This window comes from Vipera berus, assembly GCF_964194415.1.
Source record: "Vipera berus genome assembly, chromosome: 5".
In the NCBI taxonomy this organism is placed as follows: domain Eukaryota; kingdom Metazoa; phylum Chordata; class Lepidosauria; order Squamata; family Viperidae; genus Vipera; species Vipera berus.
Genome location: NC_138207.1, coordinates 95,606,333 through 95,728,276, shown reverse-complemented (window position 1 = coordinate 95,728,276; position 121,944 = coordinate 95,606,333). Strand labels below are relative to the sequence as shown.

Sequence of the window (121,944 nt, the reverse complement as noted above, 5' to 3'; positions counted from 1 at the left end):
AATCCAGTGGAAACAATTATGAATGTTTTTGGTACTATTTCTTTACAGACAAAAAAATAAAAATAAAAATCCAGAGAGCTCTCAAACTTACTGGAGTTTTTCATTTATGGCCCTCACAAAAATAATACATCTTTTTTATTTTCAGATTTTTTTTTCACTAGCTGGACCACCTACAATTCTTTATATAATTAAAGCATAAAACTGTATTTACACAATATAAATGAGCAACCTTTTTAGAGCTTGGTGGGGGGTTTTTTGCAGATGTTTCATTACCGAACTAGGTAACATCATCAGTGCTTGCTGCTGATGTTACCTAATTGGGTAATGATACATCTGCAAAAAAAAAAGGGACGCGGTGGCTCAGTGGGTTAGGACGCTGAGCTTGTCGATCAGAAGGTCGGCAGTTTGGCGGGTCGAATCCTGAGTGCCGCGTAGCAGAGTGAGCGCCTGTTACTCGTCCCAGCTTCTGCCAACCTAGCAGTTCGAAAGCACGTAAAAACGCAAGTAGAAAAATAGGGACCACTATGGTGGGAAGGTAACAGCGTTCCGTGTGCCTTTGGCGTCTAGTCATGCCGGCCACATGACCACGGAGACGTCCTCGGACAAGCGCTGGCTCTTCGGCTTTGAAACGGAGATGAGCACCGGCCCCTAGAGTCGGAAACGACTAGCACGCATGTGCAGGGGAACCTTTACCTTTACTTTTACTTTACATCTGCAAAAAAGCCACCGAACTCAGGGAGAACCAAGGACCCCACAGTCCTCTTCCTCCTCCTCCTCCTCCTCCTCCTCCTCCTCCTCCCAAACCCCACTCCCTCCTAGCACTGATGATGTTCCCTAGTTGGCTAATGAAACATCTGCAAGAAAACAACCCAGCTCAGAGAGCACCAAGGACCTCCCATTTCAACCCTGAGCTAGAAATATTCTCTTCCATCGGAACCTTTTTAGAATCATATGAACAAGACCAAACAATAACAACAAATAAACTTTATGCAGCAACTAAAAGGATCCCAGGACACCTGAATATGAAAATCAAGTTGATTTCCTCCACAGAATTTTTTTTTAAAAAAAATTGTACTCTGCTCTATATCTGAAATTGAGAACAAGCCTCTTTCAGAAGAGTTAATATACTTTTATTATGGTTACCATTTCTGCAAAATAGCATTTTCATTAAAGTTGTATTGAATTTTCCTGCCTTTCAAGTTTATAGCTGTTTCCCTCACCCCCTTTTTTCCCCCTTAGTGCAGACACTCCTCGCTATCTAGAAGAGGAAAGGTCTGGATGCCAGGGAAATGCAATAACCCACACGAAAGTGCAATTATTCTGGTATGTTCAATAACAATGTATATCAAATGTTGGTCATTGGTTTCTTTTGCAATTTCATTTTATAGATATCTAAGAAAGTAAATCAGGTTTACCATCTGCCTAGACCGTATAGCAAAACTGCACTCCAGATAACCAAAAAAGGAAATAAAATGGAGTCACACAGCCAAGCATAGGAACAATTGTTTGGTGTGGTGTTTTTTTTTTATGCTCACACGGAATTTCTCAATCAGCTTCAGTTTTCATTCATCTTCCTGATGAATAAAAGCAGGAGAAATTACAAAGGCTAAAAAGGAGAGTGCTCAATTTATATAAGCTGGAGGAGGTCACTTTTCTTGGAGAGAATTCCAGTCACCTTGCTTGCTTGCTTCTGTGCAGGTGTGCATCTCCGAACCTGGGCCTGAGAAAAGCAGGTGGACAGACTGGTTCTCTGCTGAACATCAACAGGTTAGATGTTCTTCCCCCGATTCCTGCAGAAGAACCATCCTAAGAAAACCCCAACCCTTACAACTGTCTATATATATAGACAAATGCATATCAGACAAATGCATATTGAAATGCATATCAGTCTCCCTTTAATTCTTTGTTAGCAATCTAAAATTTACACAAATATGAGCTGTCACTGTTGTGACTACTGCCTGTCGATGGCCTTCGGTTAGGCTGAAACAGGAAATAAAGATTTGTCCCATGTTTGGGGCCTAGCAAGGTAATCTAAATAGTTAACAAGCATTTAACACATATCTCCCTTGCTTCTCAGCTAACAAAGTGAGATAGAGCTTGTGGCCTAGAGGTTAAAACAACTGCCTAATGTGCAATCAGCCCAGGTTCGAATCTCAGAAGGGTATGGCTGACTGATGAAAACAAATAAGTTTGAAATGCATATCAGTCTCCCTTTAATTCTTTGTTAGCAATCTAAAATTTACACAAATATGAGCAGTCACTGTTGTGACTACTGCCTGTCGATGGCCTTCGGTTAGGCTGAAACAGGAAATAAAGATTTGTTCCATGTTTGGGGCCTAGCAAGGTAATCTAAATAGTTAACAAGCATTTAACATATTTTATATATATATATATATATATATATATATATATATATATATATATATATATATATATATATATATATATATATATATATATATATATATATATATATATATATATATATATATATATATATATATATATATATATATATATATATATATATATATACTCTGTGTGGCTGAGAAAGACAAAGTGGAAGTGAATGTACCTTAATTGTTTATTCACGAGAAAAATCTCAACGCACTTCAGAGTTGGGATTTACATTTCCCAGGGAAAACAGAGCAATATGCAAAAACCTGTCTTGCAAATTATTCATAGGTTATAAATTTAAATAGTAGACTAAAAGTGAGCTGTAAATCACAAGTTAAAAATCCCACAGCAACGATACATTAAATCGGGCTTATAGATTTACAATTATCTCAAATTATTGCAGTTCTAAACATTATTCAGTTCTCTTGGATAAAAGGCACTGGAGCTAAGAAGCTTCACCACATAGTTTGCTGCCCTGCTCTCTGAAGGAGACCATTGAAGAGGGCCACCGAACAAGACCATTGTCCAAGAAAGAAGCAGAAGCCAGGACTTCCCAGCTCCTGGAGCTTGTCTCCAAAAGTTATAGGTGCTCTGTCATTGGAGGCTTTTAAGTAGACATCGGACAGCCATTTGTCTGAAATGGTATAGGGTTTCCTGCCTGGGCAGGGGGTTGGACTAGATGACCGCCAAAGTCCCTTCCAACTCTGTTATTCTATTCTATTCTATTCTATTCTATTCTATTCTATTCTATTCTATTCTATTCTATTCTATTCTATTCTATTCTATTCTATTCTATTATCATGTAGACCAGAAGACCTGTAAGGTGGCCCCAGTGGCACCCTTCTTCTCTGGCTGTGGCTGTGGCTCTGTCACCCAGGCTGTGTTTGCAAAGTGCAGGTGGAGTAAGCAGCGAGCCAACTGCAGATGATCAAAGATGCCGTGGATAAATGAAGCACCATCCATAGTTTCCTAGCCATAGCAGAGATACTGTATTTTTAATAATAATAATAATAATAATAATAATAATAATAATAATAATAATAATAATAATAATAATAATAATAATAATATAAAAACATAAATTGCTGAAACCACTACCCTGACTGTTTGTGCCCCACAAACTCCTCTCCTCCCCAAACTGCGAGCAGCCAAGCGCACACACACCACATTCCAGGTTTGGGGACTTTTATCCACAGAGGAAGGAGAGGGCCTTCTCCCCGAGCCCAGGCATGATTGGCAATTTGCTAGCTCAGATGTGGATACAAGTCTCCAAGCTTGGAATGTGTGTATGTGCAACACACTAAAGAAATGTTATTTTCCCAATCTCAGACATTGTGGGGGTTTCCCTGTCCGGTGCCCCCTCCCGGCAAAGCAGGAGTTGGAGGACGTTTGCAGGAAGCAGTTTCCTCCTAGTCCAGCTTCTATCTTGACAGATCTCTGGAGAGCAAGAGGAGGCGGCAGGGGAGCAGCGCTCCCGGGTCCCGCACAAAGGAGGCCTGGCCCTTTTTGAAAGGGAATTCCCATTTCCAGCAAGGATGCTGGCTTATTGGAGCAGCCTTCCCTCACATCGCTCCCCTGCCGCCACCCCCTCCTCCTCCTCCTCTCCAGAGATCTGCAGGGGAGACGGAGATCTGGAGGGCAAGGTGCAGCCTCCATACTGGCCAAGCCCTCCTCGATTAAACATACATTATGTATAAATTAAAACACAGCCAAAAAACGAAACAGAGTTAAATCAGTAATTACAGCTCTTCACATATTTTCTGGGAAAACCACCTTTATTGATGCTAGGAAGGAAAAGGAAACCTTATTAAGGAACTCTTTAACAGGAAGGGAATTGAAGACCCCAAAAGGTCTCGTTGCTTCTAATCTGCTTTCCCTTTGAGCCTTTAGTTCTCATAATTTTATTATTATGTATTTAAGAAGAAGATCAAAGGCCTCCGTAGCTCAGGATACTCACCTTAAATATCAAAACCCAGAAAAATTTAGTTAATCCGCAATACCACCCCATGAAGAATGAAAATAATCTTTGGGTCCTGAGAGCATGCAGGTGTCCAGTCAGAATATTAGTGGCACACCTGTCAGCAACTGGAAGCGCATAAGTCCATGTACTTCCCTTTATTGTCTCACATCTCAATCCATACGTCCTTTAATTTTCAGACACATCTTTTTCTCATAAGCGCCTTTAAAAACCCACAAGGTATACTGTAATTAGCAGGAAAAATAAATGTAGTACTCCTGAATTCTTCCCACAAGGGGGAAAGGAAAGTTCACAGCCTGCAGGTTGCTAGCAAAGTCGTCAAAGAACGTAGTCATTGCTGCTAAAGACAAGAATAAATAACGAATCAATTTTGCAGCTCTCTCCTGTTACTACATCCTCTTACCTCCAGAATGTGGCCTTGGATTGCACAAGGGCCTAGGCCAGGGGTAGGCAACCTTGGCTCTTTTATGACTCGTGGACTTCAACTCCCAGAATTCCTGAGGCAGCCATGCTGAGGCGAAAGGGAGAAGTTTCCAAGCTGAGCCATGGTGGCTCAGGAATTCTGGGAGTTGAAGTCCACGAATCATAAAAGAGCCAAGGTTGCCTACCCCTGGCCTAGGCTAAAATCCGGTTGAGTAGTTTGCAGCCAGGTGTTCAGTACTGACCTTGCCAATGTGATTTTAATAGCCCATGGAACAGATAGGAAAACCCGAGGAAAACTTTGCAAACAATAAACCATGTTGGACTCTGCTTGTTTTGCCCTGTTTTGATTCTCCTCCCCAGCATCAGCCCTTCGATTTTAGAACTGCATTGCCACAAAGACGGAGGCGTTCAGCCTCCCAACCCCTGCTTAGGGAGGGATTTGCATTTCGGCCAGGGTCAGGCCATATGCCCGCAATCAAAGGAAAAACCCGAATCCAGCAGGCCAGAAGGCAGCCTAGCCACTGTACCCCTCCGGTTCCTTCTCCTCGCCTCCTGGGCTCAGACAAAGTCGCTGCTCCTCACTACAGCTGGGGTGGGACTTGCAAGTACCTCCGTCCTACAAAGTGGCACTCTCCTGGCGCTCCTGCCCACTGCCACGCCGGCAGCCCCGACTAAAGGCTACGTGCTCCAGGCTCGCCCTGCCAAAAAGGGGCAGCAGCCGAGGCTACATCAGATCTGCAGCTTATTAGCAGCGCTGAAAAGCTGTCCAACTTGACTCTGGAATTTCAGGGTTGGAAAGCGGAGGGGCAGTGCCGCGTTTGTAGGCATGGCAGCCCCTGCTGGAAACCCCCCAGCTACCTCCTTCAGAGCCATCCTGATTCCAACAGGACTGCTGGCCTAGATCCATCAGTTTTGTCCTGCAAAGCACAGCTCACCCGGCACTCTTGCCTGCTGCCATGCTGGCAGGCCCACTGGAATAGGACGGCTCCGAAGGAGGCACCCGTGGCGGTGGGGAAGCAGGAGGCTTTCCATCAGGTGCTTCCGGGCCTGCAAACGCGGCGCTGCCCCTCTGCTTTCTAACCCTGAAATCTCAGAGTCAAGTTGGGCAGACTTTCAGTGCCCCTGACAAGCTGCCACCTCCTTCCTTGGCTGGGCGAGGCTGGAGCCTGCGGCCTTTGGTCGGGGCTTCCAGCATGGCAGCGGGTGGAAGTGCCAGGCAAGCACCACTTTGCAAGAAGAAGTGGATGAAGGTACTTGCAAGTCCAGCCCTAGTGTTGTGATTCAGGGTCAGCCTGTAGGTTCGGCAGTTGGGTCAGACGACTCAGAGGAGGAGGGGGGTGTTGGAGAGGTTGCTGAGGGGGTTGAAGATCTTGCTGATGAGAGCCCTCAGCCAGCCCCCTCCCACCTGGTCACGACAGAGACCCAGCTGTGTGAGCCTGACAGCGTGGATGAAGATGACCCACAGCTGGCCCTGTTCAAGGACGCCCGATGCAGGAGGCAGTCAATCAGGAGTAAACAGAGGAAGGCAATGGGGCACCTCGGAAGGAGGCAGAGAGAAGCCACGCCCTGAACTGTATAAAAGGGGAATGCGTGGGAGGGCTGGTTTGCTGAAGGCAACCGCTTGATTAGTTCCTGTTTCATAGCTCGTTTCATGGTTGGTGTCTTGTTTTGCTCTGTTTTATCTTAATAAATTTGGCAGGCTTAATTCCAGCCTCTTGCCGTTTGTAAAGGGGTTGTCCCTGCCTTTTCTGCAGGGCCGGTAGCAGGCTGGTACAGAACACCTAGCTATGGTGAAGAGCAGTGACTGTGTCTGTGTGTGGGGGGGTGAGGAGAAGGAAATGGAGGGGCATGATGGCTGGGCTGCCTTTTGGCCCGCTGGATTCGGGATTTTCCTTTGCAGGTTGGCATGGGCCGGCCCCTTGCTGTCTCCAGGGTGGTCCTGCAGGTAAATACCCTGCAGGCATGTCTATCCCCTCCTCCTGATTTTGTCTTTGGTGTAGCTGCAACTGACTCCTTTCCCCCAGGCTGCGCACAGCTTCCAGAAGTGCCAATAAGCTGGAGCCTGGCGCAGATTCTGGGTGCTCAGCAGAGCGCCGGCAACACCGCAGCTCCAGCTGGCTCTCCCACAGGCCTGTGCTACATTGCCACCCCTTCAGCTCATCCCCACGCTATTCTTTTACACTTTTTTAATAGGTGCTTTTCAACCCATTGTAAGCATACCACCTGCCAGGTGACGACATACCACCAGTGGTATGCGTACCACTGGTTCAAAAGCCCTGTTCTAGTCTAAACCTCTGCTCAAGCCAGAGACCCTATACCATGTCAGATGAATGATTATCCAGTCTCTTCTTGTAAACATCCAGTGACGGAACAACCACAACTTCTGGGAGCTTCCTCAAATGATTTGCTTTCTTGCTATTCTGGTGAAGCCAAGATTGTGAACAGATATTTGCTAAGATAAAGTAGACTAGGAATCAGTCTTCTGAATCTTTATCCATCTCTCTCTCCTCCCCCCCTTCCCCACCCCCCACCCCTCCACCCCCCACCCCAGCCACAAAAAAGCTGCACTGCAGTTCATTTCTTGAACAGTGATGATTCCAGCATATTGGACACCTCATTTAAATAGCAGCTCAGAGAAACATCCCATGATGGATGAAGCCTCTCCCTAGCCTGGCTTCCTAATAATTCATTGGAGCCAAACCAGAGCAATTCATGAGTCTTCCAATGTCACTGAAGAAATGGGGGCATCTTCTAAGTTGCTTCACAAGCACTTCGAGACAGAACCTTTGAAGATGACTGATAGGTCAGGAGAAAGAGAGAGAGAGAGAGAGAGAGAGAGAGAGAGAGAGAGAGAGAGAGAGAGAGAGAGAAACACCTTTTGCCTTGTCTTTTATTAAATATGTGGAATAAATGAGAGCCTTAGCTGATCTTGTTCCTTGGAACACACATTTCATGAATAACAGGCATTCCTCACCCAGCTACCAAGGTGAAGAACTGAAGCTTTGATTCAGAGACTCATGATTGGGATAAGCTAGAAGAACCACCTGTCTGTTGGTCAGACCAACACAAGATTTTGCAATTCACATGTTTTGAAGAGTCCGTGAACCATGTGTGGTCTCCCCCTGCAGTAAAACCATGATATAACTCTCTAGACTGGCACTTTGCTTCTCCAGACGTTTGGATATTGATACAACTGGGTATCTGACAGTATCTTCTTAGAACAATTCAAATATACTTTCAGGGACAAAGTAAAGGTACAATTGTAAAGGAAAATGTTAAGCTCAAACCCCAAACTGGGAAAAGAAGGAATGGGAACAGTGGTCCAGTGATTCTTGTGGCATCTGATACTAGACTGGCTGTCATAATTATGGGATGCTGAGAGCCCTGAACCAGAGTCCCTGACCCCCATCTATCTACCCAGGCAAAGGTGTGTCTTCTAAGAGGCCACCAGATGATTGACAGTCGTAGAAATAGTAACTGCCAAGCAGAGTAATTCAGTAACACACTGAGCTTCCTAATTAAACATAGGACCAGTTGAGAGCTGGTGATGGTCTTGGTGTGGAGAACATATCCACAAAATCTTGAGATTATGTGAGAAAAGTAGAAGAGTGTTTTGTACAAGACATGTGAGTCTGTAGGGGTGTCTACTTAACCCAGGTACAAATTAGATCCTTTGACAGTTTGAGCCTCTGAATTTGTAGACAGAATCTAGTCAGCCATATCTGATCTTGCTAAGCAGAGTTGAACCTGGTTGCTATTTGCAAGGAAGATCGTCAGGAAATCCCAGTACTGTAACCTAATTTAGAAGTCAAGAAAACTTTCTAAAAATATGGCAAACCATACTTGCATTGTGAGCAAGAAATAACAAGGACATGTTAATGTTATCCCAAGGATGGGACAAGAAGGAGATTTTAGCAGGCAGACTCAGGAGTCTGTTCTTTACTTAATTTAAAGATTATAGTGAATATCTCTTAGTGATTAAGTCCATAACAACATCCATTTCCTCTGTAAATTTCCAAGTACAGGTTACTTTGTGGTAACAAAAGGTAACACCACTCATTACTGGCTGAACTACAATTTATGAGCTGGTGGAAAACTTTTCTTCCCTATTTTTCTGAGTAACCATTCTTTTAACTATTACAAAAAAGCTCACCCAAAACAATATGGCTTATTGTTTTCAATATCTTTGCTTTCTGTTCTATGACAGCCTTTTCTGTAGCAATTATCTGAAGGCCTCTTCCTCTCCGCTTGCAAGCAAGCACACGTGTACATTCAGACACACTTCACAGTGTTCCCTTTTATCACATCATAAAAGCCACTGGGTCTCTTAATTAGCATCGCCCAAATCCCGTGCAAATTAGCTAAAAGAAGCTCTCCCATCCCCCAGCACACGTTATTAGGCTTGACATTTCTTTTGGTGCTCACTTCTTCTGATTAATGCATCTGCATGAATTTGAAAATAAATAAATAAAAGTGTCATACAAAAGCTCTTCCTGATAGCTATTGATTTTTTTAAAAAAATAAAACAAATCAAGACAGTGACAAAGAAAGAAGCAGACTCAGAAAACTCACACATGCATGCTGAATTGACCTGAAATTTGTTCAGGAGCCTCTCAACCCCATTAGCAGACGGGGAAGAACATCGCCTTTCCATTCAGGACAAAAAGTAAAGTTTCTTTTCAGATCGAAGTTCTCCAAAAGGGTCAAATGTTAACTGTTGTTGCGGTTACTCTTTGTAATGTTGTATATTTATTAAATTATTTTCATGTAATAAATGTGTGGGGTCGATGAACAATTTAAAGCTTTGTGAAGGGGTCGATAGATCAAGCTCAATTCAAGGCAATTTGTGGGTCCATCTAAACCTTGGACAAAATCAGAGCTCTGTTCTGGTTCCTTATCTTAATTTAACTGAGATTAACTCCTCCTTTTCTTTCTTTCTTTCTTTCTTTCTTTCTTTCTTTCTTTCTTTCTTTCTTTCTTTCTTTCTTTCTTTCTTTCTTTCTTCTTTCTTTCTTTCTTTTGTATGTGATCCTTTTATTTTAAAAAGCAGCTCTTCTTTGTTCAAAGACTCTCTTCCGCAAAAGCCTCAGGCCTAAAACTAAACCCACTTGGATGAGCAGCGGTTTGAAACCAGGTTTCTTCAGCCCCATCCCCGATGCTTTGTTTGTTGTACCACACAAAAGACTGCAATGCTAAAGGCGCACCCCAAGGACAAAGCCTTGTTGGAGACAGAGGGATTTATTTCTGAGTCAACAGCCAGGTTGTGAATGTTTCATTGCTTCCTCCTGTTGAACACTCATATCGGTTAATGTAAACCATGGCTGGAATCTCTAATACTTTCCAGGTTGAGTGAACTGACAAGTGGTTTATCCGAAAGAGAAGGATCCTGATAAGTACATTTCCCAACAGGAGTAAGTTTTCTCACCATCCTGTCTTCCCCTGAAGAAGGTGTCTCTTGGGAATCCTAAACCAAACCTGTTCAAGGACCCTTGTTTCTCCCTGGATCTGTGGCCTGGTGTGTTTCCCCCGAGACAATTGATTAATCAGAACAATTAATCAGTGGAACAATTTGCCTCCTGAAGTTGTGGGTGCTCCAACACTGTAGGTTTTAAGAAGAGATTGGACAACCATTTGTCTGAAATGGTATAGGGTTTTCTGTTTGTTCCAACTCTACTATTCTGTTAGTCTGTTGTGATTCTGAGAGTTGGCCAAAGCCACCAGCCCAAAAATAGCACAAATTATGTATATTTAGACCCAGGAAAAAATGTTCCTCTTTCTTGGAACTTTCCATCTGTTGATCCGGGTTGGGTGACACAAGGCTATAAATGAGAGGAAGCCAAACGGAGGGAGATATCAGCATGAAGCAGAACTAACTCATCTTTTAGATCAGCTTTTTTAAGATTCAGCTCTTTCTGGAGTCTCAGCATTTCTATTCAAAACAATCTCCCTGGATAACTAATAAGCTCAACAAGCCCATGCATTTAAATGATTTAAGAGTGGTATATCAATGATCCCATAAAAGGAGAAATATATAGATAGTCATAATCCTCACTCACACAATACATCAAAAATATATGAAAAGCCCATTTTATTTTCCAAACTGCTGGTGCAGACAGGCACAAGATGTCACTGAATGAATTTTGGAACTCTAGTGGGATAATAAAACCATTCCTATGAACATAGCTGGAAGAGCTTGCTGCAATTTATCTGAATTGCTGGACCTGACCAAAATAAAACCTTTATTCCTACTGTCTTTGACTGGTAGAAACCAAGAGGATGTAATTAGATCAGGCACTGCTTGGGGCTGAAACAAAGCAGTTTTAGTGTAGGCTAAATGATACAAAGCACAACCCACTCTCAGTGTGAAAAAGCAATAACCAAGTTATCCATGGGGTAGAGGGGAAAAATCCAGATTTTATAGAAGAAGAGCACTTTTTTTAGTATCAGCAAAAATGGAACAAAAATAAGTACATGAGCTTTTGAGTTTTCAAGACTGCTCCACCAAATATAACTCCCTTTTTACAACCCTGGAATCCCTTAATTTGGGGAAGAGTCGGAGCGATTGGGTGGAGCTGAGTGTTTACTAGCCGGATGTCCTTCCTGATGCCATGGAATGCTACCAAAAAGGGTAATTTAATAAATGCGGTATTTTCACTGCATAGAAATATCTATTGAATGGGGAGAGAATGGTTACTTAACTTGCTGTTTTTCCCCATTGTTTTTCTCTTCCTGAGGCCTTGATGCAATACTGGGAAAAGTGAGGAGAGAGTAAACATTCAACTGGGATCAGAAGACATGTTCTTAGTTTTGTGATATGGTCTTGAATACACTCAAACAACGTTGGCCATGGAATTGACAAGAAGGTAGTCATGATGAAGGTGGCCAGCACAAAACACCCCTCCACCAGAAGGCCAATTGGTGAAGTTGGTTCTCATCCTTTGCCCCTTGACCCCATATCCTTGGACCTGTCAGCCGGGCACCCTTCAGTACAAGACTCTTCTCCACAACTGTCTTCATTTTTGTTTCTGAACCTGTTGTGCTTATGTCACCAAGAAGCTTTCTTATAAAGAGGTTGCTAGAGGCCTGGCAGAGGCACGTGGTGGCTCAGTGGGTTAGGACGCTGAGCTTGTCGATCAGAAGGTCAGCAGTTTGGCGGGTCGAATCCCGAGTGCCGCATAACAGAGTGAGCGCCTGTTATTCGTCCAAGCTTCTGCCAACCTAGCAGTTTGAAAGCATGTAAAAATGCAAGTAGAAAAATAGGGACCACTATGGTGGGAAGGTAACAGTGTTCCGTGCGCCTTTGGCGTCTAGTCATGCTGGCCACATGACCATGGAGACGTCCTCGGACAAGCGCTGGCTCTTCGGCTTTGAAACGGAGATGAGCACCGACCCCTAGAGTCGGAAACGACTAGCACGCATGTGCGGGGGAACCTTTACCTTTACCTTTAGAGGCCTGGTGCTTCACTTTTGAACATGACAGCTTCCTGTTTCTTTATTATTATTTTTTTAAAAAAAATTAAAATAAAAATGCCGTCAGAACTCAGAGAACTTGAGAAGCATCTCTGAGGCTGTTTGCAAATACAATGATGTCTGATTTAAGGGATAAAGAGCTTTTGAAAACAGTTGTCTGGTCCGATGGAATTACCAACTCTTCCAAGAATTGTTTCTTTCAGCCTCTTGGCTGACCCCTGAATTGTTCTCTCCAAGGAAGCTTTGAACACGGGGTGGGCACCTTTCCTGCCTGAAGGAAGTCAACCTCTCTTTTCTGTCGCCTGAACTATCTCTAATAGGAATTGTTATCTGTGGAAACCCAGACAGTTCAATAGTCCAGGCACATTTTCTTCAAACATTTTTAATGTTCCTCACAAACAGAGATACAGTTACTCTTGAAATCATCAGACCTTTTGAGGTGCACCAAAGCAAATTATGGGGCAAGTGAACACCAAGAAGGAAGGCATCTATCTGGTTCGGCACTGGTGCTCATGAAATTACCCTAGGAGACAAAAGCCTCAGTGAGCAAACTAATCAACGCACAAATGTTCACCTTTCTTATTTTTAGCTAAAAAATGTCGTTCAACTTCTTTTAACAAAAGGATATAGCAACTTCTAATGCAGGGAAGTTTTCAATGTCATCTACTGGAGAGAAAGATCTATGTCTGACTAGCTATCCTATTCACAGGATTGTGATGGAATATAGTCCAGATTCCCAGGATGTGGAAGCTGGGGTGCATTCCAGAGAAGCAAGAGACAACTTGGTTAAGATAGTTTGTGTGAGAGAAAGAGCATGAAGACGGTTCTTCCTTAATAGTTCCCAGAGTACTATAGGCTTTATGTGACTGGTAGTCTCCTTTAGTTTGGCAAAATTCTTTTTATGGGTGAGGAACATAAGGAAGCTTTCTGGAAGAGTCACAACGTGTCTTTGTTGGGTTTTGGAACCTGTCAATACTCAACCCAAGACATCCTGAAATAGAAATTGGTCAAGGCTAAGCCTCCATTCCTGTGCATGCATTACCTCAAGGACTTCCTTGGACTTAGCATGGGAAAGCTGAGGGCCAATTTGCATGTTGGTGGGATGACTTTCACAGTTTTTTAGGAGTCCAATTGATACTTTAAGCTCTGCAAGAATGGATGGACAGCACAAGATGCTATGGGGGCTCCAAATGAGAGAGGGGGGAGAGGGAGAGAGAGAGATCTAAGAAACAAAATTCAGCATATAGGCAAAATGGTGTGGAAATTAGATCCTAATTAGAGAGAGATTTAAAAGAAATCACCCTTAGTTTTCAATGAAATTGAACACAGAGACAACTTAGGCACGGTTGCTAAATTGATCCAAATTGAAGCAGATAACCAATCTTGCTGTTCCTACTAGGTTCTTTAACCATTTTTACAGCTCAGCAGAGAAAAGCACACCGCAGCTGTGTCCCGCTTTGCAAAAAAATGCACACCCCACATACACCTAACTACTCTCATGAAGGGTACAACATCAAAGTAAAAAAGTCTTTGTAAATTCCATAGAATATATTCCTCCCTCCCTCCCTCCCTCTCTCTCTCTCTCTCTCTCTCTCTCTCTCTCTCTCTCTCTCTCTCTCTCTCTCTCTCTGAATTGTCACCCCCACTGGTTGGATTATTGATTTATGATTTTGGTTAATATCCTTTTCCAAACCCAGAGTCCAACTTCCTTACAAAGGACAACATAATGCTACAATCTAGACAATCCAGAACAAGAAGGCCTTGACATGACACCAGTTTTGCTAAATTTAAAGTTTTCATATCATTTTATGGTGTTTGCAAACTGCCCAGCGTCACCTAGGAAAGATGGGAGGTACAGAAATTTGAGAAATATATAAAATAAAAGAAACATGTCTTCGGGTGAGCCACTGAAAGGGAAGTGGGACAATTTTGCACCCGCTACAGGATTATTCCCACATAGAACCTTTCACTTCACTTTCCCCTGGAAAAATATGACTAGAAATCACAATCACTTGTATTTTAGAGCAGGGTCCCCAAATTTGGCAACTTGTGGACTTCGGCTCCCAGAATTTCCCAGCAGCTGTCTGGGGAATTCTGGGAGTTGAAATCCACAAGTCTTAAAAGTTGCCAAGTTTTAGAGATCCCTGCTTTAGAGGAAAAAAAGTCCTGAAATTGAAGTATGTGGTAAAGGAGAATTCTTGTGGTTTGTACATTGGTGAATCTTCAGATTTACAAATCAAATCTAAAATTCTCCCCATGACCACCACCTCCAGTGGCATGGGAGACTCCACCCACTTGGAATCCAGTTTCTGTAATCTGCATAGCCCCTCCTCCTTGTCTATCAAGTCCCGCCTCCAGTGTCACTCCTTCTGGGCATTCCAAGGAATGACAGAATCTGAATACAGATGCCATGTGTTAAAAAAAAATTACAAGCTTCAGATGGTTGCAAAAGACCAATCTAGGAGATTTTTCTCTGCTTTAAGTCCCACTATATGCCTGTTGGAGCCTTTTGAAGCTTTGCCGTGCCTTTCAAAGGCTTGCTATACTCATGGCTTCAATTTTCTTTGTGATGTTGCCTCTGAGAATGAGATTGTCAGTACAATTAAAATATAAAGAAGGGAAGGAGTCTTGCTTTTTGTGGTAATTCCAGGGGTGGACTGGCAAGCAATTACACAGGCTTTGCAAATAAGATATCAAAGGGAGAGACACATCAAACGGTTTGTCTCTTCGTATCCTGGTTTGAACTCATTCATCTTTCTGGAAGCCACCTCAACACAAATGAAGCTAGGAGGGCCTTTGATCACAGGTAAAAGAAAAACAACCTTCTCTACAATTCAGGCTTGAAAAAAATCCTGCCTGCAATCCCTTACTGAGGACACGGGGGGGGGGGGGGAAAACAATGCGTAATGAGGAACTATTTTTCATGCAAATGCACTTTTGTTTACGAAGAACCAAAGCAAAAGCAAAATTCAAAGGAGGACCTGATACACAATTTTGAAGGCCCAGCATGTGAAACACTGGAACTGATCCCCTTTGTCGGGTATGGAAGCCTCCATGTCTTGAGGGAAATGTTCGTTTTGTTGCTTCAATAAATAACACAAAACGTAAGCAGTCAATACTACTTCCTGGTGAAGAGCATTTGGATCAACCAAAAGCCCATAAAAATGTCCACAAAATTGTAGCGTGAAGAATTTAGGAAAGAGAATTCTGGTTCCAGTCTTTACTGTGTCATCTCATCCAAGTATCCCTAGCCCAAACCTGTTCCTCTTTTATCATCATGGGACACTTACAGTCTCAAGACAAATATAGTTTTCCCACCACATTTAATAAACAGATCAGATGACAGCAACCCAAATGAAAAGTCAGATTTTTTGTGGCTCAGTGGGTTAGGACGCTGAGCTTGTCGATCAGAAGGTCGGCAGTTTGGCAGGTCGAATCCCGAGTGCCGCGTAACAGAGTGAGCGCCTGTTACTCATCCCAGCTTCTGCCAACCTAGCAGTTCGAAAGCACGTAAAAATGCAAGTAGAAAAATAGGGACCACTACGGTGGGAAGGTAACAGCGTTCCGTGTGCCTTTGGTGTCTAGTCATGCCGGCCACATGACCACGGAGACGTCCTCGGACAAGCGCTGGCTCTTCGGCTTTGAAACAGAGATGAGCACCGGCCCCTAGAGTAGGAAACGACTAGCACGCATGTGCGGGGGAACCTTTACCTTTACTAATAGGCTTAAACATAATTGTGTGGGGCTGGTGTCAGTAAGCCTATAGTCTAGATAATATTGACTACATGAAGAAGGACAGAGAGAGAGAGAGAGAGATTTTATCTTTATAACAAATCTGTGAACTTCTTGATGGAGAAGAAATTTGAAGTTGCAGCTCCTCCTCTCTTTTCTCTCTCTCTCTCTCTCTCTCTTTAAGAAAAAGAGATTTTTTTTAAAAAAAAAGAAGAGAGAGAGAGATTCCATATCACTGTTGCTCTTGCTACTCAATCTGAGACAAAGATTGAGTTGTCCAGAGTATTGGAGATGACCTCTCCTAACTGGCACCAGAGTCTGCTAATGAAAATACCATTTTGATAAGATGAATTGGGACAAGTTTTGATCTGAAAAAATTGTGTCCATTTCACCTTGTTCTGTCTAAATATAGACATGTACAAATGAATCACATCACTGACTTGCTTTTGTTGTTGGACTCAACATTTTGACTTCTGCAAGAATGTCTTTTTCTGATTTACCAGTTGATTCTTTTAAAATCCTATTTTGCTAGTTCAGGTTCACAATAAATTTAAACCACTTCAAGAATTGCTGGGGACATCACCAATCCAAAATATACCAAGCGGTGTTGAAAAAAGAGATTAGGTTGTCCTGAAAGACCATGGGTCAATTTTTTAAAAGATTCTACAAAGAGTGTGTGAAAATAGTGTAAAGGATTGCATAAACTCTTCTGATTATTTACTACAATCTATACTATTACAGATTAGTATATTAATCTATTATTTACTACAATTACTATTATTTACTATTTGGGATACAGGTTTATTGAACTGGAATTCTCCATATATTTTGGGTATGTCACGATCAGAGCAAAACTGTTATTTAATTGTAAGTTCCCTGTTAACAATTATTTGTGGTTCCTGAGATGTATAAATTGACCTTACCCATTTAATAAAATTATCTCTAAGTTTCATAACTCTAAACAAACAAAAAAAGAATTCAAATTGTCAAAGACCTTCCCTGCATCTAAGAATATCAATGCAACTTGTTTTTCATTATGTTGCTCCAAGAATTCCAGAATATTCAAAAGATTCTAATATAAGCCTGTAGTTGTCTTTTTTAAATAAAAATCCACATTGATCTTCATGAATACAATCTTGTAAAATCATTTCCAACCTTTCAGCCAAAACTGTGGTAAACATCTTGTAATCATTGGTCAATAAAGATATTGGCTGATAGTTTTTGTCAAAGTCAAGTCTTGTCCTTAAACTAGCCTCTTTCCAGCAATTAGGAATTTTTCCGTTCTGTAAAATTATATTCAGAGTTTGCTGTAAAGATTGTAAAAGTTAATCTTCAAAACATTTACAGTAAGAGTCCATCAGCACATCTGGATCAGGTACCTTTCCTGTTTTAGTCTTTTTATTGTTATTGGTACAATTCAAATTTTGCCTCTGATTCTCAGTAATCTTTGAGAAACTCTGTTTATATAAATATTCCTCCACCTTCAGCACCAAACATGGAATCCTCTTCAGTGTCCGCTATGTGTTATAGCATTTGTTCAGCTTCACATGCCACTGTCACTCTCTTTCATGTCTTCTCCAGTTCTTTTTCTCAATAATAATAATAATAATCTCATTTTTTGCACAGTATTCAACCTAAATCTTTGTTGTTTGAAAGTAAAAATCACCCCCTCCAACTTGTTTCATCTAAATAGAATTCTCTTCTATTTCGTAAGGATTGTACTAAGTAGTACTTGAGGTAAGTTTGTAAAAGAAAAAAAGTATTTTTCTCTGGTGTAATACTCAAATTAAAATTTCCTGAAGTACAATTCCATCTGTATGTGGTTCTCTGAGAGTATTATCTCTTAGAATATTACACAGAAAGGAAGGATTTGTCTCATGAGCCTAGAGAAATAGGAGAAAAGCTTGTAAATGCCCCCAAAATCCCATCTGCCCTTGTATCAACTGACCACGCTTGCTTTCATTTTTGCTGTGAAAATCAAGAATTTAAACAAGTGAATAAAAATTGTTTTACATCATAGACCCAGACAATAGTCCCTTCTTTGGGGGTCAACAGAAAGAATCATGGTCAATTTCATGGTCCTTTTCATTTTTTTCTGATTGTTTAAGGTAATTCTAGCAGAACCTCAGAAGCCACCATCCCTCAGCTGAATTCTTCAAAGTTCAAAGAGCAAGATGTGCGGAAGCAGAGAAAAGAAGCCACATTGGAGAAGAAAGAATGAGATGAAAGAGAAATTAGATGAACTCCGTTTTGGGAATGATTGTCTTCTGAGAGAACTTCCATAAATATATTGATGCATAATGAGCAGCTGAGGAAAAACAAGGAATTGGATAAATAGGGAGCATTTAAAAAGTTAAATGTTAAAGAGCTCAGCCTGCAGCTGGTATCCAAGGAAATGCGAGTGATATTTCTAATGGGAAAGTCTCAGCAGATTAACTGTAATTAAAAGTGAGTTAAATCCCCTTTTCTTTCATCCAGTGAAATGCTCATTTTTTACTGATGATCACATGCCTTCAGTAGCTGGTGGTTCAATCACCAATTCCATTACTTCTTTTCATGAATTAATACATTAAACATTCTACTTCAGGTGACTTGAATAGCAAAGGCTCACAATAAAGAAAATGACTGCAATGGAGCTCAGGATTGGAAGAGTAAAAAGTGAGGTCAACCATACTGTTTCCATTATAAGCCATCTGCATTAAAATTTAAAGGTTTTTTTTTTCATTTTCTTATTTTTTTTTCGTATTAGTAGAAGTTCTTAATAAGCCTGCCACCTCATAAACATAAAGTTTGATTGATACAGTCTTCAAAGTGGAAATACAGCCAAGCAAAATATTTGGAGGAATCTCATCTATCGGCCAACCTTGAATATGATATTCATATGAGTAGTTTTAGGCCAAAGATTGTCAATGCAGTACAGAACAGCAGAACCTGGGAATCATTTGTGTTGTGTTGTGTAAGCTGGACAAAGCTATTTGGAGCTGTGTGACTGCTTTATGTAGCCAAGTATGTGTGCCAAAGATAATTCCGATCAATGAATCAAAAGCCAAACAGTAGATTTGCCTCCTATAACTTCATCAATTAAGCTGCTGAAAAGACACCAGTGCCACTAATCCATCTATCTGTCTGTCTGTCTATCATCATGTCATCTATCCAGTGCTTTTTTTGTTAAAAAAAAGGTCCCAGAACTCACACATGTCATACAACCTGCCTTGCCTACCCTACAAGGTTCCATTCAAAAAAGGTACTGGAACTCCATTCTGGGTGTTCTATGACAAAAAAAGCCATCTATCTATCTATCTATCTATCTATCTATCTATCTATCTATCTATCTATCTATCTATCTATCTATCTATCTATCTACAGTATCTATCTATCTATCATCCATCCATCCATCCAATGTATACAGTTGCTCATTTCAACCAGTGACTCTGAGGGGCAATGAGAATTAAAATAGAACTCCATTCTGGGTGTTCTATGACAAAAAAACCATCTATCTATCTATCTATCTATCTATCTATCTATCTATCTATCTATCTATCTATTATCTATCTATCTATCATCTATCTATCTATCTATCTATCTATCTATCTATCTATCTACTCTATCTACTCTATCTATCTATCTATCTATCTATCTATCTATCTATCTATCTATCTATCTATCTATCTATCTATCATCTTCTTATGGTGCTCAAGGGTTAAAAAAAGGATGCCCAAAATAAGCATCTTTGACATTTGTTGTTTGATTTACAAGGTCTGCAATGTCATCACATCCTCAGGTTTAAAAAAAAAGCGGGGGGGGGAGAATCTCTGTGGTTTTATTGGAAATGGCTGCAAGCACTCTCAGCCAGATCATTATGGCATATTAACATGCCCAGATGTGATATACTCACATTTATGCTCAGGCAGGAAAAGATTTTGCTGAGTTTCACCTCTTTTTCAAATCACCATGCAAATCATATTGTTCTCCTATGCAAAGAAATGTTTTTGTTTTCACATTTGGATAGTACATCTCTCCCACCATGGAAGTCTGTGAAAGGAAAGAGAGTTGTGTCTTTGTGGTCAAAGATCTGACACCTGAAGGTACTTTGAGATGGTAATTGTGCCCTTTTCCCATATCCTTTTCGCCCATCTAAGGTGTGCAGTTCTGGATTTATTAAATAGAAGAGTATATGCCTTTAATCTTAGATGCCTTGTCTCCCTTGAGGAGAAGAGACCTGTCTTCACCGTGACCATAATAGAAATGACATCAGTCTGCTTATGGGCATTAGATTAACCCCCACATATGGGGATGTTTGGCAGGAACCTGGTAACTTCTTTGCGGCTAAGACTCCCAGTTGATTTGTGGGACAGCCCAAAGGCAGCAATGCCAGTAAAATTATGCAACATGTTTATTTTCTTTCAAGGAATTTAGCAATGTTGTTATCTGTGAGATGCCCATTTTAGTATTACTGCTAGAAATGTGATCTGGTTCGTGCCACCCTATAAAAGGAAAGGGGACCGTACCTTTTCCATTCCTTGGGTGCACATTTGAAGCTTTGCATCAAACTGGCTGGCTGATCGGTGAGCCCACTGGTTCCCCTTGATCTCCCAAGGTGCAAAGGCCATTAAGATTTCAGGAGAAAAGATCAAAGGATCCTTATCTCTTACCGGCAGCCAAGCAATGCCCTTGAGAAAGAAAGAAGAGATACTGAACAAGACCCCCGTGGATTGCTGCAAGGCAAGATTTTCATTTTTCCTCCGTCAGCTCCATATACTTTTATGACGTGTAACAGATGGATTATATATTTTTGCAATGAGACATACACACAAAGAAAACTCCTGTAGGAAAATAAAAACTGTGCAAAGGTGTGCATTTTTTAAAAAAGTCCTGTTATGACTGCAACAATCTTAAAATAATTTCTTTAATACATGCCTACGGCATAAAAGGTAAAGGTAAAGTTTCCCCCGCACATGCGTGCTAGTCATTTCAAACTCTAGGGGCCAGTGCTCATCTCTGTTTCAAAGCCGAAGAGCCAGCACTTGTCCGAGGACGTCTCCGTGGTCATGTGGCCGGCATGACTAGACGCCAAAGGCGCACGGAACGCTGTTACCTTCCCACCGGAGTGGTTCCTATTTTTCTACTTGCATTTTTACGTGCTTTCGAACTGCTAGGTTGGCAGAAGCTGGGACGAGTAACAGGCGCTCACTCTGTTACGTGGCACTCGGGATTCGACCCGCCAAACTGCCAACCTTCTGATCGACAAGCTCAGCGTCCTAACCCACTGAGCCTACGGCATACTTTTATCTAAACAGATCATCCTTATTCAGTCCATATTTATTTCAGGCATATATCAGCCCAAAGAGGGTCTCTTTGACATCTGTAAGAGCAGCAGCTAAGACTAAGGTAAAATTGTTCCTGAAATGACCATTAGTGTTGCATTTTTGAATCTAAGTTAATTTGAGCTTCTTTTTACTTTGGGCCTCTTATGAATTTTAAAAGCGTACCACCTCATCTTCAGTTGATGGCAATACTGGATTGTGCTTCATTAGAGTCCCTTTGCACTGGGACAAGGCTGGGAAACATGGAAGGAATCATCAAGCAAAATTTACTAACAATTCTAATTTTCTAGCATATATAGTAGTGGCCAAAATTGTGGAAACCTTTTGGGAAAAGTGTACAGTAGAAATGCCACCTTTGGTTAAGTTTCCACCAATTTTTCTTCTAATTTCTTTATAACTGTAGCCTTGTTCACTTAATAATACTATTTTACGTCACTTTCTGGGCGACCAGTCAGCTCTTTGCACCATTACTTTAATTTTATTGCATTTTACAAACTCTCTAAATCAGGGATGTCAAACTGCTAGCCCATGGGCCGGACGTGTCACAACAAAACTGCGGCCACCCCATTGCCGGCAATGGAGAAAAAGCTCCGATACGTTGCGTGACATCACGTGATGTCGCGGGTTTGACACCCCTGCTCTAAATGAAAGAACACAAAAAAAACCCCAACCATCTTCATAGCAATCACATAACACACTGACAAATGTCCTCCTCTCAGCTTCAATACATGACATCAATAACCGAATCCTGCTGGGATCTGATTGGCTCATTGTCAAAACAAGATGATGCCTGATTGGCCCTCTAAACACTCATGCTCATTGGCTACAATTGGATGAAGGACAGCTACCTGATATCAACCTAAGCAAGCTGTGTTTCCTTTTGCTGGCTATTTGGCTATGACTTTTGATGGAATACTGTACACATAATTGAACAAACTATGTTGCATTACATTCTTGATTAAATTATCTTTCCATTGATATATAATTTTATGTTACTACTCCAAAAATAAAAGTGGTGTTATTAGCCATCAGACCTCAAAAATACACTTTTCCCAAAAGGTTTCCACAATTTTGGCCACTACTGTATGAAAAGAAATATTGCATATGGAAAGAAGGGATAACGTAAGCACCGCAATGAAAAATTTCAGCATACCAATATTTTCAAAGGAAACGGTAAGATTGCAATCGACAATGGTAAGACTCAGGGCTTTTTTTCTCATTGAACGCTCAGAACGGAGTTCCGGCACCTTTTTTGGATGGAACCTTGTAGGGTAGGCAAGGCGGGTTGTATAACATGTGTGAGTTCCGGCACCCTTTTCTTTTACAAAAAAAGCACTGGTAAGATTTAATCTCTTTCTTAAATGTAGTGTGTAAAAAAAATATATTTCTCATTCTCCATTTCTGCCTGCACATTAATCCACTGCTTTCCATACTAACAAAAGAACAGACTTCTCTGTCTCAACTCATCACCATATTTCTAACAACCACGGCCAATCAACTTTTTAATGGTCATTGAAAGAATTCAACTTGGGGGAATGATGATGCTGGTTGCATGCAGCTTTTTCAAGACAAAGTTATTGTTGTAGAAATAATCAGAATTGCCATAGTGCATGCAAACACACAGGCACATATAAGCACTACTGGTGTCTCTGTGTGTTTTTAAATCCTTATGCTGCAAACCACTCCGTTTTTGCTAGGGGGAATAAAAGGAATGCATAGAAAATAAACAGCAGACAGAAAAGGAGACATGAAAAATGGACAGATGAGGGTTTGCGCAGCAGATACGACAGCTGGAGCAATTTTATTAAAGCTCTGCCTACCAAAGTAAAGCTCAGTTGTGATAGTACAAACATCACAAGACTTTTATTTAAGGATAAAATAGAACATCTCAGGTACGGAAAGTTATTCCCCTGCTTTAAAATAAAAGTGAGAAGATCTCTGTTGCTGTGATCTATTTGACAAATGGAGGAGAAACGTCAGCTTGAATCTACAAGGTTGAAGTTTCTCCTTAGTTCTAGGTTGCTTCTCTCCATACTTAGTTTCTATCTATTGTTTCTCATCTTGCTCTTTGGTGCTTTGGGAATAGTTTAATCCCCTCATCTTTGTAGGAGCCCCTCAAATATTGGAACACTGTTATCAAGGACTAGGGGAGACATAATAGCACTGTTCCAATATTTGAGGGGTTCCTGGGGATTGTTTTGTTAAGGGAACACCACATGGGTAATTGCTGGAAGGTTGCTTGAGCAGGGAAGCTGGCTAACGGCTCCCAGCTCCTCAGACAACCCGTGTCCAGCGCCACTATTGGTTGCCTCTAGGGCGGCAATATGTTGCTTTAAACCTATTGGCCGCCGCCTAGAGGCCAGGGTATAAATTGCTGCATTCACAGCCCTGTTTCTCAGTTCAGATCCTGCAAGCAATAAACAATGATCTTTGCTGAACTCACTCACCTCACCTCGTCATTGAAGCAACGAACCCAGTACATAACAAGAAGCAACCTGGAACTAGGGAGAAATTTCTTAACAGTGAGAGCAATCAACCAATGGGACAGCTTGCCTTCAGAAGTTGTGGATGCTCCATCACTGAAGGCTTTCGAAAAGAGACTGGACAACCATTTATCTGAAATGGTGTAAGGTTTTCTGCTGAGTAGGGGGTTGCACTAGAAGATCTTCAAAGTCCCTTCCAGCCTTATTATTCTATATTCTAAGGTTGTATGGCTCTTCATCCATGTTCAGTTCAAGACTCAATATTTGCAGATGGCATTGGTATAAGGTTGATTTTTAGTTTTATGAAGTGGATCTCTAAATAACATAAGACGTGGTAAATGAATGGAGTCTTCCTGCCAGTGATTTCTCTCTGCCTACAATAATATATATTTTTACATAGGATTTGTGGCATGCGTCTAAATCATCATATCAGGCATCTCTTCTGATAGATATATAACTGCCTGCCTACCTCCCAAAATCCTCCTTGGTGCAAAGGTCTGGGACCACATGAAAATGAGCAGGGTATTACAGGATGTTTTTAGAGCTCCGGGGAAATAATCGAATGTGATTATGTAAAATTGAAAAGATAGCTTGTGAGTATGTAAAATTGAAAAGATAGATTGTCATCTTAGGGGAATAGCACTCATCTATAATCATCACAAATAATTTCCCACTTATTGTCTCTCCTCTCTCAGCTACTGTGGTGGATGTGCTGAGGTCACAAGCAGTGACCTTTTGTGTGTGTGTGTGTAGTGAGAAGCTTCCCATCACTTGAACGCTTCAGAATTAGAGTTATCTCATTCATTCAAAGAGAATGGTAGACAATGTCCCAGCCTGTATCGGCCCTCCTAGGTCAACTAGACAGAAAACACAACTAGATGAGCTAATGTACATGATTGTAAGGCTAACTAACAGACTCTTGCAAGTTTGAAGGGACAAACTTCCCACTGTCACTTTTAGCCACCTGATCAATTAGGGCAGGTCCTTCTCTAACTGTTAATCATTGGGGTTCCCCCTTCTTTTGTCTAGGCAGCATCTCTTCCTTTTATTCCCCAAGGTCATCCACACATCTCGATGCATCCTGTAATGCCCAATTTCTGTCAGGTGTAAGAAATCAGGAACCAAGGTCATTCAAATGAGTACACATTCATTGCGTGCTAGCTATAAAAAAACGACAATCTGAACTATTAATGGTCCAGGCCAATTGGCGGTAGATAAGAATCAACAGAATTCAAGGAGGGCTGGACACCGCCCTGAGTCCTTCGGGAGAAGGGCGGTATATAAATAAAATTATTATTATTATTATTATTATTAATATTTCTTGTGGGCATGAAGGGACTGCAAATTGATAGCACACCCGGCCCCTCCCTTGGGCTCAGCCTGGTCATCTCCTAAATTCCCTTACTTGGGAACTTCCGGACGTGTGGGCTTCACCTCTGGAAATCCCTCCCCCAGCATGGCCATTGATGAGGCTTCTGGAAGTTGCCATCTGCACGTCTGGAAACTCCATCCTACATGTTCAGAAATAACCTATTCATGGCTGCTAAGCAAAATTTGGCTACTGAACGTGCAACATTGCCACAAGCAACAATGAGTCATCTCAGAAGAGGAAGGTGGGTTGTGGGTCCTTATAGAAAAATAGTAAGACATGGCCTACAGCAGTGATGGCGAAACCTTTAGAGGCCGACTGCCCAAACTGCAACCCAAAACCCACTTATGTATTGGGTGCCGGGTGGGCGTGGCCCATTGGGTGGGTGTGGCCCATTGGTGGGCATGGCTACGGTGGTAACGGCAGACTGGGTGGTACTAAAAAGTTCAATCAATCAATTCCAAGTTTGCAAGATCTTTTTTTTCCCCGCGAGAAGTTGAAATTGATTGCTTGAACCTTTTTTTTTTGCACACGGCAGTGGAGGCCTAAAGCAAAAAGGTTTTATAAAACCCAGCTGAAGGCCTAGGACTGGGGTGACAGCACGCGTGCCCACAAAGAGAGCTCTGGGTGCCACCTGTGGCATGCGTGCCATAGGTTCGCCACCACGGGCCTACAGGCTGGGTTGCAGGAGAGCTCTGAGGGCAAAAACATTCAGCTGATAGCATGACGGTCTTCCATCACCAAGCTCCCTTCAGAGCAACCACTCTCTATCCAGAACCTTTGTTTCACAACTTTTGGACTTTTGATGTATCAGGAGATGAACTTGACTGGCAGAGACATTACTTTTCACCATTATCCTGCATCCCAAGGCAAAGGGATAAATGTGTACTTACAAAAATGCAGCTATTTTGATTGCTCAGCATCTCCTCGTGGTGGCTTTCTGGTTGCCAGCTGAGGAGCAGGAGAGAAAATAGAATTGATAATTATATTCTCAGCTACGCTCCACAAATACTAATTTATGCACACAGAGATGAAAGTTTTCCCTTAGATATTGTTGGATTTCCAGGTCTTCTGATTCAGGCTTTTACTGGTTCTGCTGGCCAACCTCCCCCTGATGTGTTGGGGAGGCTCTGAGGCTGGCAGGTTTTCAGAGAAACCCCCCAAATGGAGAGTCCTCTTAGGAGGAGCAATTATGTACACCCTTTTAAGCAGTCACACAATTAAACTTAATTAAACATTCTCTATCCTTCACTAGTCTTACATAAACAGCAGAAGGTAATAGGTGTGGAAAGGGAAGACAAGGGAATTTGATATTTCAAAATGTTTGTGTGCTTTTTTATTATTATTGTGGCTTCAGTTTTTAATTTGACCTGAGAACTCAGTTATATAACAATTTACAATTGTTATATACAATTTATAACAGTTATACCAATTGTTGACTGAAAAGCTACCAATAACAAGTTTGGTTGAAATTTTTGCTTTGTCTATTATTATTGTTGTTGTTGTTGTTGTTGTTATTATTATTATTATTATTATTATTATTATTATTATTATTATTAATTATTATTATTTTATTCATAAAACATGAAACTCAGTCAACTGAGCACTCAAATTGACTGGCACTAATGGTTGCCAACCTAGCAGTTCGAAAGCACGTAAAAAATGGAAGTAGAAAAATAGGGACCACTACGGTGGGAAGGTAACAGCGTTCCGTGTGCCTTTGGCGTCTAGTCATGCCAGCCACATGACCATGGAGACGTCCTCGGACAAGCGCTGGCTCTTTGGCTTTGAAACGGAGATGAGCACCGGCCCCTAGAGTCGGAAACGACTAGCACGCATGTGCGGGGGAACCTTTACCTTTACCTTTAATGGTTGACACGGATTGCTGCCCGCATCCTAGGTATCAACCAGGTATCTCCTTAAAATGTAAGATGTTCCGAGTAGCACAGTTTTTTGTAGCTTTGCTGGAGTTATTGCAGGAAGCTGCAATTTCTTGAAGTATTTTCCAAAGTTTTTGGACATAGTTCCCAGTGCTCCAATGACAATAGGTATCACTGTTGTTGTTGTTGTTGTTGTTAGCCACAGTGCTGTTGAAATTAAGTTACGGTAACTTGTGCATTTGTTGAATTGTCCTGTGGGGAGATGTTCCAGGCTCTCCTAACTGTTCTATGAGTTTGTCATCAAGTTTACTCATTGCCTCCAAATCAAACTGCAGGCTGTATTTTTCTTTCTTTATTTTAAAGGCAGCTAAGTCTCAAGACGTGTGAAGGGATTTCCATGTTGATTAGATTATAATGCCTGCGAACATTTGAGAGAGGGGGGGCAGAGTGACAGAGAGACGGTAAGAGTAACAGTCTAGATGGCAATTCTTCCAACTTCCAATCCATTTTTAATTAAAAAGGATGCTTCCCAAGCATGGTTCTCAAGAGCTAATTAGCACATAAATAAAATGGTGATAAAAGTCACAGAAAGACAGAGAGAGGGGGAAAAAATGGGAAGAAAAGATGCATGTTATCTCTAAGCAACTGGCTCTGCTCAGTTGTTGCTGCAAATTGGTTAATAATCGCAGCTTGAGCCACAAATCACACTCTGCAGTGTGGCACCACAAGGTTGCTTTCCTAAGGATATATGCATTGAAGTTGGAAATAATGGGCCTGAATAAATGCTAAGTTTTCCAATGAAATGACCATTCATTCCAAGGGACAGTTTTGTGGTGAATTATGCCCCGTGTTATTAATCCTGCACACAAGTCTCCTTCGGCTTCCAAATAATTAAGCAAAGCATTTAGCACAATGATTTTCTATTTAACAAACCCGTGGCTTTTGGCATTTCTCTTTTAGCTTTCACAGTGTTGTGCATTTTTAGACATGGATCTTCTTGCAGAAGCTCTAACAAATCTGGGCTTGACACAGATTCCAAAATTGGTTTGATTTCAAAAATAAAGGGCAGCTTCCATAGCTTGAATGCAATGCAAACTTTGGAGATGGCATTTCCTCCTCCACTACCACCACCACGCAATCAATTCACTGCACAAAAAACAGGGTCAGAATTGTTTGTATCTTTTGGGTTTTCCTTCTGGGTGCTTTATCCTTTCAGGAGCAGCATCAATCTGCCTCTGAGTCTGCTGTCATTTCTTTGAAATATTTATATGCTGAAAGAAGTTTTCCTTTGAAAGAAGTTGGTGCTACAGATCTTCTGGGTAACCTATCCACCCGTGCCAGAAAGTCCTGCTTCCCTATGCTTTGAGATCCAGGCTGAATAAATTCACCCCACAAATGTGTTTAGCAAACATTGTGTGGATTTTTGTATCATTTTTGTTCCTTCAAAGCCCCCATTCTCCATCCCTCTGACAAACTGTTGCGTTCTTCTCTCAGATGTCTGCCCAAAATTGGTGGGATGAAGAAAATGAAATGTAGTCTACAAAAAAAAAAAGATAACATGTTAGATTGCACTGTTAACAGGGAATTGATTAGAATTGTGCATGGTATTGACGATCCCATCAACACAAAGTGTTATTTGCAGCTTGGGAGGGTTGTTAATTTCTAGTTATCCCTTTGATTTTAGCAGAAATGTTTGCAGCTTAAGGCTGCGCATAAAAATAGTACTGTGTGTTGTGCTGAATTGTACTCATGAGTGACATCACGCTTTATAATTGTGACTCATTCAGTAGTAGTCTGTTTGCAATAGAATTTCATTTTTAATGTGTGCCAGTGTGCCCACAGTAAAAAAAATGACAATAAAGGTTATCTTATCTTTACAATGCAAGCTCCTCAATCTTTTGCATCCTCCTCTTCTTCTTATCTGTAATAAAGGGATGGTGAATATGATTCAGCTTTTGTCCTCCCCCAGAGTTGTTTTTCAATATTTTGGTTTTCAAGAGTGGCACTTTAGCAAATCATAGGGATAAACAAATCTGTAAAAGTTAGCTTTTCCCCACATTTGATTTTTAAAATATCAAGTACCTTATAGCGTTCATGGGAAAGAAAAGCAAAATCACAAGGTTTGAATTTGAAAGTTACAGCATGGAGAGGGTCACATTGTTGCATTTGTCTGGAAGATATTGCTATTAAAAGATGGAGAGCCACCCAGACAGAAGACACAGAGAGCATCACCAACATTCAGCACCTCAACATGATCAAGTGGTTGACTCAAGTGGCAAGACAATAAACGATGGATGAAAACTAATCAAGGAGAGAAGCAATCAACCAATGGAATAGCTTGCCCTCAGAAGTTGTAAATGCTCCATCACTGGAGGCTTTCAAAAAGAGACTGGACAACCATTTGTCTGAGATGGTATAGGATCTCCGACTCAAGCAGGGGGCGGGGCTAGAAGACCTCCAAGATGCCTTCCAACTTACTCAGGGTCTTGCGGAAGAACAGGGTAGAACAACAGCTAATGACCTTCTTTTACCGGTCTACTATAGAGAGCATCCTCTCGCACTGTATTGTGGTTTTGGTATGCTGGCCTGACAGCTGCGGATAGGAAGGTATTCATGTTTAATGAATAAAAGTTATATAATAATAAAATAAAGAAAGTCAATCCAGAAGTACAAGCGTTGCAATAATTTTGACCAAAACGTGGTTACCAATAATAAAAGTACCCGAATGAAATGATTAATACAGCGCTGAATTGTCCTGGAGAGTGTTGCCGGAGATGAGTTGGTCACAGCAAGGTGTCCGCAGTGAGTTGGCCGTGATGAGTTGACTGCAGCAAGTTGTCCTACATCCATCTCAGGAACTCTGGACAGAAGTGTCTTTAGATATTTCCTCATAAGAAGATCTGTAGCATCCTGGGCATAAACAACATTAGACTTTTAGTCTTGATACTCCACCCCAAAACTACCTTTCCCTGACACTCTTTCTCTGCTCAGGATGGCCACCCTAAAACAAGCAGAATTACTTTAGCCAGGATGAATTAGCAAGAGACAATCAAGAACTGTCCATTTTCCTCAAAGCTGATGAAACAAACAAAAAAAAAGGTTTGCCAATTTTGAAGAGAATAGTTCTTTGTGGAAACAACTGAGATTTGAATTTTGCTTAGATGCAGTCCTGGCTACAACAGCTGGATAATCAGAAGGCTCACCACATCCCATAACTGGAACTGCTCCTTCATCTCATAAGCCTGCAAATATTGCTTTGCTGTTGTTGTTTTTTAAAAGCAAACAAGCAAAAAGGCATGTATATACTTTGCTTAAAATGCAAACTTGAACTGAAGCATGCCCAAACTGGGTTCCACATCTCCAAACCAAATCTAATTCAGGCAGTCTTATTTTACCTCTGAGAAGCAAAAAAAAAGCCACAATCTTTTTTTGGGGGGGAGGGGGGGTTGAGACAGTGGATCCTGTTGTGTGTAGCAAATTGGCCAAGCAAATGAGAGGGAGGGGGAGAGACAGAGAGAGAAGATGACTTTCCAAGGCTGTTGTCAACTCTTGGCTTTCACTTCACTGAATTAGTTGCTAGATTTCTATAAGATCTTGTTAGTCCTCTGAAAACAGTATCCCCGCGAGCTGGTAAGGGCTGTGAAAGTTAAGTCTCTCCTTACATTTTTCAAGTCTTGAGATTATTGAAAACCAAAGCATTTTGGGGCTGGTAGGAGAAATGCAATGGTTTCTACAATTCAATACATTATCCCTTTGTGATCAATAAGCCTGAAGGACCAGCAGTGGAAGAGTTATGATTGCACCATTTACAATTACGAATTTTAGAGCCGGAGGGGAGAGATGGCCTGGCCTCTGGAGAAAGGATAAGCAGCTTTGAAGATGCCCTTCTAAGGGTTCTTTGCCAGACCTTCTCTTGAACTGAAGCCCCCAAGTTCAAAGGCCTCTCTTGGGGGGGGGGAGGGAATTCGGGAACAAGGCTTTCCTGTTCTTGCCACTTCAGAGGTAGTTGCTCATGCATGCAGAGATGATTAATTATTGCAGGAAACTCTCTGCAAAGCTCTTGAAAGCTGACATGCTCCAACATTTATTCCTTGGCTGGGGGTGAGACCCCTTTGACTCTACAGCCAAACCACCAGAGGGAAGGTTGCCTGCTGGTTCAAAGAATATGGCCATCACAACCAATCTGTGCCAATACTTATTAATCATCCCAACTGTCAGGGCTATCACTTCCCTCTTGCTGCATGGAGACATCATTACTCAAGGAGTAGGACAGTGGGGAACTGTAACCCCTGCCTAAGGACCGTGATGGATTTGCTCCAGATTATAAAACAAATGACGTGCATGAACAGGAGTGTTCATGTTTTCAAGCATGTAGCTCCCAGGTTGCCTGACTTGCAATGCAGAGTTGATTCCTTGTCCTCATTGATCTATGTACAAGTAAGACGGGGTTCTTGTAAGAGGCACTGTAATTAATTATGAGACAACCCAGCAGTGGATTGAATACCTTTGTACTGTCTAGTCAGAAACACAACGGCCTAGAGGAGAACGGATCACTAGCAGCTTTGCGTCAAAGAACGTTTAGCCTAATTTTATAATATATTGGCATTTCCAAGAATCTACCATTTCATTGGACCATAAGAAAGGCTGAGCGCCAAAGAACTGAGGCCTTTGAACTATGGTGCTGGAGAAGACTCCTGCGAGTCCCTTGGACTGCAAGGCGATCAAAACGGTCAGTCCTAGAGGAGATCAACCCTGACTGCTCTTTAGAAGGCCAGATCCTGAAGTTGAAACTCAAATACTTTGGCCACCTAATGAGAAGGAAGGACTCACTGGAGAAGAGCCTAATGCTGGGAAAGGTGGAGGGCAAGAGAAGAAGGGTACGACAGAGAATGAGGTGGCTGGATGGCATCACTGAAGCAGTAGGCGTGAGCTTAAATGGACTCCAGAAGATGGTAGAAGACAGGAAGGCCTGGAGAACGTTGTCCATGGGGTTGCGATGGGTCGGACACGACTTCGCAACTAACAGCAACAACAAACCATTTCATGGTGCTGCTTCTTGGAGGAATTTCCCAACTCCCCAACCCCTTTTCTCTTTGTCTTTAAAGCAGTTGTTATTCAGAAAGGATCACAAAGGGTCCTTCAGCTGATCTTGCCAGGTTTGGAGGATTCGTCTGCTAAACACAGTTATGAATTCAGAGACACTCTCACCGATCCAGCTTGGCAGAACTGAATGGCTGGGCTGGGCTGGGCTGAGCACCCGTGGTGCTGGAGGAGTTTCCTCCAGCAAGAGGAAAGCAAATCGTTCTTTTCTATTTTTTTCTTATTGCACATTCAGAAATACATATGGAGACGCTGCTGAGAATCTCCATCACCTCATCATTATGATTATGTAGCCTTCCTTCTGTTTGGCTACAGCTCTATTCAACACTTGCCTGGGATGTCAGGTATAAAGACATACTGCACACAAACTGTCGTGGCCAATATTGAGCTCAGATGTGTTTGGTTGCCAGACAACATGCCTGGGGAATAAGGCTCTTTTTTCTTACTTTGCCATGGTGCATTCCTTCAAATCACTAGTTGGATTAATCTCAGCAGTGCTATATGCATCTTCCATTACCAGCCATTCAGAATCTCTGTCACCCATTACAGCTTTAACAAAAAGGGGGGGGATGAGTTACCTTCAAGGAGGACAAGGCCCCCTCAATGGTGCCAACTGGTCAGTCTTGATTAATCTAAAATGCTGAGCAGGCTTAGAACTGCTCACTGCTTAAATGAGGAATCAAGAAGCCCTAGGTGATGGATGGTCAATCACAACACCCTAAAACAAGGGTAGGCAACCTTGGCTCTTTTATGACTCATGGACTTCAACTCCCAGAATTCCTGAGCCAGCCAAGCTGAGGGAAAAGGGAGAGGTTTCCATGCTGAGCCTTGCTGACTCAGGAATTCTGGGAGTTGAAGTCTACGAGTCATAAAAGAGCCAAGGTTTAGTTTAGTTTAGTTTAGTTTTATTGGATTTCTATACCGCCCTTCTCCCTAGGGACTCAGGGCGGTTCACAGGGCATATATAAATAGGTATACAAAAATTAAAAGAGAATTAAACCATGCCCAATTAAAATACAGCAATAAAAAATAATAAAACCAATTAGAAAACCCATATTCCCCTTCAGGCCAGACCAGCTAACTCGAACAAGTGGGTCTTCAACCCGCGACGGAAGGATCGGAGGTCCGATGCCATCCGGAGCTCAACCGGCAGTTGGTTCCATAGTGCCGGGGCACCCACAGAGAAGGCCCTCCCCCTGGGGGCCACCAGTCGACATTCCCTGACTGGAGGCACCCTGAGGAGGCCCTCTCTGTGGGCACGCACAGGGCGGAGGGGAGTTGATGCCGGCAGCAGGTGGTCCTCGAGGTATCTCGGACCCATGCCATGTAAGGACTTAAAGATCATAACCAAGACCTTGAACCTCACCCGGAAGACAACTGGTAACCAATGCAGCTCGCGGAGCAAAGGTGTAACATGGGAGTACCGGGAAACTCCCAAGACAACTCTCGCGGCCGCATTCTGTACCAGTTGGAGCCTCCGAGTGGTCTTCAAGGTTGCCTACCTCTGCCATAAAAGAAGGCAATAACCATCTGCTTCCAAATTTTCCCAGGTTCATGGATGTACTTGAAAGTACATGGATGTACCCCTGGAATTATCAGTAGCCAAGCTCTACTTAACATTGTCTTTAAGACTATTGATAACTACCAACCAAAATTATTATAAATTAACTCCGGTATCAGAAACAACTTTGGTGTTATCTGTGCAGTTATTCCGTCTTTTGGACTTGCCGAGAATCCAAACTCACATGCGCACGTGCAAGCAAAAAAACATATTCTATTTTGGATCCAGTTCCTCAAATTCCACACAAAGCCATTGTTCTATTGTGATATTTATAGTGACAGAAGGGGGAAATTATGTAAAGTGCATTTAACTCAATGCTCATTAAATTAGAATTCAATTATTTGTCCTCGGCCTACTCTTGCTCATTTTGTAAGCAAATTAATTAGGATCTTCATACTCCATCACTAAAGTGATTGCTACACTCTTGGCTTTTGAGATATCCCTGCTACAGCTTTCTCTTCAGGGCCCAGAGGCTTGTTCAGATGACCCTTGTAGGGCAGTAGGGTAATATCAGAAGAACATATGTCTCATTTTTCTTTGCCTTGACATTTTAAGACGGTTACACTGCTGGTTTTGCAGCTGGTGGGAGCAAATGATCCTAATTTCCTTGTGAAAAGTCCTGGGCTGAACTGGTGAGTCTTCTCATTTCTTTACCCAGCCACAACTGTGATTTGCTCACCCTTGTCCAAACAAATCAGGCCAGGAGAGTTGGACATCACTCTTCCATGGCAACTCCCAGGTATGCCCTCCGGGATAATCTCTAAACTTTATATAACTCTTTTAAAACTTTTAAATAAGAAGATTAAAAACTAGCGCAAGCTAATACAAAGAAAGGAAAAAACCAAAGAAACAGGGGAAAAAATTGTAAGAAAAGAGGGAAAAAGTAGAAGTAGAAAAAAAAATCAGAAAGATTGGCTTCTGATACTCTTCACTGCAGTTATCAGTACAAATACATTTTGACCTCTCTCTCTCTCTCTCTCTCTCTCCAAAATTACATCAAATTATTCTTCTTTCTATAATCTATCCTGTCTCATCTCCAAAATCATAAATCACAAGTTCATTTTTCTCAGATCCTCCTAAAAATAGAAGATGTGCATGAAAGGAAAGGCTTAGTTATGCACGAATGAAAGGGCAATGGGTAACATGGGGATCTACGTACTCCACTCCCTTGACTGTCAAAACCTCTGGCAAACTAAGGTCAAAAGAAATTACCCCACTTCCAACCAGGTCACTGACTTCCAAGTGCCCATTAACTCCTGCTTAGCCAGTGATGAAGGTGGCACGTGCTGAAATAACCGTGGGTGTCTCCTGGATGTTAATGAACAGATTAATTCATTCGATGCCCCGGCCATTAGAGCCAAAGAGAAAAATGAAATTGTTTTAATGGAGCAATTAAAGGATTACAGGCAGAGCAGATGAGAAGAGTTTCTGTAATAAAATGAGCCTTTTTCTAGCAACTGCTGACCCGATTCCTACCCAGGGCATAAAATCAGCTACAGTGATGAATGCTTGGAGTGTGATTTTGCACAAATCTAAACTTCTCTGGCAGCATCATGAGAACAGTATAATTGTATATAGGAGGCTGCTGTGTGCATTACACTTTTGGTGGCACTGGGGCAGCTATACAATGGAGGCATCTACACCTGTTAGAGATACTAAATTGATGTTAAATTTAATTACGGCAGCAAGACTCTTGGTAGCACAATATTGGAAGAAGGAGGAACTGCCTACTATAGAAGAGTGGACTTTAAAAGTTTCAAACCTGGCGGAAATGGCAAAGATTTCAGCATATTTGAAAGAACACTCGCAACAGATATATATTTTGGAATGGAGAAGATGGATCGATTATATTCAGAATAAATATGGGACTAGAAAGTTTCATTTAGTATATGAATAAGTATTAGTATTATATGATGTATTAATTAGTTATTATTATTTAGTTATTTAGTTATGTTAAGAGGAGTTAAAGCACGATAGAATCTAAAGTGACTTTTTTAGTTGGTTAGCATATTTTAGCTTAAGTTGGTTAAAGTTTATACCCTGTATTCAGCTCTGGGAAGTCAGGAGGGGGAGGGGAAGTGGGGGGAGGGGGAGGGAGGGAGTTTATGTTTTTAAAAATGTATTTTAAAACTTTTCAATAAAAAAAAATAAAATGGAGGCATCTACATAATGCATTTTCCTCTTCAACCTACACACCGTGAAACAGGTTTGAGAGCATTTCTACTTGGCCACCGTTTCTGCTCTTCAATCCCTCAAATGGTAGTTGGAAGATGACCTGAGGCCATCTTCACTGGAGCAACAGCAATAAACACAACAATGCCCCACTCTCTAAAAAGTATTATCCAGCATTTGAATAATTATTGATGTGATATTTATACTGTTTGGAGTTAATTTATATGAGTTAAAGTGCGATAGTTTTAATAGTTTATGATTGTTTGCATAAGGTAGATTATGATTGTTTGTACTCTTATACCCTGTACTTAGCTCTGGGAAGTCGGGGAGGGGGGAGGGGGAAGGGAGGGAGGGGTTGGGGAGGGTTGGGGAGTGGGAAGGGGGTGGGGTAGAGGGGAGGGGGTTGGGAGGGGTTTTGTTTTGTTTTGTTAAAGTTAAAATGTACTGTAAAACTTTTCATTAAAAAAAAAACAATGCCCCACTCTCAGGTCTTGAGAAGATAAAGAAAACCATGAACTAGATACAGAAATGCACATATTGATTGATGATTGATTGATTGATTGATTGATTGATTGATTGATTGATTGATTGATTGATTTAGCATGATGGCACGAGCACACCCAATGTACCCAATTACACTAAAGTTAATGCAATGTGATAGCATCTCCTAGCAAAGATGGATTTCAACAGCTAGGAAAACCAAAATGCAGCGAGTGAGTGAGTGAGTGAGTGAGTGAGTGAGTGAGTGAGTGGATTGCCTAAAGCAGGGTTTCCCAACCAGGAGAACCTCCAGATGTGTGGGCATAAGTTTCCAGAATTCTCTACCCATTCCTAACTTCTAAAAATTCTGGGAATTAAAATCCACACATCTGGAGGCTCTCCTGGTTGGGAAACCCTGGTCTAGAATACAAAGAAGTGCATATTTCTGCATTTTGACCCGGGCTAGGGTCCTCCTTGACTGTGTGCCCAAGCTAAGTCTTCTGTTCCCAATTTGGCCAGAAATTACCAACAGAAATATGGCTCCAATAAAGGAGAATATTTGTAGCTCATGGCTGAAGCTCAGCGAACACCAAGGACCCCTCGGAAATAGGCCCTCTTGGCCATGGGTTGTAACAGGAAGAGTCTTGCTGGGTTGTCCTAAGAGAAAACTGCTGTGTTCCAGCTGGCTGGCGCTGGATCTCCAAAGGTACAGATGGGGCTGCTCGCATTTTATTGAGGTAGATTAAAGTTGGCAGTTTGAGTTGAGAGCCTTTTATCAAAGTTACAGAATTCTAAAGATGAGAAGAGTAACTGAAAATAAATTCTGACAAGGTTTGTTCTGTTTGCCTAAGAAATAACCCAAACCTCCAAAGCACAGAAAAATTAATTATGGCCATAACTTTGATGGAAAGATGATGGCTGCGCTGCTTTCTGACAGCAAAGTTATACACGGGTAAAGCAAAAACTCAGCTGAAAAGTGAGGTCTGTGGTTTAGCAGGAGAGGTTAATTCAGGGTTTAATCTAATGTGGGTGAAAGTCTAATTCTCAACCCACATTTTGAAGGGGAAAAAAACCCTTAGCCCTATTTAAAATGCACCCATTTTATTGTGCCACGGGATAAATTAGAGTCGGGAAGTATTAGATTTAAAAATGGGTCTGGGGAATCATCTGAACGATAATGAATCTCTGAAAAAGAAAACGGCATACAACTCAACATCAATCAACTGCATTTAAAAAGGGACAGCTGTTTTTACTAAGAAAATGGATTGGCTAGTTTTTTAAAGGATACAGCATACAGAGACCTCAGTTCCTTCTCTTTGTTAACTGGATAACTGTAAATGGAGGCATACATTGGTTTCAACATACCATATTTTCCGGTGTATAAGACGACTGGGAGTATAAGATGACCCCTTACATTTCCTGTTAAATTATAGGGTTTGGGCTATACTCGCCGTATAAGACTACCCCTCTTCCAACGCACACCAAATAAAAATTAAAAAACATCAGATTTGATTTAATATGGTAATTTTAATTCAAATGCTTATGACATGCAGGTACTTAGTAGGAAAACTGTCACTTATAAACATAAGGCTGTTTGTCATCAAACATGTAAACATAAAACAGTGCAAGTGGATTAAACTTTTCCTAATTCACTAATTTCCCAAATGGGAGATCCACTCCAGGTTTTCCAGCCAGCCCGCCCAGTTCCTGAGTCAAATGTGTCCTTAGAGCTAAGCAGCTGCTCTGGCTGCTGCATTCCCCACCTGCCTTTCAAGTTGGGATAGACTGCAGCTGCTCTTCAACTTTAGAAGGAAAGACGCCCAGACCCCAGCCTGTAAGAAATCACAGACTGCAGCTTCTTCTCCAATTGGTTCCGCTTTCCCTGCGCAGACCAAATGGGAGATCCGCTCCAGGTTTTCCAGCCAGCCCTGTCCCTAAAGTTTCAGCACCCGGCGTATAAGATGACTCCTGACTTTTGAGAAGATTTTCATGGTTAAAAAGTCATCTTATACGCCAGAAAATACGGGTAGCTATTCTGGGCAACAGTAACAAAAGACACCACAAAAATGGGCTGAAAATCTATTTTAAGCTTACCCAATCTTAGAACTTCTTCAGATGCAATCCACTCCACTATCCCAAAGGTGTTTTTTTCAAGCAGGAACTGGACTTTCATTGTTTTTCCTTGAAGATGTTTCGCTTTTCATCCAAAACGTTTCTTCGGTTCTGAAGTTCTGAAGAAGCTTCTTGGGTGTAAAGCGAAACATCTTCAAGGAAAAACAAAGAAAGTCCAGTTGCCTCTTGAAAAAGCACCTTTGGGACAACCATGACCTGGATGACTGGGAATCTCCATGTTGTTGTTAGCTGCGAAGTCGTGTCCGACCCATCGCGACCCTATGGACAACATTCCTCCAGGCCTTTCTGTCCTCTACCATCTTCTGGAGTCCATTTAAGCTCACGCCTACTGCTTCAGTGACTCCATCCAGCCACCTCATTCTCTGTCGTCCCGTTCTTCTCTTGCCCTCAATCTTTCCCAGCATTAGGCTCTTCTCCAGTGAGTCCTTCCTTCTCATTAGGTGGCCAAAGTATTTGAGTTTTAGCTTCAGGATCTGGCCTTCTAAAGAGCAGTCAGGGTTGATCTCCTCTAGGACTGACCGGTTTGATCGCCTTGCAGTCCAAGGGACTCGCAGGAGTCTTCTCCAGCACCAGAGTTCAAAGGCCTCAATTCTTTGGCGCTCAGCCTTTCTTATGGTCCAACTTTCACTGTCGTACATTGCAACTGGGAAGACCATAGCCTTGACTCTACGCACTTTTGTTGACAGGGTGATGTCTCTGCTTTTTAGTGTGCTGTCTAGATTTGCCATGGCTTTCCTCCCAAGGAGCAAGCGTCTTTTAATTTCTTGGCTACAGTCCCCATCTGCAGTGATCTTGGAGCCCAGGAAAATAAAATCTGTCACTACCTCCATTTCTTCCCCATCTATTTGCCAGGAATTGAGAGGGCCAGATGCCATGATCTTGGTTTTCTTAATGTTAAGTTTCAACCCAAGTTTTGCACTCTCCTTCTTCACCCGCAACAAGAGGCTCTTTAGTTCTTCTTCACTTTCTGCCATTAGAGTGGTATCATCTGCGTATCTTAGGTTGTTGATATTTCTTCCGGCAATCTTAATTCCAACTTTTGATTCATCTAGCCCTGCCTTTCTCATGATGTGCTCTGCATATAAGTTAAATAGGCAGGGCGACAGTATACAGCCTTGCCGGACTCCTTTCCCAATTTTGAACCAATCAGTGGTTCCATGTCCAGTTCTCACTGTTGCTTCTTGACCCGCATATAGGTTTCTCAAGAGACAAATAAGATGGTCTGGTACTCCATAGACCATAGAATCTCCATAGACCATCCATTTTACTTAATATCTAAAACTGGAACTGTTTATGTTCATGTTATGTTATATTTATATTGTTCCTACTGAAACTAAATATGATCTTTCAGAGGGGAACAAGTAACATAGAGTACATGCTGTTGAAGAGTGTCAGTGCACACCAACACCAACAACAACAAAAAGAACCCCAATTCTGTGAATGGTTGTTGAAATCCATCACTTCACTAACACTTCCTTTTTCTAATAGTTCATTTCAGGAGGTTGCAGTTAATAATCTCTAAGAGTCATTTAAAAAGAGAGGGCAAAACGTATGGTGAGGGCGGGAAGATTTGATCATATTCAGATTTATGTGTATCAGAAAATGACTACTTTAGCTCTTCTAAGAATGGTGCCCTATTTTAGGAAGAGAATCTCTGTAATGCAGAATAAAGAGGATTGATTTTTTTCAAGAACATCAGCAGTTTTCTGAAGAAGCAATACGTTTAGCTGTTTCTAATGGAAATGAATTGGTGTTGATCAGAATATCTTATACCCGATAGATTTATTGATTCACTTCTGTTCTCTGCAGACTATAAATTTAAAAAAAGAGACTTCTGTAGGGTAAAGTCTCAGGAAGGCTGGTTCTTCCATTTCACCACAACACTGAAGCATTATTAAATGTCACATCCAAAGGAGATAGAATCAATAGAGAAGGAGAGGAGAAACATCAATAGATGCCCGAAGAGGAAGAATAACTTTCAGTTCTTAATAACTGTCTCTCTTCGTTACTGTTTAGGACAGGGGTGTGAAACCTTGGCAACTTTGAGACTTGTAGACTTCAACTCCCAGAATTCCCCTGCCAGGGCTGGCTGGGAATTCTGGGAATTGAAGTCCACACATCTTAATGTTGCCACCCCTGATTTAGGCTATGATACAAAGTCTTAGTAAATAAGTTTTTATTATTATTATTATTATTATTATTATTATTATTATTATTATTATTATTATTATTATTATTATTATTTATTTTTATTATTATTATTATTATTTCTTCTGCTGCAACTCTAGATGGTCTTTAACTGGACTTGAGGTTTCCTGGATTGTCCAAATCAAGACAGACCACCATACTGGATTCATGAAAGCTGGAATATAAAACCATGATTGGTTGTTTATTGGTTGGGTTAATATATCACACCTTTTTTCTAGCTAGCATGGGAATCTTTTAACAGATTGTCACTAAAGCAACGATCCTATAATTAGGTTGGCTGAGAGCGTAGCCTAATGTCACCCAGTAAATTTGCTGGACTGAAAGTGGATAGAAACCTGAATCTCGCCATTCTGGAATAATATTAAGCATGATAGGTTTGCCTTTGATTTAAATTTCTGGCAGCCACTCCAGATTTAGATAATGTAATAAGCCTAAAACCACACTTGATGGATAACTGAACATGAACTCAGGAACTGAGATGTTTGGCTTAGTCCGCTGTGCATGCACAGTTGCAACTGATGTTATTTGCTCGTAAATTTTATTTTCCTATCACCCAAGAGAGTTGTTGAATGTTGAGTAGAAGTGACAAAGTTTCCACTGAGTTATCATCTACATCATCAGGAATGTGTCAGCTTTGATTTGTTTCCCTTACCCGCTTACCCACTGCAGACAGCCAAGTGGCTGCATATGTCTGACTTTTTGCGCGGGACTTGAAGCAGGAAACTCATGCTTGAACACGTCAGATGTAAGGAAGATGCCTGAAGACCAGCGGGCATTGCTGAGTTGCTGTTTCTTTGAGCAACAGACCAAGGAGGGGAGGGAATTTTTTTTTTTTTAAAAAAAAATCTCAATGCCCAGCAAAGCTTGAAAGGAGTCAGGAATTCCTCTGCAATTCAGTTTTTAATTAAAAAGTAGCAAAGAATTAGAAACTTTAATCTTAGCATCCTTGGGGAGCTCTTGGAAGTCATGTCCAAATCTGGCATAGACAACGTTGCCAGTGTTTCTCCTAATCAAGAGCCCAGCCAACTGACCTCTCTCTCCTGCTTGCTGTGCTTCATGCTTTCATTTCACTCCTCAGAACCAGGGAAGAACACACTGCCTGTTTTTAGCACCTGTGATTCCTGTAAATAGTTCCTATTTAAATAATAATAATAATTATCTAAGGACGCGGTGGCTCAGTGGGTTAGGACGCTGAGCTTGTCGATCAGAAGGTCAGCAGTTTGGCGGGTCGAATCCCGAGTGCCGCGTAACAGAGTGAGCGCCTGTTACTCGTCCCAGTTTCTGCCAACCATGCAGTTCGAAAGCACGTAAAAAATGCAAGTAGAAAAATAGGGACCACTACGGTGGGAAGGTAACAGCGTTCTGTGAGCGTTTGGCGTCTAGTCACGCCAGCCACATGACCACGGAGACGTCCTCGGACAAGCGCTGGCTCTTCGGCTTTAAAACGGAGATGAGCACCGGCCCCTAGAGTCGGAAACGACTAGCATGCATGTGCGGGGGAACCTTTACCTTTACCTTTAATAATTATCTATTGATAAATGGATGTGATCAAATGAAAATGACGGCTTAGTTCACTGGAGATAAACTTTGCCAGATTACTCTGCTGGAACAATTGATACTGTTGGTCTCTTTGTGCTTCACAGAGTCATTGACACAAAGAGAGTAAATGACACAGAGAGTAAACCAAGCATCTTTCTTGGAAGTCAGGCCCACCACTTTCAGTTTATGATTTCTGAAGCCTTACATTCAACCAGCCAAGCCAGCTTCCTGCCATTGGGGATCTTCTCTGGCTGCTGTCCAAGCCAGCATGGTTCCATAAAAGTGTAATGGAAGAAAAACTGAGCTCCAGGTTCAACCAGCTTCAACCTCTGGGTAAAAGGTAAAGGTAAAGGTTCCCCCGCACATGCATGCTAGTCGTTTCCGACTCTAGGGGCCGGTGCTCATCTCCGTTTCAAAGCCGAAGAGCCAGCGCTTATCTGAGGACGTCTCCGTGGTCATGTGGCCGGCATGACTAGACGCCAAAGGCACACAGAACGCTGTTACCTTCCCACCGGAGTGGTCCCTATTTTTCTACTTGCATTTTTACGTGCTTTCGAACTGCTAGGTTGGCAGAAGCTGGGACAAGTAACAGGCACTCACTCTGTTACGCGGCACTCGGGATTCGACCCGCCAAACTGCCGACCATCTGATCGACAAGCTCAGCGTCCTAACCCACTGAGCCACCGCGTACCTCTGGGTAGCATGACAGAAAAAGGTCTTTTATCTTAGACCTTGGACCAACAGAACAGTTGAAGTCCCTCTTGATCTGCCTCTGAAGAGAAGGCCTCATTGTCTAATGGAGGACTGAAATAGGTCTAGAATGATGCTGGCTTCCTCCCAAGTATGGAAAATTGGGAGATCTCCATGACTTCTCCGTGTTTTTTCCTACTATTTCTATGTCCCTTACTTCTCATTCGTCTTCTTAGGGCTCACGCCAAGCCAGCGATGCACACCAGTTTATAGCTGTCTTTCTCACCTTTGGTTGTGTTGGAATATAGTTTGCATCATTTCCATCTGGGGTGACTCTGGATTTGTACTTTCAACACATCTGAAGAACACTGGGTTGTGGAAGGCCAGTTTTTCAAGGCACGACAGGGTCTATTAGCTCTGTTTAAAGCAAGGGATAAATTCTCCCTCTCTGCAGTATTCAATGTCTCTATTTCTCCTATCTCCATAGCAATTAATTATAAGCCCAACTGGCTCGAAAGGCAAGGAAGCAAAGAATTGCATAAATTAATATCCCTTCTCTTCCTCATTTCACACGCCCCCCTTTGCTTAGCCAAGCTGTCTCGTCCACGCTTCACCAGAACAAGGGCCGGTTGAGTCTCTTTGCTGAATTATTATTATCACCGCAGCTCACTGTCAGGTGTGCGGTGGCTGAAAGGAGGCGGGAAGGAATCCAGAGTCAGTCCAAGTGCCGGCGCTGCACCCTCCACCCACCTCTGCAAACAGGGGAAGCGTGGATCGGCTGCAGCCGAAGCGTTTGTTGACAAGAGCTCGGATGCTGGGCTGGCAAACTGCTTTTGACAGAGGCAGCAGCTACTTCTCCCATCTTGCAGAACTGATGTTTTTCTCCTTTGCTGGCATTTGAGCGCCCTCTGCTGCCAAGCTCTGAAGTGGCACACGGGCTCCACGGGAAACTGGAGGAGCATTGAAGCAGGCTTGCAGGAAAGACCTCAGATCCTGCACTACTCCTTGGTTTTGTTGGCCCAAGCAAGTAGCTGCATGGGTTGCATTGCCTATAGCAGGGGTCTTCAAACTTGGCCCTTTTATGACTTGTGTACTTCAACTCCCAGAATTCCTCAGCCAGCTTGCCTGGCTGAGGAATTCTGGGAGTTGAAGTACACAAGTCATAAAAGGGCCAAGTTTGAAGACCCATGCCCTATAGGAATGCAAACTTTGCTAACACGTGTAGTCCTCAACTTACAACAGTTCGTTTAGCGGCTGTCTGAAGTCGCTAAACGGCACTGGAGAAAGTGAGGTGTGATCGCTTTTTTCACACTTACGACTTTTCTAAAATCCCGATGGTCACGTGATCAGAATTCGGAAGCTGGGCAACTGACTCATATTTATGACAATTGCAGCCTCCCGGACTCATGTGATCCTCTTATCTGCGACCTTCTGGCGAGCAAAGTCAATGGGGAAGCCAGATTTACTTAACGACCCTGTTACTAACTCAACAACTGCAGCGATTCGTTTAACAACTGCAGCAAGAAAAGTCAAAAATAGGGCAAAATTCACTTAGCAAATTATGTCTTGCTTTGCAACGGAAATGTTGGGCTCAACTGATGTCATACGTTGAGGACCTCCTGTAATTGGCTTAAGTGGGTGTTTCTCTAGCTTTTGACTAGGCATTGCCATTGGTATGACTGAGATACTCCAAGCAATGTCTTTGAAGGCATTTTATACCTAAAAAGGTAAACTGCGAAAGGTTAAAAGACTATTCAGACGAGCACCTTCTACAGAACGAACAGTGAACTTTCACACACATGGGAAAGTAAAACCTCAGCGCTTGGTGATTTTCTGACAGACATTTCATGACCCAACTAGGGAACATCATCAGTACCAAAAGGGGCTGGGGTTGGCTGTTTATAGTGGCTGACTCCATCAATGTTGCTAGGTTTCTTCTTGGTGGTTCCTTGATCTGGCTGTTGTTTGAGTTAGAAATACCTTGATTGGGTTATCTGATTATTAGATCGGAGCCATTTGGAGATCTAGCCAGGGAGAGGGACAGCTTCACCCTTAGGCTATATTGGAGATGCATTTGCAAGCCTATGGCTAGACCTCTTCAGTTTTTGAAAAAACAAACAAACAACTAAGGATGTCTCCACAGATGGTAGCCCCACTCTAGCTGTTGTACTTGGGTGCAGGAGCTAAGTAGCAGGCTGGCCTTGTATGTATTTGGAGGAAAGGCTTCTAGTGAAACTTCCAGCTGACTAAAGGTCAAGTCCCATAAGCTGCTGGCAAAACTACCAAATGGGGTCCTTGAAAGCTCCAGGAGGCGAGCCACAGGAGCCTTTGAGCAGAAGAGCTGTGGTTATAACCCATGTTATTTCTCTTCAACAGGTGTGCTGTAAAAACCCGTCATAAAAAGGCTGAGATGGCAATGTGAAAGCTGACAAGACTCATCAAAAAGTTTTATGAGAAACACTCCAACAAACCAAGTCAGCTCCTAACTTATGTTTTTGTTTAGATTACAGAATCTGTCCTTTTTGTAAGGGGGGGGGCAGTTGTCAATGCTGCTAACATTGGATGTTCTTGCTTTATTTCTGCTTGTGTATCACTTTTAGAGTTAAAGTTAGATGAAGATGGGAGGGGGGAGGAAGAATATGCATGGGGGATTAGTTAGACATAAGAACCTAGCAGCAGAGCATTTTCAAGGTTGTATGTAATAGGAGGCGATAAGAACTGGTGGGTTAAACTAAGGAGGGAAAACTTACCTTTCAAACTAATTGGAGAATGTGATTTATGACGGTTAACTAAAGGAGGGAACTATGCTTTCATATTATTGTGCTCAGGGGAGGGGAATCCAGATTTCGGCTTTAACCAAGTATTGCCGATGTTTATGTTGCTCTAATAAAGACTTTTAAGGTAAACAATGCCTCAGAGTTCTTTGAAGAGTTCCTCTGTCAGAAGCTTGACACATCCATTTTGGATATAACTTTCACTCAATAGTCAATAACAGATTGACAGTCTGAATCCATGGTGGCCACTCAGCGAAAACTTTTTGTGGGGGAGGAGAGAGGGAGGAAGACATAGAAAATGATTGGAGTATAAGCTGGTAGGGTTAGGGTTGGTAGTAAATAAGCAGTTAGACTGAGAGGACAATTAAGACACAAATGAAGACAAATATATGTTTCCCAGGATAATGTTGCAGGATCCAATCTGGACCAGTCACCAGGACCAGAGGTTTTAGTTTAAGACAATTAACAATTAAGACAGTTAACCTGGAAAGGGATCTGTTGAGAAGCATCTTTTTGTCTAACTCTGCAAGTTTATCATAGCTAAGGGGAGAAGTAAAAACTGCATGTAGAACAAGGGTGTCTAAATTTGGCAACTTTAAGACCTGTGGACTTCAACTTCCAGAATTCCCCAGCCAGCAAGGCTGGCTGGAGAATTTAAAGTCGCCAAGATTGGACATCCTTGCTATAGAATCAATCTTACTTCTTAAGAATAAGCTAAATTCTCCTAGATTGGAAATTTGTCTCATTTTACAGAGTAATTTCCACTGAGCACGCTAGGTGGCAGAACATCCATTCTAATTACAGGATTCATTTCAAGTTTCTGGTAGATTGCCCAGCAAACACACACACACACACACACACACAAACATAGCCATTGACACAAAAGACACTTGGAATTAGGAAGTTTATTCACTAAAGCAACACTGAGGAAAGTCTTTACATACAGGCTTTTTAAATTATCTTCACAAGCAGGTTCCAATATAGAGCATTTATCTTTTTTTTCCTTTAGGCGAAAGACTACATTGTAAGAGTATTTTGCAGCTAGTACTGATTTAGTACAAAGACTAACACTACAGTTAATCTTGATTAATCGTGGTGCTTTTGAGATTCATACAGGCAGTGAGCAGCTTTACCACAGCAGTGATCGTTGACTTACGTTTCTGAAGACCCAGCTCATCCTCTCTAACCACGACCGTGTTTCAAACAAGGCACTACTCACTGACATGATAAACCCATGAGGCTGAACCAGCCAAAGGCAAGGGCAAGTTTAAATTTAGGGGTCTTCAAAGGGCTACACTTCAGCTGGACCAGGTCCATTGTATTTGGAGAACCGCTGCTATCAGGATGACAGACAGACCAAATGGAATTGCCAGTCTGGTGCCAGGATGCTTTTGGTGGTAGCAGGTTGGTCTACCAAAAGCAGAAATAATGCCAAAAAAAGAGGGGGACACGCAAAGGAAACCCTGGAGCGAGAACTGACTTAGCTGTAGATGGTTTGCAAGTCCCTATAACCGGATTCCAAACACTTGAAATACGTAATGCTCCTTGTTTGCACAAGGCAGGTGGTATTTATTGCAGGCTTAATTTTTTTTAACAAATCCATCAATTCTAAAGGCAAGCTTTAGTTTTGGCAAACACCTTAGCAATTTTCTCTTAACTGAGTTAGGGAATGAAGAATATGGAAGTTCAGAAAGAAGATGCTTAACAGGGCAAGGTTTTGCAAGACTGGCTTATGTAGGCATGCAAGCCATAGCTCCATGAATGCTTTGGGATAATGAAGAGGCAGAGACCTATTTTATGAGCTGAATCCTCCATGGAAAGCTTACGTTTAAAAAAACCTGAAACACAAACATCAATGTACATTGAAAAACTATTTCACTGCTTCAGCCATGCATCTTTAAATTTAGGCACAACTCCAAGCTCATCAAGTACAAATCCATTTGGTTCCATTTCCACTTCATTATACACATGGGGGTGGTTTAATTCCTTAGGAATTATTGCATAATGCAGTAGAATCCAATGGACACAATGCGAGTGAACAGAAAGCAATGATTAATAAAATCCCAGATTTTTTTCACTTTAAAGAAATGTTATAATCATTATGGCCACTGGGAATCTGGCTGCCTATCCTATCAACGCAAATGAGCCTTCAAGTCATACTGCATGCCAGCTTTGAAAGTAAGACATTCCTTTCATCCATTGGATATCTAAACCTACATGAGAACTTTCTCCCACACAACTGCAAGAAGGGTTGGCCCCGAAAGTTGTATAAGGGAGACTCACAACGATTAAAAACCCACCAGGTCCCACCTTGGCTTTGCCTAATCAGTGCCTGACATTATGACTCAGGGAAACTCAGTCAACCTCCTCTGGGCAAAGGATTCCCAAGTTACCTCAAGACACAAGTTTACATACTGAACATCAATCTCACATGCTGCCATTTGCTACCATCAGCTGACTTCTCATTGGCCAGCCTGACAATGAAATTGGGAGCAAAAGGCCAGCGCTCTCTTTGGAACGTAATTCCCACCACTATCTTCCTGAAGCAAACAGACCATCTCCAAGGGTTATTTTCCATTAGGCGCTTAAAATAATGCCTGGAACATGAATTTAAAAAATGCTAGTTGGAGGCCTCCTAATGTATACTGAAATACCGGTACAGATGTAGAAGTTCAACCTGATGCAGTTGCTTTTATAAGCCGGGTATCCCACTGAGAAGTGGGACAACTCACTGTTTTTTCCATCTAATTCTACAGGTACCCCTTAGTGGTGAGGCATTTTCTTTGACATGGTACATTCACATCCTGATAGGGACAAGAAGATGGCATTAAATATTGGGAAAAGAACAGCTTGATCACCGGCATCCAGAAGGTGTCAAAAACAGCAAGATGGTGGTTGTAGGTGTGTAAGCAAAATAACCCACTTTTTTTTTTGATCCCCTCTGGATTGCCGATGTTTGTGTGACTACATAGGATCCTGTCATGTTCATATTGCCGAAAGTTGGCAGACTCTTGGGTCCCATTGGATCAGTCAGCTTGACAGGCTCCATCTGCTCCGACACAGGGCCAAACTCATTCACCAGAGGTTCAGCCACAGCTACTTGGACTGGTGTGCTTGTCAGCCTGGATTAAACAAGGTCTGATCCACCACGTCAAGGTTCGTGGGGCTAACATTACGACAGAAAACCCCTGCCCGTTTTAAACACAGTCCTCCTTCAACCGCCATCCCTGATCGCACACAAAAAAAGGCAACTGAAGCTTAAAGCATGCCTGCCACTTGAAGAAAACCATTTTTCCCTCAAGAAAGCATTTTCCGGTCAACAACATCCAAGAACATTTCACTGCATACCTTTAAGGTTTACAAGTGACACAAACACAGCTAGCAGCTCCTGATCAGTCTTTTGATAATAAACTTAAGTCGCCTGCATATATTTTTTTACTTATCCTTCTTAAGAAAACCAAAGCTACTTTTCCCTGGCTTAATTTACCTTATCTGGCACCCTCCAAATAGACCACACTTCCCTGCTAGCATATGCACAAGGTAGGTTATTTGAGGACGATGAAGATTTAACCTGATGTATTTGGAGGGTGCCAGATTTGGAAAGGTTATTTTGATTATTTTTTTTAAAAGGATGCTTATTTCTATAAGAAATGTTCTATAAGTAATATTCAGAGCTCAAAATCAATGCTGTGGTGTATTTTTTCAAGTTTTATTTAACACTTTTAAGAGGCGCTTTTTTTCCCAAACAATTGTTCTCAGATTGATAATGGAGTTAAGATTTCAAGACAATTAAACCACATTTAAAACTTTTTGTTTCTGTGGCTCTGGCTAACCCTAACCCTCCACTGATGGCCTATCTACCTGACAGAATTTCTCTGTCTCCAGTGACTTTCTATCATTTTCCCCAAAGAGTAAAAAGTTTTGTTCTTTTATGACTTCCCAAGATTTCTCCAAGTGTGCATGTGTACATAAATGCATTTGCATTTTAAAAAATAGGGTTTTAAAAAAAACATAAGCTTTATTATGAAAAATAATTGTTGAATCCCTACATATATGGCAAACCTTTTGTGCAAACATTTCAAATTGGCTTCTTGAGATTTTCAATTGTAACAGAACTCAATAAATAATGTTACCGTTAAGCAAGCCTTGAAATGAAAATTTACACGCCGGCGGTCCTGGACTCATTATTTCCAGAGTCACATCACGTGCCATTTGACAACCGTCAGTATAAACCAAAGTCGGGGTTATATATATATATTAAATACTGTTTTGCAGTTATGCCATGATAACTGATTAACACTATATATTCTACAGCTTCTCTACAACGAACGGGTAAGACTTTAAATATAAATATATCCATTTCACCCTGTGAAATTTTGTGGCCACTTGTGAACCATGAATACGGACCCCAAAAACACAGAGAACAATTTGGGATCTTCCTTGCGAAAACATACAACCTCCATTAAATATTAAATATACATCTTTTACAAAGTTTGGGGGTTATAAATAGAGACAATTTGCATAGGCCTCTCGAGATACAGAGACAGACTTATGGCTGAAGAGTAACATGAAAAGAAGAAGAAAAAAGATCAACAGTATCATTTGTCCATCGCTTATAATTAATTCCCAGAACGGGAAGGTAGCCGTAGCCATCATTTCTTCGGGGAGACATCCAAAGGATACAATTTCCGTCAGCAACTTCCTAGACAGAGGTGACCATCGGCGCCACCAGGAGAGGCCACAGGTTTGTGCAGATCAAGGCTTGAAGAAGCAACGTGCCTTTTTAAAGAGGAGAGGAAGCGTCAGAAGATGTGCAACATTTGGTGCCTCCAGGCTCTCGCTGGGACCTCCTGGCCAGGAAAAGGTCAGGCAAGCAGCGTCATGGGACAGGACACGGCAACGACATGGGAAGAGTCCCACTCAGGCTACGTCTTTGGTTTAGGGAGCCGGGAGTGCCGGTGCGAAATCAGCCCCTCCCCGGGGTGAAGGGCCGGATCTCGGTTCTGTGGGGCGTCTTTTGCTGGCATCAGTGGCTTTGAGGGGCTAGCCTGAAACCTCTGCTGCTCAGGAGCTACGATGGTTTGGGAGGTTGTCCTCGGCTTGGGGCGGAAGGAAATGGCCGGAGGGCGAAGTTTGGAGGCCCTCGGGGTTCTGCTGTTTGGAAGGGAGAGGTTGGACACAGACTGGGGTTGGGCCTGACCACTCAGTGGAGGCACAGTGGAGTCTCTCAAAGAGGTTGCTGGAGGAGGCACTGGCGCGGTCTGCTTTGGGGTTCGGAGAGCTCTTGACATCTTTGGTGGCGAAGGCTGGTTCGGCCTGCAGCTGTGACTTTTGACAGCCAACCTGGCCTGCCCGTCCTGCGCATTCACCTGCGAGGCATTCCATTTCCGACCAGCTGCATCCTTCGCTTTTTCTCTGACCGTTTCGTTCTTGATGGAATGTGCGTTCGCCGGGGAGTTGTCGCCGTTCCGCTGTGTGTTTAAAGTGCTTGGTTCGCGTCTGCTGTCAGTGCCGGAGCTGAGGGCAGCGTCGTCGTCTTCGTGGCCAACGTGTTCCGGTTGGTCCTGAGGAGGAGGGGGTTCACTGCGAGCCACGGTGGGTGATGCTTTTGCTAGTTTTCCCTGGCTGAGGTCTGCGGAATGGGGAAGGTGGCTGGAAGGCTGTAGTACTTGAGGCTAGAGAGGAAACATTACATGCCAACAGATTAGGAAAAGAAAGAATGGAAATCTAACTGGTCTCTGCTTCAAAATTAATTTTTGTGTTCAAAACCTATGAGCAGAGGGCAAAGGAGCCAACATTTTCCATGCCTGTGCAAGGACACCAAAGGAATAAGCTACTGTAGTCAAAACTCGTTATTATATTTAGGCCTGTATGTAATTTATACAATACAATACCCAACTGGACTCTTACTCTTGTTTCTTATTCATCTCTATTTTTGCCTTCTAGCGCAGAGGTCATTCAAGGGGGCTAATACTAAAACCTGAAATAATATCAGCTGAAAACAGTTAACACCAACTAGTCTTCAAACTGGAAAAGGATGGGTAAAAAGGAGGAGCGGAACTCTTTTTCCTAAAAGCAGGCGAAGGACTCTTTTCCTGAAGTGAGAGTTGAAGGCAACTCCCCAGGAATTATCTTCCACAACTGGGGAGCAGTGCACCAAATGTACCAGTAAAACAAGTGTCAGAAACTGAGGGCATCGTCTTCGTTTGACAGGGCCATTACTGGTTCAGACGAATTGGGCAACCCCTCCAAATATTTCACCCATTAGGCGGAGGGATCTCCAACCTTGGCAACTTTTTAAGACTTGTGGACATTAACTCCCGGATTTCCCCAACCAACCATAAACTCTACAAGACCTAAAGTTGCCACGGTTGGAGACTCCTGTATTAGAGCAGAAAAACTGGCCTACTCCTATTGTTCTGTCACAATAGCAGATGTAACTGTGCCACAATTGAATACTGTATAAGCCAACTGAGGCCTATCTTCCCAAGATCCATTGGCTAAAGCTTATTATGTGCAAGGGTATGTTGATTTATTAGATTAATATGACTCTGAAATCTCCATAATGTGTTTTAAAGTTTGGGGGTTCTTCAGCTGTTAAATGGATGGAAGGCTTAGTTAGAAGGTTACCTAGGCTGAGTTAATAAGCTATGTTTTAACGCACGGTATGCAACCTGGGATTAGTACAGTAGTTCTGCTTCACAATCATTTCCTCTCAGAAACCATGACAAATATAAGGAGAAAATTCCATAACCTGGTGCATGAGTAAGTAGGATTCAGGCCTGAGAAAGATCTCTGCCTCAGATCTCAAAGTTATCACAAGATAAAACAGATAGTAAAGTACATCAGACATCCCCTGTGTCAACGCTTCTTTCGAGCAAGCATTTGCCGGTGTATTAGGCTAATAAAGGACTTTTAAGGTAAACAATGCCTCAGAGTGACTTGAAAAGCCCAGACGTCGGAAACGTGACACCCTGTATTTTGGACTCATTTTAGCATTCTGCATCCTTAATTAATTAATGTGGCCTGATTTCAATAGATATATTTTACCATTTTCTATACACTATGTACCCACCTGCATAGATGTGAGGTTAGAAGACATGCAACTGTTGCAGATGGCAAATACAGACCAGAGTGATTTGCAAACAGAAAACATACACAACACAACATATACGCAAACAGCCCTCAACGTACAGTAGTCCTACACAGGCCCCTGCTTGTATCAATCCCTGAAGGCTTTTGGGGTGGTGGTGGGGTGTATTATTTTTTTTCTCATGTAAAAAGTGCTCTCTTCCATTTCAGGATTTTAACGGTTACCCAATGGAAGATAATAAAATAATTGTTCAACCCTTTTACCTCACCAGGGACCAGGCAGTATTACACATAAATACAAAATGATTAATTTTTCTCCAGAAAATCCTTCCCTACCATATACATCTACTGAAGTTTTGTCTTCCTCTTTCTATAATAAAACATTGCCACCACTGTGGAGTGACAAAATGGAATTTGATCAGTACAAGGAAGAAAATTATGTGCTAGTATTTGACAGTAAATGGGACAGAATAAAACGGTTTGATTACAGCAAACCTCAATTTATCCCCAATTCCCAAAAAGAAAATAGGAAAAAGTACATAAAAATGCTGCAAAGTAAATGTTATTTACATGCTGAAAAACAAAACGAACCAAAACATATGCCTAATTACTCGTGTTCTTAAACAAATATATGAGTTAGATCCAGATACTGTTCTGCTCCTAAAGAATCTCTTCTGCTTAGGAAAAAAGTGTGCCTAACGCAACTAAAATGCAACTAAATTCGTTATTAGTGTAAGGTGACTCAGATCAAAAGGAATTCTAAGCCTCAAAAGTATTAAGAGCTGACTTTCGCCTAATAAAATCTAATTTTGGGAGAAGAAGAGGGAGGAGACATCAGATGCAAAATTCTGACAGATCCAACATCAACTGCAATAATTTAAATACAAGTTGTTAAATTAAGCAGCCTTCATTTCTAAATAAGAATGGACAGCTTTACACTCAGCTTCACAGATTGTTCAAATAAAATCGATTTAGATTTTTTTTTTCCCCTCTCTCTCTTCTACTTGATCTACAAAACATTTCTCCTTGAGGGCCAGAGACAAAACTAGTCGACTCACACTTATAAAGAGAGGATGTTTTGGAAGGAGAATTAAGTAAGGGGGGAGGGGGGGGAAATAACCAGATCAATTTTCTCCTAATGGGTAGAACAGACATGTCAAACTCACGACGTCACGCAATGTATCGGGACGGTTTTGCTATTGCCGGCAATGGGGTGGGTGCGGCTTCCAGATGATGCATCCGGCCCGCAGCCTGGCAGTTTGACACCCCTGGGGTAGAGTGTCTAATTAGATTTTTTTTTTATTCCATTTATATCCCGCCCTTCTCCGAAGACTCAGGGCGGCTTACAAGCTTAGCAGTAGCCTTCATTCTATGTATATGCCTGCTTATTAGGGCTTTCACACACACCCCAAGCGGCATTATTACAAAGTCAGCTTAATTGCCCCCAACAATCTGGGTCCTCCTTTTACCTACCTCGGAAGGATGGAAGGCTGAGTCAACCTTGAGCCTGGTGGGATGCGAACCTGCGCTAATTGCAGGCAGCTGGTGTTACTTAAGGAGGCATTAGCCCACTGCTCCACCAAGGCTCTTATAGATTGGCGACAGGAGAGTGGAGGAAAGAGAAGGAAAGAAATTAGATAAAAGGTTTGTGTATAAGGAGGGGTGTCCCTAGATAGCTCCCACTCACCCAGTTCTGAAAGCAAAACAGAAAATGAAGGCTCAACTTTTCCAACTCTCTTTGACTGAATTACTGCTACTGAGTCACTTTCTACGTCTCCGGCAACTGAAAGAAGTTACTGCAAGTTTATATAAAGAAGAAAAAAAAATGGAAATCCTGCTTTCTGGGTACGGTGGAAAAGTTCCCATCTGTTTTTCAGCTCCCGTCTGGTTAAAGCAGATCCTGTTTCGTGGCAGGAAGGAACACACCTCCTTCAGCAAATCCTTGCTGGTCGAATTACTGCCTGAAATGCACAAATGTGCACCACCTTCTTTTGACTGAAGAAACCCTCAAACACTATTTTAATCGAGTGATCTTCACAATCCTGGTCAAAAATAGCCAGGGAACAAAGAACCCTCCTGGTTCGTTGAAGGCAGGAACTGTCAATTCTGATAGTGCCAGAAGAGTTGTCTCAACACTTTAATTATCCTCTGCATCTCCTTATTCCAATGTTCTGTCTTCAACTCTAACTCAACTGGGCATGGTCTGGTTGGGTGGGGAGAACAGCTCCCAGAATTCCACTGGCTGGGACGCAACACACAACAGGCCTAACGTATCTTCTTTTCACAGTCATGGTTCTTGACTGAAAGCCATCAATTTACATAATTAGCGAGACTGCTTTCCTTGTAATTAAGCTGGCCATCCTAGATCTTGTCAAAACGATGTCTTAAAAACAGCAAAGTGGGTTTTTTTGGCTGGGCCCAAATGTGGTCAATGTGGTTGGAAGATTCTGAATGACAATTTATCACATGAGGGAATGTCTCTGTTTTTCTATCATTATTGTTCTTGTCTTTTGAAGCTAAGTAATCATTATATGTATAGGAATAAATCCAATATCCAATTCAGGGTGTTTGTGTGTGTGTCTGTGTCTGTGTCTGTGTGTGTGTGTGTGTGTGTGTGTATAGCTACCCGAGGAAAGCTAAGTTTATTAAACAGTTGTTCTTTCTTTTATATTATCCTGGTGCTCGACTATTTTTCTCAATGTGTGTGTGTGTGTGTGTGTGTGTGTGTGTGTGTGTGTACACACATTATGTGCGTACACACACAAAAATAGCAGTTGCTCCTTTGGATCTTTTGACTGTTTTGCACATCTCTGACAATATTAGTGAGCCTCATGTAGGTTGATTAATACAGGTGGTCCTTGGATTATGACCACTTGGTTCAGCATCCAAGCAAATTTATGATGATGCTAAACAAGTGTTACTTACGACTGATCCTTGGAGTTCCAGCCACTGCAGCATGCCCATGGTCACATGATCACCGTTTCTGATATTCCCTGCCAGCTTCCCACAATCAAAGTCGATGGGGAGGCTGCGAGAAGTCAGAAGTGAGGTCCCTGCTTAGTGACGGCAACCAGAGCTGCCAAACTACTGTGTTTCTCTGAAAATAAGCCCCTCCCCTAAACTAAGACCTACTCTGATTTGGGGAGGGGGGCTAATATAAGCCCTACCCCAAAATAAGCCCTAGTTAGGACCCTGCCCACTCCGTCCCCACCTTCCTGCCGCAATGGGGCAGGAGGCCGCAAAATTATTATTTTTTTGCGAGAAGTTGGAAGGTCTGACTGAACTTTTTTTTAGTACCACAAACTCTTGTTTCCCTGCAATAGAAGAGAAACGCGCCAGAGCTGGAAAGAAGGTTAGCAAACAAATGCTTCCGGGAAGCTGTGCTGGGAGAAGCGGCAGGAAACGGGGCTGCCGTTTCCAGAAGACAGAAGGGAGGCGCGGGGCAATGCAGGACAGCAAGCAAGTGCTGTTCCCTGCTCTGCATCCCTGCGCAGAGCTGCTACGTTCTCCGCGAGACAGGTGAGAAAGGGCTGGTGGAGACAGGTGGCCGGGAGAGTTGGCAGAGGACAAAGAGGTCCTCTGCCAGGTGATCTACAGGGCGAAGCTTAAAGAAAGCTCCTCCAGTGGCGCACAGCGGCAGTGGAGCCGTTTGCCATCACTTCCCCCTAGCTCCAAAACAGCAGAGGGAGACGTGGCCTACCCCGCCCGTCCCATCCGCCGTACCATGGCAGTCCAGCTCAGTAGGGGAGTCAAAGGTTGCCAATCAAGGAATGGCCTGGCTGGGGGGTGGGTGGGAGGGATGAAGTACCGGGGGGGCTGAAGTACCAGTAAGTGGGTGCAGGGCATGTGGGTCAGCTCCACCCCCTCCCCTGCCTTGTTGTGGCGGCAGCAGCGCGATGTGCCGCACGGCCTCCTGCCACGAGCGGCCGTAGAAGTGGGCCAGCAGCCACGTGGCTGCTGGATAGGGCTGTTGGTGCGCCGCCACGAGGCGAGGCAGGTGTCACGAAAAATATAAGACATCCCCAAAATTAAGACCTAATGCCACTTTTGGAGGCAAAAATAATATAAGACAGTGTCTTACTTTCGGGGAAACACATTACTGTCACTAAGTATTGTTGTCGTGTGACACTGCACTTTACAACTGCAGGGTTTAATAATGGCAATTCTAGTCCCAATTGCTTTTTTGTAACTCAGGGGCTATTTATGTATCAATGGAATGTGTGAGCTAAGAGTTACTAGCAAACGTGGTGGCTTGTTTCATTTGTTAAAAAAAAAAAAGTCCAACATTTGGGGTGGTGAGCAATCGATACACAGAAAGAATTTTATGGAGTGGTCCAACAATTTAAGAGAAGCAAGTCGAGGACTGCTTAGTTAAGCGAAGGAGTCTCTTTTCCACCAAAATTGTATTTGTCAGAATCATGAGGTAGTCTAGGCCAGGGGTAGGCAACCTTGGCTCTTTTATGACTCGTGGACTTCAACTCCCAGAATTCCTGAGCCAGCTGGCTCAGGAATTCTGGGAAATAAAGTCCATGAGTCATAAAAGAGGCAAGGTTGCCTACCCCTGGTCTAGGCCTTCTGCTTTTGTAGCAGACACACAATCTCAGGCTTCCTTTAATGTAAGGATGAAAGAAAACACAAGTGGCCCATTTCGGAGCACTGAAATATTCCAGTGGAGTTACTGTAGTCTAAAATTCAACTTAGGTGCAGCCAAAGAAGTCATATATCATAAAAAAAGGGTATAGTGATAGCATCTTTGGGAACATTTGTTGCTGACACTGGGAAAAAGCAGGTTTTCTAGGAAAGAAACATACTCATCTCTCTCGAGATGCACTATTATAAAAAAAAACAACGTACAGAGAAAAGCACGATCACATCCTGTGATGGCTGGTTCCACAGTTCCCATTAAGATGCTCCATAACCAAAAATTTGTGAACAGATTCACCACTTAAACACCTACAGTAACTTGGGAGCTACTTCAAAACTTGTGTAGGTTCGCATAGAGTGGAGCGTATGTTCGTATATACTGCGCTTAAAACATACGAGCTTAAAATGTGACTTAAGGTTATCAGTGATAAGATAAACTCAGAAGGAATCTGGTAGCATTGTTTCTGATTAATAAATGTTTATTCAAAGATCTTTGAACAAAATCGGTAAGTTGGATAATATGCCACTAGAATTCTTTTGAGTTTGCCTAGTGTACACTAACACGACTCTCGTCCTAAAATGTTTTTGATTTCATTAAACACTGTAGAGCAGACTTTTCCTACTATGGAATATGGAAATATTAGGAATATTTTCCAAATATGGAAAAAAAACAAGACAAGAGCATGCACGAATCCGATCTGCATGCACCATGCAGAAAGCAAGCACAACAGTGAAGACACAAAAGGAGAGGTTGGGGAGAAAAAATCTAAAGTTGTACTGTACCACGCTTTATCACAGAAGTAATGGACTAACTCCTCAACTCCTTGCCAATAGCACAATAGGAAGCAGAGACAAAAAAAAAAGAAGACAAGGACAATGATATCAGAGGGCCAAGACACAGTAATGAGCCAGTGCCCTGATTAAGAATATCCTCTTTACACATTACGGTTGCTACAATGCAGATTCCCCTAAGGTCAAAAAGGCATCTTTTAAATGCAACCATACCTACTCACCTTTATCCAGATCTGAGAATGCAACTACATCCGGTCATCCAATGGATCCTGCCCTCACATCCTGCTTTCAGGGGCCATCGCATAATTTTATCATTTCCACCTTTAAAGGTAAAGGTTCCCCCGCACATGCGTGCTAGTCGTTTCCGACTCTAGGGGCCGGTGCTCATCTCCGTTTCCAAGCCAAAGAGCCAGCGCTTGTCCGAGGACGTCTCTGTGGTCATGTGGCCGGCATGACTAGACGCCAAAGGCGCACGGAACGCTGTTACCTTCCCACCGTAGTGGTCCCTATTTTTCTACTTGCATTTTTACGTGCTTTTGAACTGCTAGGTTGGCAGAAGCTGGGACGAGTAACAGGCGCTCACTCTGTTACGCGGCACTCGGGATTCGACCCATGAAACCGCTGACCTTCTGATTGACAAGCTCAGCGTCCTAACCCACTGAGCCACCGCGTCCCTTTCCACCTTTATCCAGGTTCAAAGCTTCTATGTGCAATACTACAAATCCATATCCCCCTTTGTCTTTTTCCATTTAAGACAGACCATTTCTGTGCTTCATCATTTTCTAAAGTGCAAGCACATTGCTCAGCCGCCAGTTGTCTTTGGATAACTTCTTGAACTAGACATCTGCTGTGCTATATTCTTGAACTACAACCCCCATCAGCCCCAGACAAAATGGACAATGGGAGGGGAAGGATTTTGTAATTCTTATGGAGTTACACTCTGCCTTTAAATTTATACAAGCTGAAAAGCTGCTTAATGGATAGGTTCTCCCAGCAACCATTACCATACAGGGCAATTCGGAAACAAACCTCCGTTATCAATGAAAGACACTCACAGATACAGAACTTTTATTATACACATTAGAAAACTACAACATTACATTACTTTTCGATATAATCGCTGTTCAAATTGAGGCACTTGTCATAACGTCTTACAAGGTTTGAAATTCCTTAGTAGTAGTCGCTCAGCACCAAATCTGGGCTTTTTTGGGGGGAAGGATCAAAAACATCCCAACGGAACTGCTTCAAGTTCTTGGGTGCGTGTAGCGGTGTGCAGGTGAGCATTATCGCGAACCAACACCACACTGGAAGTCAGCAGGCCCCGACACTTGTTCTGGATGGCTCGTCTGAGTTTTCGTAATGTTTCACAGTAGACTTCTGAATTGATGGTTGAACCGCTCTCCATGAACCTCACTAGCAGTTACAACTTTGGTATCTTCATCTTTGGCGGGATTTTCTATGGCCCCACTTCTGGTGTGGTGTTGGTTCATGATAATGCTCGCCTCAATTTGAATGGCGATTATGTCGAAAAGTAATGTAATGTTATAGTTTTCTAATGCAGGGCTTTTCAACCAGTGGTACGGGTACCACCCGTGGTACATTGGCACCTAGCAGGTGGTACGCAACCGTCCTAGAAAAGTGGTAGCAGGGGAAGGGAATGAGCTGAACCGGTGGCAGCACCGCACAAGCCTGAGCGAGAGACGGCTGGAGCTGCAGGGCTGTCAGGGCTCAGTGGAAGTGCCAGGATCAGCACCAGGCTCCAACTGGAGCTTGGTGCTGATCCTGGCGCTTTTGCTGAGCCCAGAAGAAGCGCCGATCAGCAGGAATGTTGCAGCATCTCCAGGGTCTTGTGATTTACATTCAGATGCTTGGCAACTGATTCATATTTATGACGGTCAGTGTCCCAGGATCATGTGAAGGGACCAAAACCTGCTGCAACCACCCAACAGAGGGGGGGGAATAAAAACCAACTCCCCCACCCCACCCACGCTGCCAATCCTCTCAACAGAAATGCTCACAACAATGAAAACCTCAGACAGGAGGAAGAGCACCGCCGGGCGGGCAGGCAGGTGTCTTGCTCGGCTGTGGCTTGGGGGGCACTTTTTCCAGTGCCATTGTAACTTTGAACAGTCACTAAGCAAACTGTTGTAAATTGAGGACTACCTGTACTTCATCACTTTTTTCCTTTTTTTTTTTTTGGTCATCAGGTTTTTGACACCTTGCTAGGCGACTGGTGGTACTCGGATGTTGCCATATCCTAAAAGTGGTACAATGGGTGAAAAAGTTGAAAAGCCGTGTTCTAATGTGTATAATAGCTCTGTATCTGCGAGTTTCTATCATTGATAACCAAATGGAGTTGGATTTCCGAACTGCTCTCTTACAAGAGCTAAGAATCTCTAATGAAAAGCTGTAAGTTCTCATGACATTCTATTTTATTGGAATCAATTTTGCCTGGAAATATTCTTCCTGATAAATTTTAGTAACATTCACAACAAATGCAGCTGATAAAATTAGGATCCCCAAGATAGAGGCCTCAAAGCCACCAGCAGGTCCACATATGCCTCCTTAGCACTGGTCCCATCTCTCTTCTCCACATTTTTAAAAACAATTATTTTTCATGGTGTTTTTTTCAATGGAAATATTGCAAACTTCAGCTTACTGTTTTTAAGAAATAAAATTAAAATAAGAGGGTAGCTCCTTGAAATAAGAAGAAAATGATAGGGAATTTTGCTGTCTTCCTTTTCTGTCTGGGGATCCTATCTCTGGATATATTTTTTTCTCTTAAACACACCACTGGAATTCTGGAAGACCATCTTCGCTCCAATTCTTGGTTCTCTAAAATTTCCCCAAATAGACCCCAACAACAGCAACCCAATAAGACCAGTGGCAAGACATTGCGTTTTACCCAAACAAAAAGCCAATTCCCCATCCCTCATCAAAGGACAGTTCTCAGTTTAAATTTTTAGTGGCCTAAAAATTAAGTCTACAGTTAGGTGGTAAATCCTAGCCAACTTTGTCTGATTCCCAAAATTTAAACAGGGTCAGACCTGGCTGGAATTTGATGAAAACCTCAGACCTACAGACTAGTTTGGGATGTTGGAAAAACAGCAGAACAGCAGAGGAAGACAGTAAGAAACCTCTGTTGCCAACAAATTGTAGATTTTTTTTTTAAAAAAGAATAGCGTTATATTACTTTTGTGTGGGATAATGAGAATCATTTTAGCTACGTCAATAAAGTCTTTTTTGTTTTCGCAGATGTCTAAGTCAATATATGTATCTACTATTACATATGTTTCTTTTGCTTTATTTATTTTTCCATTTGTTCCAGTACAGAAGCAGTGACAGTAAAATAAAGAATGATTATCAGTCTAATTGCTAACATAAAATATTTCAAATTGTTGCTTTTAGCCAAAGAAAACCTATTTATAATCAGGATATGGCTTCAGCTAACCAGAACCCTTTAGAGACATTCATACAGCTATTAATCCTTCATAGGATCAGATCCAAATATAATAAAATGGCCACCTCTACAGCACAGTTCCCAGTTTTTGCTATATAAAGCAAGGCATCAAGTTCAGGAATGGACTGTGAAAAGATCACCACTATAATGATCACTCCTCTGTAGAATTTCAAAAAAAGACTGTATTTTGGCCAGTTTTTGCCAATTCCAAAATTCTTAAGAGTTAATCCAGGCTACCTAGTCACTAGTTAACACTTTCTTAAAGGTAAAGGTAAAGGTTCGCCCGCACATGCATGCTAGTCGTTTCCAACTCTAGGGGCAGGTGCTCATCTCCGTTTCAAAGCCGAAGAGCCAGCACTTGTCCGAGGACATCTCCGTGGTCATGTGGCCGGCATGATGAGACGCCAAAGGCGCACAGAACGCTGTTACCTTCCCACCGTAGTGGTCCCTATTTTTCTACTTGCATTTTGACGTGCTTTCGAACTGCTAGGTTGGCAGAAGCTGGGACGAGTAACAGGCGCTCACTCTATTACGCGGCACTCGGGATTCGATTCGCCAAACTGCCGACCATCTGATCGACAAGCTCAGCGTCCTAACCCACTGAGCCACCTTCTTAGAAATATCTTAAATAAATTATAGCAGCTAGATCTAAATACCCATCAGGATTTGTTTTGCCTAGCCGTTTCTGCTTAGTTTAAATCCATCTGTATAGCAGATCAAGAAATGGGCAACGCTCATTTTGAAACCATGGTGTAAGGCTGGTTTGTAAGTCTTGGCTTGTGTTTAACTATGGAAGAAATAAATCTTGCTAACTGATAAGAGATGCAAACCAAAAAGTGCATTAAAAGGCTTTATAAGCTTTGTTGGTTCTTTCTTACTGAGATTCCATATTCTCCATGTTGATCTTCTCCTTCCTAAGCTAGAGGTGGAGAGTTTAACTTCCACAACCTTCTTTTCAAAAGGGCACAATTCAAAAGCAAAACGTTAATCCAGAAACTAAACACATCCCACTGGAACTCTCTCTCTCTCTCCAATCACAATAAGCACCACCACCTGAAGGGGATAAATTTAGGAAGAAGCAGAAGACACTGTAGGAAGAGCAACCCAACTAAACAGGCATTGATTCAATTTGTCTGCAAAACTGTACCTTGCTCAACAATTTGGGGTTAAAATAAACACTAGCTTAAGTATGACATATTCACTAATTTCTCCCCATATTCTGAAACTCTTTCCGGATTTAATTATGACAAACAAGTTCACCAATATTGTGCTCTGTGTCAGGTATTGCTGACAGTTGTCATGGGTGCCCATAGGGAGTTAACATGGTCCAATTAAAAAAAAACACCTGAAATACGGGGGTGACTGGAGGAATGCAAGCTGTTAAAAGTACAAAAAAACTATATTTCTTGGTTTTCACATTTTAAACTGTAGAGACATGACAAAAATAAGGCTTGTAAAATGGCTCAGGTCTGGCTTAGGCAAAAATAAGTGTCAGGGTCTTGTGAAGCATTACTCCTGCTACGTAGGCAAGTAGGCAAAAACAATCAGTTTCCATATAAGGCAATAATTAAAATGTAACCATTTAGCTGCTTGTTGTTTGTATTGTAAACTTTGTAATTGCTTTTCTATATTGTCTTTGTCACCTATGTATCCAATTTGCTGACTTTGTAACCTATGTTAACTTGCTGACTTTGTAACCTATGTTAACTTGCTGACTTTGTAACCTATGTTTCCAATAAAAGAGAGCTTAGGACTTCGGTCTGGGCCCTCATCCCGAGAACACTCAGAGAGACGTGTCCTCATTCATTGGCAAGTCATGAGGAGCCCGCCGGGTGCGAAAAGCCCGCATTAAACCATCTGACTTATGTTCTTACTTTGGAGGTCGGTTCTCTATTACCTGAGTACGTTAAAACATATTAAGTCTGTCATAAGGTTTTGTTTTTTTTAGTTTCGGCACATCTGCAGTATTGCTTTTAAAACTTTCCCTTGTAATAATTTAATAATCCACAAAAAATAAATCTATTCTCTGATCAGAACACTACAAATCAGCGAAAATGATGTTTCCATTGTGCGTTAAGGACAAGAATATATATATATATTAAAAAATCCCATTTTAGTTCAAACAGTTACACGTCAATAAGTAATATTAATACATGCAGAATTGAAAAGGCTACTTCTTAGCTGTTACGTGCTCTCTCTTTTTTTTTTTTTTGAGGGAAAAGCCCCTTGGAGAAACACACACACACACACGTAGCTAGAAGCAAAGCTGAATTCTCCAAAGAAAGCAACGTGTCGCGTATTATTAAAATGCGGCCGGCCACGAATTTATCTACACAAATATTTTGCAAGGAAATTGGGGTGGTGGGTATGCATGCCAATAACCCGGACAAACACACGGCCACACATCTCAAAAAGCCACGGGGAGGGGGGGGGGCAGGAGGACAAGCAAATTATGTTTTGCAGGAGAAAGAAATGAACCTTGCAGACCGATTTAAGGTCCGTTATAAAACTGTTTTCCATCCAGTCGTCAATGGCAGTTTTATAAGTGAAGTTTTATAGTAAGTGAAGGAGGCAGCGAGGGGGTTAGGGATTGCCCGGTGTGCTTGCAAGGGAGAGCAAAGAGAGCTGAGCAACGGGAAGTTCGTGCAAGGGGGAAACTGCTAGTGGAGCAAGGGGTGGGGAATGGGGGGGGGGCGGCGAAGGAGGTGAGTGAGGAGTACAGACTCACTCTGTCTACGCTGCGGTGGAAGAGTCCGAGGGATGCCCTGGCATGAGCCTTGCCAGGGAGAGAAGGGAGGACCAGAAAGCCCACTCTGTGCGGAGAAAGACGGGGAAAGAAAGAAAAATAAAAACACAGAACCAGGGGGGTGGGGTGGGGGAGGGGAAACAGTACCAAAAGCTACATTGTTCCTCTTCTCTTAACGAGAAATAGCTGCAATTCTAACCATCCCAAATGAGTCACTGGATTCTCCCAGCGTCCTTCGACCTGCTCTCTTTATTCCAGGCAGAGACCCGATTCTATTAGCTCGTGATAAGCAGAGTTCTGCAGAGAAAATAAAAGAATTCACACCCCTTCCAGATTTTCCCCCGAATTTTTTGCCTTTCTTTCTTTTTTTCTTTCTTTCTTTCTTTCTTTCTTTCTTTTCTTTCTTTCTTTCTATCTATCATCTATCTATTTATTTATTTATTTATCTATTTATCTATCTATCTATCTATCATCTATCTATCTATCTATCTATCTATCTATCTATCTATCTATCTATCTATCTATTTATTTATTTATTTATTTATTATTTATTTATTTAGCTGCCGAGTTTTATCCAGAGCCTCACGAGGGTCCTACCTACGCATAAAAATAAAAAAAAGAGAGAGCGGAAAGGGAAGCAAAAGAAATGAAAATTTGGTGCCCGGCTGCACGTTATTTCATAAACAAAGGCGTTCGACGGGATGAGTAGTGCTCAGGTTAGGTCTGTAGGGAATGGAAAATTTGACATTTAAGTGGTGTGGTTGTTAAATGAGGCATCACGTGACCGGACCTGATTTTACAACCGTTTTTTGCCATTGTTGTTAAGTGAATCACTAGGCTCGTTAAGCGACCATGACGTGCGGCTTTCTCTGCTGGCCTCCCCATTGACTTTGCTTGTTGGAAGCTATTTGCACGTAGTGACCGGTGACCATGGGACACTATGATTGTCATAAATAGACGAGCACCCAAACCACAATTGTGTGACCACGGGGATGCTTGCGACGGTCTAAGCATGAGGACCGGTGGCAAGTTACATTTTTTTCAGCACCACTGCCGCTTCAAACAGCCACTAAATGAATGGCTGTAAGTCAAGGACTACCCTTCACATTGGAACACATCGCACAACCTGCTTGATAAAAATTGCCGGGATCTTTTTCTAATTATTTCCAAAGATTGTTAGCTCAATACAGAAGCTAAAAATAGGGAAATTCCCAACCCCCCTGCCCCCAAATGGGACAAGGAATTGAGGAGAATTTAGTTATTTTGAACGAAAGTAATAATTGCATAATAAATGGCTCACCCACCAGGAAGATCCCAAGGAAACGTATGTAAAATATTTCAGTATATCATAGAATATATAATCAAGGAAAACAATGTATCCAAGCAAACTAAACTTCAGAAATATGGGGGGGGGAATTAAAAAAAGGACTTTCACGGAAGAAAGTTCTATTAGCAAGGCTCCAGGGCTAAGAATGCTCCCGTCCTGGCCATCTCCCATTTCTGATAGAGGACCCACACAGTAGAGTTAAGAAGCCAGGACAAGCCCTTTGAATACAAATCTTTTGAAAGAAGGCCTTCGCAGCAAACAGAGTCCCTTCTTTGGATTGTTAAAGCAGCTGTGTCTTTGTCCAGGCTTGCATAGTTACTCCGTAAGCGGCTTCTAAGAGAGACTCGGAGGCAGTTATTCGTTTCTACTTGAATGCACCCAGAGTTACCTACTCTCTATCTCAATTTTTCCACTACTAAACTGCTTTCATTATCAGGAACATTTCTGTGGCCTTTAACTGAAATAAGTTTGCACACACTTGCAGGACCTCTCTCCATGTCTTGCATGATGGCACCACCGTAAACTCTTCCTGGTCCTCTTCCGAATAACAACCCTTTAGGAGTTGGATCTTAACTTGCCTTCACAAGGCTAAGCTCACCGACCTCCATCAGTCTCTCCTTGTAAGATTCACTTTCCAGGAGCTGACTCTCTGGGTTGACCTTTTGTGCATCCCTTCCTGTTTATTTAAACTCTTCTTGCGGTGAAGTGTCTGGAACTGGATGCAGCACTTAAGAAGTTTGACTTGTACAAAAACTATTTCTTCCTACTTTGGAAAGTATAACCTAACAACGCCCGAAAGGTCAGACTCCTGACTCATTCAGTTGACAATCATTACAGTTCTTAGATCCTTTCCTCATCTCTCCTGAATCTTCTATTAATGAATTTGTTTGTTTTTTGTTTTTTAAAAAGAGTAACTTGAAAATTGTCTGATTAAACGTTGTTATTTTCGGTCCTTTTCCTAACTCTTCAAAATCATTCACGTTTGTTTCTCGTTGCCATCTCTGAATTTGCCAAGTCTATTCTTTCCTTCACGTCCTCATTCAATGTAGTAATAGCAGCCTCGGACCAATTCTTGGTATTATCTCACTCAATATTTCCTTCAATATGAAAACGTGTTGAAAATGTTTGCCAAGCTTCTATGCAGCCAGCTAAAATTATGCCACCCAGCCTGCACTCAATAAACTTCACATTGGAATAGGATTAATTAAATCCCTCCAGATTTATCTACCAACAATAGCTTTGGCTGTATTTGAAAATTCTGAGTGTATTGTTTAAAAGAAATTAAATAGGCATATTTAGTTCTATTTCAGGAACTAGATATATACCTTTAATTTCTTTTAAAACAGTATTCAAAAGCATATTGTTGATTTTTTTTTAGTGGATTCTACCTTTTGTGTAAATCTCCAAGCATAGTTATTGATATATGACAGTACATGAATATAATTAATAAATAAATAATGAAATGAAATGAAAAGATTTGGGTATATACATGTTTATGTTTTTATTTTATCTATTTGAAAAAAATAATTACGATATCTATCTTGCTGCCCTGTTTCATTTATTTTCTGGCAAAAATGGAAGAATGCAGAAATACAAGGATGTTTAAAAGCTAAGAGTCTGAGAAAAAAAACCTAATGGTTTTTGAAGTTGATCTGGAAGATTGATTCATTTTTTTTCTGGGAAGTTATACGGTTGAACTATGTTTTTGAACTCTGGGAAGTCGGGGAGGGGGGAGGGGGAAGGGAGGGAGGTGTTGGGGAGGGTTGGGGAGAGGCGAGGGGGTTGGGAGGGGTTTTGTTTTGTTAAAAATAAAATGTATTGTAAAACTTTTCAATAAAAAAAAGAACTACGGTATGTTTTGGTGATTCTATGGTGGAAACCAACTGTTACAATCCCTGTAATAATTTCCAAGAAAAAAATGAGCTCATTCCATTCTGATTCCCAGAAGCAACAGGAAAAAAGAGAGAGAGATCCACAAGGTGCCCACATAAAGTATATTCATTTGTTAAAATTTTAACTTTCAACATATTTACTTTTGGGGGGGATAAAAAAAATTAGCATGACTTTCCAGACATGTTCTACAGTTGTACTTGACTTACTACACTGATATATGTTATCCTGGCATTTTATGCAACATCCATTTCATTTAAATCTTCAGTAAATTATCTCTGTGTGCATTTTTATAGATTGCTTATATCAGAGATCCCCAACCTTTTGGGCACCAGGGACCGGTTCTGTGGAGAAAGGTTTTTCCACAGACCGGACAGTGTGTGGTTTTGTGTGCTGACTGCATGCCGCAGCCCGGTACCGGTCCAGAGACCGGGGGTTGGGGACCCCTGGTCTATATCTTATATAAAAGTACAATTACTAAAAATGAAAAACCAGAGTAGGAGTTTATGGCATAATACAGTATTTTTAAAAATTCCAGAACCACAAAAGAAAACTTAATACTCAAGGTAGTGATTTCCAAAGTCATGTTAAAAAAATGTTATCGAAGAAATGTGCGTGCTGCTAAACTGTTCCCATTACTTTAGAAAAAAAAGTGTGTTAAATCTGACAGGGTTATAAGGTATATTCAGAATTGCCCCCCGTTTCTTCAGAGATCAGTCCAGAGTCTTGGCTTATGCCATGTGGACTAATCCACAAAATCCAGTATTAATGAATCTAGGAAATATAATACCCGCTTTTTGAATGCCTACCTAAAATAGGATGAATGAGGCAAGCCTAGAACTGTAAGCCTTAAAGACTATAAATGTTTCTTATAAAGATTATATAAAAAAAGAAGTGATAGTGATAATGTCACTATCAAGTATACACACTAGAACAATGATGGAGTGCAGATAGTGCTCAACTGACGACCAGAAAAAGCCTTCATTTCTGAGCAAGGCAATTGTCACATCCATTTTTACCGGGGTTTTGCCACACAAATCCCCACAATTGTGAAGTGTATTAAGGCAGTTGTTAATAAATCTGGCTTCCCTAACCTACTCTGACACCATTGGTGATCTCACAAACCAGCTGAGGTCACCAATGGTGACCACGTGATCCAGGGATGCTACAAACGTCATAAATACAGGCCGGTTGCCACGTACCCTCATTCTGATCATGTGACCGTGGGGAATGCTGTGACAGCCACAAGTGTGGGGACTGACTGGGTCAGCTATAAGTCCCTTTTTTCACTACTGTTGCAACTTTGGGCAGTCACTAAATGAATAGTTTTAAGTCGAGGACCACCTGTATATTGAAGTTGTTGTTACTGTTGCTTTTGTTAGCTGCGAAGTTGTGTCCGACCCATCACGACCCTATGGACAACGTTCCTCCAGGCCTTCCTCTTTTCTACCATCTTCTGGAGTCCATTTAAGCTTACACCTACTGCTTCAGTGACTCCATCCAGCCACCTCCTTCTCTGTCATCCCCTTCTTCTCTTGCCCTCAACCTTTCCCAGCATTAGGCTCTTCTCCAGTGAGTCCTTCCTTCTCATTAGGTGGCCAAAGTATTTGAGTTTTAGCTTCAAGATCTGGCCTTCTAAAGAGCAGTCAGGGTTGATCTCCTCTAAGACTGACCGGTTTGATCGCCTTGCAGTCCAAGGGACTCGCAGGAGTCTTCTCCAGTATACCATACTGAAGTATGATACCAAATAACACAACTGAAACACCAAGACAAATAGCATAAGGAAGCCATCTCTACACATCTTTTCCAAGGAATGACTCACCGCATTTCTTCTCCAGGAGGTCTGGGTAAATTTGTCAGCAAAGCCGCCCATGGTCGCCTCAGGTATCTTGCTGCCTTTGTAGCAGCTACACCTAACAGCCTTTAGGCAGAGAGGAGAGAGACAACCTGGTGAAAACCAAGAACCGCCACAGAGGCCACCTCACAGAAGGGGAATCCAAAGCCAGCTCCAGCCAAGAGGCAGTGCAGATAGAAATTCAAATTAAACAGATCCAGTAAGGGTAGACCAAAACCGCCACACAGCACCCGCCTTCCCAAGAGAAATGTAAATGCTCCTTTCATAAACCGTCATGCAACTCATGGGCACAACCCTTTTCTGCCATTATTATGCTTAAAATTTCTTTTCACGCGCGGCGTGATTACTTACAAGACGACGTTCAAGCTGTTGGATGGTCTCGTCTTTCATTTTTAAATCATCTTTCAGCTGTGTGATCTCGCTCAATAATTCATCAGTCTGGCATAGGAAAAAAAGGTATTAATGCGTTTCGAGAAATATTATAATGTCTAATTATGTCTAATCTGTTGCGGAAGAAAAAAGTATGGCTTTGAAATCAGGATTTGGTAATGGGTTTCACATTACCAAATGTTTAAGAATGATACAGATTTTATTGGTAGCTAAACCCTCGTATTTCTCTTATTTATTAAATTTGTTTCCCATCCATCTCGCTGGGAGAACTCAGCAATTCCACCAGTGAATACATTTAATAAATAAATAATATTTGCCTAAGACAGATATGTATAGTTTTGTACCCAGATACAGGCATTTGTTTAGGAGGAGAAATAAAGTTAATAAAGTTAAAAAAATGAACATTTACACCGCACATCCAAAAATGTAGGAAGTGTAACTCAAATTATTCTGAAAAACTGAGTTATGCAATACTTTCCAAAATGGAATGTTACATAAGTTAGGGATTGCCTATGTACAATCTTCATTTAAATCACAGCTCAGACATTTGCAGTTTTATTATTAATTAAATAATTGGGACATTTTCCCCGCTCAATTCTATTAAACTGTTTATATTCATGTTTTGATCTAACTTGTAAAGGCCTCCTGGTGTGTTCTTTTCTCCCACTTCACATGTTTAAAAGTACTACTTAGAAAGGTATGTTCTATTATATATTGTCTGGTTTTTAAATAATTTTGTAAGCCTATTTATTTCAATTAGCCTGTGTTCCTGTTCTACGTTACTGTCTTAAATTCTATGTCTCTAAATGGCTCCTTTCAAAACAGTTTTATTTAAGTGCCTAATATATTTGGGGGACTTAACATGATAGTACGAGCATCCCAACCCTGAAAAAAATAATTCAGTAATGAGAGAAACATTCATCTTGGAATTATTTAAGTAAGACGTATAAACAGTTTAGTAGACTCTCTACATCTGGGGCCTGTCTGATGTGATTTTCCTAGCAAAATTAAAACTCTTCAATATCCTGGACAATTCCATTCTAAAGTCACATCTTCAAAATGTCAACTGCCACTTTACCTTATACGTTGGTTCGGATTCCAGCTGTTCTGGACTCGATGGCACTGGGAGTGTGATGTTGTGCAGTGACACGTTTTCATCATTCTGCAAAACATTTTTTTGTTTTGTTTTAAGCATGTAAATCTTGTGAAGATATCCAGCAAAGCTTAAAAATTTTAAACCCGAGTTCAGTGATGGCGAACCTTTTAGAGACCGAGTGCCCAAACTGCAACCCAAAACCCACTTAGGTATCGTCGGGTGCTGGGTGGGCGTGGCCCACTGGGTGGGTGTGGCCCATTGGGTGGGCGTGGCCCACTGGGTGGGCGTGGCTGCAGTGGTAATGGCAGACTGGGTGGGACTAAAAAGTTCAATCAATCAATTCCAACTTTGCGAGATCTTTTTTTTCCCCGTGAGAAGTTGAAATTGATTGATTGATTGATTGAGCCTTTTTTTTTTTTTTGCACATGGTGGCGGAGGCCTAAGGCGAAAAGGTTTTATAAAGCCCAGCGGAAGGCATAGGACTGGGGCAAGAGCACGCGTGCCCACAGAGAGGGCTCTGCGTGCCACCTGTGGCATGCGTGCCGTAGGTTTGCCACCACGGCCCTAGTTGAACAATCTACCATAAGCAAAAGGAAGGAGTAAGCAGGTACTTGCATGAAGAATGACTCAGGAATTTCATTTTTTTCCAACTAAAATTAGAGAAACCTTTATTGGCTGCCTTCTTTGCCCAAATTCTCCCCTGAGGGACAGATCCTACAGTGAGTCCAAACTACAAAACGAGCCAAAAAGCAATAGGAATAAACACTTTTAACACAACTCCCCAGGATTTATGAAATGGCCTTTGATATCAGTGCAAGAATTAAATTTTCTCTCCCCTCTGCTGACCAAAGCAATGAAATAAAGCAACTCATTGCAAGACCTGGTCAACTCAGAAGAAGCCTGGAGGAGAGTCCGTCTCCATCCTCACAACCCCTACGGCTTACTGCCACCACTGGGGTTTGTGTCTGGTTGCCCTATTTAGCTTTCCATTATTGCCAAGATGCCGTTGCTTCTCCGGTGCTTTTTACAACCACAGCCAACTATGAAATCCCTCTTCTGGGCCTTCATAGCTTACTTTGGGGGGGGGGGGGAGAACCATTAATTGTAACCAGTCCCACAACTTTGGCTTTTGCTAGATGGACTCCTTGGAGCAAGTTAAGTCCCACAACTTTGGCTTTTGCTAGATGGACTCCTTGGAGCAAGTTAAGACTCTTTGGATATTTAGATACCTGTTTTTAATCTGCCTTTTTCTTGGCAGCTACTCCAAACCTATCTTCAAAGGCACAAAGGGCTGGGCCTATTTTTAAGTATATAAAGAGGTCTTTGTTTTTTTGATGCTTGCCAAGTGTTTAAAGTCTTGTCTCGGTTACCCACCCTACCTCTGCAATAAATAGGCCGTTACAACCCGGTCTCTGGGGGATCTGCTCCTTTTCAGCTTTCTGAAACTGTTTTGCCGGAATTTCTCAGCTAGCTGGCCGGATTTTTCCTGAAATACCTCCGCTGGGTATTTTCCAGGAGCCCACAGCCTCCTCGCGCTGCTCTCCTCTTTAATCTTCCTTTGCTTTTCTCTCCGTCCTGAGGGAGAAGCCCACTAAGGTCCCTCTTCTTCTTGAGAAGGCCGAGACAAGACATGACCCTGGAGAAAATTCATCTCAGTCCTGCCCTCTCGGGTACCCGGTCCTTCCATTGTCCTAATGACACAGAAAACAAACCGCCATCCTTTCCTGCAGCCCGTCAGTTAGTTCTATGAAAAGCTTTGAAAAAGCCAGGTCTCTATTTTCAGTCTAAAATATACCGGGCAACAACAACCGAAGAAGAAGCTCGAACTTTGGCGTGGGTGGGGCAGGGCAGGGTTGGGTGGCGATACAGCTGTACAGCTTCTGACTGAATGCTTTTATTAAGAAATCAAAGGCAGAGAAATAAGTAAAAGCGGTGTGACAAATAAAACGAAACGAAACGTGAGGCCGTCTGGGGGTGCGTTTAGATCCGGGGGGGGAGATTAAGTTGTGGTTCCTCATGTTTTTTTTTGGGGGTGAGTGTGAGCCCCTCCCATGACTTTTTAGCAACACAATGGTTGGAAGCGGGGTGATCCTGTTTCTGCCCATTTTTAAGCAACTTGTACCCGGATCAAGGCAAAAGGCGAAGGGGATGGTAGAAGATGAAATGGTTAAGATAGTATCACTGGCGCAGTGAATGTGAGTTTGGGTAGAATCCAGGAGACTAAAATGGAGGGTGGGCGGGGGCATGCTCCATGGGGTCGCATTTGGACACGGCTTAGTGACTGAACAACAGCAACAACCCACAGATGTACTCAAGACATTCTAAAAGAGAAGTTAAAAAAAAGAGAAGGAACCTGGAATTAAGGAGAAACTATCTGACAGTGAGGACAATCGACCAGTGAAACAGCTTGCCTCCAGAAACTGTGGACTCTCCATATGTGGAGATTTTTAAGAAGAGACTAAACTATCACTTGCCTGAGATGGTATAGGACAGGGGTAGGCAACCTTGGCTCTTTTATGACTCGTGGACTTCAACTCCCAGAATTCCTGAGCCAGCATGGCTCAGCATGGAAACCTCTCCCTTTTCCCTCAGCTTGGCTGGCTCAGGAATTCTGGGAGTTGAAGTCCACGAGTCATAAAAGAGCCAAGGTTGCTTACCCCTGGTCTAGGTTCTCCTGCTTGAGCAGAGGGCTGGACTAGAAGACCTCCAAAGTTCCATTCTAATTCTAATTCTATTCTCATTCCTATTCCTATTCCATTCTATTCTAATTCTATTATATCCTCAGAGTTCTCCCAGAGAAGGACATGCCAAGCTGGGTCTGGAACGGGGTCTTTGACTTGGTGTCTACAAAAAGCAGCCTTTGAAGTCACTGCTACTAAAAGGCTCTTGGCCTCAAATAGATGTTCAGATCTTAGCCCAATTAGCCAATGTGGAAAAAAACCTTTTCCCCTGTACAAATCACTTTGCAAGATGAGACAACTTTTAATTATGGTTTAATTACCTCTGGCATCTACAGCAACCCATTTTACTGATTTTACTTTTCCTCAGTCAGGGCTATATGGAATTCTGCATGCATTTTCTACAGCAGTTGGAGGAAGCAGTCTTCCGGAATTTGGACTACGGAGCTGCATTTGGAAGCAACAGATGCTGACCTTTGGTATTCAAACAGACTGCATCATTGTTTGACATCAACAACCTGTTTGTAACAGGCCACTTTCCTCTCCCTGGCTGGGACTAGTATGTGAGCAATGAGTGGTTTAATAAGTTTGTGTTCCAACTCCAATTAGCATAATCGGCAAGCAGCAACATCAGCTCTGGAGGAACCCAACAGATTTATATTGCTATGATACTTTAATCCTCTTTTCCCAGGCCAAAAGCAATTGTGAGTCTGTGAGGAACAAAGGCCCTTAGCGCTCCCTGTCACAGCTAATTTTCAAAGAGAGGACAATCCCCGAGTTCTCCCCAGCCACCTGAATCTCAAGCAGAACTGAATTAAAATTTTGAATTTTAATGAATTAAAAATGCTTGCTATTCAAAGTGATGCTCTGGTTGCCAAACCCCATCCACTGCAGCATCCATGAACCTGGAAAGCCAATTCCCAGTTTGGAAAAGATATTCCTCAGACACGATATCCTCTCTCTCAACCCTCCATCCTGCAGGAATGGAAATATTTACTACTAGTAGTAGTGAATTGAGGCCTTTGAGCTATGGTGCTGGAGAAGACTCCTGCGAGTCACTTGGACTGCAAGGCAATCAAACCGGTCAGTCCTAGAGGAGATCAACCCTGACTGCTCTTTAGAAGGCCAGATCCTGAAGTTGAAACTCAAATCCTTTGGCCACCTAATGAGAAGGAAGGACTCACTGGAGAAGAACCTAATGCTGGGAAAGGTTGAGGGCAATAGAAGAAAGGGACGACAGAGAATGAGGTGGCTGGATGGAGTCACTGAAGCAGTAGGCGTGAGCTTAAATGGACTCCAGAAGATGGTAGAGGACAGGAAGGCCTGGAGGAACGTTGTCCATGGGGTCGCGATGGGTCGGACACGACTTCGCAGCTAACAACAACAACTACTAGTACTAGTACTAGTAGTAGTAGAAGGTAGGGATGTTCAAAACATTTCCAAACCTGAAATGCAAATTAGACTCTTCGGAGCAGAGGGATTAAGCTTGTAACAGAATATTTTGCACTGTACACAACGGAGCTGTGTACACTTGGTACACATCCAAAATTTGCTCAAAACAACGGCATTGCTTGTGACGGTGCCTTTTTACACTCCAAACAAGAGTTTTTCAATTCAAGATGCTACCATCCGGGACATTAGGGCTTGTTACTATTTCAGCAGCCAACTTCAGCATCTTTAAAGATTAGATAGTTTCGTAATAGAAAAAAGTGATGACACGTTATCTTTTCTCCTCACTAACCTGATGGAGTATTCTTTTGAGTTTTAAGAGCTGGGTTTTCACGGCTGTGCAGTCTTGGACCATGTGCCGAAGGGTCATTTCGTCCAGTACCACAGTATTTGCTGGCAAACTCCTCAGTGTTGGATACAAGCCTGATGTCCCATAGCCTTCAAGATGGCTGACAGGGGGAGAATCGACATAGTTGCAGCCCCTGAAACAGAGTTTGGAGGATGTGAGTAAAGAGCCTTTTGTTTACTAAATCTTTACAGGAGAAGTGAACTTCTGTATTAAAATGGAGAGCAATTCTATCTAGCTGCCCAAGATCAATGGATGTTTTCTGCTCTGAATCCCTGCCGGAGAAACTGTTTGGCTGTGCCAGTGGTGAGAATCTCCTTTACGGCGGCTTTCCAACATTCAAGGGTTTCCCTCAAAGAGTCCAACTTTGCACCGGTGTTGCCAGTATTTCACCCTCAGACCAAGCCCTATTTTCCCAGGCACTGGAAAACATATGCACAATTTTTTTAATTTATTCTGTTACATGTGTTCTGTCTTCTTCACATTTTATCGTTTTGCTTTTAATATGGTTACTCTTAATTCTTGCCTTGTAGGTCATCGTCACACAAAGTGCAATTTTAAAATATTGGCAATCTTTGATTGATAAATTAGACATATAACTCACTCCCATAGAAAGAAGGCTCATTTTTTGTTTTGGCTATTGCGTGTGTGTGTGTGTGTGTGTGTGTGTGTGTGTGTGTGTGCATGTGTGTGTGTGCGCATGCAGTAGTACAAAGACCTTGAACTCCAGGATGAATACAAAACAGCTGCTTATTGTTAAAAGAGCCTTGGTGGAGCAGTGGGCTGATGCCTCCTTAAGTAACACCAGCTGCCTGCAATTAGTGCAGGTTCGCATCCCACCAGGCTCAAGGTTGACTCAGCCTTCCATCCTTCCCAGGTAGGTAAAACGAGGACCCAGATTGTTGGGGGCAATTAAGCTGACTTTGTAATAATGCCACTTGGGGGTGTGTGTGAAAGCCCTAATAAAGCAGGCATATACATAGAATGAAGGCTACTGCTAAGCACATTGATTTGTGCTTAGATTGTAAGCCGCCCTGAGTCTTCGGAGAAGGGCAGGATATAAATGGGATAATAATAATAATAATAATAATAATAATAATAATAATAATAATAATAATAATAATAATAAAAACAACTATTTACAAACCTAAAACTACCTTAGCTTTCGCTGATCCACTGTCAGCCTCATCAGAGTGAGTGTTAGGGGTGGGGAGTTTGTTTCTAAGCCTTGTTGACTCAATGCTCTGCCCACTGATCGTGTAACAGGGCCGCCCGTCCTAGCTATCCGTAATTACCCTAATTGTTCAGCTATTCTACCCTGAGTCTGAAACCTTTTCAGAAAGATTAAAGTAGCCCGTCTTGAATTGTAAACAGCCACTTCAAGTAGGATGTTGATGTTGTTCAAGTTAGGGACATTTTACAATTCTCTGGACTGCTATCTTTTCTAAGAATTGCTGTGTCCAAATGTAGATTTTAACTCAGGAGGGGAAGTGGGGGAGCCTCTATTGATTAATGGCTGCCAGGAAAATCCCAAACCTCAACCTTCAACCTTTTCCTCTTCTGAGAATCACACCTGTTTAGATCATTTCTGACGTGTGAATAGTGCTCAGTGGGACTGAGATGATAATGATCCTGAGTGTTCCACCGCTGGGGTGTTCTCTTCCAGAATCCCTCTGCTTTTTGCTGTCGAATATTTCTGTCCGGTCGCTCATAACGGTTCATATTGTCACATTCCTCTGTATCAACAGAAGAAAATAGAGCAACGTTGATTTAAGTATTAGTATTAACATGAAGGGACGCGGTGGCTCAGTGGGTTAGGACGCTGAGCTTGTCGATCAGAAGGTCGGCAGTTTCGCGGGTCGAATCCCGAGTGCCGCGTAACAGAGTGAGCGCCTGTTACTTGTCCCAGCTTCTGCCAACCTAGCAGTTCGAAAGCATGTCAAAATGCAAGTAGAAAAATAGGGACCCCTACGGTGGGAAGGTAACAGTGTTCCGTGCGCCTTTGGCGTCTAGTTATGCCGGCCACGTGACCACGGAGACGTCCTCGGACAAGCGCTGGCTTTAAAACGGAGATGAGCACCGGCCCCTAGAGTCGGAAACGACTAGCACACATGTGCAGGGGAACCTTTACCTTTACATTAACATGAAAGCAAAACAAATGTTGGATGGCACTCTTAATTAATTCAGTTGTCCATAATGAAGTCAAGGAATTGCCCATAAATTAGGTCTGGGCATAGAAAAGATAATTTCATTTCACAATATTATGATGATCAGAGGTAAGATATAAGTGTAAAACTCAGGTTTTCTTCTCCACAACACATCAAACAGCAAAAATGCGATACTAGTTATGCTGAAATTAACTGGCTCCCGGTATAGTAAAGCTGCTACTTCAGTTCAGTAACTTTAATTCTTTCTTTAGCCACATGAGGAATATTCCTTTGCTATCTATCCGAACGCAACTTCAAGCAGACAAAACAGCCCTTATTCTTCACAAGGATTTTTCCCTACACTTATATAATCAGTGATGAAACATGATCTTTGGGGAGTTTTATTAAGGAAAAGTTTTAGAACGCTCATTTTACCGTGCAACATGAAACTTCTAAAAAAAACAACAACCCACATCTGTCAGTGCTCCCAAAACAATAGTCTGGTTTCTGACAACCGGATGAGGCAATTGTTTGGAAATCTTAAAAGCCAGACCAAGGGACCAGGAAATGCAGCTAGGGAAGAAAAGTTTGAAGAAACCTGCTCAGCTTTTCACTTACCTAAACTGTTCTTCTGGTAGCTAATCCTTGGCTGCGGGGCCCTTCTCCTAGTTGTTGCTCGGCCGCCTACTCATAGTTTTGCAGGAGATGGGGACAAACAGGCCTTCCTTCCTGATTATTCCCTGCTTGCGTAGAGTTGGGAAAGCAGCCCAGTTTGACCCTGTGACTTACAACTCCCGTCCTCCAAGTTGCATACTTCTTGCCACAGAACAATTGCTATAAATAGAGGGCAAGTTCCATCACGGGCTCCAAAAGAGAGCCGGAAAATTATAAACCTACCAATTACTTTAGCACTTGCTGGGGTCAATCAAGTCTTTGGGCAAGATGTAGTTAACTGCTGAATTCATGAATGGCACAATCTTAGGAGTTGAAAGCAGCCATTGAATCAAAGTCCTGTTTTCTGAACCCCCATTAAAGCAAGACTTGAATGCATCCAGTGAAAAAGGAACCCGTCCTACACCTACAGCCAACTCTGGCTCTCTTCACATTTTTCCTAAACTTCCACTGAAATTCAAATCACTCCTCTCTGGATCTAAACATAACAGCTTTAGTTACTTAAATTTCCAGACTTCAAAAAACTTTTCTGTGTACTTACCAAGCTAGTAGATTTTCGTGTGTGGGTTGTTTTTTGTTTGTTTGCTTGTTTAAACAAAAGGATACGCTGTAATTTTAACCCTATTATACCAAAATCATCAATGAGAATTCATTTAAAAAAGACTAGGTGAAAATGACGGCTCTAAAAATGGGAAAGAAGCATAAGGTGATAAACCTCTGTGCAAACAGAGTTTCAAAAGTATTGCTCTGTTAAGAAACCCCAGGAAAACAGTGGGGATATTATTCATTGCGTTCCTTGAGCATCAAGTTGTACGGCAGGGGTGTCCAACCTTGGCAACTTTTAAAACTTATAGATTTCCACCTCCCGGAATTCATCAGCCACTTCTGGGAATTCTGGGAGTTGAAGTCCACAGATCTTAAAAGTTGCCAAGTTGGGACATCCCTGCTGTACACTGAGATAAATGCCTCTATATATCCCCAGCCTTGGTTTCCTATAGATTTCATGGGGTGACCACTCTAGAAGTTGTTGGTTCTCTTGGCTTAACAGAAATCAAAAGGGACATCAAAGAAGCAGCAGACGCTTTAGAAGGATCCTCTCACTAACCATTATCACAGGGCACGTCTTCAGGCAAGTCGACATCAAGCATAAGATCATCATCTTCAAGATCACAGGACTCAAGGTTGTTCAAGATGTCCTGCAAGCAAGGAGAAATGGCTTCGAGTCATTCAAAACTAACTTGCAGTTTGAAAGAAGCTCTGTATGGCCCTTTCTGCAACTATAGAAGTGAACTTTTATTATTGTCAAGGATGAGAGCAGCTTCCAGCTATCCAGCACAGCTAGAATATTGAAGTGAAAAGAAATAATTAACCCCCAGGCCTCTTAAAAATAGGTGCTAAGTATTCAGTTAAAAAGGGACACGGTGGCTCAGTGGGTTAGGACGCTGAGCTTGTCGATCTGAAGGTCGGCAGTTTGGCGGGTCGAATCCCGAGTGCCACATAGCAGAGTGAGCACCTGTTACTCGTCCCAGCTTCTGCCAACCTAGCAGTTCGAAAGCACGTCAAAATGCAAGTAGAAAAATAGGGACCACTACGGTGGGAAGGTAACAGCGTTCCGTGCGCCTTTGGCGTCTAGTCATGCCGGCCACATGACCACGGAGATGTCCTCGGACAAACACTGGCTCTTTGGCTTTGAAACGGAGATGAGCACCGGCCTCTAGAGTCGGAAACGACTAGCATGCATGTGCGGGGGAACCTTTACCTTTACCTTTATTCAGTTAAACCACCAGATCTTTTATTTCAGCCACAGAGCAGCCGTAAAATACAATGAGGAAAAATTACACCCATTTCAGTATTAATTTACTGAAACTTGTAAATGATAAAGCATAGCTTAAAGCTACAGAATGCAATTATATTAAAATACTAAGATATGTCTAGGGAAACGAGGAAGAGGATGACCAACAATGAGAGACTCAACTATGGTGACACCTCTGGGAGACTTGAAAGAACGCAGTAAGGGATGGATCCTCATAGAGAAAATCTACCTAGGTAGTCACTAGGAGTTGAAAGCGACCCGAGGGCACACAATCAATCAATCATCATCTACGAAAGTTCTTAATAGTATTGGACTAAAATGGGAGCGGGCCTATGAAAGCCACAGAAAGAATGTAAAAGTGATAAAGCAGCACAGAGGAGCCATAATTTCTGGTTAAGATGTGTCACATTTTCCAGGTACAAAACCATGGATTTGGAAGATAATACATTTGATTTGTGTATAGTTGACTATTGGCCTTGTAGGAATATTCCAATGGTGTCAATAAACTATGTCCACAAGTCCTAGTCCCAAGTCCTAGGACAAAAAGGCATTTACAAAAACTTTTGTTCAGTTTTTAAAATGCGGTTTCCCAGGTGATAGATATGTTTCTCTGAATGCTGTTATTACCTTTACAGGTTGCAATTTGTTAATAGGCAACTAGGAATTTTTCACAACTACCAGAAGAACATCACAACGGAATGTACAAATGGAATATTACTAAAGCTCCATTAATATTTTACAGTAGCTTCTTCCCCTCAATGGATAAACTGAATTAATAACCCTATTCCTTTCATTGTAGCATATTGTAGATTTCAGTGTCTTTGTACTAAATGGGTGAAGAAGCAACAAATAAAGTTGTATCTTCCCCATTCATTTACAAACACGTGTAATTTGATTAAAGGCCACACCTGGAATACTGCATCCAGTTTTGGTCACCACGATGTAAAAAAGATGTTGAGACTCTAGAAAGAGTACAGAGAAGAGCAACAAAGATAATTGGGGGACTGGAGGCTAAAACCCATAGGGAACGGTTGCTGGAATTGGGTATGTGTCGTTTAACGAAGAGAAGGGTGAGGGGTGACGTGATAGCAGTGTTCCAATATCTCAGGGGCTGCCCCAAAGAAGAGGGAGCCAAGCTATTCTCCAAAGCACCTGAAAGCCGGACAAGAAGCAACGGATGGAAACTAGTCAAGGAGAGAAGCAACCTAGAACTAAGGAGAAACTTCCTGACAGTTAGAACAACTAACCAGTGGAACAACCTGCCTCCAGAGGTGGTGAATGCTCCAACACTGGAAGTTTTTAAGAAGAGACTGGACAACCATGTCTGAAATGGTATAGGGTTTCCTGCCTTAGCAGGGGGTTGGACTAGATGACCTCCAAGATCCCTTCCTCCTCCTCCTCATTATTATTATTATTATTATTATTATTATTATTATTATTATTATTATTATTATTAGGGGGATGACAGTCAAAACAGCAATATTTCTTCAAAAAAAAGGGGGGGGACCAGTCAACGTATTTAAGTTTACAAAAATCCATAGTGCTGGATTTTAACCTATCCCATACATGGAGAACTGCTCTTCTACATTACACGACAGCTGAAGGGTGAAGCAGGCTCCATACCTTTAGGAAAGAAAAGAAAGATGACGAACGATTAAAATAAAATACTTCCAAAAGAAGGGAGACCAGGGACCAGAGGCAGAGGCTGGGCTTAAGGTCATTACTGCAGCTTCCATAGCAACCCTGGGGGGGAATTCAATGAGACCTCCCGGCCTGCATCCAATCACAGGAGGGCAACCACTGACACTGCCACATTGCCAGTCTGCCTGAGGCTAGCCAAACAATCACATGGGTAGAGGGATGTCAGTTGCCATGGTGAGAAACAAACCCTACGATGAGCCTCAGAAACCATCAGCCTTTTATGCTCTTATTGACTCTACAGAACCAAAAAAAAAAAGGGAAAAAAAGCAGAATGATTTTTTTTTGCTAAACTACAGTTCTGGAAATCACTCCTCTAAACCAAGAGTTGGCAAGTCGCTGCTATTTCTTCTTGATTTCATTTGGCCATACTTTTAAAACGGGCGTAAGTTTGAGTTTAAGAATAAAGGTAAAGGTTCCCCCGCACATGCGTGCTAGTCGTTTCCGACTCTTGGGGGCCGGTGCTCATCTCCGTTTCAAAGCCGAAGAGCCAGCGTTTGTCCGAGGATGTCTCCATGGTCATGTGGCCAGCATGACTAGATGCCAAAGGCGCACGGAACGCTGTTACCTTTCCACCGTAGTGGTCCCTATTTTTCTACTTGCATTTTTACGTGCTTTCGAACTGCTAGGTTGGCAGAAGCTGGGACGAGTAACAGGCGCTCAACTCCGTTATGCGGCACTCGGGATTCGACCCGCCAAACTGCCGACCTTCTGATCGACAAGCTCAGCGTCCTAACCCACTGAGCCACCGCGTGCCTTGTTTAAGCATACATAGATATAAATAAAGGAGAATATTTGTAATGCAGAGTTGAAATGAGGGCTCTCTTGAGCTTGGTTGTTTTCTTGCATACATGCCATTACCCAACTAGGCAACCAAGTGTATGCTAGAAGGTTGAGTGCTAACCCTTCTTTTTTCTAGCACTAGTTTGGGTAATGAAACATCTGCAACCAAGCTCAGAGAGCACCAAGGACCCCACATACATAGATGTCATAGCAAAGCAATGGTTCAGATTTAATTCAGAAGTGATACTTGGGAATGGGCTGGAGAGCAAATGGAACATTTAGCTGTTACTTATTAAAGTAGCCCCCTCTTTTTCAGAATTGCCAGACTGCAGCTGTGTAATCCTGCAGACTGACACGACTGCTTTAAGTTGACACCGAGAGATGCTGCGCCTGTGTCACCATAATTCCACAGCTTTAATTCCAAATCAACTCTGAATTACTGAAGGATCTCCATTGCTACAGATAGACCAATTATCAGATGTAAGGGGAAAATATCTGTCTCATTAAAAAATTCAAACAACAGAATATAGTAGCAAGCCATACTACTATTATTATACATGAGATATCCATGCTCCTGATATTCTTGAAAGTGATTAGATCACCACCTTTTGCATTTTTTTTCCATTTTTCCACTTTTTTCTACTCCTAACTGGTTAAACTACTGTAATCATACCAATTTAATAGGTAATTCAAAAACAATAATTCAGAGCATTTGGAATTATTTATTAGTCCATTAAAATATTCTTGGCTTTAAAATAGATATTCTTCATTAGGGCTTCCTATACTTGCAATGAAAACAGTATCTTCTCTTCATTCTCCCCTGCTAACTCCAGGGTGAGTTTTTTAGATGGATGGATGGATGGATGGATGGATGGATGGATGGATGGATGTAGATAGATAGATAGATAGATAGATAGATAGATAGATAGATAGATAGATAGATATAGACAGGGCTTTTTTTCTCATAGAACGCTCAGAACGGAGTTCCGGCACCTTTTTTGGATGGAACCTTGTAAGGTAGGCAAGGCGGGTTGTATGACATGTGTGAGTTCCGGCACCTTTTTCTTTTACAGAAAAGCACTGGATATAGATATACACGCACACATACACATACTCCAGGGTGAGTTTTTTAAATAGATAGATAGATAGATAGATAGATAGATAGATAGATAGATAGATAGATAGATAGATAGATAGAGACAGGGCTTTTTTTCTCATAGAACGCTCAGAACGGAGTTCCGGCACCTTTTTTGGATGGAACCTTGTAAGGTAGGCAAGGCAGGTTGTATGACATGCGTGAGTTCCGGCACCTTTTTCTTTTACAAAAAAAGCACTGGATATAGATATACACACACACATACACATACTCCAGGGTGAGTTTTTTTAAATAGATAGAAGATAGATAGATAGATAGATAGATAGATAGATAGATAGATAGATAGATAGATAGATAGATAGATAGATAGATAGATAGATAGATAGATAGATAGATAGATATAGACAGGGCTTTTTTTCTCATAGAACGCTCAGAACGGAGTTCCGGCACCTTTTTTGGATGGAACCTTGTAAGGTAGGCAAGGCAGGTTGTATGACATACGTGAGTTCCGGCACCTTTTTCTTTTACAAAAAAAGCACTGGATATAGATATACACACACACATACACATACTCCAGGGTGAGTTTTTTTAAATAGATAGAAGATTAGATAGATAGATAGATAGATAGATAGATAGATAGATAGATAGATAGATAGATAGATAGATAGATAGATAGATGATATAGATAGATAGATAGATAGATAGATAGATTAGATAGATAGATAGATAGATGATAGAGATAGATAGATAGATAGATAGATAGATAGATAGATAGATAGATAGATAGATAGATTAGATAGATAGATAGATGATAGAGATAGATAGATAGATAGATAGATAGATAGATAGATAGATAGATAGATAGATGATATAGATAGATAGATAGATAGATAGATAGATAGATTAGATAGATAGATAGATGATAGAGATAGATAGATAGATAGATAGATAGATAGATAGATAGATAGATAGATAGATAGATAGATAGATAGATAGATAGATAGATTAGATAGATAGATAGATGATAGAGATAGATAGATAGATAGATAGATAGATAGATAGATAGATAGATAGATAGATAGAGATATACACACACACATACACACACTGTTTTGCTCTGAATAAAGCTGATCGCCATTGACTGTGATTCCAGCCACATTCTTTTTATAGCTTTGCTTTGTTTCAGTGTGACCTCTACAATCCTGCATGTTGCTTACTGCAAAAGGTCACCTTCAAACAATAAGAAAAATGTGCAGCTTTAATAGGCAGAAAGCAAAAATGCTGACCAGTTTCTAGCTGGAAAAGCAGCAGACCAATAAGTGTTTCTTTTTTAACCAACAACGCCCCCCCCCACCGAAAACCATCTCAAGCTTTGCTTGAGGCCTCGCATTGGATGGATAATTAAGATATCCAACCCATAAATGTAACAAGATTTAATCATTGCGGTATTCAAATGTCTGTGCACGTTTTTCAAACTAAGTTTTAAAAAAAACACAGGATCCATATTTTATAAGGTATAATTCACGACTAAATTTGGGATTTGTATTTATTTTTAATTTGTATTTATGTTTTTTTTACTGATCAGGCAGAGAGAATAAATACTCTAAAGCCTACTGAAGACTTTTGACACAGTTTAACTATTACCATACTTTTAAGCGATAGGCTGTGTCACAAAGTAAAGCCTCTACAAATGCCATGTACCAGGAATATTACTGTCAGATAGATGGATGGACTTCTGCTTTCTGCTTTCCAAAATTAGGATTCCCATGATTTACCAATGCAATGAGGATTAAAAAGCAAGACAAGCAATATTTCTTCTCTGCTTCTTTTTAAATTCTGTGATTTAACTGACTTGTCTCACTGGCTTGTTGTAACTAGCTATCTTAATACCTGAGAAAATGGATGCCCTGGCCCTTACATCTTCACTCATGCAGCAGTTAATTGAATAATAAACCATAAGGAAGATGATGCCAACTCTCTTTTCTTTATAATTACATGTTGTTGCCCTGTGTTGATCATTCTGCTCTCTTGCAAACTTTGCCACATCAGAATTAATTCTCTCCCCTGAGTCTTTTACACATAAAGCACTAATATCTTCAGCAGAATTATTGGAAATCTTTATATATAAAGATCTCCAATAACTCTATATAAATTTGCACTGAAGGAATATTTTAAAATTTAAACTCTATGTATTGTAGAACAAAAATTAAAATTAAACAGAGAACACACTACTTTTTAAGCAGACGTTTCATACCACAAAGTATTTATTTCATGCCCACAGCATGACTCTATGTTCTAATATTGTGGACACACAGGACAACTTTGAATGAATCGAATTGTAAAGTGTGATAAGGCATACGTTTGTATTTAGTATTTTATTCTGCCCTGTGAACCGCCCTGAGTCCTCAGGGAGAAGGGCGGTATATAAATATTATTAAATTAAATTAAATTAAATAATATATTGGTAGATACGGATGCTACCATTTCATTTCTTAGAAGACACAGCCGTAAGACGTCTGGCTTCTTAATTATAAAAGCTTATACATTTCTCAAGCGATGTATGTAACTCTGCTATTTATGTGAAAATAATATTTGTATTACCTGTGGCTAACAATGTAGATTGCTTTCTAGGTGGAACAAGACAGCACTAATGGCATTTTGTATCTAGTGTCAGAATTCTACAAAGGAGACCGTTAGACATGCAAAGTGTGCTAAATTCTAGGCAATTGGATATTTGGCACAAACTCTAGCACACATGATCAGTCAAGCATCCAGTTAACTTCATTTCTTTCAGGAACAAATAAATAAATGCAGTTGTGAATATCGGCACTACTGTTGCCAAGTTAATTACATAATCAGAAAGGGGAAGTCTGACACAGAATGTTTACACCAGTTATGATACACTGTCGTGCTGCCATCTAGCCTCTACTCACAAAATTCCTAAAGAGCTGCTTAAATATTCAATATCATACAGCAGAGGTCCCCAACCTTTTGGGCACCGGGGGCCGGTGCTATGGAGAAAGGTTTTTCCGCGGACCAGTGTGTGTGTGATTTTGCGTGCTACCTGCATCCCACGGATGGGGGTTTGGGGGACCCGTCACGCAGACTTAACTGTATTTAAATTTGGGAAGGAGAGGGAAGTTGCACCAAAAATCATCTAGACCTTTTCATACAGTTTAACACACCATGTTTTCAAATACAGGACAGTGTTTAGACATTCCCATTAGTGTTTATATTTCAGCTCCTAAAGAAGAAAGATTGTATCTTAAATTTCTAAGCCTATTTAGTAAAATGAAAAGTTAGCGGATGGTTAACAAAGTTGTTAGTAGCTATTTACAAAGTTGACTTTTTCAAAGGGAACAAAATTTATCTCTTCAGTAGACAATTTCAGCCTTGATGTCTTTGTGTTTATTGATACTGGGGTCCAAGGCCAAAACCAGGGGCGGAAAATTGGTGCAGCTGCTAAAAACAATGAACCACTCTCAAAAAAATATCTTTCTGAACCTTGCAGAAATCCAAATTTCTGCTCAAGAAATAAAATATCACAGCTGGACTCTTAAGAATCCTAGTATAGGCTTTTAAGTGCAAATATTTTCAGAGTATTAATCTAATAAATCTTAATGTCTTCAGATTAATATTCCCTCCTGTCTTGATTTCCAGGCTTCAGAGCAGATTTCACATACTGATAATAATAAATTTCAGATTTTTTTAAAAAAAATATATCTGAAACAACTAAGCAACAATGAGGATAGCTGTAGGGGGAGCAGAGAACACAAAAACTCTTATTTTCTTTTGCATTCATTTCACCATGGAAGATATTGCAGGTAGCCTCAACTTACAACCATTTGTTCAGTGACTGTTTGAAGCTAAAACAACACTAAAAAAAGTGACTTATAGCTGTTTGTCACACAAGACCGTTGCAGCATCCCTGATTAAAATTAGACACTTGGCAACTGGCATGTATTTACGACGGTTGCAGTGTCCCAGGATCACGTGATTCCCTTTATGCCACCTTCAGACAAGTCAAGTCAATGAAGGAAGCCAGATTCACTTAACAACCATGTTACTGATTTTAACAACTGCAGTGATCTATTTAACAACCGTGGCAAACAAGGTTGTAAAATGGGGCAAAATTCACTTAACGACTATCTCACTTAGCAACAAAAAAATTGTGGTTCTTAAGTTGAGGACTACCCGTAGATAGAAGCCAATCACTAAATTAGATTTCTTCAAACAGGACAACTGGAAAAATCGCGAAAGCAACATGTGATATTAGCAGATCGTATCAGCATTCTTCATCAAATGAAGAATTGGAAGTTTTCAAACTTTCTCCCCTTTCCACAAGGCATCAGTCCCAGACTTCCAGCTTAATATCAAGCATTTACAAACGTTCTGATGCAGCCTCAATTTCCATAGGCCATGTCATGGTTCCGACAGATGAAACTCTTCAAAGAACTTCGAGGCATTGTTTACCTTAAAGCATCTTTATTCGAGAAGCATAGCGTCCGCACGTACACGGTCGAAGCCAAAATCTGAATTCCCCTCCCCTGAACACATAGTATCAAAGCACAATTCCCTCCTCCAAGTAGCAGTCATAAATCACATTCTCCAGTTAGTTTGAAATGCGGGCTTTCCCTCCAGTTCTCCAACCCGCCATTTCTGATCATCTCTTATTTCAAACAACTTTCAATTATACGCTACGACGATATTGTTATGTCTAACTAATTCCCATACACATTCTTCCTCCTCCCACCCCCAGGATCATCTAATTCTAACTCTTAAGAGTAACACACAAGTTAAAGAAAAAGGCTGCATCTCCATATGTTGTCAAGGCAAGAACGTCCGATGTTAGCAGCATTGATGGGCCATTAGTCAAAGGCAAAAATATAGAATACTGAATATCCTCGACACAACATCCTAAGCAGTTGTCTTTCAAACCACTCTTGCTCCTCAGGTGCAAAAACACTTCTAAAGAATTTTGAAGAGCACGACCTCTTTAACTTTTTTTTTCATTTAAAATATTTCAAACAAATACTTAAAATAGTATTAAGTGAATTAAGTATTAATTTGCTGACAAGATCTTAATATAATCAAACCAACTGCAAAAGCGATATAAGCAAAGGCGCTCATTTCTGCCTTTAAAGATCAACCGAGCTTATGAAGGCAGCTGGTTATATTAACCGGTCTCCCCTCTATTTCTAATTTCTCCAATTATTCTCGTTTCCTGCCTTTATGCAAACGGGGATCTTCGTAAATGCTGCATGTGCTGTGGAATTCTCCAGAAAATGATGGGAGTTAATGTGAGATGCAACAGAGATAATTGCACCGTACTGATTGTATATATGTATGTATGTATGTATGTAGGTATGTATGTATGTATATAAAAAGAAAGAATACGTACGATGCTGTTCATTTCTGAGGAATCATAACTGCCGCATGGATGAACACTCCCAATGGGCTCCAGCCCTTCTTCGTCCCACATGTAGGTCCCATCCGAGCTGTCAGAGGGGGAAAGCTCAAAAGAGGAGCCAGCTCTGTAATCCATTTCTGAAGAAATTTCATTGTTCCCAATGGGATGTTTGGCACTTTCACTCTTGTCATCTACTTCTTAAATAAAAGGGGGGAAAAAAACTAAATGCAATACAGTATACAGATTCTTAATTTATTATTATTATTATTATTATTATTATTATTATTATTATTATTATTATTATTATTATTATTATTATTAGGACTTATATGCCGCCCTATCTCCCGAAGGACTCAGGGCGGCTAACAACAATAAAATACAATAATACAGAAGTTAAAAGAAAATTAAATTAATGGCCCAGTAGAATAAATTAAAATTAAAATAAGTTAAAAATTAAAAACATAATTAAAATCCCTGTCAGTCCAGGTCAGCCTGATGGAAAAGGAGTGTTTTGAGGCTGCGGCAAAAGGACCGGAGATCCGGGGCCATCCGAAGCTCAAGGGGGAGTTGATTCCATAGGGCTGGCGCTCCCACAGAGAAGGCCCTCCCCCTGGGGGTTGCCATTGTCTAGCCGACGGTACCCTGAGGAGGCCCTCTCTGTGTGAGCGCACTGGACGATGGGAAGTCGTTCCCGGCAGCAGATGGTCCTGCAAGTATCCCAGACCTAAGCCATGTAGGGCTTAAGTACCAGCACCTTAAATCTCACCCGGGGGACAACCGGTAACCAATGCAGCTCACGCAGAAGGGGTGTAATATGGGAGTATCGGGGTGCTTCCATCACTACCCGCGCGGCCGCATTCTGCACCAGCTGGAGCCTCCGGGTGGTCTTCAAGGGCAGCCCCATGTAGAGAGCATTGCAGTAATCTATACGGGAGGTAACGAGTGCGTGGGTGACTGTACGTAGGGCCCTGGCCACGACTCCAATATGATCTTCAAAACTGAGTCGTGAATCCAGGAGGACGCCTAAATTACGTGCCCTATCAACAGGAGGTAACATCTCTCCTCCCATAACCAAGGATGGAACCTCTTGGACTAAACGAGATGCCGGTACGTAAAGCCACTTGAGCAAACTTTTTATCAGATCGAAACAGCTCTCAAATTGTATTCGGTGACCCACGCAGGACACTAAACCAGACTAGCTCAGTCTTCTCCTACTGAAGGGGGAAGCCTTGCATTTGTTATGCCATTCCTCGGTGGGCTAAGCCAAAGGCTGCTAACCCACAATGTACTACCATAGTGAACAACCACATTTTTAAGGAAGCTTGTCTTGGTTAGTGAACCTGAATCAGCTTCCCAAGAAGACCAGAGTTTACCTAGAAAAAAGCAAGTGGAGTGGATCCTGGGTTCATGTTGATAAGGGGCTAATCTTGAAGATTACTTAGAAATTACAACTGATGCAAATGTCTATGGAGATTCTCAATCATCCAGGTAATGGTTGCCCCAAAGGTGTTTTTTTCCAAAAGGCAACTGGGCTTTTTTTGGAGCTTTTTCCACCTCGAAAACATTTTGCTTCTCGTCCAGGAAGCTTCTTGGATGAGAAGTGAAACATTTTCAAGGAGGAAAAAAAAACAAAACTCAAAAAAGTCCAGTTGCCTTTCGGAAAAAGCATCTTCGGGACAGCCGTGATCTGGATGACTGAGAATCTCCGTAGACATTAAGCACATCTTAAGTTGAAAACGTTCGCTTTCAAGTGTGCACGTTGCACCATGAACCCAAATATAATCTGAATTTTGACATTCAGTACAATTCTTTGAAAGACGAATGTTACACGTGGACTTTCAAATGCCGAATGTTCAGGATTAACAACATTAATAAAGAAGTTACACAGCGGAGTGGCTATTTGGTAAGAGGTACCAACACCTTATCTGTTCCGCTAGCTTCTAAAATAAGTACTGGAAAACAACACCCTGCATATTTACCTGAGACATGCATATGCAGCCATTCCTCATTATTGCAGCCCGACTTCTCGCTTTCCTGAAAAGATAGTAATTGTGGGGGTATCCCATTTCCATCTTCCAGCTTTTCAGCAGGAACTTTCTCTTCTCCAATTAGCATGGTTCGGCTGGGATCTTCTAAATCTAGGAAATCATCGCTAAAATCTTCGCTAAGGTCGTTTTTCTCCGAAGAGGACAGGGAAGATATTGATATTTCATCCACGTCGCCATCCGTGCACATTTTACAGCTGGTCTCTACAAAATCACTGCTCGGAGTTTCTTTTGCACAGGCATCTCTTTTAGCATCCATGGAATCTTCCAAATCTTCCGTTAAACTATTTGAAGGGTCTTTCCCGGCGCTGCCATCTACAGGGATCTTTCTACCCAAATGCTGGTTCACAGGCTTCAGCAATGAAGGACGGCCTGATCTGAATCTCAGAGGAGACGCATCCCCCGCGCCATTTAAGAGGGGCGGTTTCTTGACATGGGAAGGTGCGAAAGCAGCCAATGGCCTAGGAAACCCGTACCTCAGAGGCTCGTTCCCGTTGGGCACATCTAACTGGCGCGCACTTCTCGACAGGAGACTGGACCTCTGTGGTGGTCTAAGAGCCAAGTGTTGACTCTGGCAAGGCCTCGTCAGATCCACTGCTCTGTTAAACGAGTGGGATCTGGTAAGAGATGCAGGAGGCAAAAGAGAGCTTTGAAGGGAATGTGAGAAGCTTTGCGACCGGACCATTTTTTCACAAGAGGGCGGAACATTGTCTGTGGATCTCCCCAAGCTCTCCCCGGAGCTACTCCGAGTGACAAAATGATTCCCTCTAATCCTCTGGAAGCCTATCACCGATTGGCTGCCACAAATCCCATTCAACTGCGGCTTTGGTGCGTTAAAACCAGAGTAGGGAGTCCTGCTTAACAAAGAACTTTTGGCGTACTTCGAATTAGACAGGCCAGGCAAACATTTCTGATTTAATTCTTCTGCAGGGGATACCAACATGTTGTCTCGTTTCGCTGTTTTTGACAAAGTGGCCTTTGAAGTGGTCCTGAGTACTTCCTGACTAACTGATCCTTCAGACTGAGGACGCTTTTCCGACCCGGTCACTTGTTCACTGGGATCCTGACCGGAGTTATATTCATTCCCGATCCGACCTCCCAGAGGGAATTTGTTAGACTTTCTCCAGTTAAATGCAAAGGAAGACAGACGAGTGGTGCCATTGTGCTTGCTGAAATTCTTGTCAATGATCTGCGTATTCCCTGAAAGGTGAGGAGCCGTCCCATTGGGGACAGGCTGTAGAGTACTTCCCGCAGGCTTTGTTCCATATTTGGGCAACCTGGAAACCAAAGACGTCCTGGTATGAGCTTTTTCTTCCATGTGCTATAGTCCTTCCATGCGATATAGCCTTCCAACATTGACTCTGAAGAGAAAAACAAACAAACAGGGAGATATTAATGTCAAGGCATGCCTCTGAAGAGAAACACATAATTTGTTAATGTTCTCTACCAGCCTGCTACCAGCCCTGCAGAAAAGGCAGGGACAACCCCTTTACAAATGGCAAGAGGCTGGAATTAAGCCTGCCAAATTTATTAACATAAAACAGAGCAAAACAAGACACCAACCATGAAACAGGAGCTATGAAACAGGAACTATTCAAGCGGTTGCCTTCAGCAAACCAGCCCTCCCACGCATTCCCCTTTTATACAGTTCAGGGCGTGGCTTCTCTCTGCCTCCTTCCGAGGTGCCCCATTGCCTTCCTCTGTTTACTCCTGATTGACTGCCTCCTGCGTCGGGCGTCCTTGAACAGGGCCAGCTGTGGGTCATCTTCATCCACGCTGTCAGGCTCACACAGCTGGGTCTCCATCGTGACCAGGTGGGAGGGGCCTGGCTGAGGGCTCTCATCAGCAAGCTCTCCAACCCCCTCAGCAAGCTCTTCAACACCCCCCTCCTCCTCTGAGTCGTCCGACCCAACTGCCGAACCAACAGGCTGACCCTGAATCACAACAGTTAAATAGAGTAAACCTGACACTTAAATAAGTGGAATATCCTCACTTTAGGTAGAATTTTATCTACATGGGGGAAAAAAAACCTTTACCAAGAGATCGACTAATTATAACAAGCATGCAATATCTCACTAATGCTATTTGAGGAGGGTATTTATTAAGACTTCCTCCAGTAAAAAAAAAAAGGCAGAAGACAGCGTGTAGTGCCATTGTGCTTGCAGAAAGGTTTTCCAGCAGTCTGCATTATTATTACTATTATTTTCTATAAAATTAGGAGCAGATTGGAACAGTGGAGGATTTAGGAACAAGGACTCTTAATGATTCTTTGTCTAGTCACCTAAGGAGCCCATTCAAATTAGGTGAGAACTGAAACTTCTCTGGACATATATGCCCCTCCCCAGCCAACTTGCTCAGACTGAAGAAGCTACTTGGATAAGCAGCAAAACGTTTCAAAGTACAAAGTAAAAGAAGTCCAGTTGCCTTGATTCAACTTCCAGACAACTCAACCTGGATAACTGAGAATCTTCCCCAACTGGAAAGTTTCTGGAGTAAGTTTTGTTCTGTACTTCAGTAACCTGCAAACCAAAGATGTCCATTAATAAGTTTTTTTTTCTGATATATTCTGTCATCCGTCCATGTGATATAAAGCTTCAAATACCGCTGGCATTTTTCAATCTGCTTCAATCTAACATGTTAACAATTACATTATATTATGAAGCTGCTGCGTTGTCAGCGATAAGTGACTGGATTAACTTAACACAAGGGAGATTATTAAATCTTGAAGGCCATGACTTGTTATTTGGCTGGCATGCATATTTATTGTTTGATAAGAAGGTAGATAACGTGTTTAAAGTGCATATTTTAAGACAGGCATTGCTGAGAGTTTGGAAAAAGTATAGACATAAGCTAAACTACAAGATACCTCTATGGGCAATACCGAAACACGCAATAGAAAACATAAATGTTGGGTTCAAACATGATGTGACTACATACAAGGAAATCTTAAGTTTGGAGAGGAATGTATGGTGTTTGAAGCCGTACAATCTTTTACAAGAAGAGAAGATTGTTCAAACCTGGTTTCAATATGGTCAATTACGGGCCAGGTGGAAAGAAGACCAGAAAACTGGTTTCTCAATGACTGATGAAAATCTGGTAAAGCAAATTAGAAATCAGGGTCCAGCACATATCAAACGGATATATCTTGCATTGATAGAAATTGATTCAGAAACAGAACTTGTTAAAGATTGTATGATAAAGTGGGCTCAGAATATTCAAGAAGTTATTACAATGGACACTTGGGAAAAGATCTGGGTGAGGAACGTAAAATTTATGCAAGCTCAAAATTTAAGAGAGAACTTTTACAAAATGTTTTATAGGTGGCATTTAGATCCTAAAAAGCTCGCAAGTATGTATCCGAACTATCAACCTAAATGCTGGAGATGTGGGGGTGAAGATGCAACGTATTTTCATATATGGTGGACCTGTAAAAAGGTTAAAGCTTTTTGGATTAAAATCTGGTGGAATATGCAGAAGATATTCAAGCAAAGGATAAAGTTTTGTCCACAATTGTTCTTATTGGGCATAATTACGGATACTACTGTTGTGGACACTAAGCTGATGTTGAACTTAATTACGGCAGCAAGACTTTTAGTAGGGCAATATTGGAAGAAGGAGGAACTGCCGACTATAGAAGAATGGACTCTAAAAGTTTCTGACCTGGCGGAAATGGCAAAGATTTCGGCTTATTTGAAAGACCATTCGCAGCAACGTTTTATTACGGAGTGGAAAAAGTGGATTGATTATATCCAGAACAAATATGGGTCTAAAAAGTTTCATTTAGCATTTGTATAAGTTTTGATGTGATCTTAGTATTGCTTGTAGTCATTTTATATGAGCTAGAGTGCGATAGACTTAATAGTTTATTGTTGTTAACATATGGTTGTATATGATTGTTTTTACCTTTATACCTTGTATTTAGCTCTGGGAAGTCGGGAAGGGGGGAGGGGGGAAGGGCTGGGGGGAGGGTTAGGGAGGGTTAGGAAGGGCTGGGTGGAGGGAGGGGGTGAGGGATTGTTAAAGATAAAATGTATTTTTTTTTCAATAAAAAAAAACAATTCCAGAAATGAAACTGTGGTTCAATCTGCTTATTCACTGAGAGATCAAGGAACGCTCCTCAGATCTTCCAATGGCCAGTTGATGTCTGGAAGCTTGCCACTCTTGACAATACAGCCAGCAACAGAAACACAGGGATAAACCCATCTACGCCAGGGCTTTTCAACCAGTGGTATGGGTACCACCTGTGGTACATTGGCACCTAGTAGGTGGTACGCGACCATCCTAGAAAAGTGGTAGCGAGGGAGGAGAATGAGCTGAACCGGTGGCAGCACCGCACAAGCCTAAGCGAGAGATGGCTGGAGCTGCAGGGCTCAGCGGAAGCGCCAGGATCAGCGCCAGGGTCCAGCTGGAGCACGGCGCTGATCCTGGCACTTCTGCGGAGCCCAGAAGAAGCGCCAATCAGCTGGAATGTTGCAGCATCTCCAGGGTCTTGTGATTTACATTCAGATGCTTGGCAACTGATTCATATTTATGACGGTCACAGTGTCCCAGGGCCATGTGAAGTGAACAAAACCTGCTGCAACCACCCAGCAGAGGGGGAGGGGGAATAAAAACCAAACACCCCCCACCCCACCCCCTCTGCCAATCCTCAACAGAAATGCTCACAACAATGAAAATCTCGGCCAGGAGGAAGAGCGCCGCCGGGCAGGCAGGCAGGTATATTGCTCAGCTGTGGCTTGGGGGGCACTTTTTTCAGTGTCCTTGTAACTTCAAACAGTCACTTAGCAAATTAAGTCAAGGACTACCTGTACTTCATCACTTTTTTTTTCTTTTTGGTCATCAAGCTTTTGACCCCTTGCTAGGCGACTGGTGGTACTCGGATGTTGCCATTTCCTAAAAATGGTACAATGGGTGAAAAAGTTGAAAAGCCCTGATCTATGCAGCATTTAAAAGCTCATGGAGGAAATGAGTAATCGGGGCATACCTGCCCCAGCAACCAACACCCAGAAAAGCAGGGACTGGCAAAAGAGAAACAATCAGGAAAGAAGCAATATCCTAACCAAGGAGCCATCAAGGAAGAAACAATGCCCCACCAAGATGGCAGGGCCAACTACATTAAACAAACCAGCAGCAAACTTCACTGATGTGACATGTGTGTTGATGAGAAGTCTGCACGAAAACCATCTCATTCACAGAGCACAAACAACCCAACAGTCCAATAATATCTTATTATTACAATATTGTTGGTTTTTTGTTTAGTATTATTATTATTATTATTATTATTAATTATTATTATTATTATTATTATTATTATTATTTATTGTTATTATTAAACTGTCCACATATTAGGGTAGCTCCAAACTGGCACTCATTTTATAGATCAGAAGGTTATTTTACTTAAGGTAAGGTAAAGGTAAAGGTTCCCCCGCACATGCGTGCTAGTCGTTCCGACTCTAGGGGTCGGTGCTCATCTCCGTTTCAAAGCCGAAGAGCCAGCGCTTGTCCGAGGACGTCTCCGTGGTCATTTGGCCGGCATGACTAGATGCCAAAGGCGCATGGAACGCTGTTACCTTCCCACCGGAGGGGTCCCTATTTTTCTACTTGCATTTTTACATGCTTTTGAACTGCTAGGTTGGCAGAAGCTGGGACGAGTAACAGGCGCTCACTCTGCTACGCGGCACTCGGGATTCGACCCGCCAAACTGCCGACCTTCCGATCGACAAGTTCAGCGTCCTAACCCACTGAGCCACCGCGTCCCTTCTTATTTTACTTAAAATTATTAAATATGCTAGTAAGTCATTTTAAGCACTCTATACATGACAAAACTGGCCATACAATTTGCGTGATTACAGAGTTTACATAAATACAATTTAACACACAGGTTATGCAGAGGCACTAGAAATTAATAGCATTGTATATTCACATGTTTTTGCACACGTAACCAACACCACAGCCATTTCTCCATCATGGGCAATCAGCCTACTTTTTTCTCCAAGGCTGGAAATGTAATCTCTTTAAAACACAGGTAGTCCTTGACTTACAACAAATTCATTTAGTGACTGAGGTTACAACAGCACCGAAACAAGTGACTTATGACTCCTTATTTTTCACACTTATGACCATCACAGCATCTCCATGACCAAATGATCAAAATTCGGGCACTTGGCAACAGGCATGTATTTAGGAGAGTTGCACTGTCCCAGGGTATGTGATCCACCATTTCTAACCTCCCCAGTTGGTTCCACCTATCAACGTCAATAGGATAAGCCCGATTTGCTTAATGACCGCATGATTCCCTTAATAACCACAACAAAAAAAATCACTTAACACCTGTGACAAAAGAAATCGTAACATGAGGCGCAACTCACTTAACTATCCCACTTAGCAACGGGAAATTTTGGGCTCAAATTGTGGTCGTTAGCCGAGGGCTACCTGCACTGATCCAGCCCAGGTGTAACATTGGCTGCTATTATTCCCCTGTGGGAGAAGACAGTTCAACTCATCATTCTCTATTCCCCTCCCCTAGGCTTTGATTAAAAATAATAATCATCTGATGGCCTCATCCTAGATTTCAAAGTAGACGGCATGAGAACTAAGCCATTATTTCCCTCCCCATTTACTGAAGAATCTCCAAAGCACAAGGTTGCTGGAATTGGGTATGTCTAGTTTAATGAAGAGAAGGATGAGGCGGGACATGATAGCCGTCTTCCAATATCTCAGGGGCTGCCCCAAAGAAGAGGGAGTCAAGCTAGTCTCCAAAGAACCTGAAGGCAGGATAAGTAATGGATGGAAATTAACCAAAGAGAGAAGCAACCTAGAACCAAGGAGAAATTTCCTGACATTGAGAACAATTAACCAGTGGAACAACCTGCCTCCAGAAACTGGGAATGCTCCAACACTGGAAGTTTTTAAGAAGAGACTGGACAGCCATTTGGTATAGGGTTTCCTGCCTGAGCAGGGGGTTGGACTAGATGACCTCCAAGGTCCCTTCCAACATCATCATCTTCATCATTATACAAATCAGCCTGCATTCCTTGCTCACCAAAACCTAAACTCTTTTCCTCAAAGTGCTTCCAGACTGAAGGACAAAGAAGTAAGATTCACAAATTCCTCAAATGAAAGTTCAAGGGTTGTATGCCATTCATACACCACTGCAATGCTGATCTTCCTTCCTCTGCTGATAGATGATGATGTTCGACAATGACATAGCTGCTTTAAAGAGCTGCAGACAAGAGCCATTCACATTCCCACACCTTCTGAAAAACCTTCCTGGAACTGAATCTGCCTGCACAACCTACTAGATCTTTTTCTCAAATTAACTTCTTCACTTGCCAGGGTTAATCATTATTATTTAGAAAGATAGCTGGTTATTAAGCTTGAGCAAGAGAACAAATTAATTTGGAGAGGGGAAAAACCGATTAGGAAACATAATTGAAAACCCTTGGATTCTCGGCTATTTTATTCCAATTAATACATTTTAAAAATCTTCTGGGTAAATTGTAACTCACAATTAAGATCAGCAATATCATTTGTATTTTCCAATTCAAGACTCTACTTTAACATGTAAATCCGTTTAATATAGAAACAGATTAGATACATTAAACCTCTGTACTTAATTGAGTCAGTTACTAAGCCATTATTTTATGTTCCTGGATGGAGAAGAGAAAATGTAAGTACTAATACGAAAATGAACATGAAATTTAAACTTTCTATAAAAAACATGGAAGAAAAGCTATTAAGAAATGTAGACTACAGCATGTTTATTAATACGCTCTTAACAATTCATATCGTATCACTTTCATCATCAAAATTACTACTGCAGGTTGATCGCTTTACAATCAGCCAGTGACCAACCCTATGATTCTTTCTTCCCACTTGATCAGAAGAGAAGGGCCAAGAGCAGTTTCTATACATTAGAAGAAATTGCCATAGTCTTAAAATAATATATCTTTATGTAAATGAAAGCTATTCTTGAGGGGAGGATGAGAGGTCTATTTTGAGATGGGCATTTTAAAACTGAGATAATGACTCCCATCATTATCTCAGTTTTATTGTTATTCCACCTTTCATTCCTGTATTAAGAGCGGTTCTTCTACAGGCGACTTTCAAGTACTATAATTAAGGAAAATAAAAATATGTTTTAATCCTTTTAAAGATCTTCTCTTTCTAGTAGAGGGATTAGTTGGCTCTGCAATAGGAGCCGGCATCTGCTCTCACCTTTCTGTGGTATCCTGGAAATCTTCCCACTTAGCCATTGATTTAGAGGGACCTGTGGCATGGGAAGGTTTTATGTCTGCCTCCAACTAAGGGAGTCACATTTTGTTAATCATTATATGTTGTCACAGAACAGGCATCTACTGGTCTGTAGGTCAGGTGTGGATTTTAACGTGAGATTAGGAAAGCCACGGAAGAGTTAATTCCAGACGGCACAGAGACTTTTTCTGAAAAACTGAAGAGGAACCATGGATGTCTCAACCATGGATTAAATTCTGGAGACCCCCTGAGTTTCTAAAAGCTTTTAATGGCAAGAAGCAGAGATAAGAAAGAAGGTTGGGGGATGGGGTTAGAAAAAAATGTTTCCCAACTATCGTCTATAGAGTTTCTCAATCATCCAGGTCATGGTGGTGCCAAAAGAGCTTTTTCCAAAAGGCAACTGGACTTTCTTGGGTTTTTTTTTTCTCTCTCCTTCTTTCTTCAAAACTAAAGAAGCTTCTTGGATGAGAAGCGAAAAGTTTTCCAAAGGGAAAAAAAACCTAGTAAGTCCAATTGCCTTTGGGAAAAAGCACTTATGGCGTTTTTCAACTAAATTTCCAAACAACAGAGTGGGTTGAAAGAGAGGGAGGCTACGTGCATGTTTTTAGAAAATAAACAAGATTTCCAAAAACAGTAACACAGCTTTTGTAATAAGTCTTGTAACACTTCCATAGGCATTAAAACTCATACTGCATTTAGCCACCGCCACCACCCACCCCCACCTACTCATGAAGACAAAACCCTTCCTTGGCTAGTCAACTATTCTTGCAATTGCAAGCCTTGGTGGAACAGTGGGCTAATGCCTCCTTAATTAACACCAGCTGCCTGCAATTAGTGCAGGTTCGCATCCCACCAGGCTCAAGGTTGACTCAGCCTTCCATCCTTCCGAGGTAGGTAAAATGAGGACCCAGATTGTTGGGGGCAATTAAGCTGACTTTGTAATAATGCCGCTGGGGGGGGGGCGAAAGCCCTAATAAGCAGGCACATACATAGAATGAAGGCTATTGCTAAGCACATTGATTTGTGCTTTAGATTGTAAGCCGCCCTGAGTCTTCGGAGAAGGGCAGGATATAAATGGGATAAAAAAAAAATTGCATTTGCTTCTGGCTCCCATTTGAACCCACCCTTTCGCCAAGGTGCTCTGGGCGATGCATATCCCTCTTCCCCTCCTTTTATTCTTCCCTGCGACCTGGGGAGGAAGGCAGGGATGAGCGGAAGTGACTGGCCAGAATTGAGTGCGGAGGTCAGCAGCTTCAATTGAAAGATTGCCTTTAATTAATCCTTGGAGTGAGAAGCCTTTTGTGCTGGGCGGGCGGTGCTCTTCCCCCCCACCTTCTCCCTGTGCCCTGGGGAAGGAGACCCTCTTGGCAGGCCCCAAGAGGCAGAGGGCCAAGCCTGCCCATCCCAACAGGCTCCCCTTCTGCAGAGATGGGGGAAAGAGGCACCCCGGGTCCTTTCTGTGAGGCACAGGAGCCAGAGAGCAAAGCCCCAGTAAGAGGAGGAGTGCCTCTCTCTTTCTCTTCTAAAGAAACGGTCCCTTTCACGAGAGACATGGGCAGTTCAAAAACAAATACATGGATAGAGACAGGAAGAGAGAGGGAAAGAGAGAAAGGAGTAGGTAGGTAAATAGAAAGATAGGGGAGAGGGGATAGATAGATAGATAGATAGATAGATAGATAGATAGATAGATAGATAGATAGATAGATAGATAGATAGATAGATAGATAGATAGATAGATAGACAGACAGACAGACAGGCAGGCAGGCAGGCAGGCAGGCAGGCAGATGATAGAGATAATAAGTAGAAGATAGATGATAAAGATAATAAATATAAGATAGATAGATAGATAGATAGGCAGGCAGATGATAGAGATAATAAGTAGAAGATAGATGATAAAGATAATAAATATAAGATAGATAGATAGATAGATAGATAGATAGATAGATAGATAGATAGATAGATAGATAGATAGGCAGGCAGATGATAGAGATAATAAGTAGAAGATAGATGATAAAGATAATAAATATAAGATAGATAGATAGATAGATAGATAGATAGATAGATAGATAGATAGATAGATAGATAGATAGATAGATAGATAGATAGATAGATAGATAGATAGATAGATAGATAGATAGATAGATAGATAGATAGGCAGGCAGGCAGGCAGGCAGGCAGGCAGGCAGATGATAGAGATAAGAAGATAGATAGACGATAAAGATAATAAATAGAAGGTAGGTAGGTAGGTAGGTAGATAAATAGGCAGGCAGGCAGATAAAGAGAGAGGGAGGAACAGGGAGAGAAAGAGAGGGGGATAAATAGATGGAGGGAGAGAGAGAGAGAGAGAGAGAGAGAGAGAAAGGGGAGGCATTCCTGGCTCACAGCATTCCAGCCATTGGGAAAGAGGGGCTCTCTGGGGGCCCTTCCTTCTTTCCCAAGCTTGCGGGGGGGGGGCGGGGAGTTCCCCGGCGTGGCTGCCATCGATTCCCACGACCCAGGAGATCCCGCCGAGCATCCTCGCACGCCGAGGGTTGTTTTTTTTTGGGGGGGGCAACCTCATCCAGCCGGGCCTCCCCCCTCCCGGCAAACTTGGCCAGGGACGCCCTCCCCGGAGGTTCACCCCCCCACACACACACACACACACACTCACCGCAGGAGCGGGCGAGGCGGCGGCCGTCTTGGGAAGAGGAGAGGGAGGAGCTGGGCCGCTTTGGTTCCGGCCCCGGAACTGGCTGCCGGCTCTGCTCCCTCCTCCCACCCCGCCCTTCCCGGCTGACAGCTGATGTCGCGTCAGCCTCTCGGCGCAGGCGCACTGGCGCTCGGCCGCCGCCGCCTCCCTTAGCGAACCTTCCGCTGGCCCCGCCCCCTTGGCCCGCAACGGCTTTTCCCGCTTGGATTCAAACCTGGAGGGGGAGGGGGCGGGAGCAGGAGGAGTTTAATGGCTTCTCCGTCCTGTCCATCCGGCGGCGGTGGCGGCACCCGATGCTCAGGCTGCCTGCCACCCGGGGAAAATTAAATGGGGAGGCCTAGAGCGGAGGTCTTCAAACTCGGCCCTTTTATGACTCATGGACTTCAACTCCCAGAATTCCTCAGCCAGGCACACTGGCTGAGGAATTCTGGGAATTGAAGTCCATGAGTCATAAAAGGGCCGAGTTTGAAGACCCCTGGCCTAGAGGCAGGTCTCTGCGGGGCCCTTGGTTGGAGCTCTCTCTCTGAGCTGGGCGGGTTTTTTTTGCCTTGTTTTGTTTTGTTTTCTGATCTGACTAGGGCAGGGGTAGGCAAGCTCGGCTCTTTTATGACTCGTGGACTTCGACTCCCAGAATTCCTGAGTCAGCTATGCTGACTCAGGAATTCTGGGAGTCGAAGTCCACGAGTCATAAAAGAAGCCAGGTTGCCTAGCCCTGGACTAGGCAAAAGCCATCAGCACATGGGGCAGCGATGTTCCCAGCCCACATTGTTGCCTAGCCGTTTCTGGGACATCTTTAAAAGGAGAACTAGCTTGCTTTCTCTGGAGTCCTTGTTGTTTTTTGTTTTAATCCCATTTATATCCCGCCCTTCTCCAAAGACTCAGGACGGCTTACAATTTTAAGCACAAACCAATGTACTTAGCAATAGCCTTCATTCTATGTATATGCCTGCTTGTTAGGGCTTTCAGCCCTCCCCCCCAGAAGTGGCATTATTACAAAGTCAGCTTAATTGCCCCCAACAATCTGGGTCCTCATTTTACCTACCTCGGAAGGATGGAAGGCTGAGTCAACCTTGAGCCTGGTGGGATGCGAACCTGCACTAATTGCAGGCAGCTGGTGTTACTTAAGGAGGCATCAGCCCACTGCTCCACCAAGGCTCTTTGTTGTTAGTTGCAAAGTCGTGTCTGACCCATGGTGACCCCATGGACAACGTTCCTCCAGGCCTTCCTGTCCTCTACCATCTTCTGGAGTCCATTTAAGCTCACGCCTACTGCTTCAATGTAATTCTTACCGAGTGCTAAAAACAAGAAAGTGAAAAGGTATTAGCTGAAGTAACAGCCAGCAGAAGATGAAAGAATAAGGAAGAGTAGGAGGCAAAAGGGATTACAATCCAATTTGTCTACAAATTGGATAACAATAGCTCAATTAAAATGATCTTCAGCGATTTGAACATTGTGTAAAGTATCTGCAAAACCAGATTTTAAACTGGTTGGTGATCTTCTCTAAAAATATCAGTGATCCAGGGAGGAGATGCTAAACATGATATGATGATTAATAAAAACTGCTGCTTACTACGGGGTGTGTTGTCTGAAGATGAGACCTGTTTTTACAGTTTTATCCCCCTCATAGATTTATAAAAATAAATTCAGAAAATCTCATCTGGACACCTGTTATATTCCTAAACCATCTGATACTGTAACATTTCAGTACAATATATATTATTAAATGTATATGATGAAGCTCAATCATCCTGGATTACAGGTAGCTCTTTTAATATACTTTTCATTGTGTATAACCATGAACATTTCCAATCCTTTCCTTTGGAAGGAAATAATATTGTCTAGAAGTAATTTATCTTCTTTCTTTTTTTTTTCAATCTGTCAGCCTTCAGGATCTTCATTTGTCTTCCGGGTGCGGTTCAAGGTCTTGGTGATGGTTTTTAAGTCCTTACATGGCATGGGTCCGGAATACCTCGGGGACCACCTGCTGCCGGCGTCGACTCCCCTCCGCCCTGTGCGTTCCCACAGAGAGGGCCTCCTCAGGGTGCCACCGGTCAAAGAATGCCGACTGGTGGCCCCCAGGGGGAGGGCGTTCTCTGTGGGCACCCCGGCTTTATGGAACCAACTGCCGGTTGAGCTCCGGATGGCACCGGATCTTCGCTCCTTCCGGCGCGGGTTAAAGACCCATTTATTCGAACAAGCTGGCCTGGCCTGATGGGGGAACCTTAGGGTTTTAATGGGTTTTACATTTTGATTGTTTTAATTGGGCAATTATTTAATCTTTTTTAACTTTTGTATTTCTATTTATATGCCCTGTTCACCGCCCTGAGTCCTTCGGGAGAAGGGCGGTATAAAAATTCAATAAATAATAATAAAATAATAATAATAATGTAATTGCTTTCAGACTTAACAGTTCTACTCAGAATAGCCCTCAACTGACAGCAGTTCATTTAGTGATCATTCGAAGCTACAACAGCACTGAAAAAAGTGACTTATGGCCATTTTTCACCCTTACGACCGTTGCAGCATCTCCGTGGTCGTGATCAAAATTCAGACTCTTGGCAACTGACTCATATTTATGACGGTTGCCATGCCTTGGGGTCTTGTGTTCAGCTTCTAAGACCTGACAAGCAGTCATTGGGAAACCAGATTCACTTAACAACCATGTTAACAACTTAACTGAAGGGATTCATTTTAACAACAGTGGCAAGAAAGGTCGTAAAATGGGGCAAACAGAAATTTTGGGATTAATTGTGGTTGAGGACTACCTGTACTGAATTAGACACATCAAATATGATGTTGCATTCTGGAGATTTTCTGTGTTCTTAGTTAATACTGGTTGATCTTGATTTTTTTTAAATTCATGAATTATGTCATTCTGTTTGGGTTTTATTACTGCAATATCCTACTTGAAGTTTATTTAATCATAAAAAGCAGGCAACATATCTGACCAAATATTTTTTAAAAAAAAATAATTTGCATTGTTAGCCATTTTTATGTTGCATACACATCTATCATTTTGTACACAAATCAGAGCACAATAAAAATATGCTAAGAAACATATTCTACAGTTTATTGCTTGACCCCTCCAAAAATGAAAATATCCAATTGAATACAGTAGTGTATTCAAAATAACATTTAAGTACTATCATGCATAACATTGTATTGAGTTGTGCATCTGCAGCTTTTTTGCATCTTCTATATCTTTTGCTTCTATTTCTGCAATAGAGCCATCAGTACTAATTACGCAGAGAGAAATACTGAACAAAACAAAGGCATGAGAAGATGAAACGGGAACATAGTTAACTCTTGTTTACACCCACTCCCTTCACCATGCCACTTTCTGCCTTCCTCTTGCAAACCATCCTGATTTCCACCATCTCCATGTATATTGCCTTTTGTTATCTGACCTGTTTTGGAGGATCTATATGCGGCATCCATTCATGACTTTCTTGGTCTTCTCTGACCTCTTGATCCATTCTCTGTCTTTTTTTTTTTCTCTTGGGTGATATGGTCCTCAGGGAATTCCCTGTATGATCACAGCAGATTTCTTCTGTGACGGTCCCTGACTTTTATATTGAACACAGCATCCAGTCATGGTTGACCCTCTTCTTCATTAAATACCCTTCTAAGTCCTCCATTCCCACTGTTTGCTTATTTGTTTGTTTCTAAAATTTATTGACCACATTTATCTTACCACAAGGTAGCTCTGAGCTTACTTATTTTTTTTCCAATTCTTCCAGCAATCAAAGATGCTTCTTGTCATTTTTTCCCTCTTTTTTAATAAACATTTCCATTTCTTTCTCATGGTCTTACATTTTCAAATAACTGGGTGAACAAGAAAATCTACATAGTGCTCCCCGGATTTGCTCATTATTACATCTGATCCCTTTTCTGTCAGAATTCCGACAAATACTTTCCCTGGCACACTTAACAAATGAATTCCCCTGTAAGTTTTGCATTCACCCTCTCCATCTGGTCCTAAAACACAGAAGGAATCTTCATATGCATGTCAAGGATGTCCATGCAAGGGTATAAGGCCAGAAATTCAGGGTACCCAAATTCTTTAGCAGGATATTCATGTAAATTTTTCACAGGCTATATTGTACTTTCAGTTCGCCATGTACAGTAGATGATATCTGCAACACAATGAGATTCCCAAACTTTGGGAGCCAGAAGCTGCCTTTTCCATTGTCAGGGCTTATGATGGACGATCTCAACAAAATGGTTGCCACGGAGGAATGCTTGCCCAAAGAAAAATGAGTGCAGCTTTTTACAAAATATGGCTGTCACCATCTACTGGTCTTGCCCAGGAGGACAATAATGCTGCATCAGAAGCAACCCTGTGAGTCAAGAATTGATCCAGAAATACTGGTTCAGCTCTTGGCATGTGGCGGAGGAAGAGAGATTATTCCACAGTAGCTAAACACCAATTAAATAGCTATAAAGCTCCACCTTCTTCTGACTTGTCATTGAAAGAAAGAAAAAGAAAGAAAGAAAGAAAGAAAGAAAGAAAGAAAGAAAGAAAGAAAAGAAAGAGAGAGAGAAAGAGAGAGAAAGAAAGAAAGAAAGAAAGAAAGAAAGAAAGAAGAAAGAAAGAAAGAAAGAAAGAAAGAAAGAAAGAAAGAAAGAAAGAAAGAAAGAAAGAAAGAAAGAAAGAAAGAAAAAGAACGTGATCACTATAAGGATGAAACCTGGACCCAACTCAAAGGACCAATGGACAAAAAAGAAAAAGAATATCTGCTTTATTTAGTTAATTCTACAATTCATTTTCTGAATATGCTTGGTCGTTTCTTGAAAAGTTCTGCCCTGAGTGTCAGACCAGCTGTTTCCAGTATTTCCTGCATATTTACAAATAATGAGATGACAGGAATGGATGAGATTCTAGGCAGGTTCCCATGATCCTTTAGTGGGCACTTGCCCAAAAACCAATTACAGTACATAAGACGGAGAGGAACAAAGCAGACAAGCATGACAAGCAGAAACAGAGAGATGTCGAGGCGAGGGGGGGGAGGGAGAGAGAAAGAGAGAGAGAGATCAAATTCAGGTGGCAGCAGATATCAAGTAAACGTACAGACCATTTCCTTTCCAGGGGGAGTTTACAATGACTTGAAGCCAAATCAGAGTCGGCTATTGGGGATATGTCACCTGTAACCTTAGACAAAGCACTCTAGTTGAAAACCGTAGCAAAGAGAGGTCATTTCAGACGGTGTTTTGGCCTTCTTCCATTCCTAAATTGCCGCCTGTTACACGCCAAAGAGAAGTGTTTGGAACCCCAGGAGGCAAAAGCTACTTCCAAATTTGACTTACCTTTTTATTACCACCAGCCTCTGATTTTTCCGGTGGTAATGGAGTAGATGGGAGCCCAGAAGTGGCAGTAGAATGCAGAGAGTCTCCAGGGAATGCTGGTTAATTATGCATGGCCAAAGGCTTAGTTGACTAGGCAAAGCCAGCGGCATCTGGGGAAAGAGATCAATGACAAGATACAATACGAGCTTGCCTTTTCCTGATCCTTAGCCGAGAGCAGAGCCCAGATCCTTTTTCAACGTTACAAATGCTCCAACCTTTTGAACCGGCCTCATTTTTTAAAAATTTTTTGACAATAGCGCAAGGGCCTACTCTTGGGACTGCAGAAACTGCATATGTTCTTAATTTTTACCGAAGGTTAATGTTCTCTCCTGTGAAGAGAGCAAATTTATTGGCACAGGGAAATCATGGTGCTCTTAGATAAAAACTTCAGAAGCCATGTTAAAAGTAAAAAAAATAATAAAATAAAATAGGACAAGTCTGTAACTGCAGGATAGTAGAGAAAGAGGAAACAACCTTCAGAGGATAAGTTTGATATAATTACCATGATGTAATAAACAATGTTTATTAGACTGAGGTTCTTCCAGACAGACACTCCCAGGAAACACCCAGATGTGGCTTTCATATGCAATTGTCCAGCACTGGGAAGGAAGGAATGTTATTGGATGAATGTTTTGATTGATCCTAATAATAAGATCATCCAGCTGTGGATTTTTTTTGGATATTTTCCCAATGGTACAAGAAAACTGTGACTGGTCCATGTTCCTAAATTAATGCCATGCCATGTAAAATAGCTTACTGTAATAAGACCTACACAACAATGTCCAAAGATTTAAATAAAAATATGTTGGGGTAAAAAAAATCAAGACATCATCACAGAAGACCAACATCTTGATTTTTTGACCACTCTTTCTGCAAATCGCCCTGGAATAAAATAAGCAGCCATCTTCCAATCTTTTCCCCAATCAGTTTATAGCATATGAAGTTCCCCCTTCTACTTTTTTTTTAAAGTCACAACAATTTTGTGAGGTAAGTCAGATTGCAAATAACTATTCGCCAATAGTCAAGTTAATTCAGCCAACTTTCTAGACATTGCCTCACCTAAGGGGGGCTTTTTACGAATAAAGAATATTTTTTAAATATTTTTAATATTATTTTAAGAATAAAAATTGTTCTTAAAATGTTATTAATTTAAATAAAAAAATTCTTAAAATATTGAAGAATTCAATATTATTTAATATTTTTAAGTATATTTTTAGGAATAAGGATTATTTTCTTTTTAAGAAAAAAGAATTTTAGTCTAGTCTAGTCTATTTGACTGTCTTATTTGGAAATCTTGTTGAAAGTGACTTCCCTGGAAATAATTGTTGTAGCAAAACAATTGTACAATTCTGTTAAAAATTCAGTGTTCCAGCCCCAAATGACAAAGGAGAATTGGTCTGCCCATAAAATAACAGCAATGAGGATGAACTCTGACTCCCCTGGGGGTTATAATGTATTTTTGAAAGGAGGTAAAGCTGGTGTAGAAAGGTTTGCAATATCTTGGGAAAAATAAGCCTTTAAAACTAGCACTGGCTTTTATATACTATATTTTAAAAAAATAGATAAGTTTTAGATTAAGTAAATCACTTCAAGTGCATAAATCGAAAGGCAGATAATAGACTTAATCAATGCAAAGTGAGTGCTTTGGAAAAATCTGTTTTGAAATGCACATTTATGGAGATGATTGACGTTAAAAAGCCTTTTTCTCTCCTCTAATACCTTTGACCTTCACTCCCCACGCCTGGCTAAGGGCAAACATTTTAATGTCCAGCTTATTTTGTTGAGAGCGATATCAGCACATGTTCCTCTCTTGCTCTCTCTGGAATCAGCGAGGCTTAGACTTGCACTGAAAACAATAATCTCCTAAATAAATTATTTGTTTGGGGACGAGGAAGAAATGCCTAGCGTGTCTCTGAGAGCATTTCAAAAGCTGCCATCTGTCAGACAAAGCTGAGTTGATAAAATCATACAAATCTTCCACCCTCTTTAGTATAAACGCTGTTGTAAGATGCAGGATTATTCCCATCTGGCATTGCTGTATAATGGACCCCCTGTATTAGGGAAAAAATAGTTTACTTTCCATGGTACTCTATCTTCAGACATTTTTGTGAGATATTTTAAATAATGTTTGTCTTCTTTCATGCGATCAAGATGTCCTTTGTGTCCCGGTGTTTTTGGCAATATCTTTGACTTGTAAAAACTACTACTACTACTACTTCTTCTTCTTCTTCTTCTTCTTCTTCTTCTTCTTCTTCTTCTTCTTCTTCTTCTTCTTCTTCTTCTTCTTCTTCTTCTTCTTCTTCTTCTTCTTCTTCTTCTTCTTCTTCTTCTTCTTCTTCTTCTTCTTCTTCCACAGCATCACAAAGCCTTGGTGGATTATGTCTCTTCAGTGATACATTGGTTTGTTCTCTTGACTGCCCATAAGTCTTCTCCAACAGCAAGCCTCAAAAGCATCGCTTTTCCTATCATGCTTCTTCAAAGTCAAATGTTCACATCCATAAATCGTCACAAGGAATATTATGGCTTGTGTGTTATTCTGGCCATAAGGCCAAACTAACCGATAGGTTATAATGCATTTAGCATCTCTTGTTTTGCTTTAAAAACCAAGCAAACAGGCGCTGAAGTGGGGGAGCAAGACTGGAGCCAGCCTTTGATTCTTCATGCAGTCCCCCCCAAAAGCCCAATCTACAAAAAATAAAAATAATAATAATAATAATAATAATAATGATGATGATGATGATGATGATGAAGAAGAAGAAGAAGAAGAAGAAGAAGAAGAAGAAGAAGAAGAAGAAGAAGAAGAAGAAGAAGAAGAAGAAGAAGAAGAAGAAGAAGAAGAAGAAGAAGAAGAAGAAGAAGAAGAAGTATTTGGAAGGGGCCTTGGAGGTCATCTAGTCCAACCCCCTGCTCAGGCAGGAAACCCTATACCATTTCAGGCAAATGGCTGTCCAGTCTCTTCTTAAAAACCTCCAGTGTTAGAGCATTCACCACTTTTGGAGGCAGGTTGTTCCACTGGTTAGTTGTTCTAACTGTCAGGAAGTTTCTCCTTAGTTCTAGCTTGCTTCTCTCCTGGACTAGTTTCCATCCGTTGCTTCTTGTCCTGCTTTCAGGTGCTTTGGAGAATAGCTTGACTCCCTCTTCTTTGGGGCAGCCCCTGAGATATTGGAACACTGCTATCATGTCACCCCTCACCCTTCTCTTCGTTAAACGACACATACCCAATTCCAGCAACTGTTCCCTATATGTTTTAGCCTCCAGTCCCCCAATCATCTTTGTTGCTCTTCTCTGTACCCTTTCTAAAGTCTCGACATCTTTTTTACATCGTGGTGACCAAAACTGGATGCAGTATTCCAGATGTGGCCTTACCAAGGCATTGTAAAGTGGTATTAGTACTTCACGTGATCTTGATTCTATCCCTTTGTTAATGCAGCCTAGCACTGTGTTGGCATTTTTGGCAGCTGCAGCACACTGCTGGCTCATATTGAAGTGATTGTCCACTAGGACTCCAAGATCCCTCTCACAGTTTCTACTAATGAGCAAGGTACCACCTATACTATACCTGTACTTCAACCTACACAGTCACAGGTTAGTCATTAAGCCTCCTCTCTCTTATCTCTTTGCTGTCACTATCCGGATCCTGCTGTGCTACAGTCCCTTGTGGGCAGTGACAACTGGCCGCTGAAATCCAAAAACATAGGAAGGACCTGAGATTCCCCCTGCCTGAAATTATGCCTCGTTCCAGAATTGTGCATGTTGAGTCTGACTTTCAGCTCTACTGTACAGCAGAGAGCTGCAGCAAAACAACACAAAGGCTCCAGGAAACCTGAAGGCAGGAGCAGGCTAGGCTGGCACAACCCAGAAGCCAGGTACCATCTGTGCCCATCACTTCTGCCACAGTTATCTCAAACCTTCACGATCAAGTGGCTAAGGTCGGCACATGACCTTAACTTAACAACTGCAGCAATTGGCTTAACAAAAGTGTCGAGCAAAGTTATAAAATGGGGCAAAACCTAGCCACCGTCTCTGGATAAGCAACAGAAATGTTGGGCTCCGTTCTAGTCATAAATCAAGGATGACCTGGAATTCAGAAACAACCTTTAACAAAGGCATTCTGCTGCAACTGCAGGAACACTGTTGCTTTTGTTGTCCTCATCGTGTCAAGTATCAGATTATCTTTAACCTGACCTGCACCATGTTAACTTTCAGATTTCCTGTTCTACCGTTCATTTCACGGGGCCACCCTTTGTCAGTCACTGCAAAAATCAATGGCAGGCTAAAATAAAATAAAAAGGCAGTCAGGTGAGGAGAAAAACCATCTGTTCAGAAGCAGGTAAAATTAGGAGAGCGAGAAGCAATTCCTCCAACCCAGCTTGGAGAAGCGTGAAAAACAATAATCAGCCTTAGAGGATCGGATTTGGGTTTGTTTGGTGTTTTTTTTTCCCAGCTGAGAAACAAAGCATGAAGAAAGTTATTTGCTCTCCCTTTATTCCAATCCAGGCCTCAGAAAATGAGGGGAACCCCCTTTTTAATGTCCCAAGGTAGCTCTGGCCTTCATAGGTTTGGGGAAAAAAACGGCAAATGCATGATTGACTTTCAGCTATACCAGGGATAGGCAACCTCGGCTCTTTTATGACTCATGGACTTCAACTCCCAGAATTCCTGAGTCAGCTATGCTGAGGGGAAAGGGAGAGGTTTCGAAGCTGAGCCATGCTGGCTCAGGAATTCTGGGAGTTGAAGTCCAGAAGTCATAAAGCGGCCTAGGCCAGGGGCAGGCAACCTTGGCTCTTTTATGACTCATGGACTTCAACTCCCAGAATTCCTGAGTCAGCTATGCTGAGGGGAAAGGGAGAGGTTTCGAAGCTGAGCCATGCTGGCTCAGGAATTCTGGGAGTTGAAGTCCAGAAGTCATAAAGCGGCCTAGGCCAGGGGCAGGCAACCTTGGCTCTTTTATGACTCATGGACTTCAACTCCCAGAATTCCTGAGTCAGCTATGCTGAGAGGAAAGGGAGAGGTTTCGAAGCTAAGCCATGCCGGCTCAGGAATTCTGGGAGTTGAAGTCTATGAGTCATGAAGGGGCCATACTGTAGTTCCCCCATGCTGGCTCAGGAATTCTGGGAGTTGAAGTCCATGAGTGATAAAAGAGCTATACTATACTATACCTCTGAGCTATACTATAGGAACTCAATCCGTAATAGAAGCTTCCTGGACCACAGTTTTCCACGCTTTTATCTTTGAGACTAAGGCTGCTAAGCAGGAGCTTGTATTTTTTTAAGTTTATCCTTGACACAATATGATTTAGGTTTCTCAACTCCAGCTCTAAGTTATCTATTTTAAAAGCAAACACTGGGAAATGAAAATCCATTATCTTCACCTGTGCAAAATACTTTTTTTTTCTTCCCTCCAACCTTACTTTAAACATCTCGCTCAGGAGGAAATTGTTCACATGCCCAGGACAAATGAATGCTTTCCAGATGAATTTACTTAATTGCATCCTTGTGTCTTCCTTTGCTTCTTTCAATAGATAATTGCCATGCATGTTTCAAGGAATCAGCAATGCTTTTGACAGTCCATTAGGCAGAACTTAAAAATAAAATGGGAGAGGAGTATTTTACTGATGTAAATTGCCTAGTATTCAATTGTCTGGGAAAACTATAATCAGAAAGCCCCTCCCTCCCTTTTTTATACCGAGGAAGGAAAGAAAGGTAATAGCAGGAAACCTTGAGTTGATGATGCTTCAGAGGATTGTATTCTTTAATTTATATGTTTATAAAATATTGCAGAGTTTGTAAAAAAAAAAAAAAAGTATTAAATTAGCCTTTAAAATCCACAGGTAGAGAATCTCCAGGTCAGTCAGACTCCCAGCTGGTCCTTCAGGTCTTCTAAGGCCTCTGTAGTCTGTAACCTCAATCACCTCTGGATCTGAATCTACCCAGTTTGCTGCTGATTGTCATCTCTTGTCTCTCATTCCGTTTTCCCTATGACAAACGTTAAATTCCTCTGTGGGGCAATGAACACTTAAAAGTCTAGTTATTTGAATATTTTCATATTTAACTGTGCTTCGTGATGGCCGAATTGGATTGCCATCTCTTTTTTTATATATACAGCCCCCCCCCTTCTAGACATCATCTGTCTTTCCTTTTTATGTGAAGGTAAGGGGGGGTGGTAGCTAGAATTTCAGCTGGAGCAGTATGTCAGTAACCCCTAATTGCAATATAAAATTCCTTGGGGGTTCCTTGAGATATGGTTGGGAATTGCCCCCAGATCACTAAAAATAATTGCTCATTTATGCTAAATGTCTATCATTAGGTTGGAGAGGAAAAGGAAAGAGAGGATGGATGGGAAACTTACCTTCAGTTCCCAATAAATTAAAGGGCTAGCTTGCAAAAAAAAAAAAAAGTCGCAATGCACACCTACCTCTCTTTTGATAGACCAGAATGCATGAAGTTTGTTTTGTTTTTATTTAATAAAGGAGAATATTTGTAGCTCAGCTCCTTGGTGCTCTCTGAACGTAGTAGTTTTCTTGCAGACATTTCATTACCCAACTAGGTAACAACTTCCGTGCTGCTTGCTGATCTCTTTTGCTGCTCTCTCCAACTGGGGAAAAAAATATCTTCCTGTGCGGATTGCAGAACTGCATTTTGGACGGTATCACTCAGAAGCTCTGTTCACTAGGACCGTTTGCGAGGATCCTCCCACCGAGAGAAGCAGTGGGCTGGATGGCAGGAGCTAGCCAACCTTGGCAGATCTCAGAAAGCTAAAGGAGGTTAGATCTGATACCTATTTATGCATTCATATCATGTATAAAGGGACGCGGTGGCTCAGCGGGTTAGGACGCTGAGCTTGTCGATCAGAAGGTCGGCAGTTTGGCGGGTCGAATCCCGAGTGCCGCGTAACAGAGTGAGCGCCTGTTACTCGTCCCAGCTTCTGCCAACCTAGCAGTTCGAAAGCACGTAAAAATGCGAGTAGAAAAATAGGGACCACTCTGGTGGGAAGGTAACATCGTTCCGTGCGCCTTTGGTGTCTAGTCATGCCGGCCACATGACCACGGAGACGTCCTCGGACAAGCGCTGGCTCTTTGGCTTTGAAACGGAGATGAGCACCGGCCCCTAGAGTCAGAAACAACTAGCACGCATGTGCGGGGGAACCTTTACCTTTACCTTATCATGTATAAGGCTGTCCATCTCACACAAGTGAAATTCTGGGTGACCTTCAAGATCATAACCACAATCCCAGCAGACCACCCTCTGCGCCCAAGAAAACCCTTGATTCATGACAACCACAAAGCTCATCCACCCTCTAAACCTGATGCCTGGGGAGCAGCCAGGTGCTTGGTGCCTTGTGAGTTGGGGCCATCCAAATTACTGAGTGGGATGGTGCCCCACACGGCAGGAGAATACTTGGATGAGGACATACTGTATAAGGATACTCCAGTGCCGTAGGCTAGAGTGGGAAGCAAAAGAAGGTATTTTGCAAACCACTTCCGCTCTGCAGCCAGGGAACTTGCAGAGGTGAACTCCTCAAAAGGAGAAACGTAGAAGAATGAACTCCCCTATATTGTAATTGTTTATTGTAATCAAGTATAAATGGCTTCTTTGATCCACACAACTGCAGTGGGTTGGATGGTGTTTGTGCTGCAGGAATGCCGAAGAAAGCAGACTGTACTAGAGGCCAAAATCAATTTTATCTCATGAACGGGGGACGTTTCAAGCCAGATGAGTAGTCGTACATTTGAAATGGATCTCTTTCCTTTGCATCTGAGAACACTTGCAATTCCTTCACCAACAGCTTTACAATTAAGGCAACTGGAATATATTAGGATTTATGCTGAGCGCAGACCTCAGCCAGCAAGATTCAGTGTGTTAGACTAGAGTCATTCTCTTGTCAGTGCCCCATTCCCAACTGATTAGGGAATAACGAACTCAAACATTTGCAAAAAGACATCGAGGGTTTTAATTTAATCAGCTGCTTTTAAACTGCAGAACGTAGAAGCCATTTGCATAGCGAGACCATTTAAGGATATCTACATGCCTAACGTTTCTGGGCTTCTTGCTACGCAGAAATGTAGCTTTCACGTGAAGCACGTATAGTGCTGTGTAATGTGCAGAGTCACATCGCCTGACAATGCGGTATTAAAGATCAGATTTCCCTTCTTTGAAGTTGGCACATTGCATCCTCTGCTGGCTACAAGAAAAATAGGCTGGAGTAGCAGCAGAAAGAGAAGTGAGCTTGGAAGAGGCAGGTGTGAAATAATAACCGGAAAAATGGCAGAAAATGTAAGACGCCACCAAGGGGAGTATGAAAATTTCAACTTCTATGTCTTCTTTCAAGAGTCCATATATGTAATAAAGGACAGAGAAAGAGAAATAACAGTTGAGTGAGCCAGGTTACTCTGCAGCATGAGTTTCCTTAAAGTTTCCTTTGCAGGGATTATAACAAGGAGAGATCTTGGAACAAGCTCTGTAGGCCCTGAGTTGCCCATAGAAATGCTAAGATGGATTAGGGTTCAGGGGGTGTGAGAAATCGCACTTGCAAAGTGCCTCAGCAGATAAGGTGGTCTGCAGAATATGGTCAAAAAAAAACCCAAGGTCATAGCCACGATCTTCAAAATAAAAGTATTTGGACTTTTTTCACTGCGCCATGTGGCTGCCCCTGTTTTTGCTCCCCAATTTGTCCAGAGCAGACCTGCCCCCTTCCATCTGCAGACCACAACTCAAGAGCGGATGCCAGGAACCAAGTCCTCTTTGGCGTGTGGCCAGACAACCCTGTAGAACATGAACTTTAAAAGCAGGTTATGATTACTAGCTGTCTGTTTCCTTTGGACTTTATTTGGAGAGGATTTGATTACTCTGGGACACCCACATTGCCTGCTGCATGGCTGCAGGAGAAAGATAATTGTTCTTTCCTGTGATTAGCTGTCAGGGAGTTGAAGTCCACAAGTCATAAAAGACTCGTCTTAAAAGAGCCAAGGTTGCCTACCCCTGGTGCAACCCCTTCCAACTCTGTTAATTCTGTAATTCTGTCAATAGTCCAGCATCTTCACAACCGCCTCACTCTGTGGAGACTGTTCAGGGCTGGTCTTTCCCGTGGGCTGTCAAACTCCACAAGAAATAATGGGAAACCTACTGCTTCCCCCTCCTTCTTAAAGTAGGACGATAAATTGGCGGCATTGAAATGTATTTGCACATTTAAAAGAGAAGGTTGTCTGAAGGGCTGAGAAGCTCTGAAGGGATGTGTGAGAATGGAGATGCTATGTAACGTAGAGTGGGCTACACATAACACAGCCACTGGTCGATTCTTTCCCTAGCCTTCTTCCATTAGCAGAACCTGGAGGTAGCCATCGCCTAATTTGGGTTTGACGTTCAAGATTTCAGCTAACTTACATTTTTTAACTCATTGCACCTTCCACGCCTAAAGGTAGACGTTGGTCCTTTACTCTGTCAGGCTTCTAATTGGACTTTTGAAGCCTTCTTCATGCAACAGTGCCACTACTGCATCACACGTCTGGGGTTGTTATTAACCACAACCGATAATTGGAATAATTTAGTCATTGAGAAGAGGTGAAATTAAATCTCTTGATGGACAGGACTGTAGGCAGCCATGATCAGTGGAGAGGTTCAGCGCAATTGCTCACAGAGACATTTTTTTTTAATGGGTGAGTCGGCTGGAACAATATAGCCCAGTGTATTTTGCAAATGCAACCTGATACCTAATCATTTAATTTGACCAGTTGTTAGTTGGCAATTGTTCAAAATAGATTTCTATATTGGCTTCACATCTTCTGTTGCCCCAGTCAACTTAATATTCTGTCGAAGGAAGGAAAGGATTGATGAATTCAGGAACATTGAGGGGTGTCCCACCTTAGCAACCTTAAGACTCATGCACTTCAACTCCCACAATTCTCCAGCCAGTTACAACAGTCTCCTATAAAGAAACAACTTCTAAATATTTTTCCCTTAATGTTGTGATTTTGTGTTAGCCTTGGTGGAGCAGTGGGCTAATGCCTCCTTAAGTAACACCAGCTGCCTGCAATTAGTGCAGGTTCGCGTCCCACCAGGCTCAAGGTTGACTCAGCCTTCCATCCTTCTGAGGTAGGTAAAATGAGGACCCAGATTGTTGGGGGCAATAAGCTGACTTTGTAATAATGCCACTTGGGGGAGGGCGAAAGCCCTAATAAGCAGGCATATACATAGAATGAAGGTTATTGCTAAGCACATTGATTTGTGGTTTAGATTGTAAGCTGCCCTGAGTCTTCGGAGAAGGGCGGGATATAAATGGGATTAAATTAAAATTAAATTAAATTAAATTAAAAATTAAAATTAAATTATTTCAAGGGTGTGGAGTAATATGTTAGTCTATTGCACAATATGCACGAACATAGTCTTGCCATCACAACCAGTGGCATTACCGTCCAAACATTTGAGCATCTGCAGTTAATGTTTTATTTCAGTATCTTTTTTATGCGTGTTGTTCAAATGTCATCTTGGTGTTTGTTGTGAATCAGCAATGATGACAACATAAACTAAATATTAGACATAAACAAGTTTAGTCCCTTCAGAATAGCAAAAAAAAATGTGACTATAAAAAAAAATCCAAGGTGCAGAGGCAATCAAATTCTATCTTGGCCTGATACAAGAGTTGTATTGTGATTATAATCTTGTTAGAGGTTATACCTATCACACAAGTTCAAATGAAACCCACTACAATAGTTGGGTTTTCTGTGACATTCATAAGCATGACAATAACCATGATTTACTGACCAAACTATAATTACTTGCACCCATACAACTGATGGACCAAGGTTTGTTGTTCCAGGTTTTTGAGGTCCTACTGGAGCCCACGATCAGGAAACTGGTATGTGCACTGGGCTGTTCTACGTGATGTATTTATATGGTATCTGGTTGTGTGTTATTACAATTAACAACTAAAAACATCAGTCAACAACTAAAATTAAAAACTAATTAACAACTAAAAGCTACACACAACCAGGCACCATATATTTATGTATCGATTATGGAGTTTCCCCCTATGTTGTATTTGTCTACATGCTTCTAATATGGACATTTCGACAAGCGTTTCCTAATATGTATTTATGTGTGCCTGTTCTCCTAAGATGCTCATTTCTGTGTGTCGTTTCTCGTCAGCTGAACCAATTTGTATCTCCAAGAACGGAACCTCCTTAGCACAACCTGTGGCTTATGTCCTCACTGCAGTTAGCTATGGCTTCTAAACTGTCTCAGGCATTGTTAGAAAACATACAAAGCTTCACCCTTCTTCTGTGGGTCTCTGAATTGCCCCTTGGAGCCTGGCTTCTTGTAGAAGCAGAAATACCTCCAGAAGTTTGTAACACTCGGTTGGTCTTTGTCATAAGTTCCTGCATCATTAGGGACCACAAGGGTGTTACTATCCCATCTCGTGCTCTAGTTCAAAAGCGAAATTAGCACCAATAACTGCTGGTTCTGTCATAATAACAAATGCGTTCATGGGAGGAGATCCGTCTTGAGTGTCTTCTCAGAGAAGCTTTAAATATAGTTGAGTCCAGTGTGTTCTTCTGATCTTGTTTTATTTTCTTTTTTTTCTTTTTAAGACCCTTTAATTCCTTTATTCAGGGTGGAGTCAGGACGATTGGATGGAGCTGAGCATTTACTGGCTGGATGCCCTTCCTGACGGCTACACAGAGTTCACAGCAGATAGTTTTGTCTTTGTGCCCTGATAGAGAAAACATCTGTCACTGCGTAGCATTGAACTCTCAACCTTCAGAGGGAGAGGCAAGCATCTTGACCTCTAGGCCACCACACGACTCCTTGTTTAATCATTTGTACTGGCAGCTTTCTCCTGAGTTTTTAACACCCTATAAAATGATTATTGGGGGTTTCATGGATGCTTGTTGTCTCTGAGTTGATTTGTGATGACATTAAAAAGAGACTAATTCTTGGTCTCTTTGCCAGCGATGTTCTCAAAATGAGGACCCAGATTGTTGGGGGCAATTAAGCTGACTTTGTAATAATGCCGCTTGGTGTGTGTGTGAAAGCCCTAATAAGCAGGCATATACATAGAATGAAGGCTACTGCTAAGCTTGTAAGCCACCCTGAGTCTTTGGAGAAGGGCGGGATATAAATGGAATTAAAATAAATAAATAAATAAATAAATAAATAAATAAATAAATAAATAAATAAATAAATAAATAAAATATTAACCAACAATTAGAAGACCTTGTGCACGTGGTTCACCAGGTACTTTCTTTCTCTCATTTGTTTTAAGCAACCCCCATCTATTTATGCAGGAAAATGTAATGATAATAAGAGGAACTGCTGGAATTATGCAGCTGGCCCCTTCACGTCTCCAAATGCTTGACCTATGTAATGAATTTTGTTCTGCCGTATAAGGCAAGGCAGGAGCAATTTTCCCCTCATTAGAAACACAGCTAAATGAGAGCCATTGGTGTGAAGTCATCCCATAATATAGAGTTTGCTCCTAATGCTCTATTGCAGGAGTCCCCAACCTCTAGCACCGGGCTGTGGCATGCCAAAAACTGGTCCTGCGCAAACAAGCATCTGTGGGATGCAGGCAGTACACAAAACCACGCATCCCTCTGGTCTGCGGTAAAACCTTTTCTCCGTGGAACTGGTCCCTGGTGCCCAAAAGGCTGGGAACCACTGCTCCGTTGTGTAATCCTGATTTTCTCTTGCTTAGATCTTGACCAGGTCCTTACATTTTCAGAGTTCTCTGAGGTGTCAAACGCCACCTGGTTTCAATTTTTCACGCTTGCTTCTTTCCCCAGCTATGGATGGAAGAGATTGACCACCAGACTATTAATGTATCAGTTTAACATTTTAGGTTTGGTTCAGCAATCAAACAAGACAGGTGCAGACTCCAATGGACAGTTGTTGTTGTTGTTAGTTGCGAAGTCATGTCTGACCCATCGCGACCCTATGGACAACGTTCCTCCAGGCCTTCCTGTCCTCTACCATCTTCTGGAGTCCATTTAAGCTCATGCCTACTGCTTCAGTGACTCCATCCAGCCACCTCATTCTCTGTCGTCCCCTTCTATTGCCCTCAATCTTTCCCAGCATTAGGCTCTTCTCCAGTGAGTCCTTCCTTCTCATTAGGTGGCCAAAGTATTTGAGTTTTAGCTTCAGGATCTGGCCTTCTAAAGAGCAGTCAGGGTTGATCTCCTCTAGGACTGACCGGTTTGATCGCCTTGCAGTCCAAGGGACTTGCAGGAGTCTTCTCCAGCACCAGAGTTCAAAGGCCTCAATTCTTTTGCGCTCAGCCTTTCTTATGGTCCAACTTTCACTGCCATACATTGCAACTGGGAAGACCATAGCCTTGACTATACGCACTTTTGTTGACAGGGTGATGTCTCTGCTTTTTAGTGTGCTGTCTAGATTTGCCATGGCTTTCCTCCCGAGGAGCAAGCGTCTTTTAATTTCTTGACTACAGTCCCCATCTGCAGTGATCTTGGAGCCCAGGAAAATAAAATCTGTCACTACCTCCATTTCTTCCCCATCTATTTGCTAGGAATTGAGAGGGCCGGATGCCATGATCTTGGTTTTCTTAAAGTTTAGTTTCAACCCAACTTTTGCACTCTCCTTCTTCACTCGCAACAAGAGGCTCTTCAGTTCCTCTTCACTTTCTGCCATTAGAGTGGTATCATCTGCAATGGACAGTTACGACTGCAGAAAAAACAACTGCAACCAGCCTGCCTTCCATTGAGGACCGGTATATTGTGCAGGTCAGAAGGAGGGCTGGGAAGGTATTGGACATGGTCTGTTTCAACGCATCCACTCAGGATGGCTCTGTGGGGCTTTGCATGCCAAAATAACTAGACACAGTGATAGTTTTTTTCCCCTTGTGCCATCACTCTGCTGAATGCCTAATTCTTACAATACTGTCTGATGTCTAAGTGTATTCACCCACGTTGTGTGGCTGTATTATTATTATCCTTTTCATCTTCTCTACTACCCCGTTATCAATATCATATTATCATTATTATTACTCTGTTGTTTTGCGTATACACTGAGACCTTCTGCACCAGAGACAAATTCCTTGTGTGTCTAATCACATTTGGCCAACTAAAGTATTCTATTCTATTCTATTCTATTCTATTCTATTCTATTCTATTCTATTCTATTCTATTCTATTCTATTCTATTCTATTCTATTATTCTATTCTATTCTATTCTATTCTATTCTATTCTATTCTATTCTATTCTATTCTATTCTATTCTATTCTATTCTATTCTATTCTATTCTATTCTATTCCTATTCCTATTCTATTCTATTCTATTCTATTCTATTCTATTCTATTCTATTCTATTCTAAATTCCATCCCTATTCTATTCTATTCTATTCTATTTTATTCTATTCTGTTCTGTTCTGTTCTGTTCGGTTCGGTTCGGTTCGGTTCTGTTCTGTTCTGTTCTGTTCTGTTCTATTCTACTCTACTCTATTCTAATTCTAATTCTAATTCTAATTCTATGTTCTTATTCAATTCTATTTTCTTTTTCTATTCTAT

The 121,944-nt window shown here is 41.9% G+C and overlaps 2 protein-coding genes across 9 annotated transcripts; both read right to left on the bottom strand.

Moving 5' to 3' along the window:
• Positions 1-9,229: 9,229 nt before the first annotated feature.
• LOC308669116 (uncharacterized protein) lies at positions 9,230-28,510 on the bottom strand. Of its 5 annotated transcripts, none has more exons than XM_081329622.1 (5): positions 28,445-28,510; positions 26,070-26,127; positions 20,509-20,670; positions 19,896-20,032; positions 9,230-10,617 (listed from the first exon to the last, which is right to left on the bottom strand). In XM_081329622.1, the coding sequence occupies exons 1-4, from the start codon at positions 28,486-28,488 to the stop codon at positions 19,931-19,933; spliced, it is 366 nt and encodes a 121-aa protein (XP_081185748.1). In that variant the 5' UTR covers positions 28,489-28,510; the 3' UTR covers positions 9,230-10,617; positions 19,896-19,930. The 5 variants fall into 5 exon arrangements, 4 of the variants coding, with proteins under 4 accessions (XP_081185748.1, XP_081185747.1, XP_081185749.1 ...); XM_081329621.1 differs by lacking the exon at positions 9,230-10,617 and adding an exon at positions 12,619-12,791; XM_081329623.1 differs by lacking the exon at positions 9,230-10,617 and adding an exon at positions 15,724-17,883.
• Positions 28,511-46,605: 18,095 nt separating this feature from the next.
• Positions 46,606-102,107, bottom strand: CCSER2 (coiled-coil serine rich protein 2). Of its 4 annotated transcripts, XM_081329048.1 has the most exons (11): positions 102,046-102,107; positions 91,077-92,503; positions 89,089-89,294; positions 79,403-79,493; positions 77,052-77,214; positions 75,425-75,614; positions 70,988-71,071; positions 69,871-69,957; positions 69,487-69,585; positions 64,430-64,514; positions 51,078-51,388 (listed from the first exon to the last, which is right to left on the bottom strand). In XM_081329048.1, exons 2-11 carry the CDS (start codon positions 92,458-92,460, stop codon positions 51,294-51,296), a joined length of 2,484 nt encoding a protein of 827 aa, XP_081185174.1. In that variant the 5' UTR covers positions 92,461-92,503; positions 102,046-102,107; the 3' UTR covers positions 51,078-51,293. The 4 variants fall into 4 exon arrangements, with proteins under 4 accessions (XP_081185171.1, XP_081185172.1, XP_081185173.1 ...); XM_081329045.1 differs by lacking the exon at positions 64,430-64,514 and having other exon boundaries at positions 46,606-51,388; XM_081329046.1 differs by lacking the exon at positions 64,430-64,514 and having other exon boundaries at positions 46,606-51,388; positions 89,089-89,291.
• Between the last annotated feature and the right edge of the window lie 19,837 nt (positions 102,108-121,944).

Bases quoted from the DNA above. Each gene is read 5' to 3' on its own strand.
- CCSER2 (XM_081329045.1), bottom strand. From the start codon at position 92,460: ATGGAAGAAAAAGCTCATACCAGGACGTCTTTGGTTTCCAGGTTGCCC. The intron at 89,295-91,076 runs GTAAATATGCAG...CTTTTATTTAAG, and splicing joins GCTGCATATGCATGTCTCAG to AAGTAGATGACAAGAGTGAA. The intron at 69,586-69,870 runs GTAAGTAATCAC...CTCTGCCTAAAG, and splicing joins AACAGCTTGAACGTCGTCTT to GCTGTTAGGTGTAGCTGCTA.
- LOC308669116 (XM_081329622.1), bottom strand. From the start codon at position 28,488: ATGATACAAAAATCCACACAATGTTTGCTAAACACATTTGTGGG. The intron at 20,671-26,069 runs GTAAGTACACAT...TTCTTTCTCAAG, and splicing joins ATCAAAATAGCTGCATTTTT to GGCATTGCTTGGCTGCCGGT. The intron at 20,033-20,508 runs GTACGGTCCCCT...TTCCTTTCACAG, and splicing joins GCACCCAAGGAATGGAAAAG to ACTTCCATGGTGGGAGAGAT.